This window comes from Sinohyriopsis cumingii, chromosome 8 (assembly GCF_028554795.1).
Source record: "Sinohyriopsis cumingii isolate HCF-2022 chromosome 8, ASM2855479v2, whole genome shotgun sequence".
NCBI classification, from domain to species: Eukaryota; Metazoa; Mollusca; class Bivalvia; order Unionida; family Unionidae; genus Sinohyriopsis; species Sinohyriopsis cumingii.
Genome location: NC_142968.1, coordinates 53,837,123 through 53,981,301, shown reverse-complemented (window position 1 = coordinate 53,981,301; position 144,179 = coordinate 53,837,123). Strand labels below are relative to the sequence as shown.

Below are 144,179 nucleotides of genomic sequence, written 5' to 3'. Positions count from 1 at the left end.
TTTGTTGGTACAATAATGTGCTTAGTATAATGTCATTAATGGATGTATCTCGAAGAGATATGAGTTGTTACGTGATGCCTACCGACAAAGTCTTAGGCATTTCAGAAAGGAACTGAATAAAACCACTTGGAGCATGCATGTGATAAAAACAACTAATTTATAATTTGGTGTTCAGCTAAGAAGATTGATCAAAATTATCATACCCTCAGACAGCTGACATTAGTTGAAGAGTTCAGTCATTACATAGATAGTGATGTCATGGCCTATCTTAATGTGCAAAATGTAGAAATGCTGCAAAACGCTGTTCGCACAGCTAATGAACATTACTTTACTTACAAAGTTTCATTTGTCTGTAAGTCATCTACTCACCAATCATTTTGGTAAATAAGAATCTCAGTCTCATTTAAGTACTTCCAAGTCTCAATCTAGGACAACTGTTAGGAATCAAACTTCTGAAAAGGCTAATCAGAAATCCTTATCTATTCTTAGGCCAATTTATTGCAAGAATAAATTCTATGTTATTTTTGATTGCGTTTGCTACAGCTTAAAAATATAAATACAGAACTGTTTAAAATGTTGTGATTTAAAAGAGATCAAGGTCAGAGTCTCGTATATGAGGCAAATAATTGGCAGGCTCAAACAAAGCAAGTCTGATTTTAATAAGGATAATTATGAACCAGTCCTTTCGAAAGGTTCTATATGACATATTGACGATTCTGAAAAGCCAAGTCCTATTAAAATATTAAGGAACATAGTAGCTTATCATAGTCTTTCCTTATCAGGTACGTTGCCTTTGTCTGAGAAGTCCTTTTCTAGTGAAAGTGTTCTTATTTATAAAGCAGTGTGCAGCTTTGTTAATGTTCCTCTCCCTTATTTTAATTTGTATGACACTTAGTCACAATACCTGAAACTTCTATGGTCAATGACATTTTTCCTCATTAAGAATATTCGTATATTACTTGGAAATGACATGGCTGGAGATAAGGGTGTCGTTAATCCACTTGTAACTGACAGGCCTAGTTTAGAGAAAGAGGTGATCTAGTTGAGAATGAAATCCTCGACGTATACAACTGCTTGTGCAGTTACTAGAACCATGGAAAAAGAGAGCTTGAGAATTATATTGACCATGACATTATTCAGTTAGCTGACACGCTTGTTGGTGATATTGTTGATGGGGTCACTTTTGCTCCTGGCATCGACAAATTAAGAGAAAATTATCACATTGCTCCTCTCCTTATTATTGATCACTTCTAACCCGCTTGACAAAAGGCAACCAATTACTTTCGAATAGGGTCAAGATCAAGTGATCTCTTGTTTTTTTTTTTCAGATGGTATTAGTGAACCTGAAGCAACACAAGTCCACATATGCTATTTTGTGAAATCTGGGTCCTTACGTGAAACTGAAGACACATTAAATATTCGTATGCGTCGACTGTTCATTAAGCATACCGATTTCACATTGTTATTCCAAAGTAATAATGATAAGTTAGTATAAGTTCATCCCAAGAAACTCGATTGGCTGGCCATGTTTGAGTCAACAAGACTAATGTTAAGAAGTTGTATCATTTTCATTGGCCTAAAATTAAAAGTAATATTTCTAAATAATTTAGATCCTGTCAAACTTATCAAATGGTATTACCCCCCATAAGAAACTACATAAGGCTCTTTTGCAACCTACTGCTTCATTTGTCAGCATTTTACCTGCATAATGGTATACTATATAAATACTATATACTATTTAAGTCCGACAAATAACACCAAGTAAGGCAACCAAACTTTTATAAGCTTAATATGTGCATCCGCAAGATTTTAGGAGAGAATTACTTTGAATAATATTACAATTAACAACATATTACAAACTTTGATAAAGTTTGCTTACTCTTTTGGCGTTCCAACGTCGATCCAGTCTCATCAAGGGCCAAAATTTGTATAGAGTCTTCTGATAAGCTATGAATGAATTAGGCATGCAACAGTTTAAATATTGCGCCTACCTATCACTCTGAAAGCCAAGGGGTGTTGGAAAGATTTGATCAGAATGAAGATTATGATTTCGTCATAGTTCTTCATACTGGAAACGACTGAGATGAATGTGTTCATTTGCCCGTGTTTGCTGTTATGGAATCATTTCAAGAGTCAGAAGTATTTGTTCCTTTTCAAATAGTTCTTTGACATACCATCCGTGAAATTTTAAAGCTATCAAAAAAGTCTTACAACCTAAGATTCAGAAACTAATCTTCTTGATTATGTTTCTCTTTGAAAAAATAAGACATTAACGGCTTGTAAAGCAGCATGAACTCATCTTCACTCTAATCAATCAAAATTGAAATTAAGCTATTACAGAAATACCAGAAAGTGAATTTTCAGCTTGCCGATAGATTTTTGGTTCATATGCCCATACATCAAATTCCTCTTTAGGTTAAATATTATGGTCCTCAAGCAGTATGGAGATGGGCCTACCACCGTCAAGCCATCTCGCCAGCAATCACACCCTCCACTACTCCAAATTCCCGCTTCCGAGAGACTACACAGCATCAATTAAAAAAACATAATCCGAATGTACGTGTGAGGTAGATAATTTAACTAGAAGGGTTAAAGTCTGATAATGATGACTGGAATAGATTGGTACATATAGCAACTTATGGGGAAGACGGTACTTTGTGGACAACAAGCAAAGTGTAAAGGAATACTGTTAGATATACGCTGTCATAGATAGAAAGGGATATGATCACATTATGCGTAAGGTATGTTACATTGGCGTTGGTGGAAAATTACCGTTATGTGTTGCTCATAGTGGTCGAAAAGCAAGATAAGCCCAGTGGTATCAACATTATAACGTTATAAACTGACAAACGAAAATTAAACAACTACAAATGTCCTGTTGGCTATCGAATTATATGTATATAATGCCAATATCAGTGATAAACGAAACTGGATGTAACTGCATCCTCATCAGTCGCAGGAATGTAAAATTGTGAAATGATATTTCAAGTGGAAACTTACAAAACAGTATCGTATGTGATATGGACGACATCTATGTTTTAAACATTTGTTTAAGAGCTGTTTGTCGAAAGAGAAGAGAAGAAAATTTATACTGGTCTTTTTCCTAAGGCAATTTCTAGCCATATAATTTACGTCTAAAAGCTCACATAAACCCGGCGACTTGCACAACACAAGGCAAACTCACGGTTCGGTCAGAAGGCAAAATATCATTTAGATTATCTAGGAGCTAAAGGCGCGATTACCACAGATAACAAATGACACTATCTCGTTAGCGCCATTATGAAGCTAGAATAACGACTGGTTTGAGTCTAACTCAGCCACACTCATGGCAGCCATAGAAGAGCGATCCCGTGCCAGAAGACACTACGGGCATACATGTCTACCAGAAGCAAAGTTCAGAGGTTTGGACGGCAGTGTGTCAATAAATACTGGCTTCAGCTATGTCAGTGGATTTAGTCAGCAAAATATATCGGAAACATCAGATGCATTACGATGGCATACAGAAAGCAATGGGTCCCACGAAAAAAGTGACAGCATCACCGAAGTCTGCCACAGACAATACCGTCGACGACAATGGCAGGCAGATGGAGCGTTGGGTGGACTACTACTTTGAACAGTTATTCAGAGAGAACCACGTGACCAAAGATGCCCTCAACGCCATTGAATATCTCCCCGAACTGGACGAGAAGCCTACTGTGGTAGAACAAAAGAAGGCCTAAGAGAAACTGTCCTTAAGTAAAATCCCCAGAGAAGGATGTCCTCTCAGCAGAAGTCATCAAGTGCGTCTTCAGCGTGCTTCTCACACATGGGCGATTTCCACTGCCAGAGTAGTATGAGGGTACAGTGCCTCAGGACATGAGAGACGCTAACGTTGTACAAGAACAAGGGCAACATAAGGGACCGCAAGAACTACAGGGGCATATCCCTTCTCAGCATCGTGGGTAAAGTCTTCACACACGTAATAACGAACAGACTGCAGACGCTTGTCGACAGAGTTTATCCAGAGTCGCGCAGAGATGTCCATAATCGAATTGATCTTCTCCGTCAGGCAACTTCAGGAGAAATGCAGAGAACAACACAGACCTCTCTTCCTTGAATTTACAGACATTACCAAGGCGTTTTATCTGGTCAGCAGAGACGGACTCATCACAATCATGGCAAAGATTGGATGACTTCTAAAGATGCAAAGCATGATCCAGTCCTTCTACTGTGACATAGAAATCACAGTGTAGTATGATGGCTCAACGTTCGACCCCTTCGTCATCCGCAGTGTAGTGAAATAGGGCTGTTTCATTGCCCACTCTCTTCGATATCTTCTTCGCTGTACTGCTCAAGAACGCCTTTGCGATATACCTGCATTATACCTGCACACGCGATCAGACGGCCAACTTTTCAAACTGGCACGACTGAAGGCAAAGAGCAAAAGTGCGCGAAAGAACCATCAGGGACATGCTTTCGCAGACGATGCAGATCTAGCCACTCATACAGACGCTGAACTACAGCGTCTGAGGAACCACTTGGTAAAGCATGCGATTAGTTTAGATTGACCATCAGTCTCAAGAAAACAAATGTGATGGCTCAGACGCAGACCTCCAAGCATCATCATCAACAACTAGGAACTTGAGGTATCAATAACTCTCTCCAGGCAGTGGCAAAGATTGTGGAACAACAGCTTACTAACCCTGAACACTAAGATCTCCATGTACCGTGCTTGTGTGCTAAGCACCCTACTGTACGCTAGAGAAACCACGACACTGTACGCCTCACAAGAGAAAAGACTTGAGCGCCTTTCACATGCGATACTTCCGTCTTATACTCGGGATCACCTGGAGCGATCGAGTAATAAAGAAATATGTGCTAGAACGTGCCAAGATTGCTCAATCCTCCGCCAACGTCGCATCAGATGGCTGGACCATGTACGTCGGATGGATAAAGAACGAATCCACAAAGACCTTCTTTATACGTTTCAAGGATATCTACAAGAACGACATGAAAGCCATTGACATCGCTGTCAATATCTGGAAAGAGCTTGCCATAGACAGGTTCAGATGGCGACAGACCTTGATCGCTGGTCTGAAAGCTGGTGAGGACAAGCTTCTTCAGAGGAAGAAGCATGCCAAACCAAACTCAACATTCAAGTGCAGCAAGTGCAGCAAGCACTTCTATTCCCGTGTTGGGCTACATAACCACAACAGACGCCGCACAACCACCAACAGGGACATCTCTCATGGGCTCACTTCTATCGTATCTTGAGACTAACATATGTCATCCATGCCTCAAAAGTATAGAAAATGGTTACTATTCCCCCCATTTTGTTTTTTGTGATCAGAACAGTGATATTCTGAAATTAACCACTTTCCCAGAACATTCCAAATAAATTCAGTACTGAGTAAACTTTGATAAAGTTCTAGAACTTTCTAACACCTTCAAGCAATATAAATAGTAGTTTAGTTCCAGCAGACTAAGCATATACCAATCTGCATTTTTCCGATTAGGCATCAAGAAGTTGAAAGCATTCGGCCGACGCATTAAAAAATGTTGTGAAAATCTCTTGCATATTAGTCATGGATGGAAAAATTTATCTTTGTAGAATGGTACAGAGGAGAAAAGGCAGCCATGAAGTTCCTTATCCCAAGACTTTGGTGGGAACATAATGACCATTCAAGCAACTACAACTTCTGCATGATGGACCCTTCCAAACGTCGGACTGGCAAGAATTCACCTGCTCTCATATATCCGGAACTTCCTTCATCCATCGCTCAGGTGTCACACGGCCCTGAGCTCCTGGTACCCACTCCTCCCGAGAGAGTCAGCCGTCTTTAGAAGACAACAGCAAGTCAGAGAACTAGGAAGGCGTTGTAGATCCAGATGACAATTTCAGAGGTGTAGCTGTGGAGAGAAACCAATACTACCTCAACCAAAACGACTTCAGCGACTTGATCAGAGATATGGGTCTCACCAAGTCCAATGCCAGGTGTTTGGCGTCTAGGCTCAACTTTTGGAACATTTTGGATGAAAGAGTACAAGTAGCAGATCAGAAGCGTCTCCAGGCTTTATCCAGCTTCTTCACCGGTCACAATTTGCTCTGCTTCTGCCATAATGTGACCAGTCTGTTCGAGGCAATGGAATTCGACTATAACCAAAATGACTGGCGCCTGTTCATCCAGGAGCCTAAAGACGTACTACTTCATAATGGGAGCAAATACCGATCTCTTACCCTGGCTCACTCGGCGCACCTCAAAGAGGATTACAACATCATCAAGATCTTGCTGACCGCCTTGAAGTATGATGAGTACGCCTGGGAGGTCATCGGAGTCATCAAGATGGTGGCGATCCTGGTGAATATCCAAGGCGGTTTTACCAAGTTTCTTTGCTATCCTTGCCTCTGGAACAGCAGGGACATCAATGTGCTATACCACAGGCATGTCTGGACATAGCGGACGGAGTTATTTGTGGAGGGGAACAGTGTCAAGTAGGAGACAAAGGTGGACCCCCGGAATGTGCTCATGCCACCACTGCACATTAAACTGAGCCTTATAATACAATAGGTCAGAGATCTAGATCAGGAATCGTCAACCTTCAGGTACCTTCAAACTATATTCCCTAAGCTGTATAAAGCAATGTTGAAATCCGATGTCTTCCTCTGACTACATATAGAGAAGATTTTTGAGTAAAATGAATTCCCCCAAAAAGCTCATTACTAAGGAGAAAGACGCTTGGAACAGCTTTGCGCAGTGTATTTGGGGTCTCCTTGGCGAACACAAAGCTTAAACTATGTGGAGCTGGTTGAGACTCTGGTAACGAACTACGGCACAGTGGGCTTCATGATGTCCCTCAAAATCCATATCATTGATGCTCATCTTGACGAATTCAAAGAGAACATGTGAGCGCACTCGTAGGAGCATCGATACAGCTTCCATTAATTATAAGGATAATATGATGGGAGACAACATTCCTGGACTGATTCGAGAAAAGTGATTGACAGTATAATCGTAAATATAGAAAAACTACTCAATTTAATTCTTTTGTGGTCATTTTTGCATTACTTTAGTATAAATGCATCTTAAGTTTAATTCATTTTTTCGGACTTTATGCGAATGAAAAGACACAAATTTGCTCTTTTCCTAATTGGAAAAGGAAAATTTCAAAATATCACTGTCCGGGACAAAAATTCATAGTTTGTGAGGAATAATAGTCATTCTCTATAGGCATAAGCAATTACGAAATAACACTTCCTATCCAGGAAAAAAATTGTGTTACATACGATCACATAGTTAAATACGAGGGGATCTTTGACCTAGATAGAAAGGTTCCGCAAATATATCTTACGTCTTACGACCCATCCCAAAGAGTTTTTGACTATTCAAGTGCTTTTTCTCGGTTCGAAGCAGAAATTTAAGGTTAATAGGTAGTCATATATATATATATATATATATATATATATATATATATATATATATATATATATATATATATATATATATATATATATATATATATATATATATATATATATATATGCTAGATGTTGCATGGAAAATTGATAGCATGATTAAATAATGACTGAAGTTCGTGTAGCAGCCAGTTTTGTCGTTTATCCACTCAATAAAAGTTATTTTAATCAGATTAAAGGTAACGGTGTGGCTGCTCTCGCCGTGTACATTTTACAAATGCAGTACGGGTGTTCGGCTTAACCCCTAGGCGACGAGAAAGCCGAGTGAGAAACGAAGGTCACTGCGACAAAAGTTTACTTGGACTATGTCGCTGAGTTAAAACCTCTGTTTAAACCTCAATAGTCATAAAGACAACAACCGGCGAATCACTTCATGACACTGAATATAAGGGTACCGGTGATGCAGTACTAATATCGATCATTACTCGCCCGTGTGCCGTTCCTGTTTTCGCTGATGCAAAAAATCAAAGACAATAAATACTAAATGGAGGGGGGGGGGGCAGTTACGTTGTGATTGCTGACGTTGTCAAAGACAAACCAGTCTCGATCTGTTTGTAGAGAATATTATACTGAATCCGATTTTGATCAGCATGTACTTGTACCAAGATAGCCGGGTGGGATTTGCGGATTGACAACAAAACACATTTGAAGATATTATACATACAATGTTCAGTTATGAATGATTTGAATGAGCAATTTATTATGAATATGTGCGTGTATATATAATCCAAATATTGGATTAATTAACATAAGAACGCAAAAACTTGATAATGAAAACTACAAAGAAATTACCTTGCAAATACAAAGACAAGGGGTGAATGGTTCACAATGATTTCACAATGAGAAAATGGCTATAGCTTACTCAGCTAGTAAACAATGTAGAATGTTACTCATGTAGTAAATTTAATTTACTCAGGTAGTGAAATTATGATGTCAACAAAGGACATATATACATCTTATCTTTACAGTCCCAAAAGATACAATGGATTTTACGAACCCCAAAATTAGCCAACGGCTAATTGATTATATGTAAGGAGATACACTCCGTGATCAGCACACTTTATTTCAGCTCCACGACTGCTACAGTTCAGCTTCAAAGCTCTTACGGTCAATTCCTGTGGTTGGCTTTACAGCTTGCATCACGTCGACCCCGATCACTCTGATAACTTTCAACGCTCGGGTCACTCTGGTCACACTAGACACCTATAAACTCTCGACTCCGTACAGTTCTACACACTCAGGACACTCCGAATACTCCGAACACTTCGAACATCTTAAAATATATCCAATACTGTGTACTATACATGGCACGGGCATAAAAAACGTAATGATGTTATACAGGATAAGTTATACTGATTACATTATCGACACGATAATTACAAAATAACAATTTTCAGAAATAAACCTAACCCTGCTTGATAAGAATCCTACATTTCTTACAAATGTAGCTTTATATTACTAATATAAATCCCTTGCTAAGTCGCAAACAAGAATATACATATGTGCATTATACTGAGTAAATCAAAGCCACATAGCAAACATACAAAAATAAACGTGGTTGTACAATATCTATATCTTATACACAAGAACTTAAAAAACTTACAGACCTCTACAGCAAGTCCTTATAGTAGACCGCTGACTGACAAGGCTATCCGTAATGTAAAGAGCTTTGCCAACGGTGATGTATCTACACACAGATATCATCTGTGCACTGAAGGCATACGGTTCTTCCGATCGAAAGCACTTCACACGTGCTGCATAGGAAGAACCGAAGTCACTATTTCGAAATACAACACAATATAAATAAATCACCCTCGGGTATCGTTGTACACAATAAATGAAACCCAAGTGCGCGTATTTAATAAATAAAATAATTTATACAATTCCGTGACAGTACTTACAAAAGGAGATTGTTACCGCCCAGAATATATTCAGATATATTCAGATAGTGTGTATAACACAAGCATGCTTGTATATGAACGATCCAGATGAAAGTATCGGTAAACAATACACTCCTTCAGTGAAGTTTCATACTTTGATAGGAACAAAATACGCATGGAATCCAACATCTAAGAATTTTAAATAATCGTGATGCGTTCATTGATAACATCATCGTCGACTACAACGACACCTGGATAAGTCACTTTGAATCATTAGAAAAAATAATTGATCCGCTCAGAGATGCAAATTTGACAAATTTAGGTTAAAGCGAGTTTTCCCATGCTTGTGTTACAATTTTGGGACATAATGTGGGAAACGGTCTTATCAAACCTTTCTTTTATACCTATGATGCACAAAATGAGCAAAGTGACAGGTCTGAGACAGCATAAACAGGTATTGCTACTTGATAACAAGAAGAAGAGGATGTGCTGCTGAACAAAAGCTTCAAATATTCAAGTGTATCTTTAGCCAAGTTCGGTATTTTAACTGGTACAGCTCTTGTTTTAAATGTTGCATTTTCTATGAATATGTGCATCATTGTTGGCTGGATAGAAATAAATGGAGAAATTAAATAAAAAATTTCAACAACAAAAGGATGATAAACGCTACTAGTACTGATATATGTCTCAACTCGAAAATAAAATGATTATGTCGTTAGAGCACTTACTCATTCATGCTTCTATAATAACATCACTTGAACGCATCAACATACTCCCACATAAGGTCCACTAGCCATGAGAAGCTGTGAACAACCACTATGTGAGACCATATGGCCATGGTGTGCACCTTTGGGGCTCAATGTTTAAATCAGAAAATGACTCACTTTGGCAGCCTCTTTCGACGTTCTAAGGGATAAAGTTATCAGTTTAAACATTATGATTGTGCCACTGAAAGGAAGGGGATTGTGATCACTAACTATAATAATCAAATACGTAGAGGAAATAATGTACACTGCAACGTGTTAAAAAAATAGTAAAGCCAACCGTTTAGTAGTCTTGCAGAATAATTGTTTTGGTGCTTGTATGTTTTACAGAGAAATAGCACTGTGACTGATCCATGGCATATTTGTCTTCTTGAAACAATAATCTACCAACTCCAATATCACTTGAATCAGCTCTTAGTTTAAATGATTGACTGAAATATGAGAACCGGTTCACTTTTAAGAACGGCCATTAATTTATCAAAACCCTCATGATATTTGTCAAACCAATACAAAATGGTTTTCTTATTCAATAAAATTGTCACGGGTTCAGCAGTGATGTAAATATCTGAGCAATACTTCAGATAATATTCAGTCTTACACAAACACCACACCATTTGGTTATATTGATATACACAGGAGATTTAATGTTAGAATACAAAGTGTACAACAAAGCTTAGTACACAACTATAATTATGACTTATGGATCATCTGTGTGTAAAACGTATGAAGAATTACATGAGTTTTATTACATATCCCACACTAGCTAACATACATATAAAATTGCATGTGGCTTCATGTCAAGAAAAATATATTATGTCTAAAGTATTTCTCTGTCATCTAATATTAATGAATCAGAGGTTTATGTATGATCGGTCCGTTTAGATTTCTGATGCTTATGTACCAATATCGTACATACTATTTTACCAGCCCTCTCTAAATGGATATTTGTATGCATTTGTAGAAAAGGAACTCACATCAAAAGCAGATCGCATTGACACATTTATAACGGTAGATTGACTATGTTCTTTTCACACATCCATTTGTTTCACCTATTTGTCCTCTGCCCATGCATAAGGAATTGCAGATACATGTTAAATAGTATATCAGCTGTACCAAAACTCGGTCAATGTAACCTGATTGCCAAGCTTGCAGCATTGTTTTTTTTTTCCATGTCTTCTGTATCATTGGCCCAATTACATTTGGAGTAATTACACTGGTCATAGTCAAAAGATGATAAAACTGTTGTTGTATCCAAAGTGAATAAGCTGATTGCTGTGCCAATATCGGCATTTTGTAAATTAAAGCTTTGTCAGTAGTTTTGGCTCACAATTATTAGGTAATCAGCTTGAATTACATCCAACCATACTAATATTTAATAATTTATATCAAGGTGCATCGCTTTACAATACTCGTAACTCCCAATGCGTCAGCATTTCCTCATCCTTAGTACTTTGCATATTATCAGATGCATACTTCTGGGCAAAGGAACTAATGGTTACTACGAACTGTCTTAATATTTGTATTACTTTATTTAAGTTCAGTCAGGTGCTCTTAAAGGGTTCCGAATTTGAACTTATAGATGCAAAACTTGAGAAAATTAAATCATGCCAAACGTAGGCGACCATGCATAATCTTGGCACTTCACTGACTCTCGATCAGTGTCCTGTAACGTTATATAAAGCATTACCTGCAGCAACGTATTCATATTATTACAGTTTATTCATCAGTGATGTACTCATATAAGTCAGTGTCTTTGGCAAGATTACTTCTTTATTCTTGTTTTCATTCCACGTTAGCAAACATGCCAATATGTCTTAAGTATGTCCTTGTAGTCCATATTGTTATTGGCAACAGTCATATAAACACATTTCATTTGGCAAAAGATTAAGCCTACAAATCCGAATTTAAAGAGTGATTGTCTTTACAACCCAATTTGGATACGCATCATTTTCCTGAAATTCAATTTCAGAGTGATTCATGGTTTGTTGTTTGAAACTCAAGCTATTTTGTCATTACGAGAGCACATTCCAATTTTCCATTGATTGGTAACAACATATAAGGTAGAACAGAATTAAGAAATAGTTTCAAGTTTTTAAAAACTGTGAGTACATCTGATAATTCATAGTCTTTTTTAATTTTTATTGTGGAATAGACCATCATTGTATAGCTTATATTTTGCTATAAACTAACTTTCCTTCTGCATACTAGATATATTATTGACAAATGTTACCAAACATTGGATTTAAACACAGATTGTGGTGAGCATTAGAAGGTCTAACTTTATAGGCCATTAGTAACATAAATTTGACAATGGATCTAGTGTGCATGGATCAACTGGTAAATTGTACCAACACATGCTAGATCTGGTACAAATTTTGGGTGCTTTTAGAACTTCCACAAATGAGTCAGCACTTTCGAGGACGACAATCGATTTTGAGTATAAAATTAAAAGACCCATATAATGACGGACATAATCTGTCCAATATGACCCGTTTCTAAACCGTGTGCCTTCAGAAACCAAAATTTACCCTTTGGCATACAAATTCAGCCACGTTAATAAACAGGAGAAATCATTGTTGTAAATAATGCACAGTTTTTTTTATTCAAAAGAATTAATTTTAGATTTATTGTACAATTATTCATTTTTAGTTTTCAGACTTTTCGTTTTCACAATATAGCTACAGTTATTCTGGGGATCCATAAATAGCCCCTACATATGTCTTCTGGTGTATGTTGCTATGATGCAGGGACAGATCGTCTCCCATGCTTTTTGTGGGAGGTATAAAACACAACGAGAAAACCATCAGTTTTATAATAATCGACCATTGTATGTTTACAAATGATATATTGTCATTGTTTTCCAGATGAAACGGCACCCATGTTACAAGAGAAAGATGATTGTATTCGTACCCGATTATCTGGTAAACATATTTTCTTGTTTCATTTAAGAAATTCCATTTTAGAAACCCATGTGTGGCCATCCATCAAATCAGTCCTACAATTTTGGCATAGCCGTTTTAGGACCATTACTGTAGAGAAAACATACATTTAGATAATGTGTAAGGTTTATTACATATTGTGAAACACTTGCCGTTTGACTAAATCAGATATTTTGGTTTAGTTGAAAGATAAATCATGACTCTGTATATCTCTTTAGTACAAATTATATTACATACATTGCTTTGTATGCTTGAGCAAACATACTTAACTCCACTGGCTGCTAAGTATGGGATTTAACTCAGAAAACGCATTACTAACACTGCATTTACAAACTGTATCATACTAACAGTATTATATAGCTTTATCCAGTAAATAACCAGAAAGGACGGTAACATCAAGACGAAATTCCAAATTCTTTGGAATATCACACTGAATTTAATACTTGTTATATGGGTGACAACAGTCGTATAGATGTAAGTGGTACATTCAAAGAAAATAAATAAATAAAATAAATAAATATTTGTTTTGACAATTTCATTTTTTCTTCTTCAAAATAGCAATAATCTATACACTACACTGTCTTGCATATGTAGTTCTACTTTGAGTCATTCATCTGGAGTAGCATATATTAGAGTGCACCATACAAAGACATACTGAGGCGATGCAAATTATAAGCCTTGTGAAGTGATACATTTCAATTGAATTTGGACAGAATTTATGCCCATTAGTTGGGAGTCTAAACTACTGACCGAGCCACCATATATATAATGATGACAACTGCATGTCTTCGTCTGTTGCACTATGTAACATATGCTACTCCTGATGCACGCCTGTTTTGAAGGGATTATTGTTTCAAAGTAAAGAGCTTAAATTTGTATTATTTGATTCAGTTTAGTCCGCTACTGTTAAATGGTAGAGTAGCTGAATATATGGATGCACCATTTAGGACAAATAAACCATATTAAAAGTAGTAAAAAGCAGATCAACGTGCTTAGTTCTTTACCCTAATTTGATATATTATACATGGGCATTTGATTAATATGTCTTGAAACTCTTTTTGTACAGCAGCAATGCCTACATCCTTGTATCTTTAGTACTACATCATCACACTAGTAGTATTCATGGGCGTTGTTGCTGTTAATAAATGAAACCGTAAATGTAAACTATAAAAATACATACCAAACTACTTCAGGGTTTAAATATTCACAAAAGTTATATCCATATAGTCTCCATTAGGCTAAATCCCAAGAATGACCATTTTGCATGCTAACTTTCTTTGCAAGTATAACGACCTCTCCATTACCAACAATTCAGTTTATGTTTAAAGTGCACGTACTCTTCCTGCACTTAGGCCACAACTGTTTTTTTATCTTTGCTCATGTCACTGGCCGAGAAATTTACAATAGTAACCACCTGTCATTTCCATTAACTATATGGTACGGTATTCATAATACCCATGGGTAACCTCATTTCCCTATTAGTAGCAGCTCTAATCAGATCTGGTCTGCATAATCTTGACCTCAAACAGGTGTCATCTTGGAATGACAGAATACATTATTAGGATATTTAATTTGCATACAAAGACCAGTACAAAGCCATGTGATTCTTGTAATAATGGAAGTGGAACCAAAAATGAGAAGGAATCGCTTACATAGTGGCATTAATTGATAATGGAATATGGTAGTGCACTTGTATACATATAAAATCAGTTCTCAAGGAAGTGAACAACACAGATTTACAATCATGAAGACATCTGTCTGTCTGTCTCTCGTTCTACCTCAATGGGGTATACGGATTACTTGCTCATTAGGTGCAAGAAGAAAATTGTGATGGAATATGTGTTTTCATGGTTATGCATCTTCTGTCTTGTAAATTCTAACGCACATATATGTAATTAAATTTAAACAAATCATAATTCAAACAACATACATTACTGGTGAATGCTGCAATTGATCTTATCTATGTTAATTTTTAATACTGATGATCATGTAATTGTTTAAAATACTCACTGTTATATCCTATATTTGTTCATACACAATCTCTTTCCCAAAATGAAATATCTTTTGCACATTATTTTTCGTAGTCTTGGAGAATTATTTTCCATACAAAAATATGAAAAAGCGAATTGGATGATATAATCCATATATAAGTCAATTCGGAGTATAAGACAAAGCTAAGATGTTATGGTACAAAATTATTGTCTTATAGACCGGCAAATACGATACATTTGATGATGACAATTGCATGTCTTTGTATGTTGTACTCTGTATTATGTGATGCTCCAGATGGATGCATGTTTTCAGAATTCTTGTTTCATATGAAAGATCTTAAGCTTTGTATTATTTAATTCATTTTATCCAGGCACTGTTATATGGTTGTATAGTTCAATGAATGGATGCATAATTTAGGAAAACTCATATCAAATGCAGTAAAATGCCGGTCACCATGCTTAATGTTTGACCCTACATTGACTTATTATACCTGGGGCATTTGATTAGTATGTCTTGAAACTCTTTATCTACAGTGGCATTGCCTACATCCCAGTATCTTTAGTACTGTATCATCACGCATGTAGTATTCATGGAGTTTTTGCTGTTGAGATTTCATCTGGAATATAAGGACCTTCTTGTGTCATTTATTTCACTCCAACCATGTTATTACTTATTTCTATAAATTCTAAGATTCACAAAAAAGGCTAACCCAGTTAATGACTTTAGAAAGTGACCAAAGTCAATAGCGTAGACTCAGTTTTAGTGGGTAATGGATTTGTTATCTGTCCCAAACCCATTTTGGTTAGCTGACAATGTGCATCATTTTCCAAAACTCAGACTACATATTGCCCCAGCCTTTCTTCATTTATATTAGTCTATTATCAATTTCTTCACATATATCCTTGCTTGTAAGGTGATTCATCTTTTAAAGGGAATAAATTAAAACAGCATCACTTTTTGACAATTTATGCACGAACCTTGGTATTATTTAGTTCTGAGGAAATTAACTATGTCAAAATTAGATCACCATGCCAACAAATTCACATTTAGTTGGCCAATAATACCTGATGTATTTGATAAATATTTCATGCAACATTTTATATACAGTAATGTCGAATTTTCTACTTCCGATTATATTAATTACTACACCATATCAAAATTGGATACACTACTTTATTCATAACTGACTGCATGTGAGGAACTCATATAAGTTAGTCCCTTTGGTAATATGTCTTGTTTCTTGGCATGGATACTGCACTGAATGTGTGATACAATTATTATATAAGTAATTGATCTGTTGATTGTGGTTTATGTTTAAGGACCTTTTTGTGTCTATGTATCTCTATCCAACCATGTATTACATATTCCTAAAATTTCTAACAGTCAAAACCAAAAGCTTCTCCAGTTAATATCTTTAGGTAATGACTCAAATCAATAGCTTACACTCACATGTAATGGGTAATGGATTTGTTCTCTGCCCAAAACCAGTTTGAGTCAGCTGACAAGTTACATCACTTTCCAAGGCACATAATACATTTTCTCATATTTCTTCATCATTATTAGTCTTTCATCAGTTTCTTCAGATTTAAGCCCGTTTGTAAGGTGATTCATGTTTTCTAGGAAATAACTTAAAATCTGCATTTCTTTCGGACAATTTATCCAGACACTTTTATATGATTATTTAGTTCGGTAGATGGATGCAGAATTGGCAGAAACTAAATGATGTCAAAATTAGGTCACCATGCCCAAAACTTCACACCCCATTGACCTCTTATGCCTGATGTATTTAATTAGTATGTCATGCAACATTTTCTGTGCAGTAATGTGGCATTTTCTACACCCCCGTATATTAAGTACACCATATCAAAAGTAGCTATACTACATTTTATAAATAAATGACTACATGTGAGGCACTTATATAAGTTAGTATTTTAGGAAATATTTATTGTTTCTTGACATGAATTCTGCATTGAATGTATGACACATTTGTTCTGTAATTGTCTGATTAATTCATTGTGGTTTATGTTTCATACTTCATTGCAATTGCTCAAAGATCATCATGACTTATTTTATTTGTCCGAAAGGTAAGTGGTTAATCTTGCAAAATCCCTTTTTAAAGAGTGCCTTGTCTATTCAAACCAATTTAAATATGCATAATATTTACAGAAATTCAACTTCAAAATGATTCAATGTTGATCTTTGAACTGTTGAAATTCAAGCTATGTCGTCAGCTGGAATTTTGGACATGTTAGATTATTAAATCGATCTTTTTAATCAAAGCTTTCAAACAGTTAGCCAGTCAATTTGGAATTTTTTTGAAAATGAATTTTTTCGTCTTTGACAAGAATAACTAGTTGTCCCTCATATACAAAATACCTTTGTTAACATTGGATGTAGACCATCTTAAAACAAGTGCCAGTACAAGTTCTTCTATTTGTTGACTATTATGAGCACCATACAATTTGAGGCTGTGAAGACATCATCAAGAAATGGAAGCAAATATAGGACTTCATTTTACAATAGAACCTTTTACCTTCTTAATGATAAGTCATATACCTACATGAATTCTGTTTCAGGATCCTAGTCATTCTTAGATCTGAGCATCTGCAATCTCTTTTACTTTACTTCTCTTGGGAATCTAGTGAAGAGATGATAACTGAACAAGGAAGATTGGTAGACCTTTAAGTCCCTCTGCAAGTCACATCTAAAAGCTGATAGTTTTGACAATGTAATTTATCTTGTTTTAAAGTTTACATAGATACTTCAGGATGTTTCTGGTGATAAAATAACGTTACTGATTTACATGTCTTAACACAATGGCTTGGCAATGCATGGAAAGTTGTCAGGTCAGGGTATTGGCAGATAAAAAAGCTCCTTTAACAGTTCAATGTCGCCACAACCACCAAAAATCAAAACTATATATATATATATATATATATATATATATAGATATATATCCCTATCAAAGGCTCATTGTACAGTAAGAGAAAACAATGAAGATTCTATGTTTGTTGCTTGTTTTCTTGTCTATATTAAATCAATGTTGGATAGAGTACCAAAAAAAAAAAAAATCATTTGATCAAAAACGTAATTGCAGTTGTAACAAATATTATTTTTTTTAAATTGTGATAAAACTGTCACATCAGCACCAGAAATCCCAAAGGTATTGGCAAAACATTCTCTGAAATTATTCCAAAACGTCTATGTCATGAACTTTAAAGAAAAGTTTCTTGTAAATTTTCTATCTCGAAACGCTGAATATTGCAATGAACCTATCATTACAGAATTAAAAGACTGTCTTGATAGGGCCATTTATATTAAAGGAACACCAAATTATATCCACTATCAACTTTTGAAACACATGGTAAAGATCTCTATACACTACTAAACATTTTTACAACAACAACAAAATATGGAAATTGGCCACTTCCTGTAATAATGGCATCAATCATAGATGATTCCTGTACCTAAGCCTGGAATTACCATACTGGGTCAATCAACTACAATCTCATTTCACGCATGTTTGGTAAACCATGAACTATATGATGAATAATATATGTCTCTGATATCTGTTGATTAAAACACCAGGGACGCATATTATGTCATCTTGTCTGACTCAAATTGTTATTAGAAAAGCTTTGTTTAAGGAACTGATATAGCTGCCATAATTTGTTGTGTAATTTGAGAAAGGCGTAAGTTACCAAGCTATTTTTGGAAGAACCCTTTTGAAAATTATCTTAAGGAGATCATAGTAACTCCAGGTGGTATATTGTCATTCATCTATTCAAACATCAAGTAAGGATGTTAATATTCCCTTGCAAAACATGTGAAATGAAAACACCATCAACACAGTTCAGAATTTCCTACCCATGATTGTGGAATTGTATTCTTGTAAAGAACAAATCGCAGAGATGAGGTGGTATTGTGCCTTCCAGAAAGTCAAGTGTCTCTGGTGACCAATCCTTTGACTGACTGTTGCCATATCACAGGCATGGAGGCCATTGGAACAGCTTTGATGGAGGACTCAACGTGGATAAGTTACATTTTCCAATGGAGGAGTTTATTGACAGTCTTCAGATTGTAAAATATATCCGTGCCATCACATTAAAGATCATAATAAATGAGGAACAGAGACTCACCTGCTGGCACAGCGATGGGAAATATCGTCCTGCTAAATAAGAAACGCATCTGCCTTTATAAATATATGATAAGCATTTCGAAGAAACCCAGCTCCTTCCAGCAGAAGCATTTTTTAAATACCCAATTGAAATTTAGCAGGATCATAGAAGAGGAATATGCGAATACACTGACATTGTTGCTTGATTTTGACTGCAGAAGCCTAGGCAACTACCAGGGTTTCTAGCTACAGGTACATGTCTGCTATTGGATTCATCTATGACATTTCTTGACACGTTGATCAAAGTATATGGTCTTTACACAGCCCATTATTACATTTCACATGGCATGAACTGCGAATCTACCTAATGAAGACTGGTGTTAGGCTTGTGCTGCTGACATGCATTTACAGTTGTACTGAGAGGGGAATCTATTGGAAGTTCAGTGGTGAGTTGCAGTCTTGTCACCAGAAATGTAGAAAGTCAGCAGACTGGATAACATACTTCCAACAACTTCTGTATGTTAGGCCATGATGCAGAAATTACATGTATGGAGTTCTAAGTGTATTAAACCACCTGGATTTTAATCAGTTATCGCAGCTATGTAAAAGGACTCCATTCTTGAAGTGAATCGCAAGTGTTCTGAGCAGCTGCTTGATGAGAACGGTATATACACACTGGCCTTAGAGACGGTGTGTGTCCCAGAGAGCTGGGTGATCAGCTATCGTTGTGGCTGAGTAAATGATCTAGGGTATAAATCCCCAGCCTGCGAAGAAATGGGTACTATGCAGTCAATTACTGGATCATCCAGCTCAACACTACTCTTGAAATAATAATAATAATAATAATAATAATAATAATAATAATAATAATAATAATAATAATAATAATAATCAAGATTTTGTATAGCGCCTAAACTTTAGAAGCTCTAAGCGCTTTACAACATTAGACAACGCCTATAAGATAAGAATTATAATAATATTATTACAAAAACAAACAACATTAAATTAGAAAAACATTAAAAAATAAAAAAATACATTCTGAGAATATTTCTGGTAGGAAACATTATTAGGTCTTTAAGTTTGTTATTGCAGTCGGAATAAGTGAGTTTTGAGAGCCCTATTGAATGTGATCACTGTGTCTTTGTGTCTAAGTTCAGTGGGCATTTCATTCCACGTTGCTGGGCCCTGGTATGCAAAAGAACGCTGTCCATATGACTTTGTTTTCACAGTGGGGATAATGAGTATACGATTGTCAGAAGAAGAGCGTAAGTATCTTGCTGGTGTGTACACCTGGGTGAGGTCAGATAGGTATGTTGGACTAGAGTCCGACAGTGAAATGTAGCACAGAGAAGAAATTTTGCGTTTGATTATGGATCGAATAGATAGCCAGTGTAGGGTACAGAGCAGCAGGGATGTGTTCTCTGATTGTGGTACTCTAAGTATCATCCGAGCAGCTGTGTTTTGAACATTTTGAAGTTTATGGAGTAGATATTGATATGAACCTGACAGAATTGAATTACAATAGTCCAGTCGTGAAAGTACTAATGAAGTACAAGTGTTTTTGGGTCATCAGATGAAAGATATTTGCGAATTGAGCCGATGCGTCTCAGCTCAAGATATGCAGCCTTGCATATGTTCATGACATGTTGGTGCATTCTGAGAGTACTGTGCAGAGTAACACCTAGGTTTCGTATTGATTGTGTGAATTTAATGTTGGCGTTGCTGATATTTATTGTTTGACGTAAAGGGTGTGAATGAGAAAATCTTTGTGATGTGATCAGAATGGCCTCAGTTTTAACATGATTCATCTGCAGCTTGTTACAAGTGATCAATGATTTCACATCAGAAATGCACCTCTCTACACCTTGGATGGTAGCATCAACTTCAGTTGGGTGGCTAGATTTGTATATTTTGGTGTCATTAGCGTACAATTGGTAAGACACTGCATGATGATCTATGACACTTGAGAGCGACTGAGTGTACATAATGAAGAGAACGGGTCCAAGAACCGGCCCCTGTGGAACACCACAACTGGGCTGGAGTGTATTCCATTTGCAGATACAATTTGTGTCCTGTTGACCAAGTAGGACTTGAACCACAGTAAGGCTGTATCATGAATGCCAAAATACATGCTGGATACGGTGAAGTAATATATCTTGGTCTATTGTGTCAAATGCTGCAGACAAATCAAAGAGTGTGAAGACTGTAATCTTTCCGCTATCCAACGCAGAGAGAAATTACCTACTTTTAGAAGAGTAGTTTCAGTAGTGTGGAAAGGGCGATATGCAGATTGTACATTGCTAAAAAGACTGTTTGAATTTAGATAAGATACAAGCTGGGATGTAACAACTTTTTCTAAGATTTTTGAAATGAACGGGAGATTAGAAACTGGGCGGTAGTTCTTTAAATCGTTATGGTCTAGTGTTGATTTCTTCAGCAGATGCTTTACAATGGCAGTTTTGAAAAATGATGGGAATTCCAAAGATGAGAGAGAGGTATTAATAACACCAGTTAGTGAAGGAAATACCGGATCTAAGCACTCAAGGAGCAGTGATGTTGGAATTGTTGGAATTGGATCAAGTTCACATGACCTTGATGCCCTCTTCATCACGATTGTACGTACGAAATCCATAGAGATGCTGCTAATGGTTGCTGCTCAAATTCTGTATCCCAACTGTATGGTGACGACGAGTCAATTGAAATTGTGGTGTCACACTTATTTCTAATGGTTTGTACTTTGTCACGGAAAACAATTGCAAACATGTCCGGAAGGTCGACTGGAGAGAAGATAGTTAGAAGTGGTGTTGATTTGTTCCTTAACATTAGCTTGTTAGTAATCTCGAAGAGCTCTTTGCAGGTGGAACTTTCCATGATCTTATCAGTGTAGTGGGCTGATTTCGCTGCATATTTGTGACATTCTTCTTAGCGACTTCATAGATTTGCTTACGAATAGTGAATCTGGTGGAAAGCCAGAGCCTCTCAGCTTTTCGGTGGTCTCTTTCAGCAATGCGAAGCTGGTTCCTAACACTTCTATACCATGGAGAACACTTTTGAATTGATACTCTGCACTTGGTAGCTGTGGCATGTTTGTCAAGTACTGAACGCAGACAGTTATCGAGTTGTTCTGCGGTAGGAGGTAAGCAAGTTATTAGGTTAGCTTGGATGTCGTGCATTAATTTGGTTCTATTTATCATACAGAGGTTTCTCTTAGTAGCAGATAAAGGTTGAGGGTTAGGGACTGATACGTCAAGATGGCATATAATGCAGAGGTGATAGGATGCAAGGTCATGGGATACCAGGGAGGACCATAGAATGTTATCATCAGGTCTGTGAAGAATCCAGTCTAAAATGTGATAATGTTTATGGGTGGGTTGTTTAACTGACTGTTTGAGGTTGAAAACATTAATGGAATCTATGAGTTTTGATGTATTTAATTTTCCGGGACAGTAAAAGTGAAAGTTGAAATCTCCAAGAATAATCAGGTTGACACCTATCGAATTTACATAGTACCGGAGATTCGGAAACTGCTCCAAAAAGAGAGAGTCAGCCAGCTTGTTTTTATCTACTAGGAGGAGGGCGATATAGGCAGAAAAAATGTATTGACCTTTGCTCCAGTGTGAGTTTGATTTGGATTAGTTCAAACGATGTGTGGTCGAAATTAAATGTTGTGGTGTAGTTAAGACGTTTCATCATGGAGTTCTTTGTGATGACAGAAATTCCACCTCCGCGAGAATTACGGGAGAACGACTTGATGGAGTAACCAGTGGGTGTTAGATCCGCACACATGGGCTCATCGCCTGATGTCTTTAGCCATGTTTCTGTCAAGAAAAATATGTCAACATTTTGGACGTTGATAAAATTAACTATTTATGTGCGCTTTGCCGGTGTTCCTACTGATTGGCCATTGAATAATGTAATGCGCAGAGGTATTTCTTGGATATTGACACAAAGGTTGACGAATTAGCTGGGATTTGAATTAGATTATCTAAATTAACGGTCAATTTTTTAAAAAAAATAGTTGTGCCGAAATAAGGGATATAATTGGAATTCTTCTTCCTGTTCTACGCCGGCCAGCTCTGAAACAACGTTTTTTTTTTTCGCTTCTGTTTACATTTCGGTAATGATCAATGCTGTCCCAGTTCGTTTAGTCTAGAGCACAATGTAATGTGGAGAGCCAAGGAGTGAACATTTAAAGCAATTAATGAGGGTCCATCGTAGCATAAACTGGTTGACTGACGAGTATCACGTGCCTTTGCAATCATTGACATATAATGTGTATATGGTAAATGTGTACACTATGGATCATTTTATTACCAATGAGCATATACCCAAGTACACATCAACAATGTACAATGTCTGCTGGAGAGTGATCAAAATTCATGGATGGTGTCATACATTCAGCTCAACATTAATCTTGGGACCAAGGTGAAGACAGACTTTGAGAAGGACTTTTACAAACTGATGAAATATTCACATACTAGACAAACCATGAAAAACATGAAGAAGTGGTTCAGTTGGATTTAGTGAGGCTGGAAGGTGCGAAAGACTAAATGTGTCAACAGGTGGCTCTCCTGGCATTTTAAGATGCTGAAACTTTTAACTGCCAGACTTATTGATGTTCATTCAACAAAGTCAAACCTTTAACTCAACTATTATATACATGTTGGTCCTTGACTCGAGCGAATTACTGATGTACTCTAGTTACTACGACAATATAAATATGTACAAACAAGACAAAGTGAGTGTACACGTATACTGAGTGCCATCTGCTGAGCATTAACATGGTCTTTGATGTTGTTATACAGGAATCGTTAGCATAAATAACACCATATTTATATTGTTCTACACAAACTATCCCCACACTGCCAGTACATAGGCGAGGGATCTTAAAATCAAACCATCCTGAGTGCCGGATGATGGCATTTTCTATAGCGCAATTGCCGCACCACATTTTTTATTTCTCATGACACAATTCATTGAGTGTAAATGATGAGTTTAGCATCTATACGTTTTATTCCCGAAGGAGAAGATATAATTCAGTACTCTATTTCCAGGCAAACATTTGCCCATCCAGTTATGACCAACACTGCAATTCCAAATAGACGAAAAGTGCTTGTAAATGTTATACATTTGAAAGGATGGTATATTTTGATCATGACACTGAAACAGTGATTAGGATGGAATTACCACATTCATTAACAAATGGTGAAAAGGAAAATTCCGATCAGTCTAAAGAAAACAGTGCCCATTCCGATAGGAGGGTTTCATCCAATGCTGCGAACTTCATTGTTAGCCAAAATGACTGAGCCTTGTTTGGGAATTATAGATGGGCCTGTTTTAGGAGTTGAAGTGAAGAAAAAACTGATGCTATCTTTTGGAAGGACATCACGTTTATTCCTCAGGACGTCATAGAGTTCCTTACAAACAGTTGAAAGAAATTTTCCATTGGTATGAACAATGAATACTGGAATTACATCCTAATACTTATATCATATTTGTGACACAACTAAAGCTGCAATCAGTAATAAATTGAACATATTTGTTAGAAACAGAAACATCACAATGGCATGTACAGTTGTTGCCCCACCTTCAACTGTTTCTTAAGAAAGCTTTGGACAAAATGGATATATCTATTATGAGAAATTTTAAGAATGTCATTACATATGAAGACAAACAGTAGAAATACAAAGATGATCAATAGGACATGAGTATGGAAGGAAAAGAAAAAAGATCAGTTTTCAAAGAGTTTCAAACTGCACTGATACATCACCTGCATCATGAATGGGTTGTGGTAAGAAACGAAAATAATAGTAAGTCAATAAACCAATTATCTACATCTTTTAAATACAAAAGGAATTGCCAAGAAGCAATTTCTTTTATATTTTTAACTATTCTGCAAACGGAGAAGTGTATAAATTTGATTCTTAATTTTCAATTTGTTCAGCAAGTCAATTCTAGAATGAACACAAATGTCATGCTCTCTAACGATCATAGTCATTTTATAAGGCTCCTGAAGGACATAGTTTAGAATAGCTCTAGTATTTTGCAATTATGTTATTATTTTCTTCAGTAATCTTTACTTAGAAATATGACATGCAGGTCTATATGTCTTTATATCGTATGTACTGGCTTATATATGTTCTGAAAATAGAGGTATCCACTATATCCACTAGGTTTGAAGTACTCGCTTTTAATGATGATTGCCGTCTCAACTCTGTCTATGTGGGCTTCAGTGGTGGGTTCAGTCAATGTTGTATGTGAAAAAGTTTGTAAGGAGCTTCAAATGTGTTGTTGATTTTTCTGGGTTCTTCCTCAACCAGATATAATAGCATTTCAAGTGCTCAAAATGCCATTAAAACCACAACAGCCTTGTGTTACATGGGTTAAATTGTTACAAATCACCTGTTTACTAATGTATTCATGTCTTACTTTTTTATGCATTTAATGAACTGGTAAGTTACATTCGCACATGTACCTGGATATAATAGTTGGTACATACTCACTTACGAAGTTTTGGAATGGCTCGCACAATTATTATTTAAGGTAAAAATTTACAAAGAAGTGTACTTTCTTTGTAGACCCACGACATGAGACAGAAGAAAAAACCACGGAGCATAAAACCAATACTGATTCAGAAACTACGAGAGAGTTCCGTGCATTGAGTGATGCTACCCTTTGTAAGCTCTGCTTTGTAAACGAAATTAATATGGTTTTTATGCCCTGTAACCATGCAGCGACTTGTGCCATCTGCAGTTCCTCTTCACAGCAGTGTCCATTCTGCAGAGCAATTATTACAAGGAAGATGAATATACGTTTTGAATGTAACAAGTTCCAGTAAATATTGATTAAGCTAATATTGTAATATTTTGCTAAACTGCAATCTCCTTATCATAATTATTAGTGAGACATAAAATAAGGATACAATTTAAACATCTAACAAGTATTTAAGATCCATCCAAAATATAATGTCACCTCACTCCCAATTGAAGTAATTAATCAATGGTCATAATGTCACTTACAGTACATTATCATAATCATTTTTGGTGTTTATATTTAAAAATGTATGCATGCACAAGGTATAATAGCTTTTAAAACCCAGAGTAGAATCTTAAAATTAACAAATATTAATTGACGTTTAGCCACCAGGTTAAAGGTAAATTGATTTTATGTTTTTTTTTCTTTTGTCAGAATCTGACGTGCATCACCTGTCGTCTGCCTTTACTTGTTTTTTTATCCTTCAGAAGCTTCATTTAGGATCATATTCTATGAGCCTTGCCGTTCATATCTTTAATATTTTGGAAGACTTTGATTATGAACAGCAACTCTGTTCATAACTGAGTTGAGAGTGGTCTTGCATCTGATTGCTGAAGCTTGTGAACACTGTGGAGGCCATATATTTGATGAGAATTGACATGTAAGGTTATTTCAGCAAGATGACAGAGGTGTTTGATTATGAACAACATTCACACATTAATGAGGTGATTTTGCACCTGATTCGTTTAGATTATGAATGTTATATAGGCCATAATTTTAATCAGATGTCAAAGAAACCTGGTATTTCAGTTTTTATCACGATTAACTATGATGAGCAAGGTCCATATATATTGATGACTGTAGGTTGATTATATGGCAGGAATCAGAGACAGACTTCTGGTCATAAAGGTAATGCCTTGTCCACTGACCCAGCTGCCTTGGGTGGGGTCTGAATGGTTTCCAAGTTAAAATCCCAATGGTGTATTAGTAGTGTATTAGTAGTGTAAGTGCAGACCCAGACGTATATGCTGACTGCACAGGCTAACTCAAGTTCCAAGTGTATACGCTTTCTGAACAGGGCTGTAGACAGTTTCTGAGTTATGAATTTTTACATAGTCTTTAGTTGCAAGAATAAATAGAAGTAACCATGCTGGTTGTATCATTGGCATCTTTTTATATCAAGAAAGTAATTATATTTGTATATAAAATACAAATGACGCCACCATTAATTCACCATGAAGCAACTATGTGCTCCAAGCACCACTTAATCCTCTGCATTTTCAATATGAGTAAACTTGACTGTCACAGACATGTCAACTATCCTGGTGAGCAATATAGAATACATCTGGGATTCTTTCAATAAATACTTTGTGTTTAGAACATTGAAATCAGTGCAGCTAATACTGATTAGGTCTATTTGGACTGTACCAGTGTAAAACCTTTTGGGATTGTATTAGCTATTTGAGAATTAAGTTTCAATGAGATCGTTCTCGCAAAGATATGTTTGGGTTTTCCTTCATTATGACATGGAAAGTATATGTTATTTGTTATGTTTTTCCTTCAACATTAGTCAGAATGAACATTTTTTTATTTCCATTTCTCTTCAGTAAGTGACATTTTGCTCTTTCAATGCATTGTATGTTTTTTGCTTCATAATTGAAAGTAGCAAACATATTTAATTTGTAGTGTTTTTCTTTCTTACAAAGAACTTGTTTTAGTGGCTTCTGTGCTAATAATATTTCTAACATAATGTACAACAAGATAATAATTGCTGTGTTTCCCTGTTTCTATCTGTATAATAAGTTGTATATGACCAATAATTTTGTAACTAATATTTGTTAACCTTGTGATGGTGATACATGTATGAAATGGGAACTTAGTTGGTGAACTAAACTTGTAATTATAGGATCACTGCTATCATCCCAAGTCAGATTCCTCTGCATGTTCTTTGCAAATGCACCGGGTCCTATTTGCTAAGCGTGGTATAGTCAGTAATGTGCCAAATGTGCAATCATAACAAACAGAATGAAATTAAATAATACTGGAAATCCTGAAATCACTGTATTTGTCAGATATATCTTGAACAATGTTGTCAGGCAAATATATGCTGAACAAACAGACATCTGCAACTGGATATACTTTTATTTTTATTTTATCAATTCGATAGTTATTGGTTTGTTTATATATTAATCTCTCAAACAAAAACTGTAAGTAAATTCAAAGGTTATTGGACCAGATGTTTGCATCATTTCTTTGTCAGAAAATCAGTAAAGGTGTTGCCAACTAAGTTTAATTCAAATGTGAATAGGTTTTGTTTGCGTACTATTTTATTGGGAGACAATTAAAAAATGACTCACATAATTAAAAAGATGTCTCTGACAAAGCTTCTTTGATCTTGATATTTTTTCCGATTGCTTAAGCACTCTGTAGCCACAAAGCACAGGACAAAAGAGGTGTGAAAGCGTACATCCTTGATTTGTAAAAAATGTGTAAGTAAATAGTTATCCCAGGTGGATTATTCCAGTGGCCTAAGTGGTTTGAGCTTCCGCCTCGGATGAGGAAGTTCAGTGGTTTGAAATCCAGCTGAGTGGTACCAAAAGCTTATAAAAACGCTTTTTGAGGTCTAATGATCCAAATATTTGACGTAAATGAGCAGAGTGTAGATATATACCTTAAATCACCATTTTGGAATGATTACTTGATATCAGGTTGCTTTCTCAGTTTGTGTACAAAATATTAAATAAGTATGTGGAAAATGTGAAATATATCTGATAATGTAGATATCGTTGATTTATTGATATTTTAAAGTTTAGAAAGTACTACCTGAAGGAATGTGGAGGCAAATAAGTTAAACTAAATTTCTACCTTTTTGAAAATTTCTGAACACCTACACTTTTCTACTTCATTCTGAAAATACATAAAAGCCTTATTCTTGAAAACATTCTGGGGTGACCTAGCATTTGGAATAATTTTCCAACTGAAAATTCAGTGGTTTAATAGATGAACATATCAAACCATTCGTTAAAATTTCCCCCTCCTATATTAAGGATACTATGGTTATTATAATTCAAACGTCAAGCCGTTGACAATTTGCTGGATGAGTTCTTCTAATGGATGTCACTTCTTATAATGTTAAGAATAAGTGGTCTTAACTAATTATCATAAAACAGTGAAAGCAAACAGGTTTTGTAAATTTCAACTAATAATATATTTCCCCAGGGAAGAATGTGAGAATGTAGGAAGAACTTTCAGTTTGTTTAATTCAATCCCAAATAGCCCTGAAGGTCCTATCACAGGTTCAAAATTATACAGTGTTCCACAAGAAACCATTAGTTTTCCAAATGAATTAAAATCTTGAAAGTGCTGATGTACCAATATCCTGAAATAAGATTGATTTGCTAACTGTCTTGATATATCAAAATAACCTAATTCACAATGACTCTAAATGAACTCACAATAATCCCTAAAAATGATTTAGTCCGAAGATATTATTGAGCACTTTGTTAACCAGAATGAGGGTATTTTTCTCAAAACATTCATAACTGATGTCCCTTCTAGAATCCTCCAATATAAGAAGGTCAATTAAAGTTGTTTATTTCAAAGTAATAATGGCCTTTATATGGAATCAAAGATCAAAGACAATAATTAGCTATACAATATGTTCTTTATAAAAATGACAATGTTAGGCGAGCTCAACTCCTACCCTCAATTAAGGATAAAGGTCAGTCGCCCTATAGAAATTAAATATAACTAACAAATTATCATGTACAAAAGAGCCGGCACATAATACAAATTAAATATTCATAAAAGTACACTACTTCAGCGTTTTTTAATAAGACATGTAATCTTTTTACTTTTTTTCTATTTTCTCCATTTTAGTCACATTGGCCTTATTAGATGACAGATTAACATTAATTGTGCAAACTTGCAGGATGTGAACCTAAATCGGCAAAAATATATTCTAAGATCCTCCCATGTGTGCACAGAGAATCAGTTCTAAATTAAGCAATCATTTGATAAGGAGGAGATCCCAGCTCCCTAAACACTTTAGCTAGAATGATCGCAAAACACATTGCTTTGAGTGTCACATAACAAAAATTATAGAATCTGATCCAGAGCTTTCTAGCAGTAAAATGAAATTGAAAGATAGAGAATTATCGGTATATTGGATGCACAAATTACATATTCTACATCCAGTAGGGACCAAAAGCTCTGTTTAAATGAGATTCCAGGCATGTTTATTTTATAAAATTTAATTAGTCTTCAATGTTTCATTAGTGCTTATATTTGAATAACCTGTTCTTACTTAAGAAATTTCATTTTGTTACAGTTTTTACCCAATTGTGGAATGTTAGACGTTTTAAATGATAGTCTCGTTTTCAGATGCATGTATGCTACCATATGAAGCCAAATGGGAGGTCATACAAAATATGCCTATTGGGCTTTCTTGACAGTCAGCCATGAATGTGATACATAACGATTTCTCAACAGGTCATACTATAAATACAATTAATACATTTAATTATTACAATGAAATAAGCAAGATATACTTGCAAATGTAAAGAATAGGTTTTATTGTTAAATATTTGTTATTTTCTGGAAGTGTTTCTTAAATGCTAATATTTACATAAGATTGAAACAGATTTTAAACAATTGAATATTGATTGTTTTATTCTCATATTAATTTTTGACAGGTATGACACTTTTAAATTTATATCTTCATTTGTGTCATCATTGTTACATGTTTGTTGATTACGAATAAAATTGTCATCAGAACATGGTTGTTTTTCATGAGGAATAACAGTAATATGGAGAGTATTTATCCTTCATTATTATAATCCACTTTATACTGCAGATTGCTTAGCTCAGAAAAAGCCATGGAGGATGGTTATTATCCTGGAATCATCTAAGTCTGTTCGAATTAATATCTTACCATTGGGACAGCATAGTTTGGCTACTTGTGTGTTGCCTTGTGTCTGCTGTCCCAGCTATAACATATTTGTGTTACTTTGACATAAAATACAAAACTACATTACTTAGTATAAGGCCATATGAACATTAAGTACGGCTGGGATTGATCACATAAATATTTTAGTATTATCCATATCACATGCTGCAGTTCTTATTCTTCATTATTGATTTGTGTTTATTGAAAAATCGCGCAAAGGTCCATGATGTTGGTTAATCTTAATTTGTGCAATACGGGTTCTTGATTCCTTTAATCGGCCTTTTTGTTCACTTTCTCTCTCTGCAAAAGTAGAAACTTGTCTTGAGCATCCTAATAATTTGCCATAATTCACTTTAATGTATGTTAAAATCGTGACATACATTAGAACTGTACAATTATTGTACATTGCTTTTTCTTTGTTTTAGCTCACATGGCTAAAACCCACGTGACCTGATGGTACGGTCATGGTTCCTTCGTGCATCAAATACTATGATCAATGTTACTGCTGACAAATGATATTTTATGGTTATTCCTTAAAAAGAACAGAATCAAAATTTGTATTGAATTTGATACTGATATTAACATACATGGCTTTCATTTTTTATACAAATAATCTTGATCTGCCAATAGTGGCAGCAATGACCACAAAAAGCATACAAACCATTGCACAGATTTTTATCAAACTTAACAGTAAGCATCCTTGCAGGAAGCCTTTCCAAGTTTGTACAAAATTAAATAAATCTGTCCTGAATTATAGTCACTGATACAAATATTATCCAAGTCAATATTGCTAAAAGCAAAAGATAAAACTTCTCCTAATTTGACCAAGTTGAAAGAAAGCATTTTTGTATGAAAACCTTTCAACTTTGCACACATAATGCTTGTCTGCCATCTAATATGGCCAATGCAACTAAAATGCAGAAAATACAAATAAAGAAAAAAGACTACGTCTTTTCCAAAAACTCTGAATAGAATTTGACAATTTATCGAGAACATCCTAGTATGAAGACCTTTCACATTTTTACCAATTAGGAATATTCACCATTATATATGAATGTTGGTTGTTGCTCAGAAGAACAGACACAGCTTTTAAGTGATTCTGAAAAAAACAATGCTAAATAAACTTTGTCTAAATTTGACAGAAATCATCCCTGTGTAAATGTCTTTCAGCTTAATACAACTGATATCAATATGCCATTAAATATTGCAACTGATAATTTAAAAAGGTAATAAAACAGTAAATGACGTATGAAATACAGATGAACAGACTATGACCAGATTTTATAGAAAACTTGTCGTTATAATTGGTTTTCAAATGCATATAACTGATGCCAACTTATCATTAAACGCAGTAATAAACATTCATGAAACTGTTATAAAATTAAAAATGTGCTAACATTATTATGATTCTATAGTCTTAAAAGAGCGAAAACCAACATGTTTTGCAAAATTCAACAAATAATATATTGTCAGTGAATTCAAGGTGAACATTGACAAATGAAACAAACGACATTGTGAATTAAATTCCAAAGAGTCCTAAAAGTTCTATCAGAAGTCTAAATGTTAATGTCGCAATTATATTTCCAGTGGTATTCCAGATCAATTCCAAAATGTAATCTGTTGTTGCCCCGGTAGATTTCAAACGTGCTAATATGCCAGTTGTATTGAGTGTAACGATATCTGACAGACATTAGATGCTTCACAATATTATAATCCAAACTGTCCTTGTCTGAATTCACTTACATTCATAATTATTCTTCTTGTCCAAAAATATTATTGATGAGTACTTTGTATTTCCAGCGAACAATAATTTAAATAAATAAATACGCCCAAAAGAAAAACTGAACACCACCGTAAGAATGATTCTGCTTCAGATCTTAGGGCAAGAATGAATACTTCTTAGGTAAACAAAATTATATACCCCTCTACTTGAATTGGGTCGCAATTACCATTTTCTAAATATACTTAGTCTCTTAACAGAAGTTTCCATTCTAGAAGTATTTCGGTCAGAATCAATACCATAAACATGTTAGTCATTAAAAAATAGTCTGAAGATATAATCCACAATCGTAGACAAAACAATTACCTATGTATTTTGTTGTGTACAAATTAATGTTACTGGTCAGGTACACCCTGTACATGATTTTGGACAAAGTCAGATACTAAATACAGCTATACATGACACAAATATCGAATTTTGAGAGACTGATGATACGATATCTTTACCTTTTTGAAATAAATTCCGAGTAGTGTAAACATCGGTAGCTCTCCGATAATGACTTTTCGTGCAACCAAAGTTTAAATTCTTCTTTGTCTTCTCCTAATGTGTCATCGAAGATGTCACAATACTTTTATGAGTCAGAACGATTTTTCGTCGTAAATGAAATGGACTTTCGTTGATTTTCGTGGAGTAACGTGTAATATGACTAATGCTATTTGTAAAGACAAAACAATAGATTGGCCTCGACCAGTTAGGCCAGCAATGAGCATAATACAGGGATAGCGAAGATGCAGTGCCTCTCAGCCTTGACGATATGAACTTTCCAAAGTCAGTGGGGGTTACAGCAGTTACTCATGAAATATCATTTAATAAGCGCTAAGATTGCAACACATTTTATACACGATTAAACGTTTTTCTTCATGGTGCAGCAAGTATTTATATTAAAAAACACAGTTTATGATTTCTTCAAATTTAGAAGTCAACAAAGGTTATTTTATATTGTAACAAAATATTCACAGTTCATGTTTTTTATTTAATGCTGTATCAACTTTACGTTTCAAGAAAAAACGTTCTTGTTTTTCAATCAGTCACACACACACACACACACACACACATACTCACACGCACACACTCACACACAGACACACACAGAATCAGTCACCCTTGTTTTCAAGTGTCGCATCCAAGATTTGTCCAGTCGCGTGCACCCTTCCACTCGTGAATCAGCTGGTGGATCCAACTTGCTATACATAGTTATTGGTAAGTTTGAAGAGGTGTTAAAGTGCGACTAATGTCTCCTTCACAAAAGATATGGTAGTTTCATTTGTATCATTCTAGATTTGATTTTATCACTGAATGTTTAAATATTGTTTGATATACACTGGCAGGAAGAGTTTTGTTGCAAAACCATCAAGTATTAGGTGCAGCAGAGTTGTGTGTGTGTGGTGGTTCTTCAGCTTGTTAAAACTACATTTTGCCACCCTATATGTATTTCGTTCAGCCATGTAATACTATATTTGCACTGTCTCTGCTCTTATACATCGTATATTCACTCGCTTATATTTATTGAAAGTGACGTCACGTCTAATGTATTCTGAATGAAAGATAGAAAACACATCCTGGCTTAACGCAATACAATTGGATAATGTATTACGCTACGTCATACAGACCCTCATTGTTAATCTTACTGAATAACTATTGTCATCATATAGACTCACTTGATTTCTGATTGTCTCCATTCTGTCAGAATTTGTATAAAGTAATTCAGTCAAGGCGTATGTTATAACAATAAGACGTTGTATTCGGGTGCGCTTACAGTGGATACTTTCTTGACTAATAGTGATAGCTCGAGTACTGCTGATGCTGTAGCGAGTATTCTGTCACCTGCGAATGATTTCAATTTCACATATCTTATCACCTTTTCAACTGTTGTTGCAGGTATTATCACCGGCACTTCCTTCTGCATCATTCCCAGCCTATAGTCCTTTGCAATGTGGGAACTTGTCTCATTATGCATTATAGATGCCTGCCTTGTCCCCGGCATGTCCGTAGTTGGTGCTTTGCTTTAGCATAAGGAACGACAGAGGACTAGTTCAGAGTGTATTTAGCCAAAGGGGATATGAAAGTTGAAGTGGATGCAGTCGGAATATCTCGCTTATGTTCTAAAACTATTTCGTGCCTTTTTAACCCAACACCATGGAAATACTTATATTTGATGATACGGCGTACAAACAAGAGAAATCGATAAAAAGGAACTAATGCTTGAGTGGAATGCTTTAAGCGCGTGATATAAAAAATAACTTACAGAGTCATGATAAGCTTTTTTCTTCTCACAATGAACATTTAATAAAGTTCTCTCATATCCTTCCAGTTGAAAAGATATTTGAATGTTTTGGCTACAATAATATTACTGCAATCAAACATTCATCGATTTGAACACTGAGACCATACATTGCACGGCAATAGGCAGTTCCAAATATGCTACAATGAATTAAATAAAAATAAACTACCTTTGCAGACAGAACTATGTTTAGAAAAAACAACAGAAAACAAAACAAAATAAAACAAAGCATCCACAAGAGCAAACAAAAAGTACAGCAACAAAACAAAACAGAAAGACAGACAAATATGCTAGCAGATAATTTTTGTTGTGGCGTTTTACTTTTGATATTATTGTCAGCCTCAAATTATAAAATATGCAATATATGTTTGACATTTTTGCTAGTTTCTTGTATCATAATTGCTGCCATCTGTTTGCTCAGGTTCCGTGTTTCCTTTCCACGAATGTTTGACTTTTATGAGTATGGAGTTGGTGTAACCTTTACCGGTCGGAAATGTGATATTGGGTCGACCCATCGTCACTGCAAAGTTATCTGAAATATCCAAATACAAATGTATCTCGTATTTGTGTTATGGGTATTCTCGCACAAGTGGATAACATAAATCAAGTGCATTGCCAATCAACACTTGTTAAGCTCAGTGATAACTGAAGTAGCAACATATGTAAAGTACGAGGAAAAAGACCATTCATAGTACGAGTCTACATACGTTTTTGGGCGAGAACTACGCAGGGATATACTACAACTTAAATAAGGTTTCGGACAATATATCTCCTTTAGAGTTAAACATTATCAATTAACCTCATTGCAAGTGCAAGTTCATCATATCGGTATCGTTTTGCATCTGACAATTTAGGTATATCATAGTTCCAGTGAGTGCATATGCTAACACAATTTCTAAACACCAATTGAAATATATCGACATGAAATTTACAATTTCAGTGGTATTGATTTGATTTGGTTTGGTTACACTTATGAATATAGCTTCAATGCATTGAAAGCAAAAAATCCAGATTTTCGATATGAATGCAGCCGATTTGGAATAATTAATATATTTGGTTTATACATTAGTTCGGAAATATATTACAAATAGATGGATGATCAAAATAAGTAAAACTAAATTCAGTTACAATTAAAAGCAACATTTCTGTTTGCAAAACAGCCATGTCCACAATGCAATTATTCATATAAAATATTCGAAATGGCCAAAAAACAACATCAAATGGTAATACGCATATATGTTATCTATCTAACTTGAGGTTGGATCAATATTTGAAAGAATTTCGTTAAAAACATAATACTTTAACAATGACCTGAAAATCTAAGCACGTCATCAACATGTAGTAAATATACGTATTTAGTTTCATTTGTTAATCTAAACTATTGATACATAGTAATGCTCTCAATGTGTGTTTTGAAATCATGTCAAAAGGAAAATGCAAACAAATATTAAAAAATAAAAATAAAATCAATTAATTAGACTGTAATGAAGATTCATGGGATTGACAGGTGGATTTTACAAACAGACATTATATGGCTGTACAGATGAGTGAATGGAACAATCAAGATGACCCGGCTGCAAACATTAGAGGGCGTAGAAAAGGGCATGCCAAAAAAAATAGAAACGTTCCAGCTCTTACATCTAAGCAAACATAAGACGATATATTGTATGACTTGTACTTATGATCTTTCACAAACCTATATGAGCATATTATTATAAATTCTGCTGTGTCCGTATACGCGTATTTTCTATAAAAATGTATACATATCCAGGTTTAACAGTAATACAATTTTCAAATTATAAACATATTCCAATATATGTATGCACACTGCATATTGTCTTAATATGTTAGCTACATATTATATAAATTAAACTTTCGGCTGAATAAAGAAACAGGATATGTATTGAATACTCAAATGACATACTAATAAACATACAAAAAATCACGCATCTTCTACCGCAGCAATACACGAAACTGCTGACATTACATATTTACAAAAAATGGAAATAAGTTAAGAATGAAGCACAAATTATATTGAATAGTATTGCGTAGAATATTCACCATTTATTTGTGCTATTTCTTTATCATTTAACCAAACAAGCAACAAAACAAAATAATTATAAGAAACAAACGAGAAAAAAAAAAAAAAAAAAAAACACGATAAGATTGGGTGGCACATTTGTCCACAAAAGCTGTACTACATGTTCAAATTTGTATACACGCTTTCTGTGGCCATAAAGGAAAGGACGCATGCCGTATGAGCCATCATTTTCAACAGTAAATCATGCAGTCAGTGCAGAGGCAGACTATACAAGGTAAGTCTTTTATTAAAAACAACGTGTTGCTTATTATTAAAAAAAAAACATTGCAAGTACTTTCTTTAAGAAACGGTTCTTTGATCGGTTGGGGATTATGATGATTATATATAATTGCTGAACAACCTATGAGATCTTTTTATCGCTAGTGTAACGTAATATGCACTTGTGCCTGACCTTGATTTTGTGCGTTTATTAACAATTTGTATAATCGAGACATCGTACACAGTCCTACAACCCACTTTAAATTAACACTTCAAATGTTGGACACAAAATTGTTTGACAGAACTGATGCGCTCTGAATGTTTGTATAATTAAAGTTCATGGAGTACTGGTGGTATTTAGATTATCCTGTTCATATCTGATAATGCTAAGTGTTGCTAAAGATATACCTAATGGGAAAAACGCATAGCTGTACAAAATAATTTCGTTTCAAATGACTGTATTTACGTGTAGGCGTTACATCAGGACATTTCCATCTGCCCTGGACCTGTATATATTAAGGGGAATTCTAGCAGTCCATCCAATCCACATCTCTCTTTTTTTAATAGCATGTTTTCAACACTCTTATGCTCTGACAAAAATAATATGAATTAAATTTTTAAACTTTTTAGCGGAATAAATGTTAGCCATTTTGTATGTTTGAATTTCAAAGAGACCTTATCAATGAGGCGGAATATATCAGTTGGGTTCACACGTTCAATAATGATAGTATCAGGTGATGGTGGCGATAAAATAAACTAGAAATACCAGTAGATTAAACCGATATTAATAACAAAACCTTTCGTTTTTACCAGCATTACGTTTAAGTATTTATATTCAATAATCTCATGTAAAACTCTTTCAGATTGTAAATGTTGACTGACCCACACATGTCTGGTGAACGTCTCATAACAATGAAACAATCTGTAATCTTTTTATTATATATCTTACAGACAAACGTTAAATATCCATAACACATGCAATTTAGACACTCAAGTATACTCTTTATATCTATATTACATTAAGAGCCTTTTTTTAATTCTAAAGAAACAATTTTATCATACCTCGCACTGTGAAACAAAGTCTCAAAAAATTTGAAACATGTTTAACGTTTCGCACTCTGATAATATCAACTTTCTCACGCTAAGGTTTTCAGCTGATGTATTTGCAAAGCAAAAGCAAATACGTTGCAAGTGTATTCAACGTGAGTTTCAGTTGCAGTAAACCTTTCTAATGGATATAATATTGAATACTTTTTCAGGATTTGTGTGTTTTCCACTTTTACAGTAAATTAACAATTCTTGTTAAAAGTAGCCATGCAAAAAAGGTTTGCTTTTTACAGTCATACACCTAAGTAGACTTACAAACAAATAAGTTCACACATAATTAATATGTACCTCATTATCTCAAAATCTTTCACCAAATCTGTCAAGTTTGTGTTCTGCTTATATTTCTGGCAACAAAGGGATGGGAATAGACATACGAGATGTATCAAATGTCGCTTGAGAATCACACTGTTTCTATGTTAAAAATGTATGTCGATTATAATGAATAGATCAGAAATGCTGTGTCAATAATACCCGTATGTTTAACATGCACTTTGACTGACAATCGCTCCGTTATTTATCAAAAGCACTATTGCAGTGACCATCACCTATAGATCTGCTATTCAGAACCCAGTGATATACAATATATGCTGTTTCAACAATCTAAGGGAGTTTCCTCTTTAATTTATATGCTACATTAACACTAACAGTCACTTTTTTCGCTCAGTAGTGTGCTACAGCAACAATATTAGTCAATGTGTTCACTAAATTTGGTCTCCTGCAATAATACAAATCAATGTTTTGTCAATAAAGTTTCCGCTACACCAGCAGTTAAACTCATTTTCCTCGCTAAACTCGTGCTATTGCAACGGTCAGATTATGTTGCCCACAATGTGTGTAACCGGTACGTTTAAGTGAAGAAATCGGCTTTAATGGTTTCAATAGCACCCTTTCTAGTCCATAACTTAATTTGATTACTGCAATAGCATAAATGTTAGTGAATACATTTATCTTTTCTGCAAGTGTACCGGACAGTTTAGTAAAGAAACTATGCATATGTGTTGCAAAAACGGACTTTTATTTTTACAACATTACAACTCGATGTAACTGAATTTTACATTTGGTGAAGAGAATGACTCAAACGGATAAATTGGTACTCATCTTAATGAAAAACTGCTTTTTCTGTTGTTAAATAATTTAGTTAAAAAGCTGACCATTTTTGCTGCAGTAGATAGATATTTAACAAGAAAACTGACTTATTGTTATAGTACCACACACTTTAGTGGCAGATATGACGTATCGCAGTATGGAGTAATTTAGTAACTAAAGTGCCTCGTGTAGTTGCATTAGCATAGCATTAAGCAAAAGGACCCTGCTAACTTTGACTTTGCTTGATGCTGTACAGGATATTTTAGTGAAAAAAAAACCTTTATTGATGAAGCTGCACAAAATATTGTTAATCATACATGTATTATTCCAACATCACACGTTGCAACAAATAAACTGGCTTGTGTTGGTTGTTAAGCACGCAACGTAATGACAAAACTGACTCTCAGTGCTACAGTAGCACACCTTTTAGTGGGAACACTGAATGGTATTGTTGCAATATCATAAATGTTATTAAAACAACTGATATTAGTTCTTGCAGTTTCACTCACGTTCGCGATGAAACGGCAATGTATTGTTGCAGTTACACCTAATTTGTTGACAAACTGATCATTATTAAATATTGGTTTGTGCGATCGACTTTACTGAATAACGTTTGGTAAATATGTGTCTTCTAACGTTTTAGGACCAATTGTACTCCCTACTTGTCAGAAACAAACAAGTGTATACTGCATGATCATCGAACATTGTATAAATAAAAGTGGAGACAATTCATACAGGATTGTATGCTCTTCTGTATAAGTATAAGATGCATTCGTGTATACAGATATAACACATATACATAAAGCAAACGCATTTTACAAGGAACTACTCTGCATCATAGATTGTTAATGTGTGTGCGGCAGGCTACCTGTTGGAAGAGATTTTGGTTACATTCACAATCAAAATAGAATTTGGAATTTTGTAACCCTTCCTCGTTTAAGGGAAAATTATTCAATGTACTCTAATATCTGTTTTATTGCAACAGAAAAATACTATCTATTCGTGTGTATAGCCGTTTAGAGATATACTTCATAATGGTGTGCGCCTCCATTTATGAACGCAGTTAATGGTGCATATTTTAAATATTTTCATAACTGTTATTTTAAAATCGAAGATATTTCTTTTCAATAATTATAACAATTACAAAAGTTACTACATGATTTCATAATACCTTATATATATATTCAGGTAAGATTTATATTTCAGATTCATGAGCAGCGCATACAATTGAGTTAGAATACATCTCATCTGCGTAAAAGATATCCTGTGTAAACAAAACTTACAAGAGCTACGCTAAGCGTACACAGTCAATGTTAGTATAACATTGCATACAAACACTTTCCATCCATAGAATGCCATACATGGGAAACAATGTAAGGAGGTGACATAACTAGAATAAATAATAGCGTGAAATAGAGGAGATCCAACTTCGTTAAAGGTCTCATTAATTAAAAGGTTCATCCCATATTTAGCGAACAACGTCTACCTGCAGTGTTTACATGTTGGGCATTTCATTCCTTTAAGGGACAAAAGGTAAAATTAGCACATAAGAATGACCAACTAGATTAAAGGCATATTGAAGCAAATTCATTTGATGCACGCAAGAACACAGGGCCATGAAAAATATAAAACTTTGACAGTTAGCGTGTACAGTTGATCTTTACAGATTGTGTTATTAGAATTATCATTTATCGTAATCCATGTGTATTAGACACTGACGGTACATTCTTTTAATTCGCTCATAAGGTAGATGTCATAACACAATCACTGGTTAAAATGTAAACTGAGACGCTATGCATAGACTGTTTTTTACGTGTTGATAAAGTGTAAAATATAAATCAACACTGTATGCGTGCTTAACGAAAAACTCTCTATAACCGGTACTTACATTATGCATTGTTACCCATAAAAGTCAAATGTTTAACGAGAAAGAAACTTAACTTAAAGGTGATAATAAACGTTGAAGTTGTATGTAGCGTTGTCATAAATACGGACGTAGAACAAAATGTTATCGGCCTGATCTCCAAATATTTTACCGTACATATATAATATCGGAGCACAGATGAATAATATGTGGGTTTGTTTACTGACTTGTTTTGTCGTTTGTAACAAAATCTTTGTCGGCTGTGATATGTCTCAATCAAGAAGAACGTTATAAGGAATGTGTGGGGGCTATAGAAACTAAATTGGATATATATATATATATATATATATATATATATATATATATATATATATATATATATATATATATATATATGTCTGTGTGTGTGTGTATGTGTTTGTGTGTGTGTGTGTGTGTGTCCTTGTATATGTAAATGGTCATATAGGAAACAGTAATAAATAAACTCGGTCCTCACCTGATCAATGTAAAGGTCTATGTATCTAATATAACTATTGCATTTTTGGACTGTCGAGAAATTCAGATGTGCGCAGTGCATAAGGAAAGCAAACATACTTGAGACAATACATGTTTGCAAATTTACAATAGAGAAAACAAAATCCAGAAAGGAAATATACATTGTTTCAATCATCTTCTGATCAGAAAATGCACAAAACCTGTCTTTTTTGGATGTGTTTCTAAAGGTATGTGATTGTGCAGTAACATATATGCGATGCATATAACACATACATTATTTAGCACTAAATAGAAACGTCAGTTATGTTAAAGATTTGACGATGCTAAACATGGCACAATGCAGACCTTGTGTAATGCATACTTTGACTTTTATATATAATATATATTTTCATGAAACAAATCACAATCACCATGTACCTTTTGCAAAAATGGAAAGATGCTAAACATGGCACAATGCAGACCTTGTGTAATGCATACTTTGACTTTTATATATAATATATATTTTCATGAAACAAATCACAATCACCATGCACCTTTTGCAAAAATGGAAGGACAGTATACTTTATTATATTAGTTCATTCATGGCAATACATTGTTCTATATTTTATAGTAAACACACATATCATAGTAAATATTTTCTTCTCAGAAATTCATTTTAGGCCATTCGAAAATGTTATCGACCGCTTTCGTATCATTATTTAATGCACACTATAACTTTGCCAAAGCATAATTGCGCTGAGGACGAATATGAAATCTACAGTTATGCTTGTTAGCCCATCTACACAAATCGGAAGACATGTTCGATACTGAATTATAAGAAATTACATATTCGAATTATTATCAACTTAATAATTTATTTTTTAACTCTGGGTGTTGACCGCTCTAGAAAATGACATTAAAGAGTCTAACATAAAAATTAATTAGAAAGCTTTATTGAGTGATGAATCATTCGATCTAATGATATATCATCCACTGTGATATCACAACCTCCGCGACTGCTCACCATATTAAGAAAATAAATTATTTTGTATTGGCAACAACTATGAACGTTGTACAAATAATAAATAAGGCATTTGCTCATAATTGATGTCTTCCTTTCCTATTTGTTTGATGCATTAAGCTGTATCGAAATGCCTTTTTATTTAGATTTATCTACATTTATTAATTTTATTTCATTTTTTACATTTTGATTCTTCTTCACAGCTTTCTTCGGTTTATTGTCTTAGTTTTATTAGCCAATAATCTAAATGTACATGAATATATTTTAAAATGAGGGCTGACGGACGGAAAGTGTACTTACTGGAGCGCTATTCATACATTTTTGAGCGGACTCTAATTATTAAAATAACACTTTTTAAACCTTTTTTCCCAATCGTGACAAATATACAGGAAGCTTAATGTCAGAGAAAGAGTAATGACACTGTCACTGTCTTCAGCTGGCTTGTCCATCAAATTGAATTGACTCAAATGTTTGCTATGATTGATCAAATTCAGAATTCGAAATATATTTTGTATGGGTCTTCACACAATTATACATATTTTGTTCAATTACTGCATTCATTTTAAAGGGTATTCTGTTTTTTTTTCCTTGATATTGATTGCATCTGAATATATTTTATGCTCTAAGGCTCGCTCAGATTTTATAATACATAACTTGAAGAAGTCTAGAAGACCTGACCACCTCGTGCAATTTGTCATCAAGATAAAGTAAAGATGTTATGAGTCGTTCATTGAAAAATGTCATTATATTTATTTTGTATCAGGATTCACGTAGAAAAGATTTGTCTCAGTAACTTTTCAGCTCAATTAAAAATGATTGAAGAACATGTATATAAAGAGTGTAATTGCTGCATGCATCAAATTAAACAAACCAGGTACAATTATAATAAGTGCTCTATCGATGTTAGCATTTATAATTGAACCATATCTATTAATAAAGAATATAAATGACGATGATGGAAAAAATGGTCACCTTACTTGACGTTAATATATGAATGAAAAGATTAATAAATTCTTTTATAATATTTATACCATGACCTTAAGCACGAATATGTAACTATCAAAGCCTTGACCATGTTTGGCATTGGCCTTACGGATAGCAATAAAACCCGTTTTCAATTGGTACCGCAGGAGAGACCTATTAACGTTGTTGAAATAAATTTTAACATAATAAAGGCAAGTTAGAATTTATTTCTTTTCACAAAAAAATGAAAGTATAACATTCCAACTGTATTTCAAACAATGGTGATGGTCATATAAATATTGTTAAAGAGTTAAATACATCGCAAATCAGCGTTCATTCAAATTCTAAACTGCACATTAAACAGCAATCAATCATTTGCCACGGCCAAAAGGTGGGAAATGTACATTCACTGTAGATATCATGTTGTGCAAGCCTAGTATTAGGTATGACTGACTTCGTTGGCCTAGTAAATCCAGTAACAAACAGTTACGGGTATTGGGATATTTAAAATGTTCCCATGCCTCATGTTTATACCTGATTTGTAACAATTTAAGACAATAGAGTCCTCAAACCTGAAACAAACAAGGAAAATTCTTTCAGAAAACACTCGGAAGTTATCAGCTCTAGAGGGCATTTCGCAGGGCTCTAAACCTTCAGAGATATTTTTCTCCTATTTTATACAGTGTCATTTATTTTCATGTTTATTTTCCGTGCAATTGTTACTAAACGTGTTCTATATCCATTACGCTTGATTTCAGGACGAGACTGATGTATGCTATAATGGGCAGTTATTCACGATACAGTTATACATGTTATACATAGAATGACATTTGAACTTTGTGATGTAAGATGTACAAATATAAAATAACTCGATAGAATGTTTCAATGGAAAAGTTACAATAAGTACATTTTGATTAACAATAAGCCTTTCGTCAGAGCCCCGTATAAAATAGAGAACCTCTAAAACATATACGCATTGTATCGTATCTATTTAGTAGCTGTTTTGGGGTTTAACACCATTTGATAGCGCAAGATAGGCTATATATTGCGGATAGTATAACTATTGAAGGAGGTGCATAGGAAAATCTTAGTAAGAACTACCGACCCACGGGTATCAACTAGCCAGCTTTATATCAACCCACACTGATTAAACCCGAGACTCGAATCCACGCGGGCAGAAACGTGATGGCAGTGATCAATAAAGGCGAGCGGTTTTAACCATTCGGACTACGGGGCCCCTTTCGTATATGATTAGTTATCATACAAGGGTTTCATTTTAAAGACTTCAGTGATGTTTAAAATTGATTATAATCAGTGCTTACTTCCTAAATGAGTCCCATATATATATATATATATATATATATATATATATATATATATATATATATATATATATATATATATATATCACATTTGCGCCCATGTATTAGGGCATGTATAATTGCTACCGCAATGTGTTTTGAAAATCTAAACATTGCCGCGGCTAGAGTTAATCTTTTTCCGCATGGTTACCGTGACAGGATAATCGGGAATCGGAGTGCCGTAGGCGACCGATATCGTCATTTGACAAAAGCTTGTAGTCATCACAAATGGATGTAAAAGATTAGTCCTCAGATCAGAAGGAAACCCGCGAGGGAACGGATCATGTTCTCATCGGTCTCCATGTGGACAGAAAACGAGAAGGACATTGTCCGCTAAGTTTATTTGGATCGGTTTCACAGCGACATCCAATGTCTCTTGCATAAGGGACAAAATACTCAGAAACCTGGAGTGAAAGAGAAAAATAATTTGTGCTAGATGTAAATATTGAAATTAGACTTAGTCCATCTAACCTGCACGAATATGGTTCGTCGTATGTGTATGCGTGCACTTGTCTTGGGATTTATCTACAGTGTGTATGTAATCAATGATCTAAAATTGCAAACCGTTAAAATATTATAAGTTAAATTTCTAGATCGCATGATTCACAACCATTTACTGTTATATGTTTGTGTGCGTGATATGAATTTTTAACGTAGCTTTAACAAATTTCAATCATATTGCTACGATATCCGCTCTGTGGCTGTCTGTCTTGCACTGGGGCATCAACACACAGACATGTAACACGATGTGACACTTCCGATCACATCTTCCTGAGACAATTCCGACCTGTAATAACAATAACGTCTTAATGCTGGGCGCCTAGCTAGGCAGCTGTTAGTCCATTTTGTTTTGTCTCTTGTATGACTCTGCCGTGGTTCGAACATGCGAACTGACGCATCCGAGGCGGATGATCTAACCACGGAGCGGTTCATGATGTGATGTATTTAACGTTTAAATGTTTTTTCTTAAACCTATTATATTGTACTAAAATCAATTTATTATTAATTATGAAAATGTCCACAGTACCCTTGCCCACAATGTCTCTCTCTCTCACTCTCTCTCTCTCTTTCTCTCTCTGTGGACAATAGTAGCAATATAAGGGCGAAAATCTTCAAAGAGACTGTAAAATGTAATACAAAGCGACCAAAGGATGAGAGAGAGGGAGAAATTTATGGTTGTTAGTACCGTTATTAAAGCAGAATAATGACTTAAATCAACTGTAAATATATTAAGGTATTTTAATTGCCTCTTGTTTATTCGTCATTTCGCTTAGTTTCTATTCCACACTAATTTCCTTGTGCTGGTAGGTGAAGGGCTTTGCGTTCAAGTCAATGATTGAGTTATGTGTTTGTAGTGCTCTACTTTCTTCATTAGTGCTTCATTCATTCATATCATGTTAATAATGTAACTCCTGTGAGATTTCTAATACAGGCATGCTTAAAACGCACTTATTCATAATGAGTAACCATTTATATTTCTTTAAATGCGTAATCAATCAACCTAAACACATGCAACCTGTTTATCATCTATCGTCTGATTGTTCACATGGCAATTACAGAAGGCATATAACTGTGTAAAGTTTAATCTCCATCTCATACGTCTGCTCTTCAGAGATAGTTTAAATGCATGCCGCCAACTTCAAGGTGACTAGATGATTATTGTTAAGCAAATGGAGATGTCGGTGTCCTCACATCATTTAGTTTTAAGACGATAAATCATTCCATACAGTTTAATTTTGATTAATGTACATATTAATCTCTTTCATATCTAGGCATACAAGAGTGAATTAAACATTTCCAAAAGCAAATCAAATGAACCCTATCAAAGAAAAGTATTAAATATCTCAGTTCAATCTATTTTACCTAAAATCCACCCTCCTCTCTGTACTCTCTTTCTCAGTTCTAGCTATTTCAAAACCATTGCATGTTTATATATGTACATACACATGCATAGATATGTAGTTTGTTTGGTGGGAATAGTATGACTAGCTTTAATCATGCATACTTAACTGTCGCTATTGCCTAGCTATCTATTTTCATGCCGACAATATAACGTTCGTATGATGGGAATACATCCCCACAGTTTGGAGAAAAAGTGAGTATGACCCTTTGACCTTTTGCACAGCACTCCGCCGCAGGCCATGCGCAGCAGGTAGATGTACCTATGTGTCAACTTTCCACAGACGACAATTACGCAAGATTGTTTGGTGGAAGAAGGATATTCAGCAATAACGACAGGTAAGTATTACATAAATAAAATTATTAGTTTTATCCTTCCCCGAAAAACTAAAGTTTTAATATCAGCACTTAATTATCATGCTGCTATTGCTGAATTTCTCAGTAGCCTTATATCAAACTGATCAAAAACAGAGAAATTAAATGTACTCTCCGTAGAGGGAGACGTCCACTTGTACAGAATAATCATGTCTTTTTGAGTAACATGCTGTACTGTAACAGTGAGACCCAGATAAAACATACATGAGTTCGGTTGTGCTACTGAGCAGAGGTAAAAGGAGGAAAAGGTATTGTGTGCGCACCAAAAGACTGTTTATTATAATATCCTCCAGACAGGAATGATTAAATTAGGCCCATGAGCTATCACGGGCTAGAGCCACATTGGCTTTAAGTCAAACAGAGGTGAGGTGTCGATCGGTGGGAGACTCGTATGCTCATTTGAATGTCTTGACAATCCACCGGGAGATTTTTCCTACCGTTTTTTGGCTTTGGAAACATTAAGATAGAAGCAAAGAGCACGCACGGGTCATTAAGGTCTATCTTGATCACCCATTGCGCATATATTACTGATATTGGAAATCTCTATGGGTTAATGGGTTACTGAAGGTAACTGATGTTTTGGAAGAAAACCTAGCTGGCAGAGAAGGGAAACGCACTCATAGTTGCTATTAAACCTAAAACAGCAAGAATCAATGAACAAGGAATGAATTTCACTTCTTCGTCTCGCTAAGGCAAGAGTATGAAGGAACACAATTTTGAGTATGGGATCAAAAAGGAAGCTTTACTCAATGGTTTATAAGCTATTTTGGTTCATGAGCAAAATACACGGGAATGATTCTATCTAGGCATGTTGGTGTGAGAAACAGGTCTCTGAAACTCAAAAAAGCCTTTATAAGATAGGCAATATGTGGATCTGAACCGATGTCAGTGCCATGCAAGAATTTATGTGAGCTTGAGATGCAAACTACATCGGCTTTGTTAGTGGATACTAAGCATCATTTGGCTTACATGATGCAACTCGGACTCTGTCCGAAAACTTTTTCTGGCGGAGAGATTGTTTGAGTTGAGCCAGGCGTGAAGGTGCATAATGTATGTGCTGTTGTGGAGAAGAGATCTCCGGTGCTGTGACACTAGATCCCTGATGTATGGTAGAGAACTGGGTCGATCCATCAACAGGTCTAGGAGGTCGTTGAACCATAGTCATAGGACCCACAATGGGGCTATGAGAATGATCCAAGCTTTGGAAGTTCGTACTCTTTGCCGAACTTGTGGTAGCAGTCGGAAAGGTGGGAAATCATATGCTAATAATAGGCGATCCCACTGGAATGTGAATGCATCGACTATTCATGTTTCTGATCCTGTACAAAAGACACGTAAAAGGGAAGCATGTTGTTGATCTTGATCACAAACAGATCCACTAGACGTCTTCATCATATATAAAACAGGGACTATGTCACTGAATGGTGAAGGGACCATTTAGTTATGACGGCAAAGTCTGTTCTGGACAGACAGCTCGGAATATGGCGAACATGGACTGTGCATTTCTCTGAGGATTTCCAGTGAAAAAGAATCCATAAATTCACGCAAAAAGAGATGGGGCATGTGTGCCTCTTTTACTTCGTAGATAGGCTACGACAGACATGTTGTCTGAGGAAACCATGACACAAAGACCTCTTAGTACGTCTACGCACCCTTGCATTGCTAGAAATAATGTTTTCATTCCTAAGTCCTTGCTATGCAGTGATAATACGGCCGGAGTCCATGAACCGTGGATAAATATGCCCTCCAGCTCTAAATGGGCTCCACAACCTGAATCGGACGCATGTGTCAACATATGTGAATGGGAATCCGGTGCATGACTGGGAATCTCCATCTGAAATCTGTCTTGAGTCATCCACCAATGCAAATGGTGGTGACCAACTGGCCCTAGAGGGATCGGGCTGGATAGAGAGTCTCTGGGAGATTTTCACCTTGCCAGAATAAGGAAATATAGAAGACGCAAGTAAAAACATCCTAAAGGAACCAATTCGGCAGAAGTGTTAAAGGTTCCGAATAGAGACTGATAAAGTGAAGCGAATGAAAGGTTGTCCGCTCGTAGCGTCTCTACGAGAGCCATGATTCTATCTAGCAGATCTAGGGGAACCCGGACAAAGTTTTAGCTCGTGAGAAGTTTCATACCCTGGTAATAAACGTCCTTCTCCTGGTTGGGTAGGAGACCCAATTAAGTTATGTCAGACAAAGAGCGAAATAGATCCTGAAGGGACTGAACATGGACATGGTGAATCGGACAGTCTTCGGAATACTGGAGAATTGATGTTCCCTGCATTCGAAGGTAGGACGCTAATACTCCAAAAACCCGGAAAAAGACTACGTGAGAAGGAGATTCTGAACGGCAGAAACCAAAATCGAAATTTTTCAGCAAAAAACGGAGATATTTTCGGTGTCGAGGAAAAATTGGGACGTGTAAATATGCATCCTGAAGGTCGAAGGAAACTCTCCACAAGGACGGATGGAGAATGTTACGGATTGAGTAGGTTGTCTAAATCTTAAAGTTTTGCACAGACATAAACTGTGTGGGCAGGAATAAATCGATAATGATTTAAATTTCCCACTTTTCTTGGTGACAAGGACGATTCTGGAGTAGATATGCGGAATCTGATTGTTTAAAACCTACGTGGCTGCCCCTTTCTGCAAAATGGTGTGCACACCTTTACTTAATTCCACCAGACTGGACCGGACATAGAAAATGGGGGTCCTTGTTAGTGGGTGTTGTTTCCGAAACTGGAGTCGATACACCTAGTTTACAATGGTTAGAACCCAATCATCGTCCGTGATACATGACTAATGCTCTTAGGAATGGCCTAGACAAGCACATACTGGAACGTTTGTGAAATGGAAGCACGGCAGGAAAGGGGTAATTTGATAGGGCTGGAACCCTAGTTCCTACCCTATATGGAAATTGAGGTGAGTCAGAAAACTTCTTCTTCGATCTGCGGTCATCTAGGGGCTGTGGGCCTTATGGGGGAGCATGTTGTCTAGAAAGAATTTATGGACAGGACAGGTATTGGGCCTACATGAAAAATTTGGCAGAGGTCACTGACGACGATTTGCTAGACCTCGTTTCCTAGTTGATTGCCATGGACCAGGAGCGGAGGCAAAAGATGGATGGTGATGATCGAGTAAATCTTGAGAAGCTCCAAAAAAATGAGGCCTCCAAAGAGGGTCTCGGCTTCTAGAAAAGCAGCCCTTAGAAGGTTTTTATTGTGTTTAAGCAAGATGTTCGACGTTTCCTATGCATCATCACAGCGGATGTGCAGAAATCCCGCCCAAACTTACATGGCAACATATAGTGCATGACGAGATGTGTTAGCAACATCCTGCAGCACACATTGTAATATGTGCGGTTTGATTTATGGAAGCCTCTCTCAGGATACTGAAGGAAATAGCTAGAATAATGCTACAAGTAACCTGACTTTTTTGTTCTATGGCATCAATTGTTTTCATGGGAAGTCATGATCAGGACCCCGAAGAAATACTGACTTTGTGGCGCATTATCGTCCTAAGAATGAGTTTTAATAGGGCACTTCGAGGAACGTACATTATAGCTTGAAGAAGATATAAGGGGATTCAACGTAGAAGGAGGAACAGACCCAACTGAAAATGATCTTTTTGAAATGTGCCCTATGGTTTGCGGCACAAGTATGGGGGTAACAAACATTAAACTTCGTTTACCACCTTATCAAAGAACCGGATCTTCACTTCTTCCTCATCCACCTGAGGTGAGAGAGTAGGCTTGAGTGAAGGTGTCATTGCCACAGATTCTGTCTCAAACTAGTCGGATTCAACGAAGAAGGTGAGAGTAATGTCATTCGTATAGTCAAGGCCTCTCTGAGTTGGAGAGTGGCTGGGCATCAGTATGTCCATTGATAACGGGGGCATAGGAATACTATATGTCCCAGTCCCTGGTTGATCAGGAGGTGCGTATGGGAGACGAGCACGTCCATCTTCCCTCGATGCTGTAACACCTTTAGCCTTTAGAAAGGGAACCACATGATGAGGAGATGGTGGGACAAGAGCTGCAGCATCACTTCGATCGGTATGGCAAGGTACACTAGTTAATAGGGGCATAACAACCAAGGTCCCTGCGGTGGAAGGCCCCACATCACATATGGGTACATATGTGTAATAGGGTGGGGGGACACCGAAAATGTCCGAATCCCAACCCTCAATCCTGTGCATGGATTGTATATCCTAAACAGGGTGAGATGGTGGAGGGAGGTGAGGGGGAAGCTTGGTCCGGGCCCTTTCCCCGTACAGTGAGGTAGATGAATGATAGATGAAAACTACATCATCTTCACTCTAACGGAAGTGGACAACAAATTGAAACCAGCTGTGACAATGCTTAACCTCCTTAGAGGGAGGGCACAACCGCTATCGCAGTGCTCTACCATCCCAATGGGAGGGCGCACCCCGCCATCGTGATGCTTTACCTCCCTTACGGGACGGCACAACCCATGGTGATAGTGCTCTACATCCCAAAACGGAAGGAGCAACCTGCTACCGGAATCGTTATCGTTGTTAGAGACGTGAGAAGTATCTGACTGACGGATGTTGATCGGTTACTCCAATCTTTCAAAATTCTGCAAGGCGCTATTAATTTTGGAAACTGGGATCTAAATTAACTCCGGATATTACAATCGACTCCCTTCCTACCTATCTCCCTACCTTCCTACCCTGGTCCTGACTTTAAATCATTCTGTGCTATGCACGCATTAAACCTTCTACCCCGACTAGAGTGACATCACGGTAACGAAGTGGCGCTATAAGTGGGGTATAATCCCCCAATAAGCGAAGCAGTGGATACAGACTACTAACGATGAGCATGCGTGCTTATATTCCCGCTCGTCGTTTGACCCGTGGGATTTCCTTGTCCCGAAATATGCTACAACAAGTAGCACACTCTATGTGCATTAAAGCGTTGGGGGTTGAGTCTCTTATTTCCTTCCCAGCGAACTGTTAGTTAGTTCGCTATTGCGGAATTTAAATCGTCGCTCATGCACAACCCGCTATGGTAATGCTCTACCATCCCAATGGGAGGGCGCACCCCGCCATATCGGTGCTTTGCCTCCCCTAAGGAAGGGCGCGACCCATGGTGGCAGTGCTCTACATCCCCAAACGGAAGGAGGAATCCGCTACATGAAGCGTTAACTTTGTTAGAGACGCGAGAAGTATCCATCATCTCCCGACTGACGGATGTTGATCGGTTCCTCGAACGTCGAGGCTCGATCTTTGGTGGGGCTTCAACAACCGCTAAAGAGGCGTGTCCTAAAATGTGTAATCTTAAAGAAAAAACAGAAAATTCGGATGAAGAAGAAGGAAAGGTCTTCCGCCTTTGACAGGTATTACTGGAATCTACTTTACTTCATACATAGAACCACAAACTAGCAAACGGTTATAAACAAAACCCTATCAAAATCAAGTATAACCTAAAACCAACTTCACACGAAAATGATTATTTACTTTCTTTTCACTATATCCAATAGCACAAATACTATCTTTCAAAATTCTGAAAGACGCTATTTATTTGGAAACTGGGATCTAAATTAACTCTGGATGTAACAAACGGTTCCCTTCCTAACTATCTCACTACCATCCTACCCTGGTCCGGACATTAAATCATGCTGTGCAATGCACGCATTAAACCTTCTACCCCGACTAGAGTGACATCACGGTACCGAAGTAGCACTATAAGTGGGGTATAATCCCCCAATAAGCGAAGCAGTGGATGCAGACTACTAACGATGAACATGCGTGCTTATATTCCCGCTCGTCTTTTGACCAGTGGGATTTCCATGTCCAGAAATATGATACAACTAAATAGCACACTCTGTGTGCATTAAAGCGTTGGGTGTTGAGTCTATTATTTCGTCCTCAGCGAACAGTTAGTTCGCTACTTTGGAATTTGAATCGTCACTCATGCACTAAGTGAGCAAGCGACGTTAATACAATCTTATCCTCCTCCTCATCCTCATCCTCATCATCATCATCACCATCACCATTATCATCATCATCATCATCATTCTCTAAAACATGAACCGCGCGTACCTAATTTAAACACAGTTTTCACATTTTTACATACAAACACACTATAATACAAGAAACTCGTACAACCACACACCTTATCACATAAGCAAATTTATATACACACATCTTAACCATTACATTGACACACACACTAGAGTAGGGAGAAGTGATTTTGTGAGGGAAAACAGACACATTTGTATTTATATGCTTGTGAGGACCTTGACATATGACTACATGTCGAGGACCGTAAGAAGGAATGACAGTATAGGTCAGAAATTTGAAAGTAAGATTAACTGCCATACAGACTATATATGTATAACTTCCTTTTAGCCGTAAATTTTTTCACCATTATGAGGACTACTCTTACTTTGCCATCATAGTGAGAACGTCATTGTGAGGACTAATTGCACACAATCAAAGACTACCATCAACCCGAGAACCACAATAATCTTTTTCCTCTTGTTTATCTTGTCCTGCAAAGACACGAGAAGATATTTATTTAAAATGATATGAACTAATGTATCTGCAATTAAAACTATCGATATACATATACACGAGATTAAATATACAAATCCTATGAAAAAATTTAAGTTTAAGGTACAGTCTTCAGCTTCATGACCTCATTTACAAAGCTTACCATCAAGTTGCTAAATGAGAAATACCATTGTAACAAAAATATGTATCAAGTTTAGACAGTGCACAATTAAAACTTAAGAATATCAAGATATCTAAATTGTCAAGTAACTTATTAAAATAGAAAATGAGATTTAAAAAAGACAATTATGTTAAGACATAATCAACGCAAGTTTCATAAGTACGTTTACCCACGGCAAATTTACTGCAACTTAAGTTGCCCATGGGAAATGTGTGCTTCACCTATTATATGACAATATAGCACAGCGAAAGTTTTAAAAGTAGACAAATAAAACGGGAAGTTAAAGAAATTGCGTTACATGCGTCTTACAATTAGTGTTCCCCTTTACTCTTTGTTAATGCCTTAAAACCATCAGCCCATAATTAAAGTTATCAAAATGATTATGTAAATAGTAAATGAAGATAAATATGTACTCGAGAAGGCAAGGAAGGGTTAAAATGCAGTTTAAAAGCAATAATTACATATCCTGTTGCTATTGCTTAGATATCTATTTTGATGCCGAAAATATACCTTCCTTATGTTGTGAATACATCCTCCCTAAGTGGAGAAAAGTCAGTATGGCCCTTTGGCCTTTTGAACACCACTCTGTTGCAGGCCAAGCGAAGAAAGTAGATGTACCGTTATGTCATTCTTCTCGGACGCCATGCTTTATGAACGTATGAAGCCGTTGTGACCGTGAAAATAATCCATGTGGACAACTAACAATACCGCAGTTAGCGGATTCTAATTCTTTCCAATGTTTATACTTCTCAGTGTTACTACTGTCCATTTGTTTCTAAAAACCGTATTGTAGCTTTCTGTTTTTCCCCCTTAGAACTTCCTTCTTTGTGGGAATTCTGAAGTTGCGTGTTCTATCCGTGGTGGTAGACACCTTTACTTTAATATTAACTAAATGGTACATGTAAGTCGCTATATTCTAGGAACAATAACAGGCCTGGCTCAAATATTGAGAAAATCATTTCCTCCATTTTGTATGTTCAACTCGATAAAATAAGTTATAACTTCAAGTACAACGCTGGCATGGACATTCATGTATTTGCATGTTACCTCAATACAGAAATAATCAGAACTTGAATATCTTGTTTCTTTCAGTAAATAGGAAAATACTTCTACGACAATTTCAATATTTAGTTTATTCGTGGTAACGCAAGTTTTGCGACAGCAAGGGAACACACCAGTATAAAATAAATGTCTACAAAACAGTCTGTTCAGCAGTGTGGAAACAAGAGGGGCTCGGTGGATAAAACACACCGACTGTATTAAGTGCTCATTTTGTATAAAGTTGGGTGTTTTATAATTTGGGGTATTGCAGCACCTGAAATCTGGTAACGGGTTTTGATTCCCATTGAAATTTGGCTAGCTTACAGTTCTTAGTTTGAGATTCTTGCATCAATTATTTTGACTATTTTGTTTCTGACTTTCTGCGACTGGACCTGATGGCTGGAACTTAGCGACCTTATAGTTTCTGATATGTATTGACCAAATTAATATATTGAATATATATCATATATTTACTCCGTTTCACTTAGTCAAGAAGTATGGGATATATGACAGAAGACGGAAGACAAACGTTGTTATTTGTGAAAAAATGTTAAATATCTGTGATTATGGATATTTAGGATCATTTACCTACCAGTTAGGTACATTATTGTTTATTTCATTTTATACTTAGTTTATATAGTTTATTACTGCTTATATTGCATTATATTTAGCAATTGGAACGTGTCACTACTGCCAATGCTAGGTAGAGAGTTTGCAGCCACAGCTTGGCGCAAGGGGGCAGGTTTGTTTCAATCGGTATGGGGTCCATCACATGCACAGATATAATACCATTCCACTATGCGGTTGATGTCCGTATTTTTCCTTATTTGATGTTCCATTTGTCACCCCTCCCCCAATCCCCAGCACAGGCAACAATCGCCCTTTTTCAATTTATTTCTAATACTATTTTTTATAGGTGTATAGTTTTTGTACATGGTTTATTATTACATTCATTACTTTTAATTTATTTATTTAGTCCTGCCATTGTTTCTATTGATTGATGTAATGTTTGCAGCCACAGCTCGGCGCAGGGGGCATGTCTGTCTCAATCGGTATAGGGTCCGTCTTAGGCGCACAGGCATCAGACCACTCCTAAGCGGTTGCTATCCAGCTTCTCCGATATCTCTTGACACATTTGCCCTGTCCCTCACAAGGCCATTGTTAGCGCAATTAATAATACTCCTGTTAATAATGTTACTGCTGGTCTAGCCTCAGGGATCAAGTCTGTCTGACTTTTATATGGTCTGGGACGTTGTAGTTTACCATTGCATTGCTTTTTGGTAATCAGGATATGAGTTTCAAAAAATGGAGTGAGGGGAAGATCATTCATGGATTAGATGTTCCCTTGCTTGCCAGTTTCTTTCAGAAAGATAGGATAGTCTTATATATTATATTGATATTAGGGTTACTGGACAGCATGAGTTCCTGCTAGTTATTTGGGTTGCTAAGTGTTTTTACTGGGTCTTAAAGATGTCACGTTGCGCATGATATTTTTTGGACACATTAAATGCAGCGTGTAAATTACAATGAGGACATTTCACGTATCTAACACTTTTCTTTTGAAGATATTTTCCGAAAATGCTGGCTAATGGCGTATTTCAAGGTTTAATTATGTTGATAGCGTTATGGACATGTTTCTCTAGAAAGAATCGGCGCTTTTATGTTCATGGATACTTCCTTTTGTTTAAGGTAGGGTGTGCGACCTTTGATTATTGTTCCATTCATTTGCCATTTCCCTATAGTTTTCTTCCTGATTATGCTAACGTATTATTTGCAGCTGTACTGGAGTATGGTATGATCACTGTCTTGAAGTTTGTTTGTGGCCGCTTGGCAAACTTATTCGTTTCCCGGGATGTTGATATGGGATGGTACCCACATAAATTCGATTTTCCTGTCATTGTTTTCCTTTTGTCTCAGTAACAGGTTGGTCTCATTTACGAAATTGTCACGACAGGTAGAGATGCGGGATTTCAGTGCTTTTAAGTAAATAGACGAGTCACTGATAATTAGTACCTTGCGAATATTTGTGATTTGCATCCATTTAATGGTTTTAATGATGGCCCAGAATTTTGATGTGTAAATAGAGCAGTCATCTGTGAGTCTGGCTCCAAGGTCTAGGCCTTTCTTCGGTACTACTATAGCGGCTGCTGTTTTGACAGGATCGTTTGGTTTTGATCTATCAGTGTAAAATCATAATATAATCATGATATGAGATAGCTATGTTAAAGAATATGGTAGAGCTTATCTCTAGAGGTATTTCATTTTTGGGTCAAAGCCTGGTTGCGCTTAAATTGATATGCGCCGTGTTGCATGTCCATGGTATGAAATCACGATCTGCACTTTTGTCAGCTTGTATGCTTGGGATTTCATGACGTTTAGTTAATTTATGATTTTGTTCTCCTCCTGGTGGATTCGGGACTAACCTACAGCTGGAGGGGTTGTTACATTTTGCTTTACTTGTCTTGGTTAGGCGCGAGTCTTCATGGATCGATAATGTGGTCGCATATTTTAGTAATAGTTATTCTCTTCGTAGACGTAAAGGGGTATCCTTTTAATATTGTATTTCCTCTCGTGTGGTTTATTTGTGCGCACCTGCACATATGCTAAGCGCTTTTGCATGAACATTATCTAGTGTATTCAATAGGTACGACCTCGACGAGGCATACACATCGCACCTATAATCCATCTTAGATCTCGTTAATGATCTGTATACGATTAAGAAGGTAACATGGTTTAATCATTTAATTTTTTTTATGCGGAGGTTCTAGTCCAGGCTACATCTTCGAATAAATTCCTGGATATGATATATTTAGGTGACATGCTCATCAATTTACATACCAAAAAATTTGGTGACCTTTCAAATATAATTTGTATATCTTGAATGTAAATGATTGGGTTTTCTACTTTGGTCTTGGTAATATGTGTAAATAGTCTTCTTACCGTTTTTCCTTTTGGGATTTAAAAACTAAATATTTATCAGCCCACTTCACAATCTAATTCAAGCCCGAGTGGATTTCGTTGATAATTTAGTTGCTGGCAAGGTTTTCTGCGTTGCACTTGCCGCTGTTGTTTGCAAATTGGAATACATCTATTTTGTTTAGGTCGACTGCGCGTTTCTAATCATTAACCATAATGTTGAAGAGGGTAGGGCATAAGATACTTACTTGTGGGGTGACATTTTCTAATACATAGCGGTCCGAATAGTGGTCATCTGTTCTTGTCCTAATTTCTCGTCCGGTGAGGATGTTTGTATCCACTGGTGCATACAGCATTTGATATCGTAGTGGTTTAGTTTCGCAATTAGACCATTTGTCCACACTAGATCGAATCAGATTGCGGTCGCTTTTACTTATAGCATTAAATGCTAGTTTAACACTCATTCCAGCCGGAATAATTGATCTAGAGAGGACCTTTCTCGGGAAAGACCCATTTATATTTTTTAAATTAGGTCTTGCATTCCAAGTGGTGTTGAAGCCTGTTTTGTTGATAAAAGGAACATTGCGGAAGATAAGTTTGTTTAGTAATGTTTGCTTCAAGTAATTCGGATAATAGTCTAGACGTGGGTTGGGTTAGGGATACATTATTCTGGGTTAATTGTATGGTACCCATTATAAATTCTCCGATACTCTTAAGTATACCGCTTAGTGGGAAATGTGTATTAAACTGATAACATCTTTGTTGTTCACCTCGTGACCATTCGCATTTCTTAATGTGCTACATGTGCAACCGTTACTTGAGGTAACATGGGTATGGGTTCCTGTTTGTTTTGTGTGCATTGATATTGCTTATTAATTGTTCTTTAATAGGAAATGTTAATTATTCCTGTTCTATACTGTCATTGCATATTATGAAATCATCAACTGTTTTCTTAGTTGTATTGCTATGTGTTTTTACCTGTTTATTTTTAATATCATTGCATTGCAAGTTGGATCGTTGGTGATCTTTCTGGATGTGTCAAGGAGTTTGGTTTGGTTACCATTTTAATTTTGGTATCGGTTAATGTCCCTTGATTAAGTTTCCTCTCTGAGGATTTTTCCTTTTCATATCATATATTGTCCGTTTCCATGAGGTGGATTATTTTCTTTGCCCTGGTGGTATAACTACACTTATTTAGGATGATGAGGTTATTGACAGTCCACGCACTATATTACCTTAATATTTGCACTTGCCACCATGGCGGCCGCCACAGGTGTTGCACCTTGTTGTGTAAGTGAATTATCTTGTGTGGTGTCCGCATGCCTTACAATTACTACAAAATATGAGTTTGTTAACATAATCCTCCAGTTTGTAATATTGCCCCTTATTGCCAAATCTAACAAGCAGGGGTGGGGTTAATAAAAAATTCAACGAATATCGATTGTGTTTCTGGTCCTTGTTTGTTCTTCATACTACTTGACCTTTTCATGCTAGCTCCATGCTGTATTAGTTCGTCTGTAATTTCGGCATTGGTAATTTGTAGGTGTCTTATGCTTAGTTTGAATACCTTTTTGTATGTACAAGTTGATTTTGACTTTACTTGTTCTTTTCCGATTTGGCTATGATTTTTCTTTTTGCTCTGGTTGTTGTTTTGTGACCTGATGTTACGAGCAGTGTACTGGTTACTGACACCGTTATGTGACCAATTCGGTTAATTACCTTTTGTTATGAACACTTGTTGTAGAGTACACAACTATAGTATAATGTGGCGCGATTTCGGCCTAATTAGTTTAAATTCTACTCCATGGACGTTGGATAAAGATGTAACAATAGTTCTAGTGCTAAGGTTGAGTACCTGGGAATCATAAATATAGTAAGTTCCCTGGGGTGGTATTTACTGGTCTGTTGATTGTGGCCTTTCGTTTTTTTATATATATTTCAGTTTTTTATATATATCTCAGCTCCATTTTTCAGATCTGTGGACTTGTTAACCATTGAAGGGTAGTCTTCTTCTTTTCTTTGGAACTGCTTTCCTTTCCTTAAATGGAAGTGCCATCGGAGATTGCCTGGGTAGCTGGTTCTTTGCTTCGTATGTTACTTAGGGAAGTTTTAGCCTGCTTTGGTTTTGGTTTTCCTTTCTTAGTTATCGACTTTGTATTAGATTGGTCATTGATAGGGGGTTTTCCCATGTCAACATATTTAACCGCTTTACTGATATTGGTACTGCTGGTGGTAAGGATTTTTTCGACGTGGTGGGCTTAATGAGTCAATGAGTTTTTATGTTTCGATGCCTTCTTGTCTTTGGTAGTTTTTTAATACTATTGATTGTCCAGGGATTTGGCAGATATGCATGACTTCCTTTTTCATTGGGTTATTATTTTTCTCATCTGAGTCCAATGGCCTTTTCAAAAGGTAGTCTGTTGCCGGGGCTACATTAACCGTTGCAGCTTGCTTTGGAGTCTTGGGTTGTGCGGTTTTGTTTGAGTTGACCACTTCGGCGTAGGTTCTGACTGGTGATGTTATTTTACTTTTATCCAGGATCCCAATTTCCTCTTCTGTTGTCAGTAATGGCTGGGTGACGTCTACCGATTTACATACTTTAATTTATGTGGCTATCCGGATTGGGAGTAGCTTAGATGGGCTGCGAGGAAGTATTTCCAAGGCGCTTGGTTGGTCTATATTCATCGGGGTATTTGGGTCGTGCACTTGGTTAGCCATGTCCATTGAATTGCAATCTGTAGGGATTATTGGGATGGTATCATCTAAGTTCGCTTTGTCTTGAAATGTTCCGCTTCCACACATGGATAAATACGGGTCATCAGAGAGAGACGGCATATAGACTACGAATTCCAAAGCTCTTTCTAAAACCACGAGGGTGTTGCACCGGATTGAGATTGTCCCATAAGGGAGCGAACGTTACAATACAAGATTAGGGTGATGGTGGGGTGTTTTGACCGCTAGTAAGATCACCATCTTTATTATTGTGAAACCTTACTGGGGAGTTGGTTGAGTAACTGAGTGGGGAAGGGCTTAATTTCCAAATGTTTCAAAAGCGTGTTTGTTTTCCTGACAGAGTGCCTGATTCAGCTCATATTGATTGATTTCCTAGTGTGCGATGTTTCCAATTAATTCACTCAGAGGGGCCCCGAGTGGCCGAGTGGTCTAAAGCGCTCTCCGTTACGGATCACTGCCATCTCACCTTTTTCAGCATGGGTTCGATTCCAGGATTCGGCTAATGTGGGTATGTGAGAAAGCTTGTCTGTAACTTCTCGTGGGTCGGTGGTTCTTCCTGGGGATTTCCCGGGTTCTTCCTCCACCATTAATACTGGCCGCCATGCATAGCCTATCGTGTGCTGAAAAATGGCGTTAAACCCCACAACAACAACATCAACAATTCAATCAGATGTGTTAGAAATGTCAGCCAATATGCTACTTTCTATGATTTCATATTTAGTTACTTAAATAATTATTGAGAAAAATATAAATAATGTATTTACCTATTGCCTTTTGTATAATATAAGTGATAATTCTCCATGCTTTAGGCTATTGTAATACAATTGTCCGGGAATAGTATGGTTTTAGTAATTAATTAATCAGTAGGTGAGTTGGAGTCACTGGCGGAAAATCCTGAAGTGGTTTGCATAGTCTTGCTAACTTGCAAGGATTCCGCTCAGGTATATGTCAGTATGAGTCCTGACACCTGTTGTAAGTTTCAGTTCACCATGCATATTAATTACATTTTAATTACTGCTACAAATATCAGAATTAATGCAAGCATAGTTTACTTATTTGATTGTTAATTGAGTGTTAAGACTAATGGACGATATAAAGAGTAGGTGGAGCAGAAAAAGGTCAAAAGTAGTGATGGATTTTTCAGCAACACAAAATACAATACCCGAAGGATTAATAGATAATTTCCCCTATGTTGCACAATAATTGTTTTGTCTCCCTTTCCAAACGTTTCCTAGTTATTGTGGTGTCAACTGTATGGAATCAGTTCTGGCCGGGCTGCCGAGCTGCTAGGCCCGCTCCTAGACCTCCCAAACTGGATGGCAGGCTGCTCGTCCACATATGCAGGTCGAACTACTTGGCGGGCTGCAAACCTCTAGGCGGGCTACAAAATGTGAAGTTAGCGGTAATTCGGCGGTTAATAATGTGCTGGAAGCCACTACTAAAACTGTTTGACGTATGAGTGGCGAAAGAAACCCTCTTGTTTGTATAGCGACTTAGGGTCGAATGAAAAAATGAATGATGTTTTCAATGTGGTGTGGTGTGTGTATTGTTGGGTGAGGGGTGGTTTCCTTCAGGTCCGCGCTTCACGAATATATAGCTGTGCGTTCGTCAGTCTGGACACATCGGGTCCAATCCCACTAGTCTCAGCAAAATGCAACTGAACACTAAGTGTGTGCTGGGTCCAATCACACTCAATTTAGGCCTTACAATTAGATCGATACATACACAAATAGTACTTCGACCTGACGGCCCAATCAATAAGTGTTCTGTGAACACATAAACGCCTGGAGGAAGTGGCACTATTCCTTCCCCCAGGAGTAATGAAAAAGGTGCCTGTGGCATCATAAACCAGTGGTACATGCTCAATGCGAGCGCACACCACTTTAATTCAACTCAACAACAACAGTCTGGACACCCATCGTTGACGTGTCAACTGCAAAGAAGTAAGTATAATCCAGAACATGCTCGAGCTCCAGATTCACCTGGAATATGCTCGCCTGCTAAAAGAGCTGACCTTGGAGGCTATCCATGAAAGGGCAAAGATTGGAATGGAGGAGAAAGAAAAACAGAAAAAGCAAGAGGAGGAAAGACAAGAAAGGGTACTGCACCATCTCATCATGAGTCAAAAATATGACGTAAAGCCAGTATTGAGGACACCACAACCACCACCACTAAGTCAAACACCAATATCGAGAGTCGCCGTCCTCCAGATCGAGAATTGAAATGCAGAACTGGATAGAGAGTAACGGGAGAGGGAGCCTCTACGTCCACATCTGCAGGAACAAAGTAGAATAAGGAGGGAAAGAAACTTCACTATACCTAAAACTGGGAATTGGGATAGTGAAGCCAGCCATCCCCACCTGCGCTACCATCATTAAGATTGGATTGGTATAATAACTGGAGTCACCATTGTGTGTGTGTGTGTGTGTGTGTGTGTGTGTGTGTGTGTGTGTGTGAGTGTTGCTTTGCCTAGCAGGTGCAGTAATTGACGAGGTGTACGGGGTTGGAAAGCAGTTCATTTTAGGGCTAACCAGATCTCTAGAAAGGTAAGACTAATCAGTTTGTCAAAATATTTTGTTGTTGTTGTTGTGAGGCTTAACGCCATTTTTCAGCACACGATAGGCTATACATGGCGGCCAGTATTAATGGTGGAGGAAGAACCCGGGAAATCCCCGGAAAGAACCACCAACCCTCGAGAAGCTACTGGCAAGCTTTCTCACATATCCACATTGGCCGAATCCGAGACTCGAACCCATGCAGACAGAGGTGAGATGGCAGTGATCCGTAACGGAGAGCGCTTTAGACCACTCGGCCACTCGGGGCCCCTTAAAATATTTTGTAAGAATGTGATTGTGTGTGTGTGTGTGTGTGTGTGTGTGTGTGTGTGTGTGTGTGTGTACGGATTTAAAGAGTGACTATAAACACTTCCTAACTTTGCTTGTGTGATAGTATGGTTGGTGGATTTTGGTGATTGTATGTAATTTAGCATGTTTTTTAAAAAGGTTTCGCTTCTCCAATATATGATGGTATGAAGTATGTGTTTTGTTTGTAATAGTGTGTTGGATTGTAACACAAAGTAAAATAATTTATTTTAAGTCTGCGCAACTATCTCTTTTGGTTGTATGGTATGGGATATGTGGAATTGGTGTAAGGGAATGTTTTAGTTCAGGCTTATAGAGCGGTGCGTTTGTCAGTCTGGCTACCCATCGTTGATGTGTAAACTACAATCAAATGAGTTCAGTCTGTGATTTGAGAGAGGTTTGCCATGGAATGACACGGTGGACTATAATTTACTTCAGGATGTTTTTATATATTGCGATTTAATGTCTTGCAAGCCTTTATAACGTTGGTATTTTCCCCCTTGTGTTTTTGTCCTCTTCAGTTATTAATAGACACAATGCATGAGCTAATATCTCGTCTTGTGACTACTACATCTCGCTAGGGGCAATTGGTAATGAATAATTCAATACAAATGGGCACTGTGTGGAACTCTGATCATAAAAATGGCTATATATTTATATATATATATATATATATATATATATATATATATATATATATATATATATATATATATATATATATATACATATATATATATACATATATATATATACATATATATATATATACATATATATATATACATATATATATACATATATATATATATACATATATATATATACATATATATATATACATATATATATATATATATATACATATATATATATATATATATATACATATATATATATATATATATATATATATATATATATATATATATATATATATATATATATATATATATATATATATATATATATATATATATATATATATATATATATATATATATATATATATATATGAATAGTAATGACCTATTTCCTTTATTAACGAATCCTGTAACACGTAGCTGTACGTTTCAAGTTACGCAGTCTTTATTGTAAGGCTTGAGTGTTGAATAATTGCATAACTAAAACCTCAACTCTTTACTAGCGGGAACACACTAGATAATATAATTGATGTTGTTGTTGATGTTGTTGTTGGGTTTAACGCCATTTTTCAGCACACGATATGCTATACATGGCGGCCAGTATTATTGATGGAGGAAGAACCCGGGAAAACCCCAGAAAGAACCACCGACCCACGAGAAGCTACTGGCAAGCTTTCCGACATAACCACATTGGCTGAATCCGAGACTCGATCCCACGCAGGCAGAGGTGAAATGGCAATGATCCGTAACGGAGATCGCTTCAGACCACTCGGCCACTCGGGGCTCCCAGATAATATAGTATGGTGACCAATTGTAGATTTGTATACTAAAAATCGTAAATGGAAACGGCGAAATGTTACGGTCTATTTGCCATGGTTTCGTTAAAACTTAAAATTGAACCTAGCCAGGTAGGCACGTATATAGATAGATATAATATTAGATAGAGAGAGATAGATAGAGAGAGAAAGATATATAGAGAGATAAATAGATATATAGAGAGATAGAGAGATAGATAGATAGATAACAATCATAATAACGTGTGAACAAATCTAATAAAATCATACAAACGTTTCACCTCTGGTTTGATCATGATATTTGTCACTGACGTTATGTCTATGCTTGATATTATGAATAGACAAATACAATTGCGTCATTCTGTCTTTTCATGAAATGATTTTGGCCAGTATAGGCCTCCATACCATTATTCATAGGAGCTACTCTCAAGGTTTACAGGACGGACTAAAATGCATTTTATTTGCTAACAGTATGTGCAAAAAACTGCTAAATTGTTTGTAAAATCATAATTCACTTCCCGATGTCACTTATATGATCAATGATTTCTGTCAGCGACATTCATATTCACTTAATTCGAATTCCAATTCCTTTTTTTATGTACACTGCTTCAAAGTTTGTTGACAAAAATATGTAGTTTTGTTTTCCTTTGGTGTCTGCCACAAACGCGCTGCTAATTATCACATATATGTTATTCAAAGTAATGCGATATTTATGTTACGAAAACGCTTGCCTGCAAGGTGGCCATACTTTAACGAACAGTATGCTTTCATTTTCGTTTCTTTGAATTCATTTGTTACAAATATTTTATTTATCAGACCTTATCATGCTCAATTTATGTATTCCAGTCCTCTATATTAACTGTATGGATCAAAGCAGTGTCACAACAATTATTTGACTTCTCTGAAAACCACGCGAACATAAAATTGAAATACATGTTCAAAATTCGACCTGCTATTTTTATTTATTATATGCACCGTTTCATTCCGTGAAGAAACCGCCATTCTCGTTCGTATCTTGTTACATAGCAGCCAATTACCATATGTAAACGTGCAATACTCGTATTCTCTGCCGTATTCATTATTTAAGTTGTAACAAGGAATTCTGTAACTTCAACTACCAAACCGTAGTTTCTAATTCTGGAATTAACAGAAAAAAACACATACACAAGCAGGTCATGAGAATGAATGTGACACTGTATAGGTAAGTAAATCGTAGGAGTATGAGCTTTTCTATCGGCTGTCAGTTCGCCATATTGAAACGGTATAAACATATTGACTAGCCACACATGGGTCTTTCGTTAGCTCTCCTTTGCATTTCATAGATGTGTATTATGTAATTCGTGTATATATATATATATATATATATATATATATATATATATATATATATATATATATATATAGAGAGAGAGAGAGAGAGAGAGAGAGAGAGAATTGTAATTATACACCAAACAGAACGGAAAGTGCTATCCCTGGATTCTATAAAAGAATGCTTGATGATAGTAGGCATAATTAATATTTAATACAAATACTAATATCATATAGGTTAGAGAAATTTTAATTCGTACTGTACAGAGACTCAAACCCAGGTTCGCGGATGAACGGCAAGCATCGCCTTGCTGCACACACGAGCCTATATTCCCTCACGACGAAGCAAACATCACTAAAAGAAGATGTTACTCAATCGGTGTTATATGCAGTGTGTTATATGCACTCGTGTGTAGAAGACACATTCGCATGACAACCTAGTAATTATTTCTCATGTATCTACACAGTCATCCAGGATTCCTATGAAGGAAATGAAGGTATATATAATTAATTATAGAGAATTATAAATACATATCAGATATCTAGGAAAGTACTATCCCTGGATTCCTATAGAAGAATGCATAATAATAGTTGGCATAATTGATATCAATACAAATACTACAATCATACAGGTTAGAAAACTTTTAATTCGCACTCTACGGAGATTCGAACCCACGTCCACAAGTAAATGACACCTATCGCCTTACCTGCACACACAAGCCCATATTCCCACAAGACTAAGCACGCATCCCTAAAAAATGATGTTTCTTAGTCGGTGTTATATGCACTCGTGTGAAGCAGACAAAACGCATGACGAGCTAGTAATTAATTATCATGTATCTACACAGTAATTCCGGAATGTTATGAAAGACATCAAGGTATACAAAATTACAGAGAATTATAACTATATACCAGATAGAACGGAAAGTGATATCCTTGATTCCAATAGAAGAATGCTTGATGATAGCAGACAGAATTAATATTTTAGTGCAAATAAAACTATCGTACTGGTTAGATAATTTGTAATTCGTACTCGACGAGGATTCGAACCCAGGCCGCGGATAAACGGTACCCATCGCCTTTCCTGCACACACGACCCCATATTCCCTAACGACTAAGCAAACATCACCAAAAATTATGTTACTCAAGCAGTGTTAAATGCACACGTGTGTAGCAGACACACTCGCATAACAAATTAGTAATTATCATGTATCTACAGTCATTCAGGATTCCTATGAAAGGAATCAAGGTATATAGATTTAATTATAGAAAATTGTAAATATACACCAGACAGAACGGAAAGAGCTATACCTGGATTCGGAGCTCCGTAACGTACGAAGTAAAAAATCTGTAACCTGTATCATTTGCATTTAAATATTAGGTCTGTCAAGCTAGCATTCTTCAATATTATCTCTTGCTTGATCCAGTACACTTGAAAGGACTCTTATTTGCCATATGATTTGCATTCGTTAACACATACATACATACATACATACATACATACATACATACATACATACATACATACATACATACATACATACATACATACATACATACATAGATCGATCGATCGATAGAGAGATAGATAGATATCTGTATGTCTATGTTACGTGTGCTATTTTCATAGTAATAATATTATATGGGTTATTTAGCTATTGTTATGTTAAATACTAATTTTCTATATGGTCATAGATTGTGCACATTACATTAAGTGCGTACAGTACATTCATATGTTGCAAGTTTGAGTTGTACTCTTATATAAGAAAGCATCACGGGATCTAACTTCAGGACATGAGTTCTAGTGATAGACCCAGCTTACCTAATTTCCGGTTGGTTAATGAAAAGCGTATGGCCTTATTGTGCTAGTTATGATCCTTATATAATGAATATACGTCTATCATTTGTATTATGTATTGGTTATTTATATCATATTTGCTTTTCTACTAAATTATTTATTCCAAGTATGAATATCAGTCTTCGAAGAAAATGTGTTGTTTGCTTGAGGAGATTCATTTAAGTAATTCATCCATTTACTGATTTCATAACTGTTCGATCATTACAATTATAACAATTTTTGAGTTGCTATGAATTCACTTAAATACATTTTTGGATTATATGTGATTCTTTAGTATTTTTGGTACATCAGCACACTAGTCAACATCATTCGGAATACTATTTGAATCCTTTGGATTATTCGATACCTTCTTACTTGGCGGAAAATGTAGGCCTATTTAGGATGTCATTAACCATTATACAAGTTATTTTTTAATTTTTCACTTTGTATGTTAGGGAAATAGTTTTATATCTTTAATCTTACTAAACAATCCTTTTGTTACTTAGTCTAAGACCATAGAGCTGTAAAAGGAAAATTTTGAGACTCTTTTCGGGATTTGACATTCTTCAGAATATTTCATAGAAATGATAATTGTTTTAGAAATTTAAATTTGACTTTGTTTTGAAATTGTCATAGTCTCTGGTATTATAATTTCCCACATTTGGGAAATTTATTGTGAAATCAACAAGCTTTCACCATGCGATCTAAAGTAGGGGACTATTGTCAGATCCTACCCATGGATGTGTTTGGTTCCTTACAATGGATGAGGTCATTGAGCTTGCCAAGCATTATGGTCTTTCTGAGGCGACTGCTTCTGTAATGATACACGTTGTGGCCTGCACTAGTCTGTTGAATCTGATCGAGGGCTCAAAAGCTCTGTCTTGATGTGTCAAGAAAGCAGTGCATTAATTATGCATCAAACAGTCTATATCTTATGCTTATCATCCTGAGAACCAAGGGGCGTTGTTAAACTTTCATCATAATTTTCAGAATACAATTACTTCGTATTGCTTTGATACAGAAACTGATTGGAACAATGATCTTCATTCGTTGGTGTTTGCTGTTAGGGAATCAGTTTTAGAACCTCTTCAGGATAGGTATTATATTCATTCGAAAATTAGAAAGAACATGGCTTAAATTAAAATGAGAAAGAAAATGTCTTACATTGCAACATTAACAATCCTTAAATGACAATACAGATTTTTTTTTCATATACACGTGTTAAAGGAACATGTTGCTAGTGATAGCCATATAAATCATCCAAACAATGTATATATACCTGTCCCACACAGTATTGATTTTATAGTTGACATGAAATAGGACTAATGAATTTTGGGTAACCAATCTTTGCAATTCTGAAATATTGGACAATCTGGACAAGAAACGTTAGCATCTGCTGCCACACAAATTAAAACATCCATTTAGGGAATATGAGCAATTGTTTCCATATTTGCAACATCAACAAATACAATCTACAATGACTATAAAATTGTAGATTCTACACATGTGAAGCAATATGCTTTCAGTATGAAACTTCTCAAACAAGACAGTTTGAAGAAGGAAATTCAATATTTTGTTAGAGAATGGCTTCATCCTAAGTACATATAAACAGGTAGCCTGGTGCGGAAACCAGACAATACTTTACGTATGTATACTGATTATATAAAAAGGAACAGTGTCACCAACACAGATTCAATTTCAATACGACGAATCTCCTATTGCAATGACTGAATTTAAATTATTTTCACATTATGAAGGGGTTCTAGGAAATTCCAATTACGGAATGAGCACAAAAAAAACCTTCATCATTCGTTACTCCAGGTGGATTTTACCTTCACAAGGTAATGCTATTCAGGACGAGATGTTACCCTTGGACGTTTCACTGTTTGATGGACATGATAACATCTGGTCTAGGTAATTGTGACGCTTACATTGACAACGTTATAATCTGCAACAACACCGTAAAAGATCACTCGACAACCATTCGTAAGATCTATGATCGACTCATTGATGCAAATTTGACTATTAATTTAAGTAAAATTAAATTTTGCTATGTTTGTGTTATATATTTAGGACATGTTGTGTGAAACGGTGAACTAAGACATAGAGAAATAAAAAGTTCAAGTTATCTCTGAATTTCCAGTGCTTATTAGTAGGAAAAAAAGTGAAGCGATTGCTGGGTATGGCTTGACATCATTGGGAATATTGTTCTAATTTGTCCATACGTGCGTAACTCTTGACCAATATGTTAAGTGACAAAACCAAGTTACAATGTTATGTTAGATATCAGGAGGCTTTTGATATAATAAAGATTATACTCATGAGTGCACCAGTTGAAAAGCCTGTTGATGCACGTGATGATGGTCTTGATGGAGTGTTGACACAGGAATACAATAATGGCGTGCTGTTTTAAAAAGAATATTAAACTAGCATCATATAAATTAGTCCACTATCGAGAAGGAATCTTTAGGTTTCATATTGGCTTGCAACACTTTGAAGTGTAATTTGTTCCGCTCCTTCTCCGATTGTTGCATTCAGTGATCACATCTTTAATTTCAAATAAGAAACTAAAAAGAAGACATATAGATTGTAAATGTGTAATTTATGTTGCAGGCATGCAACACCGACGTTTTGCGCATGAAGGGAAACAAAACTTGATTGCATAGGCACGTTCACGTGTATATAGGTACCTTGTTGCTTTGTTCTGTAAACACGTTGTGTCAGTCGTGAGATATATTCCAATGCGATATTAATTATTCGTAATTTGACTAATATGTAAAAGAAAGTTTTATTGCACATGTCATTTATTACTTAATGGTGGGAGGTGTTATGTATATCTATATTATGTGTATTATCATCTTGATACTAGTTTTATAAGGGTCATTTAGTTATTGATATTTGAACTACTATTTCTCTACATGAACGTAGATCTTGCACTCTGAAGAACAGGTCATTCTTGTATTAAGTGCTTTAAATTCATTCATACTTTTCAAGGCTGAGATTACGCTCATCCAACTGATCTGACATCAGGACATGAGTTATAGTGACAGGACAAGCTTACCTATTTCCTGATTGTTTATTGTAAAGAACTCGCTCTTGCTTACAAAATTAGAAATATAACCATCCTGGTGCACTAGATCCAGCTTGAAAACAGTTTGAAACCATTGCGTGAGGAAGGGCAAATGCCAAGTCGCAGACTACACCTAGGGATTATTTCCACAACGATGATGTGGAATTCACCGACAAAATTCTAAGTCTTATATACTGAAACAAGATTGGCTCGGTCATGACAAGAATGATCTCGAGCTATATTCACTATAGCAGTTATTGTCCCAGTAACGGTTCTTGGACGAAAACGAGAACCGTTGGAGTTACAAAACAAGGGTGCAATCAATGTAGACCTAGGTGAACTTGGTGGTCTGCGCTTTGACCGAACAAGTAACGGAGATACAAATATTCTCATAGAAAATGAGCTATATGATTTCATGGCTATAGTGCCTGTGAAGAAAATGTTTGTTTAGAAGTGCACATTCGTTTTATACTCGAATAATACCAACCTCCCGAGCAATTTTAATATTAGCGGTGAATATTTTGAAGAAATATTGTGAAGGACACTCAAAGCTATGAACTTGAGAAAATTTCGAAGCAGAACAACGACTGCGAGATGAAATAGCCATGAAAACCGGAAATACAAACGCATGCGTCTTGTCGTCGATATTATGTGTGGGTTGAGCTTTGTCTGGCTGAAATTGTTTGTATGTTAGCTCATAGACACACTGGTTGAAATTGTTGGTTCAGCCATATCAGTAGTAACAGTTGTCAGTGAGAAACTATTTTCGCAACCATAACATGTACGAATACATATCTACTCAGAAATTCTCGTGGCAGCAACACAGATGTCTCAATACACTTATAAATGAATACTCGGTGAACATCGATAATAAAACTAGTATTATATCAGATTTCGAGACTATTCAAAATAGAAAACCACCGACCACTTCGCTAACTTATATGGCCAGTAGTAAAACATGAGCGGAAAGCTCCGCTTCCCAAACGGAATCATTTCTATTTGAAACATTGAATAGTATACACAATGTCGAATATTGTAGACCTTCTGCGGAAAATAATTGCGGAAATATAATAAACGCATGGTTCCATTCTTGCAACAACAAAAAAAAATCGAAAAAATACAAGGAATACAGTTCTACCAAAATAATATCATTTAAGGAATACTTGCAAATGTTGGCTAGCTGTATGAACATCTGGTATCAGCCAGAAAGACCTGAAGACTCTAATTGACATCGTAAAGTCAGTGCTACTTGGATTTGACATGTGGAAACAAAAGTATCATCGGTGGATAATACACTATGAAACATGAAAGACTGTCTTGTAGAGCCATTAAATAAGCAGTATCATGACATCTTAACATACAAAAAATCATGAACATTTGATGCAACAGCGTTTGTCTAAAAGAGGAAAAAGGTTTCAGAAGAATTTCTGGGTGAAGTTTAAGACGAATTCCTGGAAAATATGGAGATCCATTAAGACAACTAATAGAATCATAAACAACGTGTGTAAGTCCACGCTTATAGACCCACGCTGGTTACCATCGCGGATGAACGAGTCTGCCCAAATATCCTGAGTTGGGATAAGTCGTGGGGAATGTAGATTTAGGTATTGGGGACAGTGATCGGTCAGCTAATCTCTAATCTCTATAAAGCGCTAATCCTGATATCTTTTATTTCATTTTGCTTTACTCTTTTCACCACTTCCAAATACTATTGTTGTCAAAGAATAATTATTTCTTGACTTTCATGTTTGCCTGGTTTTCTATCAATGCTTTTTTATACTTCTAATCGCTGAGTGTATGTGCACATCGACTGATCATGTTCTGCAACATTTCAGTCTAAAATTTTATTCTTAAATTAAAGTAGATTTTCACGATTACTATTTTTGAATTTCTCAATAATTTGCGTCAGCAATAAATCATTCAACGTCCCAAACACGTGAGCTCTGGTATACAATCTCTTCATTAGTTTAAGAAAGTATTGGAGCATCTGCAACTCTAGGAGAGTACAATAAAATGTTCTGATAATCAAAATTAATGTTGCAAATGTGTCATTTGTTTAATCACTGGTGCCCATATCACTAAGTTTTACTCCCCAACGAGGCTAAAAGATTTGATACTTCAGCTAATGTCTACCTTCTGTGTCATGCCAATTGGCCGGACAGTATGTAATAGTTTTGAAGGAACGTGAAGAAATGCAAATTGTAATGATTGATCATTTTAACACTGTCACGCGAGGGAAAATTTTTACAACTTGAGTGCGGTACATTTAAACTGTTGCTGCAAACTCAGCTCTGTCACGTGGTATTTGGTGTGAAAACATGTTTTAGACTTTGATTTTCTAGCCTTCATATCGCACCGGCTATATTCCTTCTTTAACCCCTTACTTTTTTTCTAAGAACCTTTGAATCATATTCAGGGGGTTGCGGTAAGGTCCCCTGTACTTCGTAAAATAAAATCACAGAAGAAGCCTTTAGAACTGATGTTAAGCTAATAAATTTGCATCCTTTTTTAAAGTACAAGTGAACTATTGTGTGACTTTGTCTCATATCTCGCCTACGAGAAATGTCGTGTCACATATTTTACCGATCAAGGAAGATATTGCAAATGTTAGGGAATTACGGGTGGCCCTTAAATCTGCACAATGCTATTATAATTATGGACTGAGTCCCACAGTTTGTGTATGTGCGTGCAGCTCCCATGTGATGCCAGCCACTAATGCCACATTTGAAATTTAAACTATTGACAAGGAAGTGTGGATTCCAGCCGCAGCATGATTGCACATGTATGTTACGCGTACTATACGAACATCACCTGTTAATCGATTGAAGATTACAATGTGTACAGGTAAAACGGATGTTATATAGACTGGTTCCTCTGTGTTATTGCTTATCTGTAATCTAAATGCGATCGGAGAGTATGGATCCTTTCGGAATATTTAAAGCATGAAAATATGACATTTTTCTGCCATTTCTAATTTCTTGACTGGGGACACATGGGTATTGAGGGAAATGTTTACAACAAGAAACAGTCATAAAACACATTATCATGGAATGAGTATAACTCTAATTTAGTACATCTAGAGTGAGAACGAAATGATCTTCTTCCATGCCAGTAGTCCTACATGTAAGACCTCGACGCTGATATTTATGTTTTGCGTGTCAGGGACTTATTGCCTAACGGCGCTGTGTACCGTATTTTGATGTCTACTAACATCATAACAAAAGTCAGATTTTCTGCAATATCTCACACAACTTGCAACCAATAACGACACTTTTCTAAAAAGTAAAGTACTAATGTTTTAGTCAGACTTTACTTACTCTGATGTCATTCCTCTAATAAATTCAATAAATTTCATAAAAGAAATGGACCTTTTTCAAGTTTCTTTGGCCTACGTTTCAGTTGACTGGAAAGCGGTGAAAGCAGATAATGCCGAAATTGGGTTAGGTTGAAATATTATTCTTAAACAAAACAAACTATATTATGCCTATTAAAATTGTAGGCAACTTTTCCCGGACATGAACCTACTTGAACAAACTTTGGCATACCTCAATTGCCGTCGCATTTCAAGAAATTAAAATGTATTTCAACGGACCATGAAAATGCGTCCATATGCTAGTGTCAGATTTTGATTCCATCTGTATAAAAACAGCAAACTAAGTATATTATTTACATATGAATTTGTAGAAGAGTGTCAATATGGGCTGCCAAGTGTGTGAGTTATTCCTGAAACTTTGACTACTCGTGCAAATGTCTATCGACATTGGAACACGCTATACAAGGCCGTTATTTTTTGTAGTAAGACGTAGCAACTAAACATAAACAGCGTGTTATACGTCTTACATGTAGGACTACATTGCCAGTAGATTTTGATAAGTAATGAAAACGGCATGCTTGACCTACTTGATGATGTCACATCATTAATGTAACGTACCAACAAAGATACGGGATGTGTAAAAGGCAGTGAAGAACTAAACTTCATAATTAAACTGATCATCTTTTCGAATGACCTTAATCATACTTTCAAAAAAGAAAGTTTTAGCCTTTATTTGCTTCAATCGATTACTGAGTTAGATACTTTAATTGATTTTGACAAATCTAAGTATGAATAACGTTTGTTCAGTGTCATTTCATAGATAAATAATATGATTAATGATTGGAGTAAATGTTAAAAATAGCATTTCACTGCGCCAATGAACATTGATAACAATATTACAAAACTATTTGATTTGAAAGTTTGTTATATATTTTGTCAAGTTGTAAGCATGTCCGCTTGTGGGGCAAGGTTATCAGGTTCAACTCTCTCATGTGCATATATTATTTCTTCACTTTGTCTTGCTTATATTCTTCTTAATCTTCAGTTAGGCAAAATAATTATATTGCTACCGATATCTTCATTGCGAACGTGCACACAACACAGAGGAACATAAACAGTAAACAGTTGACATCGCACAGATACCGTAAGAAATCGGCTATTTCAATATGTTTTTTCAATATGTGCATACATTAAAACTAAAACGTGTTTGTTTTAGGGATTGAACTATCCCGTAGAAAATTTATGTACGAGAATTTGAAATACAAATATTAGTTACTAAATATTTCACTTGTTGATGTTATAAATATACAATATATATATATATATATATATATATATATATATATATATATATATATATATATATATATATATATATATATATATATATATATATATATATATATATATATATATATATATATATACGTGCGTGTAACAGAATTGTAACCGAGTGGTGTTTGGACTAAATTAATAACGCAAACAAAATATGATGAACGATGGAAATTTATAAAATGAATTAATAATAAAATTATATATCTATATATATATAAATTCACAGGTTGAAAAACGAAAATAAGATTCGTGTAATATTACGTATGGAAAGTGAGATTCAAATAACCTCATGGATTGCAAATATGTTTCAAATAATAGTATGTACTGTAAGTGAGATTCACATAATTTCCTATATTATGCAATGTTAGCGAGATCTCACATAATCTCCTATAATACAAATAAGATTAAAACTAATCTCATGCAATTGAAAATGTGCTCAATTGAAACATCAGTTGGAACAAACATATGCCTCTTGAGACTTGTACAGTCGAATGATTCATAAACTGATGAACCACGCAGTTTCACCGAGTCCATAGGATGGCCTACACATTTATCGGCCACTCACACTCTTCTCGGATCCACCACATGTACAGAAGATATACATATTCACGTACGTACAGTCATCATACATCAACCTTGTATTGACTACGTCTACATTTGTTGCTCCACACGTGTACATAAACACGTATAAACAAACCTATGAACAGCACGCAGCACTAAACAGCTATAGTCAGCCCTAAACAGCAACCGTTAGCCCTACAGGTATCCAGTAGCTCTAAACAGCCCTGAACGGTTTCAAACATCCCTAAGCAGCACTGAACTCTTTAGATATATTCTAATAACTTAAACTATAAAAGCAATTGCAATTCATAGTTCACAGCGTTTCAAATATGCGTTGTAGTAAATGCATCATTACCGATATGACATTAAAACCTGAATTAGCGTTACATATCAAATGAAATATGAATTTAACACTTACCCCTATGGCTGGAGAACACAATGGAGAACGTTAATTCCTTAACAAGATCCAAAACGACCAGTGTCGCTTAGAAATGGAATCTACTTTTAATCCATAGGAGAGTGAGTAATAGTCAGGGTAAAATACTGTGCATTTCGTGCTTTTAATGTCTCTCGTCGCAAGTAATTTTCGACGAGATACATGCTAATACAGTGGCTTACCTGGAAAAAGCAAGTATTCACCCTAGGTAACCTTGTATGCATGTAAGTCAAGTCGTTCTAAGGCAAAACCAAATTATTTCTTGCCTTAGTCTGTGACAGTACCTCCCCCATAAGAAAGAAAATTATGTACTCATAGTTTCAGGATTCACAGAGTGAAAGAAAAATAACTCCTAATGATATCTTACAATATTTACACTGGAAATACAGTAATCAGGATTTTCGATTTTGGGTAACAATTTATCCAAATTTCCAATCATGCCCTACTCGAGTGGTCTGCCCCTATATTTTCAATTCCTCTTATTGCCTCTACACGGAAGCGATAAGGTTGTAGTGTCAGCGCCCAATGCATCAATCAAGCGTTAGCAACCTTGGCCTTGTTTAAACAAAATAGGGTTTGTTGATCAGTCTCGAGAACGAAATCTCTTCCAAAAATATACGCATGATACCTCCCAATACCTCACAATACGGCCAAACACTTTTTCCCAGTAACGGAATAGTTTTCTCCCTGGGTAGCAATTTCCTACGTGAATAAGCTGCGGGCAACGTATTGTTGTCTCGCATTTGCAGTAAAACTGCTCCCAACCCAACTTCAGAGGCATCTGTTCTTAAAATAAAGGTTTGCTAACATCCGGCAATTTTAATATAGGTGCACTGACTAATTTCTCTTTCAGCTCGCACAGAGTTCTATCTTGTGGCGGCCCCACTCTACTTTCTTTGGTTGCTCCTTCTTTGTCAGATCAGACAGTGGGCAAACAATGTCTGCAAAGTTTGGTATAAACCTTTTATAAAATCCCACTACGTCGTTGTCGATGACTGCCGTGCAAACTACATTCAATCCCCCTTTGTCTACATTGTCGCTCTGTCTCTTGATGAACAAAATAAGCAAGTTATCATGGAATGTCCTTAAATTACCATCGATGTCAATTGTATAGTCCATGTCACCCTTGACCTCTTTAAGTTCGTAGGGACCTTTCCACTGAACTAGTAACTTATTTGTACTAGTAGGAAGAAGCAGTATAACCTGATCTCCTACAAAAAAGTTCCTAGTTCGCGCACCGCGGTTATAATACTTGGCATATATGCGTCCCGATTTCATTTATTCATCACGAGCCATCTGGCATGTACTTTCTAGCTTTTGTCGCAGATCTAACACTTTGTGGTAGGTAGCTTTTATTTCCTCGTTCGCGACGTCACTTGTCCAAAGTTCGCGTATATCCGCATCGGGCCTCGAACTGTTCTCCCGTACAGCAATTCGAAGGGTGAAAACCCTTAACTTTCTTGAGGTACTTCACGGTACGCGAGCAGAACCGCGTTCAAATAGCGTTCCCAGTCTTGCGGATGTTCCGCGCTCATTTCGTAAATAGGGTTTTCCATACAATTGGCATCAACAGTTCCGGTTAGGAAAGGTGTTTTAACCGTGATCCTTGCCACAGGAATGCAACCGATCGGCTGATGGAGTAGCATAAGTGCGGACCCCCACCCGAGCATTTGGTTATCCTGTACGAGACTACCTTTGATCACTAGACCCATCCAACCATTGTCAGGTGATGCTACGACTTCTCGACCACTCACAAAACATCTCGCGGTTGGTACTCGCGCTTCGGGAAAAAGAAATGTTCCAAGTGAATGAATACACGGTTCTACCTGCTCAAGACTAGCAGACATACCTTTACTATGTATAGCCACAGCTACCGTATGTGTAAGTCCCTTCCTTTTAGGACATTTTACTTGAATATGACCCCATTCCTTGCACAAGTAACATTGTACACCAAGACGACCTGTATCCCTAACTGACCTACTTGCCTCAACTGATTTCGCAAATTTTCTAGGCATCAGTCCCGTAAAATGGTTTCCAGACTTAAAATCTTTTGAATCCAAGATCTAGGTCCCAATGGGACTCGGCAACGAAATCGGCCTGCTTGGCCACATCCTTTATTTTTGAGAAGACTTTCTCTTTCAGAAATTGACTTAGTTCCTGACAAACTGTGTTCAACAATTGATCTCTGAGCAAGAAATCAGTCAACCATTCAGACGTAAGCACCGCTTTGCCGCATTTAATCCACCGGTGAGAATAATTTGCTATTCTAACGATGAACTGACCAAAGTGTTCTCCCTTCTGGGGCTTGCTTTATAACTGAATCTTTCTTACTTCTGTTTCCCTCTCCCGGGCTTCTTTCTAATTCCATCGCCTTTACCCTTACATCGCTCTCACGGGCTTGTTCTTCCTGAATAAATTTCCTTAGCCTTTCTTCCTCATACCAAAGTTCGTCGCCTAAGGCGACCAACTCCTTAAGTGATGACATGACTAATAGGAATATAACAAATTTGATTTTACATAAGTGACTAACCTTATCTTTTTGATGAAGGCAACCAAACCAAAATGAACATTATTTGAATGAATTTGTAATGGACCCACGGACCTAGAAAGGCTAAACAAATAAACACCTACGTGAAAGTTATCTTGTCAAGAAGGTCTCACTCTAACATAAACAATAAATGTATACTTTCACAAGCAAGATGACAATGATTCCCTTAATCCAAAGATCCCACTTCGACATCATTGCATCAGAATTGTAACCAAGTGGGTTTTGGACTAAATGAATGATGCAAACACAATGTGATGGACGATGAAAATTTATAAAATGAATTAATAATAATTAATATACATGCTATAAATACAACGATTATATCACGCTCTCAACGTACAATTGATCCAATCACTCTACACAAACATTCACAATTTGGAAAACGAAAATATTATTCATGTAATCTTACGTATTGAAAGTAAGATTCACATATCTCACGTATGGAATACGAATAAGATTCAAATAATCTTAAGGCATTCAAATATGTTCCAAATAGTATTAGGCACTGTAAGTAAGATTCACCTAACCTCCTATATTATGCACAGTAAGCGATATTTCACATATTCTCCTATCGTACAAATAAGATTCAAAATAATCTCATGCAATTGAAAATGTACTCAACTGAAACATCAGTTGGAACAAACATATGCATCTTGACACTTGTACATTCGAATGATTCATACACTGATGAAACACACAGTTTCACTGGGTCCATGGGTTGACCCACACTTTTATTGGCTGCTAACACATTTCACGGCTCCACCACATGTACATACATACATATACACATACGTACAGACAGCATATATCACCCTTGTATTGCCTGTGTCAGCAGTCGTGGCTCTACCAAGTGTATAGGCACACGAATACACACATACGTATATACAGCAGGCAGCATTAAACTGCTACAGTCAGCCCTAAACAGCTACCGTCAGCCCTACACATCTTCAGTATCTCTAAACTGCTCTGAACATGTTCATTCAGATCTAAACAGCCTTGAACAGCCCAGGACGGCCTCAGACATCCCTAAGCAGCCCTGGACAGCCCTGAACATCTTCAAACAGCTATACACAGCCCTGAACAGCTATAATAACACCAAACTGGTCATACTAATGGGCTCTGAAAACACTTTGCATATATGCTAATACGTTAAACTATAATAGCAACTTGCAATTTAAAGTTTACAACATTTCAATGGTGCAGTAGTAAATGCATCATTACACGATATGACATTAACACCTGAAAAAGCTTTACATATCGTATAAAATATGAATTTGACACTTACCCATATGGCTGCAGAACACAATAGAGAATGTTCACTCCTTGACAAGATCCAAAACGACCAGTGTCGGTTAGAAATGGAATCTACCTTAAATCCATAGGAGAGTGAGCAATGGTCAGGGTAAAATATCCGTGCATTTTGTGCTTTTAATGTCTCTCGTCGCAAGTCATTTCCGACGAAATACATGCCAGTACAGAAGCTTACCTGGAGAAACAATTATTCACCCTAGAGATCATTGTACGCATGTACAACGAAAGATAGTCAAATCGTTCTACGGCAAAACCAAGTTATGTCTTGCCTTAGTCTGTGACAATACCTCACCCATAAGAGAAAAAAATGTACACATTTTCTTTGGCTTTCACAGAATAAAAGAAAAATAACTACTAATGATATATTACAATATTTACACAGGTTATACAGTAATCTGGATTTTCTATTTTGGGTAAAGATTTAACCAAATTTCTAATCATTCCCTACTAAAGTAATCTGGCCCTATATTTTCAACTCCTCTTATTGCCTCTACACGGAAGCGATAAGGTCGTAGTGTCAACGCCCAACGCATCAATCGAGCGTTAGCGACCTTGGCCTTGTTTAAATACAACATGGGGTCGGTGATCAGTCTTGAGAACAAAATCTTTCCAAAAAACATATGCATGATACTTCACAATTCCCCACACTACAGCCAAACACTCTTTCCCAGTAACGGAATAGTTTTTCTCCCTGGGTAGCAATTTCCTAATTGACTAAGCTACGGACAACTTATTCTTATCTCGCTCTTGCAGTAAAACTGCTCCCAACCCAGCTTCAGAGGCATCTGTTCTTATAATAAAGGGTTTGCTAACATCCGGCAATTTTAATATAGGCGCATTGACTACTTTCTCTTTCAGCGCGCAAAAAAGCTCTCTCTTGTGGCGGCCGCCACTCTCCTTTGTCTGGTTGCTACTTCTTTGTCAGATCAGTGTGCTATCAAGGGCTGTAAAGTTTGGTGTAAACTTTCTATAAAATCCTACTACGTCGTCGTCGATGACTGTCATACAAATGATATTCAATCCCCCTTTTTCTACATTGTCACTCTGTATCTTGATGAACAACATAAGCATGTTAGCATGTAATGTCCTTAAACTACCGTCGATATAAATTGTATAGTCCATTTCGCCCTTGCTGTCTTTAAGTTCGTAGGGACCTTTCCACTGAACTAGTAACGTATTTGTGCTAGTACGAAGAAGCAGACGAACCTGATCTCCGACAACAAATTTCCTATTTCGCGCTCCGCGGTTACAATACTTGGCATATCTGCCTCCTGATTTCATTAATTCATCACGAGCTATCTGGCATGTACTTTCTATTTTTTCTCGCAGATCTGTCACGTACTGAGATGTAGTTTTTATTTCCTCGTTCGCGACGTCACCTGTCCAAACTTCCCGTAGTATACGCATCCGGCCTCGAACTGTTCTCCCGTATAGCAATTCGAAGGGGGAAAACCCTCAACTTTCTTGAGGTTCTTCTTGAGGAACAGAACCTCGTTCAGGTAGCGGTCCAAGTCTTACTGACGTTCAGCCCTCATTTTTCATAGCATATTTTTCAGGGTACCATTTAACGTTTCTACCAGTCCATTGCACATTGGTTGGTATGGGGTAGTGTTCAGCTGTTTGATGGACAATAGCCTACTTATTTCACTCATGAGGTCAGAGGTAAATTTGGCAACACAATCCATAAGGATTTTGTATGACACCCTACCGTATTGAAGATGTCAACTAATGCTTCAGCCACCCGTTCCGTTTCAATAGCTGGTAACACTACGCCTTCGGGGTATCTAGTTGCGTAATCCACAAGAGTAAGAATAAATACGTTCTTCCTTTCGGTAACCGGTTGTATTGGTCCTACAAAATCCTGCGCCACTCTTTTAAACGGCGTATCTATTAATGTCATCTGTTCTAAACCACCCTTGTGACCCTTCCCTTACATACGGTTTTCTGGCATAGGTCACAAGGCCATCAGAACCGTGTGACATCGCCATTAACAAAAGGCCAGTTGAATTCAGCGACTACTCTGCTGGTGGTCTCTACTTTACTCAGGTGTCGTGCCATGCTACACTCATGTGCCACCCTAAGTACATGAGATCTGTACCTCTGGGTACGACTACTTGCCAATACCTCTTTCCCTCCGAAGTGATAAACTCCCTATGAATTAGCTTGTTCCTCCGAACGAATCTCGAGCTGCCCCCACCACTGCCGTGTTTAATTGCGCCAGACACGATTTTCTCAACAATAGTTTTGATGGATTTGTCGCGTTCTTGCTCTTGTTTGAACTTGTCACGCGAAATTCCGGAGATCGAATCAGGGGTTTTGAATTTCTGAAACGCGTTTTTATATCGGCTGGTTTGTGATAGCGTTTCGAATGCCTGGGCCACATGTATCCTGAAATCTGCAAAGGTTGGAAGACGGGAACCTTCAACATTACCGATCGTCAGATCGTAAATAGGGTTTTCCATAGAAATGGCATCAACAGTTCCAGTTAGGAAAGGTGTTTCAACCGTGATCCTTGCTACGGGAATGAAACCGATCATCTGATGCAGTAGCATACATGAGGACTCCAACCCGAGCATTTGGTTATCCTGTACCAGGCTACCTTTGATCACTAGACCCATGTAATTGTCAAGTAATTCTACGACTTTTAACCACATGCGGTTGGTACTCGCGCTTCGGTGAAAAGACAAGTGCCAAATGGATGAATACCCGGTTCTACCTGCGCAAGACTAGCAAACATACCTTTACTCTCTATAGCCACGGCTACCTTATGTGTAAGTCCCTTCATTTTAGGACTTGTTACTTGAATATGACCCCATTCCAATCACAAGTAACATTCTACACCCGGACGACCTGTATCATAACTGACCTACTTGCCTCAGCTTATTTCGCAAGCTCTCTAGGCATTGGTCTCGTAGACTGGTTTCCAGATTTAAAATTCTTTTGAAACCACGTTCTAGGTTCACAATGAGACTCGGCAAAGAAATCGGCCTGCTTGGCCGTATCCTTTACGTTTGAGAAGACTTTCTCTTTCAGAAATTGACTTAGTTCCTGACCAACTGTGTTCAACAATTGATCTCTGAGCAAGAAATCAGTCAACTCCTCAGAGGTTTTCGCCGCTTTGCCGCATTCAATCCACCGCTGAAAATAGTTCACTATTCTAACGATGAACTGACCAAAGGTTTCTCCCTTCTCGGGCTTCTCATACTTGAACCTTTTAGGGAAACCCTGTTCAGTCATCTCGTACCTTTTTAAAAGTGCTTCCTTCAGGACTTCGTAATTGAAATCGTCGTCTCTAGGATGTCGTGAGTACGTATCCAGTACTTTACCTTTTAATAATGCACTGAGATGCAGTGTTCAGTCAGTTCGATTCCACGTGTGGTTTTCGGCGTACCGCTCAAACCGATGAAGATAACTATTCATGTTATCTTTTTCATCGTCAAAGGGGGTAATTTAGGGTCCTTTAGTTTGCTAGAGTAGAATCGCGTTCTCCTTTTCTATCTGTTGATAAATCTACCTGACGTTCATGATCTCGTTGCCTTAATCTTTCTTCTATCTCCATAGCTTCCAACTTTGCGTGTTTTTCTAACTCTCTCTTCTTTTTCTCCGCTCACCTTTCCCAGTGTATACTTGCCTTCTCGGCAAGATTTTCTGATTCTATGATTTCTAATCTTGCCCGCTTTTCTAAATTTACCCGCTTTATTTCTAATTGCATCTTTCGTTGGTCTGCTTCCCTCTCCCGGGCTTCTTCTTCTCTCTCTAATTCCATCGCCTTTACCCTTTCATCCCTATCACGGGCTTGTTCTTCCTGACAAAAATTTCCTTAGACTTTCTCCCTTATACCCAAGTGCTCTGCCTAAGGCGACCAACTCCTTAAGAGATGACATGACTGATAGGAATATAACAAATTTAATTTTACATAACAGACTAACCTTATCTTTCTCATGAAGGCAACCAAACCAAAATGAATATTTATTTGGATGAATTTGTAATGGACCCACGGACCTAGAAAGGCTAAACAAATAAACACCTACTTGAAAATTATCTTGTCAAGAAGGGCACACCCTAACATATAAACAGTAAGTGCAGACTTTCACAAACAAGATGACGATGATTCACTTAATCCAAAGATCCAACTTCTGACACCATTGTAACAGAATTGTAACCGAGTGGGTTTTGGACAAAATGAATCACACAAACACAATGAGATGGACGATGGAAGTTTATAAAATGAATTAATAAAAATGTATATACATATTATAACTACAATGATGTCTCACTCTCGTAGCGTACGATTGATCCAATCACTTATCACAAACATTCACAAGTTGGAAAACGGAAATATGATTCATGTAATCTAACGTACGGAATGTGAGATTCAAATAACCTCAAGGACTGCATTACGTTTCAATTAATAGTATGCAATGGAAGTGAGTTTCACATAATCTCACGTATGGAAGACGATTAAGATTCAAATAATCTTAAGGAATTCAAATATGTTTCAGATAATATTATGCACTGTAAGTGAGATTTCACGTAATCTACAATAATACAAATACGATTCAAAATAATCTCATGCAATTGAAAATGTACTAATTTGAGACATCAGTTGTAACAAACATATGCCTCTTGACACTTGTACAGTCGTATGATTCATAAACTGACGAACCACACAGTTTCACCGAGTCCCTGAGTTGGCCCACACTTGTAGCGGACACTCACCCACACTTGTTTCGGACCTTCAGGGATCCACCACATGTACATACATGCCTATGCACATACGTACAGACATCATACATCACCCTTGTTATGGCCACGTCTACATTCGTGGCTCCAACACGTGTACAGACACACGTATACACATACGTATAGACAGCAGGCAGCACTAAACAGCTATAGTCAGCCCTAAACAGCTACCGTCAGCCCTACACATCTTCAGTAGCTCTAAACTGCCCTGAAAATCTTCACTTAGCTTTAAAATGCTCTGAACAGCTTCAGTCAACTCTAAACAGCCTTGAAAAGTTCTGAAGGCTTCAGACATTCCTAAGCAGCCCTGAACAGCGTTTCACAGCTCTATACAGCCCTGAACAGCTATAATAAAACAAAACTGGTCATACTGAAAACTCTTTAGATATATGCTAATAACATAAAATCTAATAGCAACTTGCAATTCAAAGTTCAAAACATTTTAAATATTTGCAGTAGTAAATGCATCATTACACGATATGAGATTAAAACCTCAATAAGCTTCACATATCAAATAAAATATGAAGTTAACACTTACCACTATGGCTGGAGTACACAATGGAGAACGTTCACTCCTTGATAAGATCCAAAACGACCAGTGTCGGTTAGAAACGGAATATACCTTAAATCCATAGGAGAACGAGTAATAGTCAGGGTAAAATATCCGCGCATATCGTGCGTTTAATGTCTCTCGTCGCAAGTAATTTTCGACGAGATATATGCTAGTATTATTATTAATTTTGGAGAATGATATCGTGACTGTGCAGATCCTTAACGTTTCATACCTGAAGAATATAATAGAGGATACATTGCTCTGCTTACAAACAAACATTCTTCAGTTTGTTATGTCCTCTCATAATATGGATTGCATAAATGTGGACATAATACTTGTAGACAACATATTTGTGCGAATAACTAAACGTTAAAAGTTTGTTCAGGACAAAATATATCGAATCATGACCAAGTTGTCGAGTTACACAATCAGTGATGTATTCAAGGAAAGTATTTATCAACGACCATAATAAGAAAAAGAAAAAGAACGTGCGTGCTGATTTCACCTTCTTAACCTTGAATGTCCATAAGAAACCGGTAAAGATATCAACATTTTTCTGTAGCTGATAGCCTTTGGGGAACAGAGCCTGCGAGAACAGTTATTTCAACCCTGTTCATGTGTATGATTCTTGGATGACGAGATGATATATTCCAAGGCTCTAGTTCCCTGGTTTAATTTGCAGATTGCAATAAAGACGACACCGACAACCTGAAGCAAAGAGGACTCCGTTGTAACTTGAATTGTCATCAGTGTGCTACAGTCGTGGTTTACCATTTATCCGGACAAGCCGGACAGTTTAGTTTGGAAAATTATGCAGAACAGGGTATATTATTTTCATCCTTCGCCAATAACGGAATCAAAGTCATTTGCATGAAAAGTGGGATACGTTCAGTGTTAAGATTACATTTGTTTTCTTTTTCCATGTTTGTATGTATAATGCATAACAAGTTTCAAATGAATAAATTGCCATTGGATCCTTTCCACACGTTGTTAATGCTAAAGCTAATCGGCACATTGTAAAGTTCTGTGTGTCAGATGTACACCACTACAAATTTGACTCTACGTACACAGAACACGGTAAGCCTTCTTTGCCTTGTTTCAACTCCTTTCATTTGTTAAGAAGTGTTGAAATATTTCGATCTAATGTACACATTTTACGATGTTGATGTAGAAAGTTTCAGACTAATATTGGTGTCATGTATGTATCGACCGAAAGAAAAACGTTTATACCATTGATCAAGCTTATGAATGAATGATCCTGAATAACTCCGTGCCCCAGGGTACTTTAGCTATGATATCGCCACAATCCATTCAAGCTGTCAGTGGTCAATAGTTAGCCAAAGCATTGCTCTAACTGTATCGCTTGTTTGAGTCTCAAAACAAGATGATATAATGTGCTAGAAATAGCAGTAAAAAAAATATGGTTCTAATTCTATAGACGGTTGGGATTTAGAAATTTCACAGAAGATACACTAATATTAGGGTTATTTATTTCACGGATATCTTGTTCATCATCTTTAATAAGAGAAGAATTAACAAATGTAGTCAGCCTCGACCATTGGAGAGTTTTACGAACAAACATAGCTTACTAACGATGCCATAATGCGGAAAGTCAAATGTATATTAAAGTTAAAGAAATGTGGCGTTACGATTCTGTAGTCTTATAATAAGTAACAAGAAAGAGTGATAATCAGGAAATTCCGTATAATTGAAGATATAATTTATTCAGCTAAAATACAAAGTAATAGCATTAAATATAACTTAAATTATGGTGAATGAATTCCTAATGCCCTAAACGTTTCATCAATTGAAATAGTTCCAAGTAAATCGAGTCCCCAAAGGAATTCCAAAAGAAGTCTGCATTGTAATGATGTACCAAAATACATAATAATCACTATGTATATATTCAAAGATGTATCTACATGAATTCACGGTAGTAAATTCCAATGCCCTTGAATGTTTCACCGGAATTTCGTACAACTGCTATATATATTCCCATAGTCTAATATTAAAACGTAAGAGGACTGCGATTCCAAAGAATTATTGAAATTAAATAAATGAATCAATCCTTTCATATAACTCTTAATCGAACTGTAATGGCTATACTAATGAATGATTACGCGTAATAATTATGTTGTATACAAAGCTAACACGCAATTGCGAGAAAGATGTATTGGGGCTTGAACGACTCATCTGGTATTTTGAAATTCGCCCTCAGTAAGCAAGAGTCACGTATTTCACACTAGCTAATTAGGACATGCTTTAGTTGCCTTCTTGAGGAAACAAGACGTCCATTCCGAAAACCAGTGACCTTTATGGATCACGTATCATTTACTTGTACTAATACCTATGTGCAACCTTGAATATCATGAATTTAACGCATTGCTTACCGTGCATGACTCATCTTACATACTACGATCGTAGAATATTAGCATTAAAAATGTTATGAACTAAATGATGCTTATAAGAACTATTTTCAGAGCAGTAGGAACAAGATTGACGTTACAAAATAGATCCGGAATGTGATTGCATCAAAGCAGAGCACAATTGTGGTGGACAAGGTACCTTTGAATCAGCAAGATTGTTTCATTGGTCTTCGTTCCAATGCTGAACTTTGCTGTGCGACATGGGAAAATAGTAATGACATCAAATCAAATACATCATTCCGTGTTTCTTAAATTATTGGGTGTTTACACATGCTCCATTAACAAACGGTAGCACTGAAATGTTAGCCAAATACAAGGACTTATAACACATTTGTCAGTACGACGGCTATATCATTTATTAAGTTTGGCGTCTTCTGAATGTGTGCCATACTATTTTATTTACTTCTTTTTTAAAGGGATGCTGATATTTCATTGTATGCCGCATGTGTGCTGAAACATGTTATCGCGACCTGTTTTGTCACCAAAAAGACGAAGGATGCGCTTTGATAGGAAAGTAGGTGGGTGCTAAATTCTTTCCTGCTCTTGGTGATAGATATGAAAACGAACGAAATAACATCCAACTCCATATGATACAGACAAATTCAAAGATATATGCCAAACCTCAGAACGCTTCATATTTAATTTTGTACAAATAAAAGAAGGAAGACGATCGTTTTCAAAGGTTGTGCTGAATTGTTTGTTGGGTAAACTAGCTTGATATTCAATATTGTCAAAGACTTAATGCTGTAGTTGTTCAACCCGATACATTTAACTTATTAGTAGTAAATGTAACACATTGAACATGTGCAAATCATACTACGCGATAGGTCGATTGTTACGTCTTATCGGTACCAATTCACGAGTTTGTCAATATCACCACTGATGAGTACGTGACCGTCTATGCCACTTAAAATTTTTTGTATCTTTACGAACATGTGTCCTTTATTTCGACACAAATAGATGCATTTACATCGATCAATATGATGTCGTCTCCCACGCATCGAGACGACGTTTAATAGCATGCATAGACACAATTCCTAACGAGACTATTTTCAATTTTGCTAATGGTAGTACTAAAACTGAATGCTACAAGTGCAGAGACAAACAAAAAAGAAACCAACATACTGAATGCAGAGTGGACTGATTGACACTAGACTGTCATTGACGTCATGTCGTGAACGTTGACTTTTCAGTCAAGCTCAAGATTTCCATGTGCAAAATAATAGATCCTGACAAAACTGTACGCTTATCAGATCACACAATCGTTAGTAAACACTGATTAAGACTGTATCAGATCGTCTATAGCAAACTCGTCAAACGTACTAATCACCACACTTTACATTTCGACACACCAGTCTCCAGTATGAATAGAGTTGCAAAACAGAAAGATCATTGTCCGTACAGAATCCGACTAAGGAATATGACTTATATACAGATAAAAATATTGATGCTAGCAAACTTCTAACGAAGTCAAATATGATACAGTACCCTGTGAGCAAAGTTGTGCTATGCACTGCGACACCGTCAAAGCAGCACGATTTTCTTACTCTTCTATGGAACGTATGTCAATCATTGTCCCCTCTACGGATTTCAATCACTTGTTCACAAACCACAATAAAGATAACACCAATTCATTGAGAATCGAAAATCGACGAATACGGAAAGTTTCCCATGATTTTGGCTGACCACTGTAATTTTGAATGTCGATTCCAGACCTTCCAAGTTGAATTGTGTAAATATTTGGACTGAGCTCCTTTCAAATCTTTAAAAAGACCACTATTTGTTTATTTGAATAGGTAGATAAAGTAATGTTTTCAGTTGCTGTTTGGCTGTCACGAACGACAGTATAAAGATATATCATACCTTGAATATTATTGACGGTCGCTATGTTCTCTTGGTCGGTCCTGAATATTATCCACAGGTGCTGAATTTGAGAAAAAAGGTGACTCTTTATAAATGACTGCATGCTTCACATTTACGGTTGTATGCCTAAATCCAGCGTCAATTGGAGTGCGTAGTGTAAAAGCTGTTTGCCATCAGATATACTTAGTATTGCTTTGTCTTCTTTTGCTGCCGCCATTAGCGCCAAGTATAAGTACATTCTAGTTAACATTTAAGATTCAAATTTTAAAGGTTGTAAATTGTTTAACACATTTACGCTTCCTTTCAGATGTCCCAAGATGAATGCCATTTCATGTTTCATTGTAATGTCTGTAGTGACATTGCAAGGTGTTAATTCCTCAGAAGGTAAGCTTGCTCTTTCTAAGTTTGTAAATACGTATTGACATTAAACTTAGAGTATATATGTTTTGCAATTTTAGCAATTTAGGTAAGTGTGTTCTTAGAACTGGATTGAAACAATAACTGCATATTTTTAGCTTACCGTGGGTGAGGCATGATTCTGGCCGTCGTATCTCTATTAGCATATTTTATTTTAAAATTCTTCTACGTTACAAATTTTAATCCAGTTGTCATAAATGTTCTTAACTGTATACACAATACTGCCCATCATCTTTACAAGGTACGGTAAAGGAAATACTGTCTTTTGGTATCTAATCTAGTATTTTGCCGTTTATAAGAATTAATCCTTATTCCTTCGGACTTATGACAATATGAGTGATTATGTAACAACTATAACTTTCGTAAAAACCCAGTTATGATAATTTTAATTGTTATTAGTCCAATTGTGTTTCAGTTCTATCAACATATTAGCGATGTCCATCAAAAAAATACTCCTGGATTCATAGTTTTTTTTAGCAGCCTCTTCACACAGAGGCAGAATATGAAGCCTAATCTTTGCTAGCAAAGGGTCATCGACTCTTACATGAAGTTATTTGGTAGCGCGTCAAAGCGGTTCATGATAATGACCTGAGGAATTATTTTCACTCGGTTTGATTTTGTAAAAGTGGTTAGTTTGATTTTTAACATGTGGCTTACATAAGGAACCTGCTTTTTCGACATCTAGTGTTATATAGATATCGATTGACTCTTGATGCGATTAAAGTTTCTGAACATAGATATCGTCAGGATCTTTAACTTCGAAGGCGTTTGAGCACGAAAATAAAGCTCACGCTCAAAGTCATAAATTAGATATTATACATAGTGAATATCTATAAACATGAAATGTACATGCAAGTAAAGAAAAGTAAAGTTAAAAGATCCTGAAAGTTATATGAGTATACTTCATTGCACTAAATTATTATTTGTTCTATACAAAGATAGTCTTCATCCGAAGTAATTCTGCTTAATATTTCAAAACGTAATAGCTTTAAAATGAGGTTTATTTGAGAGTATAAGGCAGCAATGTTTAGACAAACGTTCGGTGATTTATTTCTGTCTAAAAGTAAATCAATGTTGCAAACAAAAGTAGTTCATGTTTTTGCATATAATCTTTCTGTGCACAATGTATACGATTGCAAATCTGAGGAGGGTAGGTTTTTAAATGACCATGTACGACTCTACAATTTGATACTCGCATCAGTCAAACAATGACCTGATGGGAACAATGAGAAAAGTTTGTTTTGCCTTCATGCCCTCATCTGAAAAGATATATTTATTTGTTCATCAATACTGAGTAAAGAAATTGTTGACAGAAATATATTACAGTTTCGAAAGATAGATCATTTATTTTTCTTTCACTTAGAACTACGATGGATTACGGAACACAGGGTGTTGAATGCTTGCAGAGGACAAACGTTGGTCCTGAATTGGGAATTCGATCTAAACGGAAAGAAGATAAGATTACTGGAGTGGTATTTCAACGACATATTAATTTGCATCGTGTCAGATAAAGATGAATTTAAAGTAGAACCTGCCTATCTGGATAGAATTCAGAGATTCGGAGAATCAGGGATTCTCCTGAAAAATATATCCCTAGATGACGAGGGAACTTTTACATTACTTCCTGTGCTTTACTGGTCCACGAGCGAAAGCATGCAAAGTATTGTCCTCCAGGTCTCAGGTAAGCAACATACTAAGTGTTTGCTTTTGCTTCCAAATATTGGTTTGTTTATTTTTTGTAGATTATCTTCAATTCACGAAAGCATTTAAGCTTAACAAAGCGCCCGGCTGGATGGATCGATAACAATCAAACTGCATAGTCAAGTCATTTGTAACTATATTCATGGAAAGACAATTCCAGTTTCCTTTGGTCAAATTAAACCGACAAAATGTGATATTCGATCACGAAAATACAATTATCAATATGTTGATAAATCTTCGTATATTGTGTGACATTTATGTGACAATATCTGTAATATAATACACTATTAATTTATACAGAACCACCAACAGACATGTGCATGGTCAAGATTCGTTTTGCAGGAGATAACTGGAAACTCGCTTGTGATATTTCGCCATCAGGCTGTGGAAAACCACATATGTCAGCAGTATGGAAAAGAAGCAAAACATTCGAACCTTTGGTATGTTGAAAATGTATCATTATAAAATGAAATATGTGCAAATTAGTCTTCGCTGCTTATTCATAGCAAACAACATTTGTGATTTTACTTGCATAGAGTTGTATATGCTTGCTAAAATTTCTCATTGTTATATATAATACAATATAAAAATAAAATAAAATGGAAAAAACATTTAAACTCCTTATTGATAAATCCAGTAAACACACTACATCACATCAATATGTCAATATGCACGGCTTATTATTTTAATGGTTCTTTCAAGAGGTAATCCTTATTTATCTGGTTTGTTACCCTAGGATTTTCATCGTTACTATTAAAAATCCAAAGGTTGCGACTCAGCGTCATTACTTAAATTTATTTCTATATTTGTGCATTTGTACAGCACCACGGACGAAAACTAAACAGAACGTTATACATTACATTAAATCACATTTACATGTGTTATATAAATATATGTATAAAATATACGTAGATTGGTTGAAATTTGCGTGTTATCTCCTTTATGACAGGCAGAAGGAAATATTATAGAGATCGATTCGTCGTTCAACGATACAGAAATACTTTGCTGTCCGCAAGGAAAAGCCATGAATTGTTCTGCCGATGATTGCCATCGGTTCTGTTCGTCTTTTTCTCTCAGCTCTAAGGAACGTTCGTCTGAAACCAACAACAATACACTGGAGAACGACTCAGACACAACTAAAGGTATTTAACAAAGTATTTAACAAAGTGACAAGACAAATTATTATCTTACATAGTTGCTGTAGAAATACAAACAAAACCAGAAAAAAAAACATAAATCGAAAAGTCAAAATATATTAATGGGATATATATCTATAATAAATGTATACATTTTTCTGTCTTATCTCACTCACCAGACAAAGTTATCTTAACTCTCACCTATAGAGCTTTTCGATAGCTTATGTCACCGACCCTGAAGGTAGGCTCCTTTCAACAGCCCTTCGGTGAATTCAAAATCATAAACCGCGAGCACGAATTTACAATCACTGATTCTGGTGAGCAATACCACTAGACAAATTTCTCTTAACTCTCACCTATAGGGCTGTTTGATGACTGTTGTTACCGCCCCTGAAGGTAGGCTCCTTTCAAGAGATATTCGGTGAATTCAAATCATAAACCGTGAGGACGAATTTACCATCACTGTTTCTGGTGAGCAATACCCATTATGTAAGCATCTCACTCCAGTGCCTATATCGACCGATACGAAGCGACATTAGTTATGTTCCACTTACCGTGGAAATATGTTTACGAAAGAATTATAATTCACCACGAGGTTAATATGGACGAAAGGTTGATAAAGGCGTGGATAAGGCGTATTTCATTATAATACACACTAAATTATTATCATCATTAATTAATAATAATATTGAAATAATAATAATCGACCCAACACACAAGTTTTCCGATTTCAAACATTGTTAATATAATTATTTTATAAATAATTCTTCATACACGCACTCACATACACATACACACACACACACATATATATATACATACATACATATATATATATATATATATATATATATATATATATATATATATATATATATATATATATATATATATATATATATACAGCTAATGGTATATCAGTGTTACAATTTATAGACTACACATATATTTCATTTTTTGTTAAACAGAAATACACATAATTGCCTTTTGAGCGCAGTTAAGATTTACTTCAGGTATATTGACAGAGTTAATGAACTCCTGATATCCCTGCCGAGAGTCCGCTACAAAATGTAGTTTTGTGGATATTCACAATCACCTTTGCATATTGATATTTTGTTTGATTTCTTTTTTGAGTTTTTATTTTTCTTCAGTTTAATTAAATGAATATAATACACAGTTATGATGTATGCATGTACAATTGGTTTAATTAAGAAAATATAGCACTACCAACTCTCACTCATTCACGTTCTGGAGCAAGGAAATAAGTGTAATGTACAAACTAGCAAAATAACAAACGAACAAGAGGTAGTTAAACTATTTAATATATTTACAGTTTATCTAACTTAATATTTTTTACTTAATAAACAATACTACTAATTAGCCATGACATTCATTCTCTCTCTCATACGAAATAGAACATTGTAACTGCCACACTGCAGACACAGTAGCGGTATGACTGAAAAATTGTTAAAGGTCACTGGCCGCCAGTATTGCACAAACTTGTTAAAGTATTATAGTCATAAGAAACACATCTGTTTCGTATACACACCATACAAATGTTTAATCAGACTTAAAAATCCGCTTTTTTAAATGAAAACTTTATTCGGTAATCTACGTTACCAATCGGTAGTTTCCGCGTGCAAAAAATGGATTTGACGTACATTTATACTTTTTATCAATAAAAGACATCCGAGTGTTTAATTTCCCTTCTTAAATGTCTATGTCATATATCTTAAAATCGTGCTTTTGCACAGCAAATATTGTGAACTGTGTTACATATGGATGTAACCAAAAGAGTGATTATAAGACAAAAGGGTTCATTCTTTTTTCCGAAACACGCTGTTTACTAGAAAAAGTGGATTGAAGATGTGAATCGAATAATGTGAAGGATCGGAAATTTCTAAATCCTCCTAAATCCTCTAGAAAGCTCTATAGTGCATATTAGAACAGGGAACGAAAGAGGCTAACTAAAATAGTCAAATAAAGCATCACAATACAGTAATGTTACTGCAGATGTAAAATATTAATGTTTTAATTAATCATAATACTTGTAGAACGTGCTTACTGTAGACTTTGCTCAAACTCTTTATTGATCATTATTATAGGCAATATGAACTCGAAAGAATTTAAAAATATAAATATCCGGTTTTACTCCGGGACGTTTATTATTTATAGATGTACAACTCTGTAGAATCAGTCATACCTTATTTACCGTATATATCAGGGCGCAATGAAATACTCTCCTGTTCCAGAACTTATGACGTTTTACAGCAAGATATATGTCCCATGCCTTAAGCAAAGAAATAAGTATGTGTTGAATTTCTGCCTGCCCCACTGCACGGTAAAATACAATATACAAACGAAACACTTACTTCAAAATAAAATAAACTAAACTAACCTTGCAATGTTATCATGTATTCCTTCTTTTTCATGTTGCGAAATTTATTAAAGAAAACAATATATCCACAAACTCCATGCATGTAGCAGATGCCGGCTGACGTATGCATCCTTAATGTTGTATGTATCGCTTATGTCAGATAACAAAATCGTAAATGAAACTGGATTATCACCCGATTGTTTCAATGCACATGCAGTTCATGCATGATACGTTACAAGGCGCAAAATGACCTAGATTTTATTGTTTCCAAGCTAATTATTGGAGGTATCTGGCAGATAAAAATCATTATTTGAAAATACACTCACTGTGAGTGCAAATGATAATCTTTTCTCTAGCATGGGTTACATAATTATTATTAAAGCTAGTTATTGCTGTATATTTACCCCACAAACATTTATGCCAGTTTGTATCAATCATGATTACATCTGTAGGCCGACAAAACGGTTGGGGCAACCTGGGATATATCCCCAAGGCCCGGGCCCGTAAGTGAACCCGGACCGAACAGCACTTTTAAATTTTATAAAATAACACTTTTGTTTGAAGAGGAACTAGGAGAGGCCCGTGTGTTTCTTACCTCAGGACCAGTGATCGCTCTCTATGGCCCTGTACATATGGCAGACAAATAGAATTCAGGGTGATGCATAAACACAACTGGGAGCAAGCAACAAACTCTCAGGTTGTTTTTTTTTTTTAAATTCGGCCGACAAAATGAATCCAGCTATGGTTCCTTTGGATTCTTATAAATGTTCAACTTTCTTTTTTTCTTTTTTGCAAAGGCGGCCGACATAGAGAAGGCAGCATGGATTCCTTTTCACGTGTATTAACGGGGATTTTGAAAATACATTGAGACAATGAAATATTTTTGAAAACGACACAAACTAGTGCGCCGTGCACCAGTATCAATATAAGCCTGAACAGTATTTTAAAAAATAGTTTTATCTAAATAATCACTATCCATAGTTTAAAACGTTGCATTTTCGACAACAAGAAGCATTATTTTGTGTTGTGTGGATATATGCACGTCATTTCCGGTTGTTTTCCTTTTTAGGTTGGACATCTAGCTAAGTGGAAGTAACTGCGATGTGTACCTCTATTTTGGAGTAATTAAAATGCTATTTCTTCTTTACACTTGATAAATTGTTTTATGTTTTTGTATAACCTTTTTAATTCATGTAATGCAATTCTGATATAAAAAGAAACATGTTAGAGTATGACTGGTGACCGTTGAGGCTACCTTAAAAATACAAATCACAAAAGCCTCTCTCTCTTTCTCTCTTTCTCCTCATTTTGTCGGATTCACTTATTTTGTGCCATTATTCTTACGTCCAGAGACATCGTTGTATAACACAAACGAAAATCCAAGTTCAATACCTCTACATTTCATGGATTTTCGCCCTATCTCGCTACGATCGTCACAAGGTCATTTCCATATTTAATTAAAAGTAATGGATTTGTATATGATTAAGAAACAACCAATACGAACAACAACAACACAATTAATGCGTTTAAATATGTTACAACATGTATGCCTTGTAACCCCCAAAATTATCGTATATTGTTTACAGGCTATTGGAACTTTGTATCATTGATTATATATATATATATATATATATATATATATATATATATATATATATATATATATATATATATATATATATATATATATATATATATATATATATATATATATGATATATAATACGTATCACCACACAAACACACACACACACACATACACACACACATATATATATGTGTTTGTGTGTATGTGTGTGTGTGTGTGTGTGTGTGTGTGTGTGTGCGTGTGTGTGTGTATGTGTGTGGGTGTTTGTGTGGTGATACGCATTATGTCGCTGTCACTGGAAGTAAATAACATGTATAATAGTTACTAGCATTGTTAATTAGTTCCACAATATTGATGATGAATTTTAGCTTTAACAGTTGCTCCAATCTTGTTTTTTAAGTATTTAAATTAACTTGGTTGCATGCATAAGGTCGACACCTTGTGGTGACAGTTGAAGTTTAATTCCACATGCCACTTAGATAATCTTTGTTTCCTATTCTTAGCTAAATAAGCAAATTTTGTGGTTTAGGTCCTACTGTTTTTAACAAAGATGCACTCTCTACGATAGCATTTGCTTATTTATACAACTCTCTTTCTCTCTCTCTCTCTCTCTCTCTCTCTCTCTCTCTCTCTCTCCCACACACATACACGCATTCTTTAAGAATTATATATCCTTCTATGTGGCTGCACCATGCTTTAGATGAATTAAATTATTATGATTGGAATTCCGTATGTAGGCAATAACAATCAACTGTACCATCATTAGTTTGTGTATTTTTACTGCTATTAGCTCTTCATCGGATCTTTCGAGTACATCCTAATTACGCTATTTCACGAATTGGATCTGAAATGGAATACAGTAATTAAAACAAATCGAATTCATTTAAGTAAAAGTTAATTTTTCTTTTTTGTTACTATTCAAATAACTACACATCATAATTTCCACATTTACAGAGCTTTGCCTCGTAAATGGTCTTGAGGTACATGACACTTAAAATGTCAAGGTCACACTAATCTTTTATTTCTATCTTTGACGCTATTACTAAGTGGATTGCTCACAAACAAGAACGTTGCATCTTGTGTAAATTAGTGGAATTAATAATCCAAATTACATAACATCCGTTAACATACAGGCCTGTAACTAACGAACTATCTTTCTGTAGGGAAATATCATGTAACGTGGAAACTGGTTTCATTCGCTTCTTTCACAGTGGACCCGTAATTAAAGGCTAATCAACAAATGATTGTTGGTGTATAAGGGGGGGGGGAGTAAAGAAGTAGACAAAACGGTTCCGGGAGGCAAACCCATGTGGTGGTCAAAGATCAAATCCCACAGAAGTTCCTTCATTTTTCAGTGTTTAACTTTAAACTATCTAACTCACAAAAAATTTCCACAAAGAAGCGTTTCATTTGAATGGCGTTCATTAGTTGTAGTGATGAGATGAGAACAGCGTGCTCCGAATAGGCTCCTGGCCATATTCGACCCCTGAATTAATGTCAATTGCATCATATTCTATTTTTTATCTGATGACATGATTACCCTTTGAGATGCAGAATTAGTAATTGTAGGGGAGATTGTATAATACAAATATAGTTTGTTCTTAATGGAGGAAAATCCGTCGCATACGCGCGGGCACGAGAAAAACATTCTGACACTTCCGGTCTGCCAGCAACTCAGATATTTCACTGGACACAAATCGTATCCCCCTTGGTGTTTTTTTCCAATGAAGTTAACACGGAATGGACATGCTCTTTAACTCTCTTTCTCTATCAGGCATGCATATTTGTATTGTACACTGTCTCTCGCTCACACACACACGCACATAACACACACTACATACCTATATTTTATGGTTCGAAACCCGTGTGTTCATGGGTGATGTTAAATTTAAAATTTACAAGTCAGTAACGTACTGATTGAATCAAGCTTTAGAATAAAATGGAAATCAAATTTACCCCTGTAACAGACGTTGTTAAATCACTAATAAGGTTTTAGCAATGTTATAATATAACGTGTAATATAATCAACTCACCTGGACAGACACGACACTGGATATAAAATGGGCAAAAGCAGAGAAATTAATGGATTACTCACTCATACAATTAACTGTTTAAACAGCTACATTTATTTCTAGATAATTATACACCACCGTTGGGTTGCTTATTGAGTATTGTGGAATTCCCTCACCCTGTTAGGTACATACACAATTATTAGATTATAAAATGTATCCTGAAATGAAATGTATTCCAAAGATTGAAGTCTTATCTTGGTGAAAGGAGGCTATGTGCGACGTTTTGCACTGTTGAGTCAGGCAATACAGTAGCTCGCGCACGACCAAACTGTCATGGAAATATAATTTATATTTCTATAAAAAATGCACAAATAAATAAATGTGCTTTCCCTACAACACAGGGTGAAGATTGATAAAACAGTTCAGTATCGTGAATTAAATCCACCCAAACCAAAAGGTTATACATTGAGAACATAAGTACAGAAGCTTGTATGTTTTGACGTACCATGATTATTGAATGTGTCGATGTGAGAACAGTCTTGAAGTATCACAGTTATATAAAACATAACGTTTTTAAATGAGTCCTCCTTAATTCCAAATAGGGTTTCTGTTCAAAGAGTCATTCTAACTAATAACTTAAATAATTATTTCCTCTCAGATTATATCCGAATAAACAAGCAAATGATTCCACAGACTGAATTCAAAACAGGAATGAATTGTACTTGCCCTTCTATTCATATCAGACTATCATTTGTTACAAGATGATGCCCAGAATAGTGGTAAATTTGAATGAAAAATTCCATCTAATTCATGCACAGGGTCAGGTCTTGAACATAAATTCTAGATACTACTATGACAACTCTTGTAGGCAATATAGTTTTGCAGAGATATCCCCATATATTAATAGCGAATCTAAGTAAATATCTTAAAAAATGACACATGTCTGGTAGGTTGAAACTCTGCCCTCATTCATGAATTCACAAGTAAAAGTCAAATTGTAAACCTAGATATGCGTAACAATCCCCTCAAAAGTAAAAATAAATAATTTTACAGTTAAGCTTTCTTAAGAGAATAGTCGTATATATACATACATACATACATATATATATATATATATATATATATATATATATATATATATATATATATATATATATATATATATATATATATATATATATATATATATATATATATATATATATATATAATATACATATAAAGATAGAGATAGAATTGATTAAGATAAATGCAACAATCCGACAATGAACAGTGCGAAACTAGCATCTAGCTAGCCTGAGCGCTTTCGACCCTTTAATAGTTTTTTTCAAAGGCGAAAAGAAAACAGACAAAACAAACAAATAAAACATAAAAAAAACCGTTGCGTTTGCGAATCGTTGCATGGCTCTTTCTTCAGGAATTCAACCTTTCAACTATATTATGCGTCAACTACCTTATTTCAGCTTATTGCTGATAATGGAACATAGTTATATTGACCAAGAAATTGATGAGCCATAACGACATCTATTTTTAGCAATAAGTGTTACATCACTGAACGTGTGTCCAGGGGAGCATAAGTGTTCTGCGACCGGGCTTCTGTAAAGCTTCTTTTTCGTCCGAACAGATCCATGAAGGTTGGTCATGTTGTGTAGCTTCTCAGTTTGTTCGACATACGGAAGGCTACAGATCTTACATGTGATGAGATAAATTACATTCTTTGTTTTGCACGTTTCATTTGGACCATGTATGTATAAGTTTCTCTAGTCATAGTACTATGAAATGTCCTTGTCTCTATCATACGTTAACAGGTTTTGGACCTTCTATCGCCACAGGCGCCATATTCACTTGGGTGGTCTTTACTAGTGATTGGCGTTAGCTTCGCCCTGATTACGATGTCCTTGAGGTTTTCTGGTCTCCAGTAGGCGACTACTGGTTTGTTTTGGAGGATTAACTTTAGTGCGTGAGACGCTTCCACGATAGGCCAATGTTTCCCGATGATTTTGCATACTTTGGGGGTTGTTTGGATGGTAGCTGGGAATAAATGGTATCTGACCAGCCTTTTCCTTCTTTCCATAGTTGAGTAGGTCATCGCGGTTTGTTTGTTTAACCCTTTATGTTGCCTCCGTAATCAGGTCTTTGTCGTAGCTTATGTAAATTAAATGTTTATATATCTCTTCAGACCTTTTAAGGAATGTTTCATCGTCGAGCAAATACTGCATATTCTCATTACCTGGTTATATGGTATGTTCCTAATGCAGTGTTTTGGATGACAGTTGCTTGGGAGGAGATATTGGTGTTTGTCGGTTGGCTTGGAGTAGGTTTCATATATGGAGTATGTTTTCTACCAGTATGGTTCCAATATCCAGAAAGACGTGGTTTGATTTGGAGATTTATGCCGTCAATTTTATTGAGGGATGGAAGTTGTTTGCCTTTGATATAAAATCATCCAGACTTTCTCTTCCATACTGCCACTTCATTTCTATCTCATCAATAAATTTTAACCACTGGTATGGTGTATGTTAAATCGATGCAAAATGTTGACACGCCAGTTCTCCCATAACAAATATTAGCGTACGAAGGAGCCATTTTGTACCCACTGCGGTTCAATTAATTTGGAGGTAGGTTTCTTACCTAAATTCAAAGTTATTAAGTTTTAGGACAAGATGCAGGAGTTAGACTAGGAAGTGTGTGGGTGGATTGTCTACAGTTCTAGTTTCCCATGCAGCCAATATATACATTAGAGGAACATATAAGCTGCGATCCACCCATATTCAGTAAGAAAGAAAACTGGACCCCACCACAAAGCTCAGTTCCAAATTTAGAAGCCGTTGTCAACTCAGTTGAAAACGACAGTTCCATACACATCAAACAAACTAACAGATACTCTAATTTGACAAAGGAAAAAACAAATATCCCACACTAACTGAAGAGCAGAACGGACATCATAATTAAGCTGCATATAAGGGTTCCGCTGTGATCGTTATGAACAGGGACGACTATATCAGTGAAGAAAATAGACAACTAAATGACAATAGGTTCTACCAAACACTAGACCATGATCCAACAGTGGAATATGCAAAAGCCATCACTAATAGTATTGATGAGGCGTAACAAATCTGGTACATAAACCATAAAACAAGAAACGTGTAGATAAGCATTTTGAAATCATACTCAGGAAGATTTCTTTCTGAATCTGCAGTTGAAAAACGTTTCTCTTTTAATAACTTGAATGGTTCAATGACAGTATGTAAAAGTCTATCTCAAAAGGGGTACAGACCAATGATTATCGAACTGAATCAATAACATCCATCAACAGTAATGCCATAAGAAATTCCAATCTTTCTTATATCAAAGGAATATGACTGAACTATATTCTTCAAAATTTGATGAAATCTATCCAATTCGATATGCCTTTAATAGTGGTTGAATCAATCTAATGTCAATGTATTGCATTCCGTCTTGGAACATAAATACATAAAACGAAATTCTTGATGAGACTTGACAGGTTTTTGGAAAGCCTACAAGTGTACCAAACATTATGAAAACTTTAACTATGGTTTAAGCATTAATATTTCTCAAAGTAATTGCCCCAAGGATGTTTAGTGAATGGATACCTTATGACCAACTAGTGTTGGTTATATGACTTGGTCTTAAATAATGGTCCGGCATTGTATCATGATTCTGGTACATTATTCGACGAATGCAGGACTATGTTCCGGATGAGCCTTACGTCTATTTGGATTGGGTTTTCGTACCAGTGCCCCAATATGTACATTATTTAGATAATTTTAGAGATTTTGATTGTGTATGTATAAATGTATGCAATATTCTACTTGTATGATTGACGTTACCATGGTGATTATGTTTAATTTGCATAGAAACCTTTCTTTTGGAAATTATTCTCCTTTTTGCAGGTTTAATGTGCAGGTAGCCACCCTGCATTTAATGTACGGTCCTTTATGTCTCTGTTTTTCTGATGTTCTCTTATAACGCTTGGGATGCTCTAAAGCAACCAAACGATTAGAATATTCATAATATAAATGTTTACCGTAATGCTTATCTGCATTTAATGTAAAAACATTTTGTAGTTAAACGGGCGATTCTATTATCCATTGCACTGATTTTTCAGATACTATTCATACACTTGATTGTAGTTAATCAAACAATAACAGTATATGGATGTAATAGGATATGATTTAGCATGTAGTGAGCGTAAAGGTTTTGTGGAATACAGTTGCCGTACAAATGTACTTGAATAACTAGAAACAGAATCTGCATTGTATGACACCAACACTTTATATTTTGATGTTTTAATAAATCAGCATATTTGCAAATAGATTTTAATGATTGCGTGATTGAAGTGGTTGGTGGATCAGGCAAAATCATACAATCGGGAAGGTATGGAATAATGGATTTGTATCAGACATAAATACATTTTTGGAAACGTGTTCTTGTTCTAAGACTTGGCAAATGTTAATTGTTGGCATTATTATGCCACGAAAGCATAAACTCAGGGTGGAACTTCATAAAAGACTATTTTCATAGTGTTATCGAGACGTTCGTCTATAAGCAACCAATTAATGGCTTCAAAATATAACATTATATACTATCGCTTGGTTTATATGTTTAGGCTTTTCATTAAGATTGATTAGTTACTAATAAGTTATTATATAAATGCTGCGTTTTGTGATCTGTCTTTGTAAGTGTTATTATTTCCGTCCGTGATATGAGCTAACACAAATATATCAACGGTTTATATTGTAAATGCAACGTTATTTTCCAAATAAGGCGATGTTATCCTATTCAGAAAAAGTACCTCAACGAGCAGAAAATAATCGACTTTAAGCAGATAACGTCTCTATCTGTTTGCCGACACATATACATTTTCTTCTTCGTTTGTAAATAATACCATTGGACCTATGGATACTTTATATTGCCAAAAAACATGTTTGCCTTCAAATTTAGGGTTAAGACATGGTACGAGCAAACGACCATAAGACGGTCTAGCATAATTGTTATGAACCTTTGAAACCATGAACATGTTTCGTCATTCATTACCGGCAAAACCAAGTAGATGTTTCCATCGAGATATTGACTTCACAGGTTAAGGATCAACTTGCTTCCTGCTTGCAAAAATTCTTCAAGACATTCATTTCTACAAACAGTATAATGATGTATGGCATTACGTATGATGAAAACGTAACTCTCATAAAATGTCAAAAATCAGTTAAATAATGTTTACACTTGAAACAAACAGGCAAGATATCTATTTTTTATTCCTGTCGTGTGGTAGACAAATATTGATCTATATCTTCATACAATTATTACCGCTTTTTAAATACATTTTTGTGATGTTATTTTATATATATGTGTGTGCTTACCTTATAACCACGAATATAGGTTGTGAATTATAATAATCTTCATTTTCAAACGACATATTTAAATAACTAACATGTGTCCATGAGTGTTTGTTGCAATTTAAGAATACATCTGTAAACGTGTTTATATCACCTTTTGACCTTAGGAGGTTCAAAACGTGAAACTTTAATTGAAGTGAAAATTCTCTCTCTACATCATTGTCATTGTATTGAGCAATTGGCGGCTATAAAGGTTGCTCTCATCACAATTATTCTTTCCTATTTTAATATCAGCTTTTGCGGAATCATCTTAGGTGTGTTCAGGTTTATTTGGAGAGAATTTATTTATTTACATTAGTAAGAAGAATTAGAAAATGCCAATTGGTATTTTGAACTAAAACAGGATCTGAGATTATTGTTAGTTCATTTAAAGAATGTTGGATTATATCTCTTTGATACCATAAGACGTTGTCAACTTCAAAGCTATTCGTGCATCAGCAGATTATAATTCGTTTGGAAAATTCTCTGCTTTTGGACTTGTTATAGAGCACATGTTATACTTTGGGATTTATTTCACAGTAATGTACTTTCTCTTAAATATTAACTGAGAGAATTAATTTATTTTTGAATTTTACAAAACTGTTTAGTTTTGCTTTTCCTGTTAAATCGTTTAAGACCATTTAGGAGTAACCATGTACAGCAATTGTGAAGGGAAAGTGATCCTCGTGACAAAAGGTTTTGAACTATGTCGACCCAGAAATTTTAAATTCACAAAATATACTTGTACATTTCTCAGCGAATACTTCGTGTTAAAATTATGGGTTACCAACTTTGTAATATTTTAATTGTGCATTTGTGGAGTTAGTAAAAATTATATTTTCGAAGACCATACCCGTTTAATATACTGATAAATCTTGTTTGCAACTCGTTGCATCAGTTAAACGAGATACCTTATCTAAAAGTTTCATAACGCAAATGCAATGGTCCTAATGTAGTGTTTATTTTTAATATTTTTTATTTTTGAAATTTAATATTTAATTTCTATATGCATTTAATCTTTTAGTCACCCGCGGCGTTGTTACAGAGTGGGGTAGTCCGCAAGATCCTCGCGGTTTCATTATGTTGGTGACCTGTGTAATAGCTAGTTCTGTGGCAGCAATTGTTTCAGTCGTATCGTGCAGAGCAATGAAAATATTAGGTAAGATTATAACGGAAATATGTAATTATAACATATGATGGTTGTCTATTTAACTCTTTTATTAGGTTAAGTTGTCCGTAATAAAGTATACCAATTTGAATAACTTATTTTTGTTTTGTAAATTATTTGGAACATGCTATAGTATCAAAGTAACTAATTTTCATGTTCACCTTTTATATATGTCGCTTTGACTTTAAATAATTAACGTGTGTTACGCTTTGTGTTATACAGTTATTTATAAACTAATTTAGACGCCATCCACATTATATTTATCTGAACATTTTCCCCAGTCTGACACAGTGATACCCCTTGACCTACAGTCCTAGGTTTCAATCCTGATTATTCGACTACAAATGCTAATACAGTGTTTTGTCGTATTTTAATGGTGTTCTTTATCATTTAGAATGTGTGCATATATTCTCCAGAGACGAAATGATAACATGCAGTGCATAGGTATTCCCTTTCTCAACCACATAAAACATAAACATGGATATGCAAGGTATTATAGACATATGATGTTTTCACATAGTAGACAACCGTGCGCATATGTGGGTATATTAGCATATAGTAAACACTGCTATAAAAACATAGTACTGCATATGAACAATTGAATCTTAAAGCTCCATGAAATTATCAAAATTTACAAGACTGTATTTTATATGTAGTGTATGTATATTCAATTTATAGTCTGTCCTTGACTTTCGTCCATGATTGAATGTAATGGATGGAGCTGTTGCATACTCGAGTTTTGTCAATGACTGTTTATGCAGATGTTGATTACAACTGTAATTCAAGGTCTAACATTGCTTAAGAGTTAGCGGAAGTTTTTATTGAAATGGTTCGACTTTCAGAACAATTTTTTATATCGTAGGTCACGTTAAAGTGTGTATAAATAGAGACATGATAAACAAATAATTCGTTCCCGTATTTTCGGTCGACGGTAATCTATTTTCAAAGTTTGCAGATGTTTTCAAATATAATGCAAGAGGAATTATTTATTTAAAGTATTGATTGGAATGACTGTCATCGTAGGCTATGGTTTACCACTTTCTATTGGGATTTGTGTGAGTTCATTCTATGTAATTTATAATTATTGCATCATTGGTATGTCAATACATCAGAGGCTATTAGCATATTCAGACCTTCAAGATTATTGAAATTCATTAGAATCATTCAGTATTCTTAGAATTATAACTGAACACTTCTCATTCAATCTTTAAGATTATTTTTAAATGTCTTTCACAATTCCTGGATTGTGCTTTAATTTGCTTTTGTATCAAAGTGAAATAAATTGTTAGTTGAAATAAATTGTTAGTTGCATGGTACTTAAATTGTCGGTTTCTCATCCTTTCTGCTACATATTTTAAGGTTTAATAGCGTATATATATATATATATATATATATATATATATATATATATATATATATATATATATATATATATATATATATATATATATATATATATATATATATATATATATATATATATATATATATATATATATATATATATATATATATATATATATATATATATATATATATATATATATATATATATATATATATATATAAATGAGTATAATGTAAAATCATATCAATCTCTATTGTCAAGGAAACAAAAGGATATTTTATAGTTATCCAATTCAAGCATAATTATATCACTCTGTCCGTGACAATCGGTGAGCTATGTTAATCGTTAGTTACAGCGCTTATTGACCATAAATAGAACATTCTAGGAATACTTTTGCACCATTGCATACAGGAGTGTCTTAGTTTAAATATATGCGCAACAACCAAATGTATAATAATCCGATGTCTTAGTTATAGACCTATCTACATACGTCTCATGAATGCTTTCAGTTCCAGCAAATAATATCCAAGATGTTTGTCTTCAGATAAAATAGAAGATCCTACAAATAATATTTAAATACATTAAAATACCAATTTTTTTTCTCATGAATATATGGAAACAGGAAGACAACTAATATTACCATCTCGAATTGAAAAATGTTTTTTTATAAATAGATGCTGTGTTATATTTGTCCTCTGAAATGTGCTACAGCTTCCCATATAATATGAATACGTCGTTGAATAAACGACAATGTTTATCAAAATTACTAGAAGCAGAATTTCGCATAACAAAAGTCCTTAATAATGTTTTAAAAATGACTAAATCATACAAGTTATTCTACACTTTCATGATACTTGATATATTACTTCAGTTGCAGAAATGAGTAAGGAACCAAACGCTACACACACGGGTAAGACTAATTATCCATTAATTATAATATTAGTCCAGTTATAATAGTTTGGCCATAAAATACACATTCATTAGAACATTCTTTTGCAAGCATGACGCATATATTTAATCCTTCCCTCCCTCTCTTTCTCTCTCTCTCTTTCTAATAATAATAATAATAATAAGAAGAAGAAGAATGAAGACTTTGTGTAGCGCTTAATCTTGCAGTCTGTAAGTGCTTTGTAACATTATACAACTCATATAACATTAAAAAGACATATGTAATTATATGATAACAAAATCACACACCATGAAATTTGAAGACATAAAAGAACAAGCTGAATATATTTAACGTAGGAAACATTATTAGGTCTTTAAGTTTGTTTTTGCAGTCGAAATAAGTGAGCTTTGAGAGCCCTCTTGAATGTGATCACTGTGTCTTTGTGTCTAAGTTCAGTGGGCAATTCATTCCACGCTGCTGGGCCCTGGCATGCACAATAACGATGTCCATATGACTTTGTTTTGATAGCGGGAATAATGGGTATACAATTGTCAGAAGCGGAGCGCACGGATCTTGCTGGTGTGTACACATTGGTGAGGTCGGCTAGATATGATGAACTGGAATGAAGCAGTGAAACGTAGCACAGTAAACAAATTTTGTGTTTGATTCTGGATCGAATGGATAGTCAGTGTAGGTTACAGAGCAGCAGGGAGGTGTGCTCTGATCATGATACTCTACGTATGATCCGAGCAGTTGTGTTTTGAACTGTTTGAAGTTTCTGGAGTAGATATTGAGATGAACCAGACATAATTGAGTTAGTCCAGTCTTGAAAGTGCCAATGAACACTCAAATGTTTTAGTGGCATCAACTGAAAGATATTTGCCAATGGAGGTGATGAGTTTCAGCTTATGATATGCAGCCATGCTTATGTTCATGACATGTTGGTGCAATGTGAGGGTACTGTCCAAAGTAACATCTAGGTTTCGCACTGCCTGTGTGAAGTTAATGTAGTGTTGCTGATATTTGTTGTTTGAGGTAATGAATGTGAATGAAAAAGCCTTTGTGTTGTGATCAGAATGACCTCAGTTTTATTAACATTCATCTGCCACTTGTTACATGTCAGCCATGATTTCACATCAGAAATGCACCTCTCTACACCTTGGATGGTAGTATTAACTTCAGTTGGGTGGCTAGATTTGTATGTTTGGGTGATACCATCTTACAGTTGGTGAGACACTGCATGATGATCTATGACACTTGTGAGCGGCTGAGTGTATAAAATGAAGATAACAAGTCCAAGAACAGACCCATGTGGAACACCACAACATAGATCAAATGGGCTGGAGTGTATTCCATTTGCAGACACAATTTGTGTCATGTTGACCAAGTATTACATGAACCACATTCAGGCTGTTTCATGAATACCAAATACATGCTGGAGAGGGTGAAGTAATAGATCATGGTCTATTTTGCAAATGCTGCAGACAATTAAGGAGGGTGAAGACTGCAATCTTTCTGCTCTCCAAAGCAGAGAGAATGTCATTTTAGAAGAGTAGTTTCAGTACTTAGGCAAGGGCGATATGCCGATTGTACATTGCCAATTCAGATGAGATACAAGCTGGGATACAACAATCTTTTCCAAGATTTTTTATATGAATGGGAGATTAGAAACTGAGCGGTAGTTCTTTAAATCGTTATGGTCTAGTTTTGGTATCTTCAGCAGAGGCTTTAAAATGGCAGTTTTGAAAAATGATGGGAATTCCCCAGATGAGAAGGAAGTATTAATAACATCAGTTAATGAAGGCAATACTGGATCTAAGTACATACAAATTAAATCACTTGCTCCATGTCCACGTATGCAAAACGTACAATGAGTGTGAAATAATGCAAAACCTCCTTTATATTCTTACAAGTTACTTATACCAATTCACAATAAAAAATGTATCATAGATGTCGAATTCAGCATTGATTAAGCACTGCCCCGGAGGCCTAGTAGTTACATCGTCAGCCTCGAATGCGAGAGTTAATGGGTTCGATCCCCGCCCTAGTCATACCAAATACTTATAAAAAGAGTACTATAACCTGCCTCGCTTGGCTTTCACCATTAAGTGGTTAGTTTTAGGATTGGTCGTCCTCGTGTAAGGATAACGTGGAATGTTGGGACATCATGCTACATATCTGCCGCATAATACCCCAGTGCTAGACATCACCATAAACTGCCATATTGCCGACATCGTAGCGATATGACTGATTTTGTTAAAGCTACCTTAAAAATTCAAATCACTTCGCAACACATCAAAATGAATAAGCAATCGATACAGCTGGTAATTGATTCTGTATAAAATACGTTTTCGTAGTATGGTCATTATTTTTTTGACTGATAACGATATATGAGGATATGGGAGAGAATGTATTATTCACTAACTATATGAGAAATAGGATTATGATTTTTCAGAATATGTTCTGTTTAACGTTTAGCAAAGAAACCATAGCCGCAGTGGCGACATTTTATAAAAAAACATCCATATGAAAACAAAAGGAAATGATGTCAGTTTCTGCATGTCGATATATGTAGTAAAAATTGCTGAAAAAAAGGTTTAAGCAAAACCGTAACATATTGGTAATGACGATGTCGACGCTAAAACAAATAATGTCTTGCATATCATGACGATTTAATATCTGAAATGAAATTTACTAGCACTAAAAAATACGGAACATGTCTTAGTGCACAGTTTACTGCAAACACCATTGAGAGCGAAGTGTATCATACCGCTGCGTGGGATGTATAATAGTTTTTGATCAAATATCAAAACCAAACACAAAACAAAACACGTTCTTCAGGTAAAGGGGCTAATAACGCTGATGACATGTCACTTCTAATGCGTAAATCGGTGCAGTTATGCACAATTACTCTATTTTCGCACTATGTGGAGTCAACATCAACGGAAATGAACTACCTAATATCAGTCATGGAAACGCATAGTGAAGCATAGATGAAATATAGCAGATACGAATAATTACCAAACAAGTTGAAGTTTCTTTCTAGATACAAGAAGTATGCGAATTACTTGATTATCTTGCACCCAGCAGGTTTATATATATGGTGTCTGAGAAGGTGAAAAATGTATTCAGTGTATGATGGGTCAGAGGTTTTTAATATTGGAATAGGCTCATTTTGCGACGACAACGAAATTACAACAAAAACAAACGAAGATTAATACATAGACATACTACCATATAGAGGAGCTATACAACATGGAAATATAGTGTGAATTCTTGAGTTCGTTGCAATTTTGGATGACATGTATCTTATTCATGGGCATGAGGGCTCATCTTCCCTGTCTCAGTATAACGTACCTTGTTTCACGAATACTGATGAAATTAATGCTTGAATACATTTCAAGGAGAGGAACTCGATCACTTCAATAGCGGTTAACGCTGTTCATATTGTCACGAATGATATAATTTTGTATAAATTACCGTCCGCTTCACGCACCTATTTTACGAACTGACATACAAGTTGAGGTGGGATTGATGTTAAGGAGACTACATCAGCCTTTCCAAAACTTGGAATTCTTCCTGGCATCATTTTCATGCTTGAGAACTGTTTGTTATTTGTTTTACCTTCCATATCAATGTCCCTATTACACCTGGCTTAGTCGCATAAGCAGTTAAACGAATGAGTAGTTTATGTAGGACATATATTCCTTTCTCTAAATGGTGGCTTTTTCAATAGCTTAAACCAATGGGTGATGTTTTAGAGTTGTGTCCAAACCAGTTTGTGTCTGTCGCCATGCATCCATTTCCAAGGATCATAATTCCAGTTTGCTTAATCTGTCGTACCGTGTGTATATACTTTGCTCTAGATGCCCTACGGAAAGTGAATTCATATTTAACGAAAAAACATTAAGCTTTGCGTTACTGTAGGTCAGTTTCTTCATTGGCTCTTGGAAAGATTTAAGTTGAATGCATATATACATAATTGAAGAAAAATTCATGGCGACAGTCATGACGAACATTCCACATTTCATCCACTTCTTTCAAAATATGTCTTACAAAGTTATATACAATCACGTGACTTTATCTACACATACCTACGATAAGTACTGATTTTCACATAACAATGCAAGTACATTTGTGACTTTAAATGTGTTACTTATTAACGTAAGTTCCTTAAACGAATTTCCTTGCTTCTTGATGTGGATTCTAATAGCGTATATTACACCATTCATTGACTGCGCCGTAGAATGCATACTTCAGTGATAGTGCTGAAAGATTAAATAGTTATCCATGTCAACAAATACTATTTTATCATATCATTTGTCTTTTCAGAACAAACAAATGAGAATGCAAATGATACATTCATCGAATTTATAGGTATGTTTGAATAATTTTTCCTTTGAAATGATTCTTTGATTATATTATCGCTATGCGTGGATTTCCATCTACTCGAGTAATCACTTGGGCCTAGCGATTTGAACACCATCACTGTAGCAGAAACATACATTGTTTGAAAATTTCATTAATTTGTCATTTAAAAATAAATATTGCTCTAAAAAGCATATACATCTTTATATATGATTATTTTGACAGTCATTTTCATGTACGTTCAAGGAAACAAGTTTTGTTCCAAGTGCATTAATCATATTACACAACCATACTATTCGTAGCTAGCACGATGATATATGTTGAAGGATGAAGCAAGAATGATGTAGATTTATTATTATACACATGTATATAAATAATGACACACTTGCACCAGCAAACAACCTGAATTACATCATGCAATTACGTTTTGGTGTTAGATTTGTGTCCACAAAATTGTCGCTAATTGACATCTATATATTGTATTTCTTGTACAGTTTTGTGGCATTATCTACAGGCCGTTATGTGATGTTGTATATTATGCGGTCATATCAAAAGTAGGGAACCTACATTAATTGCGTCAGTGAACGAGAATGGGGTATTAATTAAATTCATTTTCTTCGGCTCGGTTGCCCGCTTCAACCTATTATTAATCAAGGGTAGACATGGAAGTATGATCCAAAAATCATGCACTCCTCTCTGTGTTATTGTTCCGACTGTATAGCCACTGCTAAAAATTCTTTGTTTGATATCATAGTGATGTGCATTATTCACTCAATAGACATATGTATATAACTTATATGTACATAATTAAGTTTTTCATTTTGTTGATCGTGTAAATTCAGTTTCGGTGAGAGCTATGCTGCCTATATTACCAAATTCAGCTATATATAATAGTTGCTAAGACTAATTCAAACGTATTGATCCGTTGTTCCTTAAGAAGGAATACATATTACACCTGTGTCTAGTATTTGTTGAATCTGCTATAGGAGGTATTGTTCTTTTGTTTTACCAAAATGATATACACGTTTTCAGAAGGTAGTTATGATGTTCTGCTCATAAGGAAGACAATTAGTTTTTTAAAGGTAAAGTTTAATTAACTGAAATTAGAAATGTGTGATCATGATTAAATAGTGATCCGTAATCCGAAGATATATTACATTTTGTCAGCTCAAGCTCTAATAAAAAGATAGATGCTCACTACTTCTAAGATGCCGATTTAAGCTGGAGCCGAATGATGGAGGTATAACCAGATCGATTATGATTTTTAGTGGTTTCATGATTGAATAAAGATCTAAATCTGTCTACGATATTTTTTTTGTGTTATATTTGTTTCAGAGGAAGCTATTCCCTTGCTAGACAAGACCGCAACATCAATTTCTACGCCTCCACAGATATATGGTATCCATTATTTCTTACATTTAAATAGAACATTGGATTATTGTATAGACATGTGTGCCAATCCATATTAACACTAATGCAGTTTTGGTGTAGCCTTCTATAGAGAAACAGTTTTGTTCATGCTGCGGATCACAATCAGTTTTTATATGAAGTGTTATGGTTTTGGGCTTTAGACGTTTCATTTAGTGTGCAGAAATATTGAATGATCTCTCTCCCTCAGCAGCAGGGGGGGGGGGGGGCGAATCCGACATTTTGTCCAATCGTCATTTGGCTTAATTAATACTTTCTGCACTCAGCGGATCCGGTGTCGTCAGCGCCTGGTAAAAAAAAAACGACGTCGTCGTCGTTGTCATCGTCGAGGAGCCAAATCGACAATTGTCCGGACGTCATTTGGTTTAATTAATACCTTCTGCGCGCCGATCCTAGCGTCGTCAGCGTCCGGTAAACACATCGACGACCGCGTCGATGTCATCGCCCCCCCCTGCTGCTAAGTGGTTATTTACAATTTAACCGAATATTTGGTCAAGTCCGATACGATATCGTGTCCGAGGGTCATGTAAATTTATCGTTACAAATCCATGTGGGGTCGACTGAGCATGACTAAAAAAGTTTCGAAAAACATTAAAGTCCATGTCACCGCCGCACCATGTCTGCCAAATATTTCGTAGCGTGTGTGTATCAACGCCGTTGAATACAGCAAGAATATTACAGTTGTCTCTGATTACTTTTGGAATCTGAGTGTATCGTTGAGTGACATATATCACGTCAGTGTTTTTATGCCTGCCTCTGGAAAATATCCTAGCTGGGTTTTTTTGATTGTCTAACATAACATCATCGTACACGACTAAATTGTTAACGTCGCCATCAATATCGTCGATACCCGGTGCATCATTGATATCTGTAATAAACTCGATGACATTTTTTTTAGCGATCGCTGATGCATTCTCGTTGAAATCTTTTAACACCTCGTAGCATCGTTGATCATCCACGCTAGGGGCGATTAAATACAACTTATCCCACTTCATCCATCTCATTATTAAATTAAGTAGTAATTGCGTCTTGCCGGATCCAGATGGTCCGATGATAATCATCCGGATCGAGTTTGGTAACGCTGCAACATGCTTAACTGGTTCTCTTGTTTTAGTCGCTGAAAAGTCAATTATATTCATGTCTCTATACATAAATTATGGATCTATATTGTGTAAAGTGTAGAGTGCGTACTGGCACAAATGATATGACAACCGTTACAACAAGAAATAACAGATCGGCGCTTACTGGCAAGTGTGTACAATGCGGTACAAAGAAATTTAGATTTATTTCTATTAGACCCGGGGATGTTTTAAAAAAAGCGAGGAGGTGACATCGCAGCCAAGTTATCAAAACTCCCCGGAACCCCGTGGGCAAAGTATCCAGGAGAAAAACACCTCCCAGGATATAGCTACTGTGGCCCCGGAACGCGATTAGATATCAGACTCGATGATCAAAATCAGCCCAAACCCGGTGAGTATCCAATAAACGCTATCGATAAGGCGTGTCATGCTCATGATGTTGCTTACTACAAAAGTAGCGATCTGCAACAGCGTCATATCGCGGACGTAACATTAGTTCACGCGCTAAATGCTATTCCTGATAAATCCGTCAAAGAAAAATTGGCCTCATGGTTGGTAAAATCGGCTATGAAAGGTAAATTAATGATTGGAAGCGGAGCTTCTCGCGCTGGTAATTGAAAACGCTAGCGTTTATAATAACAACATGGAATCCATCTATTATTCTCCGAGAGGATACTGGAAGGGGAAGGCCGCAATTGGTAAGCTTGCAAGCGCTGCAAAAGTAACGAGGGCCACTGCGGCTAATTGGTTATCCAAACAGGCTATATGGCAAATTTATCTACCACCGCCTAAACAAATCAACTTCTCGCGCTTTGATGTCAGCGTACCCAATGAAGTTCATCAGGCTGATATACTATTTTTGCCGCATGACAACGGTTACAAATACGCGCTAACCGTAGTTGATGTTGCGAGTCGATACAAACAAGCGGAGCCGTTAAAAACAAAGTCAGCAACTGAAGTAGCCGCTGCGTTTGAAAGAATTTATCGAAGAGGCCCTCTGCGCTGGCCAAATCTATTACAAGTTGATCCTGGTAGTGAATTTCGCGGCGCTGTTTTATCAACGCTGAAACATCATAGCGTCGCGATACGACGAGGTCATACTGCGCTACATCGTGATCAGGCAATTGTTGAACGATTCAATCGGACTCTCGCTGAACGGTTATTTGGATATCAATACGCGAAGGAATTCATCCAAGAAAAACGATCTCGTGAATGGGTGAAAAGGATGCCAGGCGTAATTGCAGCGTTAAATAACGAGATTACCCGAGCAATCAACATGAAGCCCAGCGACGCGATTAAAGAAAAGTATATACCCGGAAGATCAAAAATAGATAGCGTTTCCAAGCCGATTCTCGGCGATGTCACTGTTAGATATCTGTATGAACCAGGAGAGCTTGAAGGCGGTAAAAAAAGAGCTACTGATCCTATTTGGAGTGTTACCACACATAACATATCAACGATAACACGATCAACTGATAGACCACCGATCTATAGACTGGATTCAACTGCCCCACAGCGGGGGTTTACACGCGAGCAACTACAAGTGATACCTGACGATACTCAATTGCCCCCGCGTGGTCTTAACTAGCGCCGTTGCGTCTATTGCACTCAAGACAGGTCAATCTCACATTGTTTTTGACATGACCGAGACTGTTATCGATCCTGTCCACGGTAAATTGGCGAGCGTCTTTATCCGAATAACGCCAGCGCATTACACCATTACAACTCGCGCAGTGATTATTCTGTTGTTGTCGTAACGCAATTATTAATTCGGCATCAATATCAAAACGCCGCTGTTTTTTTTTTATCCTGTTGGCGGTAACCCGAGAGTTTTCTATCAATGACGCTTGCATCGATGGTGACTCCGTCACTGACTCCGTCAACTACAATTCTTCGAAGCTGATTTATCCTCCGTACTCGGGACACTGCAAGATAGACTAGATTCGACCATTCGATGCGATTATCAACTATCCAAACACTTTTGTCCGTGATAGTTAGTCCCTGCGAGGAATGTATTGTCGTTACGTATCCTAGCGTCCACGGGGATTTATCAGCACGTAGCGCGTCCTCGACGACGCTGATATCAACGAGCACAATATCATTCAGCACGAGAATTTGTTTTTTTGTCCGGCCTGGAATTTCAACTTCAATGTTCTGCCGCCGTGTGTCCCCGGGTCTATAACATAACGGCACTGGGCGCGTTGGAAACTTTTCCTTATGCAACGTAAACAACTTCCGTTGAAGTGTGTCCCTGACTATCTTTCTACTCGCTACAATCAAATCGTTTGGTCTCCATGTTTCCCAGAATTCAATTAACGGTGTTTCCGGAATCACCTCGCGAATTATTTCACATTGAATTCTATCCGGCTGTAATCTGATTAATTTTTTAACTTCGCGCAGTTGTTCATCAAGTGCCCGGTAATCAGTATCGGTTTCTTCATAATAATCCACGAACCCGCTCAACCAATCATGCGGGCCCTCGCCGACAAATGGTGGTGGTTGGCCATGGTCGCCACACATGATCACCGCTGTATTCGCGCGCAGCAACCACTCAAGAAACATTTGTAAAACATCTAACGAAACAGTACATATCTCATCCCAAATGATAACCTCAGGAATAAATTTTTCCCCCATTCGATCAGGAGTCCACTCACCGCCGCTGTATCGAAAAAAGCTGTGATAAGTAACGGCGTCAACATTTCGTTGTTTTATCTCTCGCGCTAGTCTATGGGTCGGTGTAAGCACGATTATACTTGCCCGCGTTCGAAATAATTCAATTGCCCGAGTCGTCTTTCCTGACCCGCCACAGCCGCTTAAATAAACTGTTTTATGTCTACAAATTGGATCAGAACACGGTGGTGCATTAGACCATTCTGACAATTTATCACCGCGTAAGTAGTTGTTCTCAACGGTGACATCTGCTGACGGGGAATAATCGCGTCGTATTTCATTTTTAATTCTCCATGTACCCCAACTCTCGTCCGGACTAGTAAACTCGGCTACGTTTTCCTTGTACTTTACGTCAACATAAAACGAATCAACGGCTACTCTAACCGCGGTGTCGGGAAATTTATTTATCATCGAGAATAAATTTATGCAAGCATAACCCAGCATAGACGCCCTCAAATGCGGGTATGCCGGGCTGTCTCCGTCGCTGTAGGTAACAACTGTACCCAACCTCGTTCCATTGGACAAGAAAGCTGTTTTGCAGTTCACGTATCTATTTTTCGCCACTGCGTCCTTGATTACGAAATCATATTCTGCGTCATCTATAATCAGCCGTGAGCAATATCGTTTGTAGTCGCAGTTTTTTCCACCTTGTGTAAACTTACCGATTATTCTTCTACCGAGATCTTTTGCCTCTATGTTTCGTTGGTTGAATATCCTCCTGGACCATTCGACGATATATTCCTCGTCGGCATCAATGTGTTTTCTGGACTCGTCAATTATGCTATCTAGACGCTCCGGTTCTGGTAACCAGACTTTAGTCTGCGCCCGGTATGATATAATCGCGTCACTGACAATCAACGAAATTAGCATTTTACAATCAATCATATACCGTAGCAGCGCTATTGGCAGCCACTTCTTTTTAGACATGTGTCTACCGATCCAAATATAGCAACAGCGATGAAGTCCTGCCGCAAACTCAAATGATACTATGCGAGCGAATCCGGTTAAATCAAAATCAGGCAGTGGTCCATTAATAGCAACACGAGTCATTTCATGTCTGGGGTGTCCAAATCGTTTGAAATACTCAGCGGCGGATCCATACCCGAGAAAACTCGCTGGATAACAGGCAACCATATCAACGGAAATCATAGCGTCGCGGCTGTATTCCAAACAACTGGATTGTACATCCGGTAGAAATTCCTTGCGCGTTGGACTCCACGCATTTTTCTTTGCTGCAACATGAGCCGCAACCGATGGAATCGTAAAACAATTTGTTAGCAGTTGTTCATCATGCTCTTCAAATTCCATGGCGGTTTTTTTCATCTTGTTGTGAAACGCTTCAGTGCGATATAATTCACCGTTTGGTCTTACAAACTGATCAAAGGTATCCGCATCGTTTTCAGCGCTGCGAAGTAACCACACTGATACAGGGTCGTTTTTACACAAACAAGCAATAGCATCAAATAGTTTCCTCTCCGCGAGAAAACCATCTTGTATAAATTCCCCCGGGATATACTTTACTGTTCTATCCCGTGGAAACACTGTGATCGCGGGCGTCCATGCGTGTTCGTTATGATCAATAATTTTGATTGGGGCCCCATTCGATTTATACTTCGATTCGTATAATACTTCACCGGTTATCGTTGTAACGGTTATTGGAAATCTCAGCGATGTTTCTAATCTCGCTATGTCGCTGATGGTTGCTCCACGCTCTTTTACGGTTAGTTCCCACTGGTTGATTTTGCTACGTCGTAAATCAGTCAATTTGTTTCCTCGACATGCATTTGTAAAATGCTCTGTTACTCGTTCTGCTACACAATTTATCCCCGTTGACTGTCTCATTGGTTTCAGTTTTCCGATATCAGGTTTCTTATTTAACGGGTATATTCCATAAACAACTGCTGTTTCAGGATACGCTCGTTCATAGTATGGTTTGTCAATTCCGGTTAACAACCCCGGCTTGGAGTCGCGGCTGACAATGACTGTTTTCTTGTCTCTGAGAACTGGTTCAAATTTATCACGTATGATCCAATCACCTGATTCCACCCGGACAATGAATTTTACTCTGAAGAAATACTTTTTACCGTCAAGTTGTGATATTATCGTTGCTGCGCGGTTGTCGTTCATGGTAGCATCAACAACGCCATCAATTCGAAATGTTGACCAACTATGAGATGCACCATCACGCTTGAATTCATTGATACAATCGCGTATTTTACTCAACAGGGTTCTATCCTTTATTAACTCTTTTGGTGTGTCCTTGAGGACTCTATCGAGATTGAACTTAATATTTTTCCAGGGCTTAATTGCTGCTAATCTCTCGAACTCATCCATATAATTAAAACAAGTATTTAAATGAAAGAATATAGTATAATGAATCACTGCAAATGGTTGATGATTGGGTCGACAACCCCGTGCAATAAATCATGTAGAGGTGAATTCTGCGGGTATCATTTACAAAGCGTTCGTAATGGTTCTCTTGGCCCCCTCCCGTGCTTGGTTTGCCACGTTGGTGTAAGAGGAAAATCGCAGTTGTGTATTAATTGTGGCGGAAAGCGATACAGGGAACTAAAACGCTATTATGACAAGCGAATTAAAAACGCCGTCATTGACCCCACCGCTGACTTCGTCATCAAAACTCCTCAAGACTACTTTGAAAGATTTATAATTAAACCAAATAATAAATTAGACAAGTAGTATTATTATATAAATGGACCAAGAATTTCAGCCGCATCCCCTGCTCGTCAATTACGAGGCATCTCGCGACGGCATTGTTAGAAACCACAAACTGAAGAAGCCGGTTGGTACCGTAAATAATCACGGGTATTTGACATTTGGTGCCGGAAAGAAGAAGTATTATGTTCATAGGGTGGTATATGAAGCGTTTAAGGGGCCAATCGAGGATGGTTTCGTTATTGATCACATTGATTCTGATTGTCTAAATAATTCTCTTATAAACCTGCAAGCCATCTCTCAGAGTGAGAATAATAAAAAAGGCCAAACTGGTAAGTTTTCAAAGCAAGCAAGGGGTGTCAAATCGTTTGATACAACAACTCACGAAGAAAAAACATTTCACTCCATGAATGCGGCAGGAAAATATTTCGACATTTGTAGGGCCTCAATACGATTTGTTGCAGAACGAGTATATCAAACAGCGATCTCAAAAAGGACCGGACACAGAATTCGATTTTCATATATAAATATCAGCGAGTGACAAGGTCACCGGCGCCTATGGCGCTGACGAAGTCGCCATGACAGTGTGAAACGTTATAATCAATAAATTGTCTGTTCCGGAAGAAAACAAAGTATTCAGTGTTGTTAAACACCTCGGGATTGATACACGGGGGTTTCATTTTTTTTATATTTAAAAATAAGATGTTTTATAAGAATAATGAATATCGAAGACATCAATAATATATTAGCCGAGATTTCAAAATTAAAAAATCAAGGAATTGAATTATCTGATGGTCTCGACAGCGAAAAAATATTATCCGATTATGAGATTATTAACGAACAATCGAAACGGGGGCGTTTTACCCTGGCCCGCGAGTACTTTTTTATAAAACGATTACAACATACGATTAATGAAAACTTGTACCACAATGACGCAAATGCATTCATTGGACTATTCACTGCCGTTGAAATAATACGAAAAAAACTTGGACGTGTTTATGAACGACGCCGGGAGATTTCTAGCAAGATCAAAAACATTAGAAGGATTATAGACGAAAACTCCGTGGAGCCCCCGGCGGGAAATTAGAAATTGCGGAGCAATTTGCAATAATGGTAGGCGAATCACTTACTACTCGGCTAGCCAGAGAGCGGCTAGCGGCGCTTAAAAAGTTCATACCGTTACGAGACAGGGTCCGAGAACAACTTCAAACGCGGCAGCAACTACAAACCGATTTTACTGTTGGAAGCGAACAACTCTTTGCTCCGATAACGAGTGCAACCAAAGACGTGAAAACAGCGATATACGGGGATATTCCCGACGAAGAAAGAAAGAAAAAGGCGTCACTGCTTGGCGTACTTGAAAAGATAGCGGCTCAGACAAAACAAACGAAGAGGTCTTTAGAAACACTCCCTGCAAAAATAGCGGCTGCTACAACACGGAGGCCACCACCACTCGCTATAATGGACCCACAAGAACCTTATGTTACAATGGCCGACGAAGAAGAACTAGGTGCTACCGCAAGAGAACCAGAAGAAGAAATACCGGAAGAAATACCGGAAGAAATACCGGAAGAAAAAGAGAAAGGGGGGAATATATCCCGTAATGTACTCAAGAAGAGCACAATAGATCAAATTAGAGGCTTTAGCAGCAGGGAAGAATTAGTTGATTTTACTGCCTCTAATTTTGCTAAGAGCATACGAGATAAGGAGCATATCAATAGCGGTTACGAGAAAAATATAAAGACGTTAAAGGATTGGACAAGAATAGTGTATTTAGCGAGTAAACACGAGAATGCATTACCACATCGTGGTAATCCCGATTACGACGCATTCCACAAAGAAGTTGAAAAAAGGGTAAAACTAAAAAAAGGAAAAGGATACTCTGTTGGTAAAGAATCCTACGGCGTTACCTGTCCTAACAGTGTTCTCAGTGATATATCACGGCTAGAGGTACTAATCGGAGGAAAACGAGCCGGAAATAACTCTCCGGAAATAATCAATGAGGCAGCTGATATTTGCAAGCGGTTATTTACGGGCGGTATCATGGACATTAGTGCGTATCGAACGCTCATAGACGAGTTAGTGGATGATTAAAAAAATTATAAAATTGTCGTTTTTGTTAATTTTTGTTCGTTTTTTTGTCGTTTTTGACCGTTTTTTGTCGTTTTTGGTCGTTTTTGGTCGTTTTTTGACCGTTTTGACAATTTTTTGAGGGCAAAAACCCCAGGAAATCATTTAGAGAAAATCGATGTTTTTGCTGAAAAATCGAAAAAAAACGACTATAGGCAACAAAAAACGACCAAAAATGACTAAAAATCAAGAAAAAACCAGAAAAAAACGGATTTTTATCGAGGGCAAAAACCCAAGGAAATTTTGACAAAATTTATTCCGGTTTTCCACACGGCGGTGGGAAAGGGGGGTCAATCACTAATTGGAAAACTGGCGTTTTTATAATAAAGATGATCATACACTACAACCATGATAAACCAGTACTCGTCTACGTGGTAAACTCGCGATTGCCTGTTTACCGCGCGTACTATGGAGATGGTCTCGGTAGCACCATTGCGGGGTTATTTACAAGAATGGCTCCAAAAGTAGCGCCGTTAGCCAAACAATTAGGAATGAAGGCTATTGATGTTATTCGTGATAAGGGTATTAGTGCCATTGGAGATGTTGCCGGAAAGGCGCTTTCAGCCGCGCGGGACAAACTAATGTCGTTGGTGAGGAGAAAAAAACAAAAACCACCGGTGATGCCATCAACGACAGTGATGCCTGCGAATGTCAGTAAAGTAATAAATAACGCCGTGGAAGAAAAATTAGAGTCGTTGGCGGCTCAGTCATCCGCCGATGCGTCAACCAACGCGATCATTAACGCGATAGCGGGAAGTGGTCTACGACGAAAAAATCGCAATTGAAAACATCAACATGATAAATAATAAAATGTTTGCGCGAACCGCTGATCACGCGTTTGATATGGATGCCCCAGTGCGCAGGGATGATTCTGTCCGTGATTATCAATATTATTCTTATTATGCAGCACAACCCGACCTACGATCGCGAATTGAACTTCAAGTCCAAGATACCAGTAAATACTTTCTGCCGTGTGAAGCGTTTATCGAAATTGAGGGAGAACTCGTGACAAATGCCGCCGATAATGCACCATACGCAGATGACGATCGTGTTCGAGTTGGCTTCGTTAACAACGGTATCATGGCGTTATTTGAGAGCGCCAGATATCTTATTGACGGGCGAGAAATTGAATCAATAGAACGCGAGGTTGATGTTGCAACGACGATAATTGGGTTAGCGAGATACTCGGATGATTATACAAGATCGGCGGGCCCATCTATGATGTTTGCGAAGGACGCCACTAATAACGCTGATCATCTTCAGTACATTAACGTGCTGGTGGAAAGAGATACCGCAGTTGACCCACAGGCTGAAGCAAATAACCCAGACCGCAGAGCAAGACCAGGCGCTAATTTCAATATTATAAAGAGTATCAACAATGATTACAATATGGGATTCGCAGCACGAATATTGATGCTAAAAAGACCACGCCGACAGTTTTCATGCGCGATTCCACTCCATCACATATTTGGATTCTGCAGAAATGTCAGGAAGGTTATCTATGGGGCTAAGCATACAATCGCGCTGATGCGAAGGGGCGATGATAACAATGCAATATGGCGTGCTGCTGGCGTCGCTGCCGGTAAAGTCATTTTAACTAAAATGGCATTGTGGATGCCGGTGCTGACTCCATCAGTTACCACGGAAGCACGATTGTTAGCATTTATGGAACAGGGAGGAAAATCGTTGTTGAGTTGGCTAGCGGTAACAACTGTTGCTAAAGAGGATAACGTCGCCGATACGTTTACATGGCACTTGGCATCAAAACAGGGTGTTTCAGCCCCGCGTCATATTCATAGCGTTACATAATAGGGAACGATTGGGTAATCAAGAACACAGCCATATGATATTTGATCAATTAGGATTCAGGGATGTTTCGCTGAGAATAAACGGACAACAGGAACCATCCGAGGATATACAGCTTAATTACGGCGACAACCATATCGCACGTGTGTACCATCGATTGCTGTCATATATGGGTCGTGATCAAAACGTCGACACCGGTTTGCAAATATCACAATTTGATTTTAAAAACCTGTATCCGATTTATTATTTTTCGCTGGAACATCTTGATTTAACGAGACAATCCGTCGTTGATATACACTTTAGAGCTCGTATAGCCCCGGGTGGTGTTAATTATAGAGCGGTTGCTGTCATTCTCAGCGATAAATCAATGCTGCTAGAAGGCGTTGGTGGACGAATGAGAATCGTTGATGCGCCAGTGGAAAACATGTAATTGAAAGCACAAACGCGTTTACAATAAATGTCGTATAGTGTCGTCAGTGTAGAGTTGACTGATGGTCAAGTCAAGAAATTACGATCAAAGTCGGCTAAACAATGCGGGACCACAATAACGCTGAAGCCGTCGCAGATGGCGGGTGGTAATCATAAGATATCGTTGACGGCACGTCAAATAAAACATTTCAATAATGCGATGAAGAATAAAAAGGGTGTTCAAATAGATTTTTCGGCCGCAGCGATTAAAAACATGGAAAAGACCGGTGGGATATTTCCGCTGTTAGCTGCGATTCCGGCATTGATTGCCGCGGCCGCACCAGCAGTGGCTAAGGCGGCGGCGTTAGGAGCCGTTGGTACCGCGGCGGGGATGGCATTGAAGAAGGCAACCGGGAAAGGCTATAAAAAAAAACGATCCGTGGCCGGAAAGGGTCTAAGACTACCGGGAACCCGTATTCATGGTACTCGGGAAAGGGTCTAAGACTACCGGGAACCGTTTAATGACTCCTATGTCTAATTTTGATTTAATAGACGCCGCCGACTCGTTAGCGATAAAAAACTTCAGAGGTGTTTTTATGAGGGATCAATTACCGGCGGCCCCAAGGAATATTGAAACCGGCATTCGATGGGTCCTCCGGAGCGGGAACTCATTGGGTTGCGTACGCGATTGATCCGCGTGCGATCGTCTATTTTGATTCATACGGGCTAGCCCCGCCAAACGAGTTCATGCGGTATATCCGGGCGTGTTCAGCCCCGGTTTTTTATTCCACGCTGCCAACACAGCGATTAAGCGACCCACCGATATGTGGCCGTGAGGTATTGAACGTACTCGCGGCGATTTCATCATCGCGGAAACCACCTCATGTGGTTGTAAACGAATACACTAGTGGGGTCGTAGAGGCCCGGCGGGTTAATTAAAAACACCGTTTTTTTTTACAATAACGATGATTGATATTTGGGGACGACCGGTTTCGGCGCTGAAAGAATCCACAAAAACGCCCGCCACCGATGACATAAAAAAACTAATCGAGGATGAAATCGCTGATACGTTGAATTTAACAAGTGTTGACCCAGGCGAAATAGTTGTATTTCAAGACCGCCAGGGTAAATTGAAATCCAGTAATGTGTCGCTGGATGACGTTTTAACACGACAGCGTGATGCCGCCGAGAACGCTATCGCGCTGTATACCAGCGACGGACGACTCAAACCGGGTGAACATCTGTCGACGGTGACGGATAGGGTAACATTAGTCCAAGACGGTTTTACAAGGTTAGATAGATCGGTGACCGAACTCAACGCGCAGGTGAAAAAATCTGTCACCGAGGTGAAAAAATCTGTCACCGATATACAACTCACTACCGCTAGTTTTTTTGGGACCCCGACGGTAACCGAACAGAATATTACAACAATAAAAAATACTATTTCGGAGTTTACAACGCTGTCGGGTCAATTTTACACGTTACGAAAAAATGTTAACAGGATCGATGACAACTTTGATAAATTCTTTGGTAAAAAAAATACCAAGCTGGATGAGATTACAACAACTATAAATGATATCACTGCGTATGGACAGGAAATAAAAACAATCAAAACTGATGTTGAAGCGAACAAAAAAAATGTAGACGCGAATGGACAGGAAATAAAAACAATCAAAACTAATGTTGAAGCGAACAAAAAAAATGTAGACGCGTATGGAGGGGAAATAAGAACAATCAAAACTGATGTTGCAGCGAACAAGGGGAATATAAACGCGTATAGAGAGGAAATAAGAACAATCAAAACTGATGTTGCAGCGAACAAAGGGAATATAGACGCGTATAGAGGGGAAATAAGAACAATCAAAACTGATGTTGCAGCGAACAAGGGGAATATAGACGCGTATGGAGGGGAAATAGGAACGATCAAAACTGATGTTGCAACGAACAAAAGAAATATAGACGCGAATACAGGGGAAATAAAAACAATCAAAACTGATGTTGCAGCGAACACAAAAAGTATAGACGCGTATGGAGGGGAAATAAAAACAATCAAAACTGATGTTGCAGCGAACAAAAGAAATATAGACGCGCATACAGGGGAAATAGGAACGATCAAAACTGATATTGTAGCGAACAAAAAAAGTATAGACGTGCATGAACAGAGAATAGGAACGATCAAAACTGATATTGTAGCGAACAAGAATAATATAGACGCGCATGGATGGAGAATAGAAACAGTCAAAACTGATGTTGCAGCGAACAAAAGAAATATAGACGCGCATACAGGGGAAATAGAAACAGTCAAAACTGATGTTGCAGCGAACAAAAGGAATATAGACGCACATACAGGGGAAATAGAAACAGTCAAAACTGATGTTGCAGCGAACAAAAAAAGTATAGACGCGTATGGAGGGGAAATAGGAACGATCAAAACTGATGTTGCAGCGAACAAAAAAAGTATAACCGAGAATACACAGGAAATAAATACACTCATTACTAAGGTTACAGCGAACAAAAAAAGTATACCGAGAATACACAGGAAATAAATACACTCATTACTAAGGTTGCAGCGAACAAAAAAAATGTAGACGCGTATGGAGGGGAAATAAGTGCACTCATTACTAAGGTTGCAGCGAACAAAAAAAATGTAGACGCGTATGGAGGGGAAATAAATACACTCATTACTAAGGTTACAGCGAACAAGAATAATATAGACGCGAGTCGGCGGGAAATAGAAATAATCAGAACTGATGTTGAAGCGATTAAAGACGGACTACCGAGAGTAGCAGAGCAATTCGAAAAGATAAAAACCCCTCATGAGAACATCATCAACACAGTATACACAATTCGGCATGGATCATTCGATTGGACTCCTACACAGAATACAGTAAATATTACCGCAACTGTTAAGGGCATTTATCGATTGACACTGGTTTCAATGATGCAGTTTAATATATTATCGTCGAGTTCATCCGGGTTTAACAATACAATATCAACAATTATAGACAAGAACGCAATTGAACAGTTTACAATTTATGCCGTTGATGGAAATTTAGCCCGGGCAAACATCACATGGTATGTGGAATTTGTAGCGAATCTAATTAATTAAAAACACTAGCTCTTTTAAAATAAAAATGACCACCAAGGTAATTGAATCAGAGGTATCACCGACGTCACATCAATATCGATTCGATACCGCAAAAGAATTCTCCGCGAGCTTAAAAACGCTTTCCGAACAATACCGCGCAAAAATAAAAAAATACCGCCGAAGAATAACCGCCATCGACGTGGCCGTGTACTCGGTGTCCGGTATAGTAGCTGGTGCCGGTGTCATTTCATCCACAATGACCATGATGGCCCCGATCACCGTTTCAATCGCTATCTCCGCGGCAACAACAATTGCTGGAGTCGCCAACGCAATCACCAGAAAGATATCATCGTGTTCTCAGAAAAAACTCAACGAGTATACAGCAAAACATCAAATAGTATCCGACGCGTACTCGAAATTATCCGGGTTGATCTCGTTGTCGATTGATAATTCGTTCATATCCGATGTTGAATTCTCCACGATGGTCCAGTTGTATGGCTCCGCGATGTCAAAAATCGAAAATTTTCAACTGGAAGCCGGAACCACTTCAATGACCTAAAAACAAGATTCGGTGTCAAAATTAAACACTAAAAACAACGAATAATAATAATGTCGCTGAACCCCGAAGGGTTTCAATTACTTCAGCGGATCGCGGAGAACACCACTCCGGTACAAACAAATATGATATCGATAACGTCAACGAAGCCAGAATTCAGTGTGAACTTCCCGTCGCCGGTTCCAGTGAAGGAAATAGCGCTGGCAAAACTGCGAGTATATCACAGTTTGCCTAATATTCGAGCGGACGCATTTAACGGACAACAACCTAATAACTCGCTGGTTTTTGCATGGACAAATAAGCCCGATGGGACCCCAGACTGGAAGGAGGTTACAATACCAACTGGGTCATACCAAATAGAACAAATCAATGAAGAATTTCAACGCAGGATAAAATCGATCACAGGAAAAGAATCAAAAATCGCTATTACGGTTCATGAACCGACGTTATCGTCAACGATTGAAATAAGCACACCGGGGTATATGGTTGATATCTATAACAGTTCAATAAGAACCATACTAGGATGGCCTAAGAATCCACCTCATGAAATCGCCGCGGACGAGCAATCGTATCATGAGATTAATCCCAGCTATCGAGATAATTTGTCTATTATGAAAAACGCGTTCTTACCCCCCAGGCTTACATTTCAAAACAGGAATACCATTAAATGGTATTTTATATACAAGAAAACTCCTGAATCGCTCGTCGAGACCGAAGTTAATTTAAATGATATCAATGGGTTTTTTATCGATATTAATCGTAATTACCGATTGCAACTAGAACAACTACGGAAAACAAAAGCACAAAAACACGTTGAGGTGTTAAATCAACTTATATCAGACATGGAATATATCAATGAACGAATCGTCGGGATAATATCCGCTAACAGCGATGGTAATAAACAAAAATTCCTAACCGAGTATAATATCACAGAAGCCGATTTACCCGATTTCAAGTTTCCAGGATACAACGCGCCAGAACTAAGAAAGTCTCTTAATGATTTTCTCGATTCATTAACTATCCTCAAACACGATAACGGAGATGATGGTAGGCATATTGCCCCGTACAACGTAAATATGGCATCGGTGATAGCGATCAATCTAGTGTGTGATGCTATCGAAGGGAGTTACCAGGTGGATACCAAGCAATCAGATCAAGCTCAACAGGGGTATATCCTTTATTCATTTTCACCAACAGCCCCTCCCGGATTCTTAATCGTTGAGAGTCCGATTAATCCGGTCTATATGCGATGCCATAATCGGTTTTTAACGAGAATTAATTTTAGACTTACCGATCAGTCAAATAACCTAATTGATCTACAAGAGGAGGAGTTAGTGATCACTCTGTTTGTAAGATCATAGCAGCGGGGGGGGGGGGGGGCGATGACATCGACGCGGTCGTCGATGTGTTTACCGGACGCTGACGACGCTAGGATCGGCGCGCAGAAGGCATTAATTAAACCAAATGACGTCCGGACAATTGTCGATTTGGCCCCTCGACGATGACAACGGCGACGACGTCGTTTTTTTTTACCAGGCGCTGACGACACCGGATCCGCTGAGTGCAGAAAGTATTAATTAAGCCAAATGACGATTGGACAAAATGTCGGATTCGCCCCCCCTGCTGCTCCCTCTCTGTCTCTCTGCCTCTGTCTCTATCTCTGTCTGTCTGTCTGTCTCTCTTACTCTCTCATTCATAGTCAATAGCGTATAATTAAGTTTTAGAAAGCCCTATTAACATTACTAGAACACTATTCGTTACTGGAACATCGTTTCTAAATTTATATATCATAGTATACATATGAGATGAGCTCTGAGGCACAGAACAATGCGCCTAATTATGATAGTTTCCATCCTCTAATTTCGTGTGTTGCCGATGATCTTCTGTCTTTGCAAATTCTTATGTGAATCTCAATTTATCTTTATCAAACCGGCTATGATCCACATATTTCTAGACTAAAAACTATAATACTTACACTCCTGAACTTTGGCCGAAATACACATGACTATTCCGAAATCTTGATTCCATTTATTGCGCAGCACAATTTCTCGCTACAATGCGAAGACATTAAAAATAGTGAGATGGATCGAAAGTTAGATAGATAAATATATACTCACACTGTAATGACTCAAAATATCGGCCTTCTTGTTGTGGAGCTCATAGGAATGAGAAATGAAAACACAATAAAACATTTGTACAACAAAGTGCAGTAAAATAAATACTTGTTATTTGTATGGAACTCGAATGCACGAATCATTATGACGAATTGCATTCAATACAGTATGTCTTGTACCTTGTTGAATTCACATACAAATTTTATATCTCGTTTATACTAATAAGAGTTTTTACCAGATGGTAATTAGGATCGATATGATCAAACGCTGATGTTCTCAATCTGTTTTATATTTAACTTTCTAAATTTGCACCAATATTGCTTCATACACATGTACTACGTACACACCAGACAACTGATGTTTGGATTCATGCTAAGTGGAGTACATTAGTACCTATTTCATTGTCCTGTCTTCGGTATCGATATCTCTATTAAATTCGAAGCAATTACACATCCATATCATCCTACAGTGATGACACGGTTGAGTCATTTAAGCGAAGGATCAGTTTGTGTCCGTTATTTTAAATAGTATTTTAAATTGACAGACCGTCAACCGCTAAGACACACATACAGTGGATAATATGTTTGAGTACTGTCCAAGGCAGTTTTAGTAAGCTGCCAGGATTTATAACTTATACAAGGCTCATAATTCCAACACTTCACCAGTATCTCGTCCCCCCAAAAAATAGTCTCTGTAGTATCGGTTGTTCTAGATGCCTGCCCTTTGGCAAGGGAAGTCATATTTGTCAGGACATATATTAGTGCGTTACTTTAGTTCAGCTTGTTTGTACGTTTTTGTAAGTTTTTTTATACTTAATTCTTACATGCAAATGGGATGAAACCTTATAATGTACAAATCAGGAAACATTTCACACTTCATTCGCTTATTACGAATTAAGCATTTAGTCAATATATCAGGTTTATATATATATATATATATATATATATATATATATATATATATATATATATATATATATATATATATATATATATATATATATTTATATATATATATATATATGTCAAAGTTTAAGTCCACTTATAAGGCAACAGAAGAATTTTGTCTAGCATAGCGTTAATATCTTTATATTTCTTTATGAATAATTCTAACATATACTTATTGAGTACGTTTTAGAACAAATGTAGACATACTAGTCCATATGTCTTTATATCCGGTGCACTGGGTCTTACATATGCGCTGCAAGTACCACATTAATTGTTCGTAATCTCTATTAGTGATATTTGTCAGTCATACAATTTATATTCATTCGTAACAACTTGTTTGACTTTTATGTCTCGTAAGGGTAAGAGGAGTCAAGAGCAATGCAGTGCTACAACTATTGGTATTAACAAAAAGAACAATAATGGTAATGCAAAATTGGTTTGTTCTATATATGCATGGATTACGTGGTATGCATCCTGTTCCCATTAATGTAACATAGTTGAATTAATGTTTTTTAAAAGATGAAATTTACAACGAAACACGATGCTTTATATGGTTTTATGCATTAACCCAGCTTGATAAATTATTCAGATGCGCTGTATAATTTATAAAATCAAATTGCAGATCCTATCTTAATGGGAATGCAATAAATGCTAGCTCACTTAAATTAATCTTTAATGCATATGTGATAAGATGAGAGCATATAGTTTTGTATTTTATATCTTTTTATAAATTGGCAAACATGGATCTGAGAAAATGTTTAAACATGAAAACAATCTGAAAACTAGAAACCTGTAGACACTGTTGTGACATAAAATGTATCGAGAAAAGTAACTGAAAGTATCAATGATGCAGAATATCACATCGATTTTACATGTTTTATGTTTGCATGTAAATGTGGTTCATACAGGTGATAACTAGGCAGTTGTTGTTGCACTCAGTCATAGGATATTCAAGAAATGATATACATTATATTTGCACTTTTAACTAGCAGATGCCTCTGTTCATATTTCTAGTTAGTCCATTAAGAAATATCAATATCATAGTTACTATAGTTTTGTATTAATATGAAACTGGCACTAGTCTTGGTAGTGAGTATGCAGTTGATGTTCTTCATGTTTGTTTGTTTAATATGTCGTCTCCAATGACAGGAGCAATATAAATCAAGAACTGGTGTTAGAAAACCCAGTCTAAATTCGTGATATAATCTTATGAAATGGATGTGGAGCTCGGTAGATTTAATGGGCTTCCAGTTTTGTTTAATCACATGTCATACGTATCAACAACCAAATCGTTCGTCAGTACTTAGTAATTGCCGTGCTTATACCGCACTTTATGTCCTCTGAACGTTCAAAAGAAATACAAAAACAAGTTTACATTAGTATTTTAAATTAAAACAGGTCTCCATTGTGCCATAATGTTAAATGCTAACAATTTAGATGCTTAATAATTCATACATATATTTTATATTCTTATATAAGCATTAAACAACTGGTACCTTACAGCTATACTTTCATGACAAACCTGGCACACATAAGTTCCTTAGGCTGTTTTAAAATGACGTAAAAATTACTATTTAAGGGTTGCTTTTCTCACAATCAAATCCGACTCATCTTTAAAGTTACAGATAATGAAACAGCAGAACCTGCCACTGAACATCACCCTAGTATCAATTTAAATCCTACCAGAGAGCAACAGCAACTACACCAAGATGCCCTTTGTAAGATATGCCATACCAGGAAATGGATCATGTTTTTTATACCTTGTGGCCATACAGTGACAAATACGACGTTTATACCGATGTGTGTCAGCTGCAGTAATAACTTACATCAGTGTCAGGATTGTATATCAGCAATGAACATCAATAATAATACGGTCTGGCGTAAAAAAAAAAAAAAACATACGAAGGAAAAGGTTGAAGCACCAAATGCCTTTAGTGAACGTCATTATTGATATATCATATGTATATATTACACGCACACACACACAAACACACACACACAGATATATATAATATATATATATATATATATATATATATATATATATATATATATATAGAGAGAGAGAGAGAGAGAGAGAGAGAGAGAGAGAGAGAGAGAGAGAGAGAGAGAGAGAGAGAGAGAGAGAGTGAGAGTCAGATTTAATACTTAACCTTTTTCTTTCTATCTGGTAGTCAATAGCAAACTTGACATTATATATTATTATCATATTATGGTAATGCTTAAACATTGTGTAAATATCTGTAATTTACTATCTTAGATTTAATAGCACCATTCAATTTAAAACGTGTGAGAAACCGTATAAAATAATTGCTTAAGCAGTGTCTTTTTGTCTAAGTGAATCCAGTATGCAAACTATATAACACTTCATAAATTGATGTATCCCTGTATGTTATACGTTGTTATCTTATAGAAGGAAGTAACTATAGCTATTAGGTTCATGTACGTCTATCCCATAATTCTCTTCACTAACTAACAATATTATCAGTACTTGCACCATAATTCAATTACGTTCCTAATCCAGCAGCGCAAATGATTAGTGCACGAACTGATGTATATCAACATGTTTCGACGCTTTAGCTATTGCCTGTCAGATTAAATCAGTGACGGGAAAGTTTTCTTCTGAACGCATGTGTGAGTTAATCTCGTGTTTCCACTGATTAATACAGTATCTTCATATTGTGTAGAATGTCTAGCCAAAACATATTATGCAAATCCAAGTCGATATCAGACACTTAATGGACAAGCTGCGATTACTAGAACTTTGTTCGATGGGGAGCAAATAAGTTCATCAAACTTCGACAGTGATATGGACTGCATTAAACAAATCATAGGAACACAACTGTTTAAATATTCTAGTGAAAAACATATCTGCATAAAATTAATGTAGGCCTCGTACACGGTTGTATAAGTTTATGATTTTGGAATCGAATGATAGTCCAATAAGTTACATTTGGGGTACAACAGACCACTCAGCCATGGGATGAAAGACCGCCAGGGAGATACGTTGTGAGCGAGGTATTAGATGTTGTTCCAGCAAATACGGAACTGCCAACAATATTTCTTCTGATGCGATAATAAACGTGCACAGTGCACAAACGCACCAACGTTAATCACTAGCACGATGACACAACGCGTATGTGTTGATTCATAAACACTCATACGATGCTTTGGCACCGTACCACATTTGCCGTATGTACTAATTCACGTCGATCTTGATGGATTAGCACGTACATATCGTGTTTTAAATATTTCTGCACAAAAACCCGTTGAGCACCTTTTGCCATTTTAATATTTATGGAGTCTCCAACAACGTGCATGTGCCTTATTGTGCGCATTCGAACATATTCTTCGATTATTGTTTCAGTGTATTCGACATGGAATTTACCAATAACCTTTTCTGCATTACTAAACAACACCAGTTTCAGATAATCGCTGATATTAAATTCGCTTACCAAACTTTCTTCAGCCATGTCCGCGAACTCGTCATTTGTTTGTGATACGCACCAGTAGAGAGTGTGTTTCGGTGTATAGCATCTTGACCTGATCCTGGTGCTATGTCCATTTAATTTGAATTGTTTTTAAGTTCACCGTATGCTATGGATAATTGCGTTTTGGACTCGTTCTGGAACAAAATCAAGGTAATGTTCTACCTGCCCTGAATTATTTGTTTTATGCATACTGAAAACAACTATTATATAGCTAATATTTCCTGTGTAATAATGGATTTAATATTAGGATAGTTATTATTAAAAGTACACATATTTGTCACGGTCTAAATGAAGGTCATTATATTAAACATGTTCTTTATATAATGTTCTAACCTTTTAATAATAGTTAAGATTTTGTTTGTAAATATTTGGAACCTTCTTCATGAAATTTCCAATTTGTGATAGCTCTTTAGAAAATGTTAATTTATATATGGGTCAGATAGAGGAGTATAAAATCGTACTTTTCGGAGAGAAAAATATTTATATGTACTTTAAGATCTATGAAAAGTCTGTCATAATATTGTTATTTCCAGTACTTCGTTTGGGCTGTAATTTATTTGTTCATAATATTTAATTCACTGTGCACTTATCTGGAAATACAATCTGCTCAAAACATAATATTCTTAGACATATAAACTTCGATTTATAGAGAGCTTGAAAATGAATATATAATTTTTTCTATCGTTTGTTTATTTATTATATTTTTGTGTTCAACAAGTATATTGGCGCATCACTTAAACAGAGGCCATAACAGGTGCCTCAAAATGTTTTCAACGTTTGAAGTTATTCTGTAATCCTACAAAAGTTTTTTCAGTGAGATTAATTCACAATACTTACACTTCTCGTATTTTCACATTGTATTATATGGAAATAAAGTATTTGTTGACTTTCACAAAACTTGATGGTTCTTACTTTTTACTAGTATATATCATACTATCCTAGACAAGTAATATTAGTAAAACTGCTAGATTATGTCACTTTATTACTTATATATTAGCATAATATTTTTGTCTGCTTGAGTTCCGATTTGTGCTGTGAACGACAATAAGTCCACCATCCAAGATCTTTCTGACTTCAAAGGTCAGATCATCGATGAGGCATCGATGTTTGTCTATCACTTACAGAATCTACCCGGCTTATCCAGTGCTTATTCGAACACAGCATTGTCCATTTATCGAAATCTTTCTCAAGCACATTAGTGGCCACTGTTCGCAGACCCGTATGAATTTGTTTATAAGGTGAGATTGAAGCGTCCTCGCAAAACAAGCACTCGAATGGTCCTAGTAATACACATACCCAATCGCGGTCAATAACTTATACACGTGCATTGAAGTGTCACGTACTATTTGAAAAACACATCCACGAATATTAACACATAATTGCACTGATACATTGTTATGAGTATATGCTCTTAAAATAAGTAGCATAACCAAGTGAAAACAACAATCTTGATAAAATGTAACAAATAATTTATTTCCCTAGAACATAAAATAAAAATGAAAATCTAACTTACAGTATTGTGAATTAAATCCAAATTGTAATCCAAGAATAAAAAAAAACACAAGTCCTATCAGGTCGGCTTTGGTTAACCAAAGGTTAAGGGAGTAAACCCATAAAGAAAATCCGGAGTAGAGAGTCTAAGGCAGCTGGACGATGTACTACATCCCCTTCTGGCAACTCCTTGGTCTGGAGAGGGATGGGCTCCGGCAGACGACTTTTGCCCAAGACACACTGATAATGCTGCACAAATCTGAGCTTACAATACCGGATCGGTCGTCGCCCGGGTAAACAAGGCCGGCGCCTGCCGTTGTCCACCAGGACGGAGGTGACAAGTGTGCTACTGGTACTATACATACAATCAGAGCGAGAGACAACATTGCCATCGCCACCTGGAACAGAAGAACTCTCGCGCAAATAGGAAGACTCCAAGAGTTGACACATGAGCTGGAACACTACACATGGCACATTCTGGGACTCTGTGAAGTTAGTTGGAAATCCCTAGGAGAACGCCAAACCGAAGATGGGCATATATTATACTATAGTGGATAGTGTGACAAGTCCATAAATGGAGTAAGCTTCCTTGTAAACAAAGCCATCAAGGGATCTGTGGTTGAATGCTGCCCAATATCTAGCAGAATCATTTCCATTCGATTGAAAGCATCTCCCTTTAACATCACAATTATCCAAGTCTATGCTCCAACTAACGATCATAATGATGAAGAAATAGAGGAGTTTTACAACAAACTACAGGGTATTCTAAACATAGTCAGTAAGAAAGATATCCTCATTGTCCAAGGAGACTGGAATGCCAAAGTTGGCAAAGATGCTCTAAAAGACCGGGAAGTACAACGTGGACCTTCTTGCAATAAACTTACCAATGAAAGAGGGAGACGGCTGCTCGATTTCGCAAGCTACAACAACTTGGTACTAGCCAACACCCTGGGACAACATAAAGCTTCACGATGCTGGACATGGCACTCACCAAATGGAACCCATCACAACCAGATAGACTACATACTGGTTCAAAACCGTTACCGATCTGGCATCAATAAATCAAAAACATGGACATTCCCAGGTGCTGGTGTTGGGAGTGATCATGACCTCTTGATTATGAACGTCCGAGTGAGGCTGAAGAAAATTAACAAGCCAAAGAACATCAGGCTCAAATTCAACCTTGAACAACTGAAGGACCATAACATCCGCAAGTCATTCCAAGCCACAATTGGAGGAAACTTTGCTCCACTCCTTGTGATGAATGGTGATGTCAATGAGATGACGGACACGTTCAACACAGTCATGACAGCAACTGCCAAGGACATCATTGGCCTCCATCGACCGAAGAAAAAATCCCTGGGTTACAGAAGAAATTCTGATGTTGTGTGATGCCCGAAGAGAACTAAAACACACCAGACACAACAGGGGCATTGAAGTACCGAGAAATAAACAAGAATATCAGAAAAAAACTTGATCAAAGCAAAAGAACATTGGATTGGACAAAAGTGCACAGAAATGGAGAACAGTCTGATAAAGAATAACAGCAAAAAGGCATTCCAAATTGTGAAAGACCTCACCAGACAGAAATAACCAAGAGTCAGTACCATTCAAGACAAAAATGGAAAATGCCTCACAGAAGCGAGTGAAATTGCAGAAAGATGGATTGAGTATTGCAAAGAACTCTACAACCATCAGTCCACAGGAGACCCAAAGGTGCTTGAAGTTCCAAACTCCACCAATGATGATAACTTCCTCATCCTCAAAGAAGAGGTGGAGTCAGCAATAAGAGCACTGAAGCATGGGAAGGCAGCTGGAGTAGACAACATCCCAACTGAACTTATCAAGAATGGGGGAGAATCAGTGAAAGCGCTACTAACAAAAATCTGCAACAAGATCTGGCAGACAGGTGAATGGCCAACACAGTGGACCCAGTCACTGATTATAACACTTCCCATAAAAGGCAATCTCCAGCTGTGCCAAAATTACAGAACTATCAGTTTGATCAGTCATGCTAGTAAGGTAATGCTGAAGATCATCTTGAACAGACTGAAACCACAAGCAGAAGAAATAATCGCTGAAGAACAGGTCGGGTTCCGGAGTGGAAGAAGCACAACATAACAATTATTCAATATCAGGTTCTATGCGAAAAGTACTCGCAACACCAACAATACATCTATCATGTGTTCATAGATTTCAAAACGGCCTTTGACAGAGTGTGGCATGAGGCATTGTGGGCCACAGTGAAGAAGTATAACATGGGTCAAACGTTAACCAATGCCATCAAGCAGCTGTACGCCAAGGCTACCAGTGCAGTTATTGCCCAAGGTGCTGTGGGGGACTGGTTCCAGACAACAGTGGGAGTGCGTCAAGGCTGTCTCATGTCACCCACTCTTTTCAACATCTACTTAGAGTGCTCATGAGCGTAGCCCTGGAAAACCGCTGTGGGATAGTCAACATTGGAGGGCGGAACATCACCAACCTCCGCATTGCAGACGACATTGATTGGCTGGCAGGCAGTGAAGACGAACTAGCCACCTTAGTGAAGAACCTGGATGAAACATCTTCCAGATTTGACATGGAGATTAGCGCTGAGAAGACAAAACTGATGACGAATAGTGGCAAACAAATCTCAGCCAAGATTAAAGTCAGAGGACATGAATTGGAAACAGTGAGCCAGTTCAAATATCTTGGTTCCGTAATCACTGAATAGGGATCAAGAGCAGAAATTTTGTCAAGAGCAGCACAAACAATGGCAGATATGTCAAAGCTAAGACCCATCTGGAGAGACAAGAATATCTGTCTGAAAACTAAAATCAGACTATTGCGAGCTCTAGTCATCTCAGTCTTTTTGTACTCATGTGAGGCATGGACCTGACAGCAGAGTTACAACGAAGAATCCAGTCACTTGAAATGAGATGCTACAATCCTTGGCATCTCATACATGGACCACATCACAAATGAAGAAGTGCGTAACACCATCAGGCGCGAAGTAGGCCAATATGAGGACCTCCTCACCACCGTCAAAAAGAGAAAGCTGAAAAGGTATGGCCATGTCACTTGAACCAACAGTCTATCCACAACAGTCCTACAGGGCCGCGTCCAGGGTGGCAGAAGGAGAGGTAGACAGAGAAAATAGTGGACTGACAACATCACAGAATGGACCAGGAAATGTTTTGCGGAGACACAGGCATTGACACATGATCGAGACAAGTGGAGGGGACTGGTCAGATGTTCATCAGCACAGTGCCTCAACGACCACACCAAGTCATGCGACTGATGATGATGATGATGATGATGATGATGATGAGAACATAAAATGAGAAAAGAAAATCTAACTTACAGTATTGTGAATTAAATCCAAATTGTAATCCAATAATTAAAAAAGCACAAGTCCTATCAATGAAACTTTCTAAGCCAATATCAGTGCAAATCATGATGAAATCAGAAAGTGAAGGCAATTACGCATTTATTAGTCACCGAAGTGTTGATGTGTCATCATTCTCTTGTTGAATCACAGAAAATATTCCAGTTTTGAATTCCGTAAGAAAGAATTCAGTGAATGTCTTTGTCCAATAATTATATCAGATCACCTTTGTATTTCCAAGTAAAATAATCACTTGAATTCAATAATTAGAAGAAAGAATAAAAAACACTCAAATTGGACACAAGATAACACAATTTACGGTGCTAATTGTTAAAGCAAAACTGACTAAATTGTGACAGTCTCAACATAAAATTTTTCTCTGTTTGACCTCAGATCACAAATTAGGAGTTTCTGAAAACAACTATTACCTAATAGAAAATAACTGTATTGCATGATTTTAATGAGCCTTGTTTATTTCAACCATAGCAGAATATGAAAATTATTTTAGAATCACAAACAACCTGCCCCATATTAATATGTTTATCTAAATAATAATTTGGGTAATTTGCTCATGCACAATAGAGAAGAATGAAACTATTTTTAAAAAGTAAATCAGGTCAAACAGCACAGAACTTAATTTAGGATAAGGTCAAGTCCAGCAAACAATGTTACATTACACTAGCATGTAATGGAATGTAAAAACCCTAAGAGACCATTAACCAAATTAAATATACATAATAACATATCGATTTTTGGTTTTGCATTCGAAATCTGACCAAAGGCTATTTTGGTGCCGGTAATCATGTTCAGAAATATCCCCATGTGAGAGCAATGAATAAAACGCATGAATGGCTCTTTCTGACACATAGATTTGACAACAGAGTTCAAGAAAGGTTAAATAAAATATATGTCGTTCCCCTTTCGATAGTTTGATAGTTTAACATATTGAGCAGTGTTTCGTATTACATGTACACGAGCATTATATAACTGGCGGTATACATATATGCATCCGTACACGTGTATACATGCATACACACACACCAATATATATATATATATATATATATATATATATATATATATATATATATATATATATATATATATATATATATATATATATATATATATATATATATATATATATATATATATATTAATGACAGACAAAATAAGTATTAAACATTCATATTGAAAGAATGATAGGTCTTGCCAGACAATTACTTTCTTAATAATGACCATCTTAGCAAATATTTGTGATTAATATATTGATTTATGTTTGATTGCTAGTGTAATCTGTGCATCTGTACAAAAATTTAAATCTGAAAAGGAGCACGATAGGAACAAAAACTAACATACGTGTATAATATTCAGCCAGTGTACGTTTAAAGCCCAACTAAATTAAACGCGACATATATGCAAGTTCGAACAATACAAAGATGTTTAAAACCATTAATATTTACCTTTGCGGAGATAAAATTACATTTTCTTTACAAAATAGTCACTTAGCCATGGTATATTGGTAAGTGTTCTCGACCATGGAACCACATTTCCGAAGATTTACTTTAACTTTACATTAATGACATCGTGTAACATGTGATGTGAGATGCATTTTAACACACACACATTTTAAGTAGCTCCTTCTTTTGTTCTTAAACCCTCGCATTTATTTTCCATAGCTCTTCTGTCAACTGAGGAATTGTAATTAAACCAAATTTTGATTCCATTATCAATACCAAAATGTATTTAGACACGTTCTAATCGGTCTCTGCAATGCTTGAGTCTAACGTGTAAAACTACCATTTCTTTGTTATCAATTGTTTTAATTAAAAATCAAAAGTGGTAGATTGCAACTAAAAAATGATATGTGCAATAGAAAGCCTTACAGTTTTATTCGTCCTACTGCCGGTGTAAAATCGTGCATATTAAAGCTACGTGACCACTAATTGTAGTTAACCTAGTTAATATGTTCCCCATTAATTGGTAACATGCTTCACTTTACAGCAAAGTCTACAGTTTTCAAACGAAATTTAAAAAGGAGACGCTCTTCATAAGGATAAAGTGCATACACTGTACATTGTGTTAAATACTTAATCATTTACAAGTCTTTTAAAAAATATGATAAGACATTTCCACATTTCAGTCGGAGTTTTCACAGTCAAATTAGATTTTGTTTTGACATACCCGATGTACACCTCACTTCGAATTCAGGAAGCACCCAAAATGAAATTAAAGCGGTCAACATTTTCAAGCGGTTCAAAGCGTCAAACTATCCATTTATGTTTACAGAGAGAAAGCTTTTTTTATGAAATCAAGCGACGCAAGTTATTAATCACCTTCATTTTATCATTAAAACTTATCTCTCCATTAGCCAACTTGGACATTCCTTGACTGTAATCACGTTTGAACCGACATTAATATAGATACGATTTTCATTCTGCGTTTTATTCGGAGTAATTCACACACAAGTAGGTGTGTTTCCAATCTAACGACAATCGTTATTTTTCGTTGCTGACCCAGGCACTCCCCCACCCTGCTGAGTAATAGAAAACAACATTTTAACGAAGCTGATGTATGCATCTAGATAGCACAGTAATTGATGCACTTATATTATCTATACTAATTATTGTCATGCATATATGTATAATGTTTTAGAAGAAAATACATACCTATCTTAGCCTTTGCAATAGGATGCATATTTTTGGCCTACGCACGGTGTTAATATATAAATTGCTGCTTAACAATTAATTTTGTATAGATTTGGCAAGAATTTATATAATTAACTGGGATAATTACCTGCTATTAGTATTTTTGATTATATGTTGTTAGTGTCTGGTTATAATTAATCAGTATATGTACGTGTGTTGAGCTTCCGAAATTGTATACATTCAAACGTTAATGAGTGGGTAGTACTGCAATACTCAGAGTGAACTCAGTGACTGCATTAGCATCGACCTTAAAATTAATATAAACAGATGAAAATAAACATAAAATAATTAGAATTTATAACCTTTGAAGCCAAAACCTCATTTCATCTCTAGTTTGGAGTAGTCATGGAAGTTTAACCGCTGACATTTGTTTAAAGCCAATGTAATATGAACCAATATATTCAAAGCAATACAAGATGCATTATATTGTATAACCCAGGAAACTTGTGTCTTAGCAATTATTGGCAAACTACAATGCATATGTATAATGTTTTTGGCTTAATCAAAAACACAGTAATAATGAACAAAGCAGGACTATTATATGAACAGCAAGCAATTCTTCTTACATAAAGCCAAAACTAAAATGAGAAACAATATCGGAAGCTATTAATTACAATCCAGTCTACCTGACATATAGAAAATACAATCATATATACCTGAGATACCCTCTTCACAAGTATGCTTCCGTGATTGTATGCGTTTCAATTGAATTGCCAAACAAAAAATGATGATACATGTATAGTGGATGTCCCCGAGAAATTAGCTGCAATTGCAATAAGAATTATTTGTAAACCAATTCCCCCGTATGATCAGGCTGAATGGCACCAACCCGTTTTCTATGTTGGATATATGCATGGCTTCTGGTATTTGACCTTTGAATATTACTCGTTTTAAGTCAACTATTTTCGGAAAGGAATGATAACATTAGTTATAAATATATATATATACACAGTTTCAGTTCGTTACATAAAAGATGGGGTTTGGCTGTTGTGTAGTTACGAGATATCTTTAAAGGACCATCTTTGAACTTAAAGGCCAGCTGGCCTCAACTAGTAATAGTGGGGAAGATCTTTCAAAAGGATATTTTGTTTTCTTGTTATGTGTGCTTTTAAAAGTAATTCAATTTGATTTTAAACTAATATATAAATGTATTTTGGTATATTGCTTAGCTCTACTGGTCATATCCCAGAAAATATTTTGGATGATATGTTGACTATCTTCTGTCTGTCAGTTTTGTGTGTGTTAACACGTTTGTTGTCGCTGTTTCTCCTAAACTGCTTGAAGGATTGACATGAAACTTTACAAATACATCCATCCCTGGGTCTAAATATGATGCTGCTCAGACATCTAATATGGTCACCACAGTGGCCATGTTAAAATTATTGGTATTACTATTCATGAATCAATGGTCATAGTGCCCTGATTCACTACGAGAATTCAAATGTCTAGAGGGTCTTTAATGAGGATATACCTC

At 36.4% G+C, this 144,179-nt stretch overlaps 1 protein-coding gene and 1 long non-coding RNA gene across 5 annotated transcripts; both read left to right on the top strand.

The window, feature by feature from the left end:
• The first annotated feature begins 12,828 nt into the window (after positions 1–12,828).
• Positions 12,829–30,674, top strand: LOC149793543 (uncharacterized). The gene is made up of 2 exons (XR_016422844.1): positions 12,829–13,018; positions 25,724–30,674. It is a non-coding gene; the product is annotated as an uncharacterized LOC149793543 (long non-coding RNA).
• A 35,394-nt stretch (positions 30,675–66,068) lies between these two features.
• LOC149793542 (uncharacterized) lies at positions 66,069–136,036 on the top strand. 4 transcript variants are annotated; one of them, XM_089967516.1, is made up of 11 exons: positions 66,069–66,246; positions 88,903–89,004; positions 90,657–90,733; positions 92,130–92,447; positions 92,768–92,907; positions 93,417–93,609; positions 106,001–106,135; positions 108,364–108,402; positions 112,714–112,758; positions 114,085–114,147; positions 133,268–136,036. In XM_089967516.1, exons 3-11 carry the CDS (start codon positions 90,667–90,669, stop codon positions 133,597–133,599), a joined length of 1,332 nt encoding a protein of 443 aa, XP_089823642.1. In that variant the 5' UTR covers positions 66,069–66,246; positions 88,903–89,004; positions 90,657–90,666; the 3' UTR covers positions 133,600–136,036. The 4 variants fall into 4 exon arrangements, with proteins under 4 accessions (XP_089823642.1, XP_089823641.1, XP_089823643.1 ...); XM_089967515.1 differs by lacking the exon at positions 88,903–89,004; XM_089967517.1 differs by lacking the exons at positions 88,903–89,004; positions 106,001–106,135.
• Positions 136,037–144,179: the final 8,143 nt, after the last annotated feature.

What these genes read in the sequence shown, in the direction of transcription:
- LOC149793542 (XM_089967515.1), top strand. Translation starts at nt 66,221, where the DNA reads ATGAGAATGAATGTGACACTGTATAG. An exon ending in TATTGTCCTCCAGGTCTCAG is followed by an intron (nt 92,448 to 92,767) that starts GTAAGCAACATA and finishes TAATTTATACAG; the next exon opens with AACCACCAACAGACATGTGC. An exon ending in CAGAGCAATGAAAATATTAG is followed by an intron (nt 106,136 to 108,363) that starts GTAAGATTATAA and finishes ATATTACTTCAG; the next exon opens with TTGCAGAAATGAGTAAGGAA.